This window comes from Halichoerus grypus, chromosome 13, assembly GCF_964656455.1.
Source record: "Halichoerus grypus chromosome 13, mHalGry1.hap1.1, whole genome shotgun sequence".
In the NCBI taxonomy this organism is placed as follows: domain Eukaryota; kingdom Metazoa; phylum Chordata; class Mammalia; order Carnivora; family Phocidae; genus Halichoerus; species Halichoerus grypus.
Window position 1 is genome coordinate 70934147 of NC_135724.1, and position 144179 is coordinate 71078325.

General features: G+C 45.7%; 4 protein-coding genes and 2 pseudogenes across 8 annotated transcripts; all 6 read left to right on the forward strand.

Annotated features, from left to right (window-relative positions):
• Window positions 1-39619: 39619 nt before the first annotated feature.
• On the forward strand, window positions 39620-49180 carry LOC118542695 (RAD52 motif-containing protein 1-like). 5 transcript variants are annotated; one of them, XM_036103128.2, is made up of 8 exons: window positions 39620-39729; window positions 40103-40282; window positions 43056-43178; window positions 43570-43738; window positions 44731-44829; window positions 47274-47359; window positions 48606-48699; window positions 48840-48916. In XM_036103128.2, exons 1-7 carry the CDS (start codon window positions 39634-39636, stop codon window positions 48690-48692), a joined length of 840 nt encoding a protein of 279 aa, XP_035959021.2. In that variant the 5' UTR covers window positions 39620-39633; the 3' UTR covers window positions 48693-48699; window positions 48840-48916. The 5 variants fall into 5 exon arrangements, with proteins under 5 accessions (XP_035959021.2, XP_035959019.2, XP_077916853.1 ...); XM_036103126.2 differs by lacking the exon at window positions 48606-48699 and having other exon boundaries at window positions 48840-49180; XM_078060727.1 differs by lacking the exons at window positions 47274-47359; window positions 48606-48699 and having other exon boundaries at window positions 48840-49180.
• Window positions 49181-49220: 40 nt separating this feature from the next.
• LOC144379922 (leucine-rich repeat-containing protein 37B pseudogene) lies at window positions 49221-51250 on the forward strand (annotated as a pseudogene).
• LOC118545882 (leucine-rich repeat-containing protein 37A3-like) lies at window positions 50413-83016 on the forward strand (annotated as a pseudogene).
• LOC144379754 (uncharacterized) lies at window positions 83013-85305 on the forward strand. The gene is made up of 2 exons (XM_078060109.1): window positions 83013-83099; window positions 83659-85305. Exons 1-2 carry the CDS (start codon window positions 83013-83015, stop codon window positions 85303-85305), a joined length of 1734 nt encoding a protein of 577 aa, XP_077916235.1.
• A 1407-nt stretch (window positions 85306-86712) lies between these two features.
• LOC144379755 (uncharacterized) lies at window positions 86713-88114 on the forward strand. The gene is made up of 2 exons (XM_078060110.1): window positions 86713-87678; window positions 87983-88114. Exons 1-2 carry the CDS (start codon window positions 86713-86715, stop codon window positions 88112-88114), a joined length of 1098 nt encoding a protein of 365 aa, XP_077916236.1.
• On the forward strand, window positions 87599-89355 carry LOC118545884 (leucine-rich repeat-containing protein 37A2-like). The gene has a single exon (XM_078060111.1). It carries the CDS (start codon window positions 88351-88353, stop codon window positions 89353-89355), a length of 1005 nt encoding a protein of 334 aa, XP_077916237.1. The 5' UTR covers window positions 87599-88350.
• Window positions 89356-144179: the final 54824 nt, after the last annotated feature.

Sequence of the window (144179 nt, forward strand, 5' to 3'; positions counted from 1 at the left end):
GCCAGAGGGACCTTGAAGAGCACAGGAAATACTTCCTCCCCAACAACAGGCACAGGTGAAGTTTCATCAAGGGTCCGACAAGAGTAAGTAGACACGTGCGTCCCTCGGACTCCTGACGAACAGTCCCCTGGGTCAGGGGCTGATCCTATCTCCTGGAAACATGAGATATAAGTCATCCTGCATCAGAGATGGGCACTCACACTGTCCCAGCTGGTGGAACCCCCTCCACCCACTGTTCCCAAGCCCCCCCACCTCTAACCTCTCCTTCCCACTCCCATTCTCAGTCCCTGCTTCCCCCAGGTCATGAGGACTCTTACTTTCCTCCCTATCAACCCCTTGTCCAGAACTCTTCGTCTGACTGGGACAGAGCCCACAGCCCCTGCCGCATCCCACCTACATGGTCCCTCCTGTTCCTTCATTGTCTCTGCAGAATGGGGATGCCACTATGACACATGAGATTCTGGACTTCCCTGTGAACCCCTCCAATGCTCCCACTCCACCCCACCAACCTCACCCCTCCTCATGATCCTGAGACACAGCTCTCCATGACAACATGTTTAGCTTCTGTGTCCTCTCTCTTCCCCCACACACTGTCAGGTCCCTGAGCCTGCAGACCCTTCCTGTCATGTCCACATATGTCCCACATCCCTAGACTAACGTGGTAGGTGCTCAGTAAGTGGTGTGAATGCACACTCACTGGACACTGCTCTATCCTCCGTCAGACACAGGTGGACTCCCTGTCTCTGGTTCTGTCCTGACCTGTCACCGTGATATGGGATTGTCAAGCCCAGTGGTCAAGAAAGAATTCTTGAGATATTTAATGTTGAAAAAAGATGATTTTACTATAGTCCGGGGACAGGACCCATGGGCAGAAAGCTCACTGGGATTGTGTGGAGTGACTGATTATATACTTTATAATTATTGGAGGTGAGGGATAGTGTAAGTCTCTAAGGAATTTGGAAGCCAGGCTTTCAGGAATCGAGGGGCTAGCTGCTGTGAAGATGAGGTTACTTCAGTCTTTAATAAAACAAACACATGAAGACACTAGGCAGCCATGAGGTCCTTGAGGAAGGTCACACTCCGCATGGGTCAGGTATCTATCAGGGGCTGCAGCTGTAGGAGATTTACTTTAAGCGACATTTCTCCTGCCTTTGTTTCCCTCATCAGCTGACTCTGTTACCCGGGCAGCCTGCCCCTGGCACCCAGGAGTTTCTCCTCAATAGGAGAAAACCAAACAATGTCTTCCTGCTTAGTGTAGGCTGGAGGGGCTGAATTTAAGAGAATTTAGAATATTTTGTAGCCAATGTACCTTGAGATTAGTTCAGACTACAGTGTAGACCAAACAAAGGAAGGAGCTGACTTGGCCAAGGAGGGGGAGCTGCACAGGGACACCCATTGCTGAGGGACAGCAGGTTTTTGTCTCACTTCCCCACAGGCCGGGAGCACTGTGTTACCACTGAGACTGCTGTCCCATGCTGAGCAGTAATACTCAGCCTCATCCTCAGCCTGGAGCCCAGTGATGGTCAGGGTGCCTGAGCTGCCAGACTTGGAGCCAGAGAATCGATCCGGGACCCCTGACGGTCGATTGCTATTACCATAGTTGACGGTTCTGGGGGCTTTTCCTGGGAGTTGTTGGTGCCAGCTCACATAATTACTACCGATGGAGCTGCTTCCAGTGCAGGAGATGGTGACCGTCTGGCTCAGAGTCCCAGACACAGAGGACGGCTGAGTCAGCACAGACTGGGCCCAGGACCCTGCAAGGGGGAGAGACGCAGAGAAGGTGATGCTGGGGTCGAGAGACAAAAAGAGGAAGGAGGGCCCCACAAGTCCTCCCAGGGCCCCTTCCCCTGTCCCTGCATCCAGTCACCTGTGCAGTGAGCGAGGAGGCTGAGGAGGAGAGGGGACCAGGCCATGGTGGAGGTCATCACCGATCCTGCCTTCTGTGGCCCCATAGCTGAGCAGAGCTTCCCCTCATCTCTCCCTTCCCCTCTTCATCCTCTGAGAGAGAGAGGGCCCGGCTATGCAAATGAGACCCCCAGCCCCCTGACCCCTCCCGGGGCCTGGGTCAGGTCCTCTGCTTCAGCATGTTAGGGGGTTGGGCAGGGAGGGGCGGTGTGGGGCCAGGAGTGGGGAGGTCCCAGCTGTGAGCCCTGAGCAGAGGGCACAGGCAGGGCCAGGTGGCAGGGCCCAGCTCTGATCACCCCTGACTCCTCAGAAATGGAACCCGAGTGCCCCCTGTTGTCCAGACCCAGACACACCATGATGTGACATGGTGACCAGCCCATCAGACACATGTCCACACACCTCTCAACTGTTTTGACCACTGTTCCCTGCATTTGGGCCTGACCAGGTGTCCCTATATGTCACCTCCCACTAAGTCAGGACTCACTATATGCCCTGCTAAGAGTCTTCAGAATGAGTCTGTCCATGGTTCCCTTCTCTGCTCCTGCGTCACGACTGAGGTGGTGTCTCTACACAAACTCTTCTAGATCAGGATCCAGTCCTGAGCAGTGACAGGTCCCCATGGACAAAGGGTCGCTTCTGTGCAGGATGCTGGGACTTTCCTCTTACGTGCCTTCTCCCTGATTTCCAGAGCTCTCCTTATTCTGAGGTCCCCACAGCACTGAGGACATGGGGAGCTCTTCTCTCCAGGTTGTGGGTAGAAGCCGTCACGTGTATTCCTAGAGGTTTACACACGGAGCATCTTTGTCACCCATCACTCTTTCTCCCTGCTTGAAACAACAGGCTTCCACACACTGGCCAGGGATTCCCTCCTCGGCTCTGTCCTCCCAGCACAGACACGAGTCTGCAGGAGCCCTGCCACGTGAGTGTGTGCGGCCCTGACCTCAGAGCACAAAGGGCAAATCTGCTGGAAATTCTGGGAAGAAAGGAGTGACAGCTGTAGGTGCTCTGACAGGGACCTAGTGACAGTTTATGTGTCAGTCCCCACGGAGCCAACCTCGTACTTAGGATGAACGTGTGTTATTTTATACGTAATTCTATTCAGTGAGATTGATTTAAACTCAACGACAATGTCAGTGTGAAGATGCAGGTACAATCAGGAGTGTACTTTCCCCAGATCTGTGCTTAGTGCAGAGAGAATCTGGGTGGAAAACAGTGGTACAGAAATGCCTTCTGTTCTCAGGAGAATACGGCTTTATAGTCTTTGTACTTATTTGTACCATGTGTCTGGTCTCCCAGGTAGGAAAGGTCAACGTGGTGACCAGTGAAACCCCTTGAGGGGCCTGTTCCTATGAACTCAGAACCATCCTGCTGACAAAATTACCAAACACAGACAGAGCATCCAGGACAGAGGGATTTAGGGTCAGACCACTCTCTGGGGTGAGCACAGCTCTAGTCTCTGCAACTATGTCCAGATGTTCAGGATGGAACCTTTATTCATTCAGCCACCCATGACTACAGGAATGGATATCTCCTACCCAAGGCCAACTGGACCTAGAAGTTTCTGTCAAAGGTCCCACATGTGAGTGTTGGCAAGGTGGAGATAAGGGGGAAGGTGTCTCTGAGGTCACAGGCTCTGTGGCCCTGGGTTGGGACAGAAGACTTTCTATCAGAGTGCAGCCTGGCTGGAGTTGTCAATGGGGTGACTGAGGGAGGGACAGCCCAGGACTGAGAGCACAGGGAGGGTGTGTATCATGTGCCCCATGGGCCTTGAGCTCCAATTGAGCAGCACTGAGCCTGGGGTCCCAGAATCAAGGTTCCGATCAGCCTCAGGCCCTGACTGGAACCCAGAGGTGATGGGGGGCTGAGCTGCCCATGGGAACAGGGACTCCCCCTGGGATTCCTGAGCATCATCCTCATCCCAGGACCAAAATGAAGCTATGTGACTCCTGTCCCTCACCCCCGAGGGATGTTTCTCCATGGTGATTCTCTTTATAAACCCCCAGGGTCCTGATCCTACCTTTAGATGTAAGGATCTCAAAGATTTTATTGGAAAAGGATTTATTTTGGCCAGGAAGACTCATGTGAGAGCAAAACTTAATAATTTACTGAATCAGAAGTCCAGGTCCTGGTGAGTAACAAGAAATCTGTCCGGGTGACTGGGTAGCTCAGTCATTAAGCATCTGCCTTCAGCTCAGGTCATGGTCCCAGGGTCCTGGAATTGAGCTCCACATTGGGCTCCCTGCTCCTTGGGAAGACTGCTTCTCCCTCTCCCACACACCCTGCTTGTGTCCCCTCTCTCACTGTGTCTTTCTCTGTCAAATAAATAAAATCTAAGAAAAAAAATCTCTCAATTTTTTTTTATCTCTGCAGATACAAGACCTACAGCGGTGGGGTTTTCAGGTGTCTGGAAGCCCAGGGTAGGGGGGAGCACACAGCCCCCTCCTTCCTGCCCCGCATCCCAGCCAGACCCAAAGGCCCCCGTGTCTCCAGGGGTCTACCAGGGAGTGAGAAAAAGATACTGCTGATGGTTTTGTGTGTGTGAGAAAACACTACAGCCTGGTACTTTAGGAATTATACAAAAATATTTCTGTGGTGGAATTCCTTTTGAGAGAATTCTTAGGAATGAGAATCTGGAGCATAAGAAAAATAACGACATATCTTAAGATACTCAGGCGATCCATTGTCTGTGGATTTTTCCAAGACTCCCCATGGGTGGGGGCATCAGTTAATTCTGAAGTGGGTCAAAATCAGCAGATCCCATGTGCAAATACATACAGGTAGATGAATACATCCTTTTCATGAAATGTAATAACTTTAATTTCATATTAATGAGACTGACTGGGAGGTGTCTAAGGGGCACAGTAGGTTTAGCTTCCGACTCTAAGTTTGTCTCAGTTCGTGATGCCAGTGTCCTGAGCTCCAGCCCCGCAAAGGGCTCCGCACTGAGAGCTGAGTCTGCTTAAGACGATCTCTCCCTCTCCATCTGCTTCTCCCAATTGTTCTCTCTCTAAAATAAATACATAATTCTCTAAAAAAATAAAGAGATTGACTGGGAGTGTTGGGCACACAAAATGGAGCCTGGGGTGAGAGCAGGAAGGAGAATGTGGGGGGTTGCATGCAGCTGTATTTTCTGGTCTCTCTCCTGCCTGGAGATGGACACTGGAGACTGGAAACTACAGCAAGGTCATTTCCAGTTTTCTCTGAAACCCTGATGTGGAGACAGAGCTCAGCCTGAAGAGCCAGAGGGAGAGACTGACGCCTGAGGGACGCGGGAGCCAAGAGGAGAAGAGGAAGAGGGTCTGGGGGGTGTTGTCAGGGAGAGTCTGTAGGATCTGGTCCAAGTTCAGGTGTAGCTGGTTCAGAGAGAGGAGACTGTGTCTGTGACCAGGGTTATTGTCAATGTATCAGCTGTGGATACATCAGTCGTGACACAAGGTCACACTTTATGGAATAAGATGATAGAACGGATTGTGGAGGAATGTTCGCTGGGCAGTATGTTCAGCCATAGACACAGAATTCATTCCTGTCCATCTTCTCCAGATTGAGTGGGGATGTGCGGTTGGGCTCGGATATCTCATGTGTCTGTGTCTTCCTCGGATGCCCCCATTTTCTGTCACTTTGCGTGCATTACATGACTCTTCCTCTTTCCCTGTTGAAGGATAGATCGTCGTGCAGAAGAGACCACCCCGCTATGTCTCTCCAGGTAAGTTTCTTACTGAAAAGCGGCTCAAAAACAAGATCTGTGGGTCCAGAGGTTTTAGACCCACTTCCTCCTTATCTGAGACGCTGTGAGGAGCGGTAGCTGCTCCCACCGCCGGGAGCTGTAGCCCAGTGATAGTCCGCCTCGCCCTCAGCCTGCAGCCCCGAGATGCGCAGAAGCCCCACATTGGCCGAGGCGTCTTTGGAGCCCGAGAAGCGGCTGGGGACCCCGGAGCCCTGGTGCTTATCGGAGTCTGAGGAGTAGTACAGCAGACCGCGGGGAGGGCTCCCTGGCTGCTGCTGGATCCAGTAGATGTTCGAGCCACCAACACTGATGTCCCTGCTCAGGGTGGCATCACGAAGAAGTGGGGACAGACAAGAACCCAAACATCTCACCCCACCCGCACATCCCCAGGACCTCCAGGCACAGGCAGGCGGAGCTGCAGGCTCTCTCTCATCCCCTTCAGACCCCAGGGCAAGGAGCACTGCATTCTGGTCACTAGTCCCCACCCCCACTTGCTCTTCCTGGTGTCTGTCATGGGGAGGGGGCTGGGAGGACCCACCTGAGCTCTGGGGGCCCGGGTTGGAAGCGGGTGGACATCGGACCCAGACTCTGGTAGGGGCTGCTTTGCCAACTGCCCTCACCCCACGGACCCCAAGGACAGGCTCACAGTGCCCCTGCTGCCCCAGGCCCGGTCCCCCCTGATGGAGATGAGGAGACAGGAGCCCAGAGCAGAGCTCCCCCGCCTCCAGTGCTCTGGGGCCGCTGCCCACTCCCCATGGAGGACAGACCACACCCAGGCCACACTCAGCCTTCCTTAGGCTGCAGCTCCGTGGCCTCACTTGGCTCAGAATCCCCTGCTGTGGCTCCTCCCCGAGGACCGTCTCCAGCTGTCTCCCCTGCTCCATGCTTCTCCACTAAGCGTGTGAGGCCCCATGTCAGCACTGTCCCCAGGGCAGGGAGCAGAAGAACGAAGACATCAGCGAGCCTGCCCCCCATGGCCTACGGTGTGGGTCCCTAGAAGACTGGTCTCTCTGTCTCTCTGTGCCTCTATCTCTGTCTCTCACCCCAAGTCCTTCCTCTGTCAGCTGAGTCTCTGTCCATACTCCTGGAGGGGAAGGCATGTGCTCGCTCTTTCCTTCTCTATCCATGACCTCGGGCTGTTGATCCAAGTGAACTGTGTAATCTCTAGGTCTTGAAAGTAATAAACCTTTATTTTACAAAGTTTCCTGTGTTGTTCCTGAAGTGTGTCTTGCAGTCATAATAAGAACCACAAGAGGGACACCTGGGTGGCTCAGTCGTTAAGCGTCTCCCTTCAGCTCAGGTCATGATCCCAGGATCCTGGGATCGAGTCCCACATCGGGCTCCTTGCTCAGCAGGGAGCCTCCTTCTCCCTCTGCTTGTCACTACCCTTGCTTGTGCTCTCTCTCTCTCTCTGACAAATAAATAAAATCTTAAAAAAAAAAAATTAAGAACCACAAGGGCATGTCTCGGCACAACATTCGTTACGGGGAGGCTGAGACCTGCACAAAACATGAACTTCCATCCCTGAAGGGAGAACGCTGGCTCCCACCATCTGCTGATTATTGACTTCATTGTTCAATTCCAGGCACGACTCAGAAACATCACAATTACGGAGCCCCTCATCTGACGGGACACAGCTCTGTCAACTGGACTAAGGGGCTCATGTGCAGTGTCCTTTTCCTTTTTCAAACCACCTGTTCGAACGGCCTCAGCTCCACACCTTGCTGCCCTCCCCCTTCAGGGAGGCAGGTTCATGCCTTCGTAGGGCAGCGCATGGGATGACGTCCCACCGGGCCCTCCATCATGGACCCCAGACGCCTAGGTGACTCTGTGCCCGCACTAGGATGCTGTCGCTGTGCTTAGAGTTTAGTGAGCTGTGACCACACAGCCCCACAGTGTGGCCGCCCTCACAGTGTCCTGTACGGGAGTGACTCCAGCATAAACACAGTCACTGGGCTTCACACACTCTCCCCCCTCCTACCCCTCCCCCTCCTGTCCATCCCTGGCCTCTTCACCACCTCTAGATTCCTGCCTCCCCCAAAATGTGCCACAGCGACCAGTACAGAGAACGCGGCCTTGTAGATGCTCTTCGTTCCGAAGAAATGTGCATTTAAAATCCATAAAAAATCCATTTTTGGACTTGAGAGCCTATTTCCTTTAAATTTTGACTAATAGCCTACTCTTCGAATATACATCCTAATGGAGGACATCTTTGTGACCTCAAGCCTTGGTCATTTTATGAGAAGCTGGTAAAAAATCGGTGTGCAGAGTTTTAATTGCTCTCACGTGTGATTATGAATAAAGTTTCCATAAACATTCACATGCGGGTTTTCCTCTAGAAGGCTTTTCTTTTTTTTTTTTGGCTTTCCTAGTTCTGAGTTCGGCATCGTTTTATATATTCCACACAAACATCCAACACTCACCGGAACTGCCATCTGGTTAAGGCTAAGCCAGTAATGAGGGCAGGTGACAGGGAGCTGCCCTGTCCCTCTGCAGAGCAGGGGCGGTGCTGAGGGCCCATGCTAGCTTCGTGACCCGACAGAGCTACGGGTTCTGAAAACTCAGACGATGATAAAGGAATGCACACTAGCCTCGAAGTACATCGTCCCAGCTCGTGAGGACAAGACTTTCTATTTCCTTCGAGGCCCTTCGTGTACAAATGGGCCTCTCTGAGGGACTCGGAGGACAGAAAGGAGAGAAGGAGCCACCGGTCCCAGGCGGTGCCCCAGGACGGACCTGGGCCCAGGGCGTCAGCACAAGAATGAGGAGAATTACAGGGGGAGCCTAAGCAGGCAGCTGGGGTGCTCATTCACTTTGCAGGGGGTAAGTAGGTTTTTGTCTCACTTCCCCACAGGTCGGGAGCACTGTGTGAGCACTGAGACTGCTGTCCCCCACTGAGCAGTAATACTCAGCCTTGTCCTCAGCCTGGAGCCCAGTGATGGTCAGGGTGCCTGAGCTGCCAGACTTGGAGCCAGAGAATCGATCCGGGACCCCTGACGGTCGGTTGCTATTATAAGAGATGATGGTTCTGGGGGCTTTTCCTGGGAGCTGTTGGAGCCAGGTAACACCATATCTCCTGATGTTGGAGCTGCTTCCAGTGCAGGAGATGGTGACCGTCTGGCCCAGAGCCCCAGACACGGAGGGCGGCTGAGTCAGCACAGACTGGGCCCAGGACCCTGCAAGGGGGAGACACACAGACAGGGTGATGCTGGGGTCTAGAGACAGAAAGGGGAAGGAGGGCCCTTCATGTCCTCCCAGGGCCCCTTCCCCTGTCCCTGCATCCAGTCACCTGTGCAGTGAGCGAGGAGGCTGAGGAGGAGAGGGGACCAGGCCATGGTGGAGGTCATCACCGATCCTGCCTTCTGTGGCCCCACAGCTGAGCAGAGCCTCCCCTCATCTCTCCCTCCCCCTCTTCATCCTCTGAGAGAGGGAGGGCCCGGCCATGCAAATGAGATCCCAGCTCTCTGACCCCTCCCTGGCCCACTTTCAGTTCCCTTTGCCTGAGGATGTCAGGGGGGGTGGGCAGGGTAGGGGCTGTGTGGGAGCAGGGGTGGAGAAGTCAGAGCTGTGAGCCCTGAGCAGAGGGCACAGGCAGGGCCAGGTGGCAGGTCCCAGCACTGATCACCCCTGGTTCCTCAGAAATGGGACCAGAGTGCCCCCTGGTGTCCAGACCCAGACACATCATTGTGTGACTGGTGACCACGACCCATCAGATCTGTTTCCACCCCCACCCCACCGCTTTGTCCACTGTTCCCTACAATAGGGCCTGACCAGCTGTCCCTATATGTCACCTCCCATTACTTAAGGACTCAGTATATGCTCATCTAACAGTCTTCAGAGTGACTCTGTTCATGGCTCCCTTCTCTGTTCCTGGGTCAGGACTGAGATGTTGTCTCTATTCAAACTCTTCTTAGAGATCAGGATCCAGAGCAGTGATGGGTCCCCGTGGACACAGGTTTGCCTCTCTGTTCAGGATAGAGCAATTGCTAGTTCAGACCCCCATGAGCAGAAGTATAAATTTCTATTAGCAAAAGCCACCTGGACCCAGAAGTTTCTGTCCAAAGTCACATGGGACTGGTGAAGAGGTGCAGATAAGGAGGACCGTGTCCCTGAGCTCACAGACCCCGTGCTTCTGAGTTGTGACAGAAGAATGAGCAGAGGTCCAGCCTGGCTGGAGGTGTCACTGGGCTGACTGAGGGAGCGACAGCCCAGCCCTGAGAGCGCAGGGGGTTTGTGTCTCACGTCCCCCGTGGGCCACGTGCTCCGTGGGAGCCGCACTGAGGCTGGGGTCCCAGATTCAATGTACTGACCCGCCTCCCACACTGACTGGAGCCCAGAGGTGGTGGGGGCTGAGCTGCCCATGGGGACAGAGACTGCGCCTGGGATTCCTGACATCAGCCTGGTCCCAGGAGAGCAGGTGTTCAGGGCACGTCCTGACTGCCCTGGTGACATGTCCTTAGCCACACTGGTTGTCCCTGGGGTTTCCTCGGAGGGGGACTCTGCCTCTTGGACATTGTGACTCTGAGGATGACTGGGTGAGCACGGGTTGAGCCTGACTTCTGGATGGATGGAAAAGCCCAGAAACAGCAGAATGGCGCACAGTACACCCTCAGAGAGAGGAGACAGCTGTGTGTGTGTGTGTGTGTGACCAAAAATGAGGCAATGACCCCCCGTGTCTCTTACGTCTTCTCCTGAGGGATGGTTCTCCATGAAGCTGAATGTGGATTTAAAGGCAAGTGTCTCAAAGACGTTTTCCTGGGAGACGATTTATTTTTGGCAGTGAAGACTCATTTGAAAACAGACCTGTTAACAACTTGCTGAATCAGAAGGCCCGGGCTTGTCGAGGGACAGCAATCTGTCCATTTTATGTCCTCAGGGCTCCATCCACGGAGTGGCATAAGAGGAATTTAAAGAAAGGCTTCCTCATAGTGGAGAATAAGATATTTGACCCAGTGGAAATAACGCTGGGGTAGTTTTGCCCCAGGAGTATTTGGAAATCCCCTGTGCAGTGAGTGAGGAGGGTGAGGAGCAGAGAAGCAAACCCCATGGTAGAGACACCCCAGTCTCCTGCTGACCCTACGGCGAGGCCCTGAACCCACACACTGTTCCTATGTGTCTCCCTGATCCTCAGGGTAAGGGGTCTCCTTGCGATTGTGCCCCTTTCTGGGGGCCATGCGAGCACCCCCTCAACCTATGCCTCGGCTCCAGCTGAGCCAAAGAAAATGTAGAAGTGGGGAGTCTAGTGCACCTCACTATTTCAATTTGTAATCCCCCAATGACATATTACCTGTGTAATAGTCATTTGTGTACCTTCCTTGGTAAGGGGTCTATTCAGATCTGCTCACTGGGGAGGCCCTGCCCAGTCTCCTGGGTCACATATCCTCCACTATGACAGTCCTTGTCATTCCAACTCAGCAACTGTGGAGGACATTTTGCTTCTGCAAAGACACTTTTGCACTGGGAGACCAATACATCCGAAAGGAGCTATTTTCATTGACTTTATAAATGTGCATTGACGTGAGTCCAGATATTAAAACCCTCTGGTTTTAGTAGGATATGTAAAGTTAGAAGCCATAGTTTGAGCTGTTGTTGGTCCCCGGAAGGAACAGAGGACTGATGAATAAGACCAGGGCAGGGGTGGAGGGTGTTTTTTTCACAAGTCCTGATGAATCCGGAGCTCCTGTGACATTTGGTTGTGAGGAGCTCTACAGCAATGATGACCAGCCTCCCTTTGGGCTGGAGCCCAGAGGAGGTTAAAGAGGTTTTCTTAACACCCCTGGATCTGGACCATGAGGCTTGAACATCCTGGGTGGTCCCTCACTGCTCTCCTAGGTCACAATACAGGGGCTCTGCCTGGGAACCCTTGTACCATTGCTATGGGAACACCCAGTGTTTCTGCTGCTTCTGAGTAAGAAGAGGTGACCTGGTATCTGGGGTCATCAAAGCTTCGCCGGGTAACTGATACAGGACCATGTGGGGGAGTTCCTATTCTGGACGTTTCACAGGCCCCCTGGATTATGGGAAAGTTCCAATGGGGTCTGAGGGGACATGGACAGAGTCAGTCCCTGTGGGCTCAGGAAACCCACTCACAGGAGTCTCCATAGGCCCTGGTGGCCGCTGTGCTAGAGCCTGATCCAGGGACCTACAGGATCACCCACTTCCGTTGTGGAGGCTCAGCATCTTCCCAGCAACAGTGGGGCCTATACGTGTTTGTTAAATATGCACCTGAGTATTTCATTGTCGAGTGGCATAATGATATTTTAATTCTGCTTTCACGTGCTGATTGCTATCTATACCTATATATCTACATCTGTCTATCTATGATCTTTCTGTGTCGATCTTGTATCAAATCACCGTCCTCGTATTACTTATTACTCTTTGAATTTATATATTTATATACATGTTTGTAGTTTCTTTGTATTTTTCATGGGGACCATTCTCTACCCTGAAACTAGGGAATTTTCTCTTGTTCTTTTTAGTCTGTGTGCTTTTCATTATTTTTCCTGCCTTATGGTTCTATCTGGAGCATCTAGTACTATGTTGAACGGCCATGGTGAGATTGGATATGACTATCTGGGTCTCTACTCCAAGTGGAAGCTCTCAGGGATTCACCTTCATGTGTGTTAGCTGTAGGTGTTTCCTAGATTTATTTATAAGCTTATGATGTTCTCCCCTATGTTTTACTCTCTGAGAATTTTTTTTGTAAAATTCTCCTTCATAAATTCTTGCTCATTATCATGAATGGGTTTTGAATTCTGTCAGATGATTTTTCCCTATTGGTTGATAAGATTATGTTTTTCTTCTTTAGCTTGTTACATGACGTTATATTGATTGATTTTTGAATATAAAACTGTCTTTGCATCCCTGCAATAAAACCCCTTTTGGTCCTGGAATATACTTCTTGATAAATATATATACATATATCAAGCACAAATGTATATAATTGGAATAATTCAATGTATATAATTGGAAAATATAATATAAACATTAGAAAATAGAAACAGTTACATATAGTATAATATATACATATATATATACATATATATTCTGTTTTCTAATATTTTCTTACGAATTTTTGTGTCCCTATTTGTGACGGATATTCCTTTTTTCTTTTTTTTCCACCAGGAACTGTTGGCACCAGCTACTGACTGAACAATTTAGGAAGACATGTTACCTTTGCCAAATTCAACATTGTGACCAACAAGCAAGGAATATCTCTTCATTTAATCAAGTTTTCAGTAATTTCTCTTACAATGCTTTGCAGTTTTCCATGTGCAAGTCTTTCCATTTTTCTAAAATTTATCCTTGATAATTTCATAACTATGTCATTATAAACGGTATTGTGTCTGTTTTTATGTATTAAAGGTTTTATTTATTTAATTATTTATTTATTGAGTGAGTGAGTGAGTGAGAGAGTGAGCAAGAGAGAGAGAGAGAAGGAGCACAAGTGGGGGTAGGGGCAGAGGGAGAAGGAGAAGCAGACTGTCCCACTGAGCGGGGAGCCTGACACAGGGCTGGATCTCAGGACCCTGGGATCATGACCGGAGGCGAATGCAGACGCTTAACTGACTGAGACACCCAGGCGCCCCTGTTTTTATTTTTAATTGTTAATGACCTGTTGCTTCTATATAGAATAGCATTTACTTCTGCATGTCGGTTTTGTAGCCGGAAGCCCACGAAGAAGCACTTAGACAGAAGCAGGGCTGAGCCAGCGCTGCGGCCAGAGCTGAAGTCAGCACATCTGGGCCTCTGACATCTCCAGCGAATGTCTTTTTAAATTTTTAACCTTTTATTTTAAAGTAATTTCTACACCTAAAGTGGAGCTCGCACTCACGTCCTGAGAGCAAGAGTTCCATCCTCTACTCACTGAGCCAGCCAGGCGCCCCTCCACTGAGTAACTTTGAACTCTGAGCAAGCCAGTTTTGCCTTTGGAAACAGGAGCACAGTGAGAATAGGTTATCAATCTGAACATATAATGGAAGGAAAATCATCTCATTCCAGGACAACTAAGGGTCTGTTGAAGATCTGACGACAGAAGTCACCCCTCCTGGGCCACCTGACAGGGTATGTCCCCAGGCCTGGAGACCGGAGGGGGTTTTGTCTCCCTTCCCTATGGATCTGGAGCACTGTGTGCGGATTGATACTATCTTAGCATGTGTGACAGTGACTGTCCCCTTGTCCTCACACTGGAGTCCAGACATATCAGAACGCATGAACACACTGGAGTTCAGAGATGTCAGAGCACATGAACGGGTCAAGACATCTTTGGATCCAGGAAATGATGGGGGCCAAGGATCCCTAGCTGAATCTCAGGAGATACCAGGGAGGGCTCCCCGGCGTCTCCTGGTGCCAGTATGTGTATATATATATATACACACACATACATTTTTTTTAACAACAATGATGTCACTTCTCAGGGTGCATATAAGTCTGACAGATTCCCCCAGGGATGCAGAGAATGAGGGTCACTGGGTCAGCACAGGCTGGGAGAAGGAACCTGCAAACACAGACATGCATGGGTGATGGGGCAGGCATGGAGGTGAAGCTTCTTGGGGCATCTGGATCCAAAGGGGTTGACATCGTCTTGGGGGCTGCATCAGATCCTGGAGGATAGTTCTCACCTGTGCAGTAAGAGGGGAACACAAGAAGGAGAAGTCTACACCATGGTGGACACAGTCCTGCTGAGACCCCACGGGTGGAGCTGGGCTGCCCCAGGTATCTCTTATTCCCTTCAGTGGCCCCTAGGAGGAGGGGCTATTGCAGTACATTTGGGTTGCATTTTCTCATTCTCAATATATCTTTTGGTGTACAAAAATAGTAGTTTTGGAGAAGTCCAATTGAACATTTTCCCCCTATTTTAGCTGGTGCTTTTTTTTCAAGATTTTATTTACTTATTTCACACACACACACACACACACTCACATACACAGACAATGAGAGAGAGAGAGAGAGAGAGCACGGACAGGGAGAGCAGCAGACAGAGGGAGAGGGAGGACCAGGCTCCCCACTGAGCAAGGAGCCCAATGTGGGGCTCGAATCAGGACCCTGGGATCATGACCTCAGCCAAAGGCAGACACTTAACCTACTGAGCCACCCAGGCGCCCCTGCTGGTGCTTTTGATGTCATATGTAAAGAATCCATTGCCAAGTCAAAACTCACAGATATTTCCTTCTCTGTTTGCTTCTAAGACTTTAATACTTTTAGCCCTTAAATATAGATCTTTGTTCCATTTTACACTCAGTTTTATATATGCTATGCAGTAAGGGTCTAATTGTTGCACCATTGTTGGAGAGACCATTTTATCACATTAAATTCTCTTAGCACCCTTTTGAAAATCTATCGACCACAGATGAGTGACTTATTTTTTTTTTAAAGATTTTAATTATTTGACAGAGAGAGACACAGTGAGAGAGGGAACACAAGCAGGGGGAGTGGGAGAGGGAGAAGCGGGATTCCCGCCGAACAGGGAGCCGGATGTGGGGCTCGATCCCAGGACCCGGGGGACCATGACCTGAGCTGAAGGCAGACACCTAACGACTGAGACACCCAGGTGCCCCACATAAGTGATTTATTTCTGGATTCTCAAATATGTTTAATATATCCTTACATCTATCGTTAGACCAGTACCACACTCTTGATTATTGTAGCTTTGTAAGTAAGTTTTAGAGAGTTTTGAAATCTGGAATTGTGAGTTCTTACAAATTTGTTCATCTTCAGGATTGTTCAGATGTTCTGAGTCCCTGTAATTGCACAGAAAATTTAAGAACCTCTTTTCGGAGTGTGCAAACAGGCCTTCAGGGCTTCGATAGGGATTGCATTGAATCTGTCCATTGCTAGGGAGAGTATTGCCTTTTTTTTTTTTTGCAAGTAGGCTCCACGCCCAACATGGAGCACAAACTCACAACCCTGAAATCCAGAGTTGTGTGCTTCACCTACTGAGCCATCAAGGTGCTCCACGTATTGGCTTCTTAACAATTTACTTAGTTCTTCATTTTTTGCCAAACTAAATACAATAAAATAATAAAACATTAAGTACTAAGCATAGGTTTATCTTCTTCTGTCTTATTACAGGAAAACTATAAAGATAACCATGGGTCCATTAGTAAACCTGGTATGTACGTTATTGAAATATGGTACTATGTTTTTAGAAATTGTGAAATGTAGTCCTAAATTTGCTAATCTAAAGAATACTGGCATAACAAACAGTTCACAATCGTTTACTATACAGCTTTCCCTAGAAACTAAGGTTTCTAAGAGTTAAGAATTCTAATAAATATAATTTAGATTACTAGAAATGATAAAGAAAAAGCTCTGTGTGCCAGGAGAGTAAGACATGTGTTTTTTTTTCCCCATAATTATTTATTTATTTATTTATTTATTTTTATTTTTATTTTTTATTGTTATGTTAATCCCCATACATTACATCATTAGTTTTAGATGTACTGTTCCATGATTCATTGTTTGTGCATAACACCCAGTGCTCCATGCAGAACGTGCCCTCCTTAATACCCATCACCATGCTAACCCATCCTCCCACCCCCCTCCCCTCTAGAACCCTCAGTTTGTTTTTCAGAGTCCATCATCTCTCATGGTTCCTCTACCCCTCCGATTACCCCCCGTTCATTCTTCCCCTCCTGCTATCTTCTTCTTCTTTTTTTCTTAACATATATTGCATTATTTGTTTCAGAGATACAGATCTGAGATTCAACAGTCTTGCACAATTCACAGCGCTTACCAGAGCACATACCCTCCCCAGTGTCTATCACCCAGTCACCCCATCCCTCTCACCCCACCCCCCACTCCAGCAACCCTCTGTTTGTTTCTTGAGATTAAGAATTCCTCATATCAGTGAGGTCATATGATACATGTCTTTCTCTGATTGACTTATTTCGCTCAGCATAATACCCTCCAGTTCTATCCACGTCGTTGCAAATGGCAAGATCTCATTCCTTTTGATGGCTGCATAATATTCCATTGTATATATATACCACCTCTTCTTTATCCATTCATTTGTTGATGGACATCTTGGCTCTTTCCACAGTTTGGCTATTGTGGACATTGCTGCTATAAACATCGGGGTGCACGTACCCTTTCGGATCCCTACATTTGTATCTTTGGGGTAAATACCCAGTAGTGCAATTGCTGGATCGTATGGTAACTCTATTTTCAACTTTTTGAGGAACCTCCATACTGTTTTCCAGAGTGGCTGCACCAGCTTGCATTCCCACCAACAGTGTAGGAGGGTTCCCCTTTCTCCGCATCCCCGCCAACATCTGTCATTTCCTGACTTGTTAATTTTAGCCATTCTGACTGGTGTGAGGTGGTATCTTATTGAGGTTTTGATTTGGATTTCCCTGATGCCGAGCGATATTGAGCTCTTTTTCATGTGTCTGTTGGCCATTTGGATGTCTTCTTTGGAAAAATGTCTGTTCATGTCTTCTGCCCATTTCTTGATTGGATTCTTTGTTCTTTGGGTGTTGAGTTTGATAAGTTCTTTATAGATTTTGGATACTAGTCCTTTATCTGATATGTCATTTGCAAATATCTTCTCCCATTCTGTCGGTTGTCTTTTGGTTTTGTTGACTGTTTCCTTTGCTTTGCAAAAGCTTTTTATCTTGATGAAGTCCCAATAGTTCATTTTTGCCCTTGCTTCCCTTGCCTTTGGCGATGTTTCTAGGAAGAAGTTGCTGCGGCTGAGGTCGAAGAGGTTGCTCCCTGTGTTCTCCTTTAGGATTTTGATGGACTCCTGTCTCACATTGAGGTCTTTCAACCATTTGGAGTCTATTTTTGTGTGTGGTGAAAGGAAATGGTCCAGTTTCATTCTTCCGCATGTGGCTGTCCAATTTTCCCAACACCATTTGTTGAAGAGACTGTCTTTTTGCCATTGGACATTCTTTCCTGCTTTGTCAAAGATTAGTTGACCATAGACTTGAGGGTCCATTTCTGGGTTCTCTATCCTGTTCCATTGATTTATGTGTCTGTTTTTGTGCCAGTACCATACTGTCTTGATGATGACAGCTTTGTAATAGAGCTGAAAGTCCGGAATTGTGATGCCGCCAGCTTTGCTTTTCTTTTTCAACATTCCTCTGGCTATGCGGGGGCTTTTCTGGTTCCATACAAATTTTAGGATTATTTGTTCCATTTCTTTGAAAAAAGTGGGTGGTATTTTGATGGGGATTGCATTGAATGTGTAGATTGCTCTAGGTAGGATTGACATCTTCACAATATTTGTTCTTCCAATCCATGAGCATGGAACGTTTTTCCATTTCTTTGTGTCTTCTTCAATTTCTTTCATCAGTATTTTATAGTTTTCTGAGTACAGATCCTTTGCCTCTTTGGTTAGATTTATGCCTAGGTGTCTTATGGTTTTGGGTGCAATTGTAAATGGGATCGACTCCTTCATTTCTCTTTCTTCTGTCTTGTTGTTGGTGTATAGGAATGCCACTGATTTCTGTGCATTGATTTTATATCCTGCCACTTGACTGAATTCCAGTATGAGTTCTAGCAGTTTTGGGGTGGAGTCTTTGGGGTTTTCCACATAAAGTATCATATCATCTGCAAAGAGTGAGAGTTTGACTTCTTCTCGGCTGATTTGGATGCCTTTTATTTCTTTTTGTTGTCTGACTGCTGTGGCTAGGACTTCTAATACTATGTTGAATAGCAGTGGTGATAGTGGACATCCCTGCCGCGTTCCTGACCTTAGGGGGAAAGCTCTCAGTTTTTCCCCATTGAGAATGATGTTTGCTGTAGGTTTTTCATAGATGGCTTTTATGATATTGAGGTATGTACCCTCTATGCCTATACTCTGAAGCGTTTTGATCAAGAAAGGATGCTGTACTTTGTCAAATGCTTTTTCTGAATCTATTGAGAGGATCATATGATTCTTGTTCTTTCTTTTGTTAATGTATTGTATCACGTTGATTGATTTGTGGATGTTGAACCAAACTTGCAGCCCAGGGATAAATCCCACTTGGTCGTGGTGAATAATCCTTTTAATGTACTGTTGGATCCTATTGGCTAGTATTTTGGTGAGAATTTTTGCATCCATGTTCATCAGGGATATTGGTCTGTAGTTCTCCTTTTTGATGGGGTCTTTGTCTGGTTTTGGGATCAAGGTAATGGTGTCCTCATAAAATGAGCTTGGAAGTTTTCCTTCCATTTCTATTTTTTGGAACAGTTTCAGAAGGATAGGTATTAATTCTTCTTGAAATGTTTGGTAGAATTCCCCTGGGAAGCCATCTGGCCCTGGGCTTTTGTTTCTTGGGAGATTTTTGATGACTGCTTCAATTTCCTTAGTGGTTATAGGTCTGTTCAGGTTTTCTATTTCTTCCTGGTTCAGTTTTGGTACTTGATACTTCTCTAGGAATGCATCCATTTCTTCCAGGTTATCTAATTTGCTGGCATAGAGTTGCTCATAATATGTTCTTATAATTGTTTGTATTTCTTTGGTGTTGGTTGTGATCTCTCCTCTTTCATTCATGATTTTGTTGATTTGGGTCATTTCTCTTTTCTTTTTGATAAGTCTGGCCAAGGGTTTATCAATCTTGTTAATTCTTTCAAAGTACCAGCTCCTAGTTTTGTTGATCTGTTCTACTGTTCTTTTGGTTTCTATTTCATTGATTTCTGCTCTGATCTTTATTATTTCTCTTCTCCTGCTGGGTTTAGGCTTTATTTGCTGTTCTTTCTCCAGCTCCTTTAGGTGTAGGGTTAGGTTGTGTACTTGAGACCTTTCTTGTTTCTTGAGAAAGGCTTGTATTGCTATATACTTTCCTCTTAGGACTGCCTTTGCTGCATCCCAAAGATTTTGAATAGTTGTGTTTTCATTTTCATTGGTTTCCATGAATTTTTTTAATTCTTCTTTAATTTCCTGGTTGACCCATTCATTCTTTAGTAGGATGCTCTTTAGCCTCCATGTATTTGAGTTCTTTCTGACTTTCCTCTTGTGATTGAGTTCTAGTTTCAAAGCACTGTGGTCTGAAAATAGGCAGGGAATGATCCCAATCTTTTGGTACCGGTTGAGGCCTGATTTATGACCTAGGATGTGATCAATTCTGCAGAATGTTCCATGGGCACTAGAGAAGAATGTGTATTCTGTTGCTTTGGGATGGAATGTTCTGAATATGTCTGTGAAGTCCATTTGGTCCAGTGTGTCATTTAAAGTCTTTATTTCCTTGTTGATCTTTTGCTTAGATGATCTGTCCATTTCAGTGAGGGGGGGTGTTAAAGTCCCCCACTATTATTGTATTGTTGTCGATGTGTTTCTTTGCTTTTGTTATTAATTGCCTTATATAATTGGCTGCTCCCATGTTAGGGGCATTAAGACATGTGTTTTTGGTGAAAAAATGTATGTGGAATGGGAACACATTTTTTGTTGAGAGAAAAGAAAAATGATTTTGTCCTAAGATAAGGCTGGTTATTTGAAGCAAGAAAACTTAAGTCTAAATTTCAACGTATAAAAGAAAGTTGTGGTAGGTTTTTGGAAAAGGAACCTGGAAAGGAACTTTATGTGTTGTCACTACTGGTTAAAATTAAGATAAATTTAAATACCAAACTATGTGGATGCAAAAGTAAAATTCTGTTTTAACTTGGTTAAAAAGTAAACATTTTTCTTGAATTATTGGTCTGCTCTTAAAAAAAATAGTAAACAAGTTTTTATTAATTTTTAAAATTATGTGCCTAGAAAACATGAGTTCTGTATTTTGCCAAAATATTTCCTATGTTTATCTGGACTTCGATGCATTAAAAATATGTTTTAAAACTTTTTAAAAAAATCCTACGTTTTGCTTACAACTCTGTAACTTCCTGTATTTGCCTTTGATTTATGTTTGCGTGGTGTGTCACGGGAATAACCACATTTCCTCGTCAATTGCATCATAATGAACTCTAACCCATCCGTAGCCATGGCCGCTGTCATGTCTTGTCCCGCACAGTTCCCATCTTACTCGGATGCTACTGCAAATGTGTTACATCTTCAAGGATATTCATGGGCAGAACTTCAAAAAATGTAGGTATCTGATACCTTTGAGATAGCAAAACTAAAGTAAAAATTACCAGAACTAAGAGAAAAACTGGATTAAAACAGATCAGAAATTAATAACGTAAAACTGAATGGACAGAGGAAGATAATTGTACTTTTTATGAACTCTTGTTTGAAACATTGTTGACTTTGAAAAATGTTTTCTTCCTTCAGATTTAAGGAAGCTTCTCTAAGCGAACTGATCTACAATGAATAGATGGAATATACCTTTGTGAACAAATGAAACTATTTATCTTTTCTCCAAACCCAAGAAAAGCAGAGATTCTACTTCTCCCTCTATCTGTGCCCCTTCTCCCGCTTGTGCACTCTCCTTCTCTCAAAAAAAGAAAAAAAAAAAAAAAAAAAGAATTTCGTGTCCTGGCAGGTGCAGGTACCTCAGGATATTTTTGGTTTCTCAAGAACAGAGAATTTACCCAAGTCTAGAGGTGTTGCAGGTAAGTCTGATGGCACGTATCTGGCACAAATTTTGACTTGGCTTCTGGCCTGGAGGGGCTGTTAAATGTTCGATCTAGAGGTTTTTTTACAAAAGCTCCAGTGAAACAGGTTTTAAAGAGCCTATATGGTCAACTGCTAGTCTCGTTGCACTTATGTAAATAATCAGACCAAGTTCTTTTTGAAACTACAATTAGTTGGTGAGCAACGTAATGTCAATTTGGCTATACTTGGTAGAAATGAGGGTGATTGTAGAGAAAAAACATGTTTCAATAACACACCTGAGTGATTACTTGATTCCAATCTTCTTCAGTATGACCTGGACTAGATCCTGATGTTCTCTAGCTTCCAACAATGTCTGGCGTCAAGTCTCAATACTAACATTATGATTTTTCTCCCACCTTTCTCAGTTGGACTCAAACTGCCTTTTTCCCTAAAGTCCTGAAAGGAAAATACACTTGTACAACGTGATGAAAACTTCAGAAAAACCGACAGACCAGCTCATATAGTGATGGTTTTCGTCCCTGTTGCTCTGAGGGCCACTCAGGGATCACCAGACACATTTGACTACAAACCAGAAAAGTCCATCAGATTGTCACAGCCCGCTGTCACTCTATCTGAAGATATTTGAGCTTGGCATCTAGAAATCTTCTCCCCTGGCTACCGTCAGAACTCAGGAACTGCTTTATAATTTGATTCAATAATTCACCATCATTTTGTTTGTTTCCACAGAAATGCTTCTTGTTTAATACCTGATTTCTAGAACCACAGGCCTTACTTTGAGAACACACCTGCATCCCCCCCCTCCTGAAATAAGTTCAACTAAACTGTCTTATTGTCAGGAGAGAGTCAAAAAAAGCTGAACAATCTACCAGCCCAATATTAAACATTGTAAATTTGGGAAGTTTCAGAGGAGGGAGGGAAATGGCCAAGGATAGGCTGCCCCAAGATGGGCCACTTTGGTGTGAGCATTATTTGAAGGTAAAAGCAAGTAAACTCAGCAGATTTAGGAAAAACTCTATACCTCTCCCAAAACTGCCTGCTTATACCAGGAAGAGACCTATTAGCAGGGTGTCCTCTTTACCTAAGACATGTATCTACATAGCAGGACAACCTTTGTTTCCAAACGTCTCTCACCTTCTTGCTAATGCTCTTTCTCCTCTTTGATCCTCAGATCCCTACCCCTCTCTTTCACTCATATAAGTGTCATGTTGCCTGATTGTCTTTGGAATTCTCCATGTCTGTGACGATTCATCTTATGTAGGCTATTAAATTTGATTTTCTCCTGTTAATCTGCCAAATGTCAATTTGATTCCGATTCAGCCAGAGGGACCTTGAAGAGCACAGGAAATACTTCCTCCCCAACAACAGGCACAGGTGAAGTTTCATCAAGGGTCCGATAAGAGTAAGTAGATATTTGCATCCTTAGAACTCCTGATGAACAGTCCCCTAGTTCAGGGGCTGATCCTATCTCCTGGAAACATGAGATATAAGTCATCCTGCATCAGAGATGGGCACTCATACTGTCCCAGCTGGTGGAACCTGCTCCACACACTCTCCCCAAGCCGACTACCTCCTTCTTCTCCTTCCCATTCCCATCCTCAGTCCCTGCCTCCTCCACATCCTGAGGACTCTTACTTTCTTCCTTCTTCAACCCTTTGCACAGAACTACTAGTCTGACTGGGACGGAGTCCACGGCCCCTGCATGTCCCTCCTACATGCTCCTCTCTTGCTCCATCATTGTCTGGGCAGAACAGGGATGTCATGATGACACATCTGACTCAAGGGTTCCTTGTGCACCCCTCCAATGCTCCCACTCCAACCCACCAACCTCACCCTCCTCATGCTCCTGGGACACAGCTTCTCTTTACAACATGTTTACCTTCTGTGTCCTCTCTCTTCCCCCAGACACTGTCAGCTCCCAGAGGATGGGGACTCTTCCTATCATGTCCACATGTGTCCCACATCCCTAGACTTACATGTGGCACATGCTAGGTGTTCAGGAGGTGGTGTGAACGCACACTCACTGGACAGTGCTCTATCCTCCATCAGACACAGCTGGACTCCCTGTCTCTGGTTCCGTCCTGACTTGTCACAGTGATACGGGATTGTGGAACCCAAAGGTCAAGAGAGAATGCTTGAGACATTGAATGTTGCAAAAAAAAGATGATTTTACTATAGCCCGGGGACAGGACCATGGGCAGAAAGCTCACTGGCATTGTGAGGAGTGACTGATTATATACTTTTTAATTAGTGGAGGTGAGGGATAGGGTAAGTCTCTAAGGAATTTGGAAGCCAGGCTTTCAGGAATCGAGGGGCTAGCTGCTGTGAAGACAAGGTTACTTCAGTCTTTAATAAAACACACACATGAAGGCACTAAGGCAGCCATGAGGTCCTTGAGGAAGGTCACACTCCGCATGGGTCAGGTATCTACCAGGGGCTGCAGCTGTAGGAGATTTACTTTAAGCGACATTTCTCCTGCCTTTGTTTCCCTCATCAGCTGACTCTGTTACCTGGGCAGGCTGCCCCAGGCACCCAGGAGTTTCTCCTCAATAGGAGAAAACCAACCAATGTCTTCCTGCTTAGGAGAGACTGGAGGGACTGAATTTAAGAGAATTTGGAATATTTTGTAGCCAATGTTCCTTTAGATTAGTTCAGACTACAGTTTAGACCAAACAAAGGAAGGAGCTGACTTGGCCAAGGAGGGGGAGCTGCACAGGGACAGCCGGTGCTGAGACACAGCAGGTTTTTGTCTCACTTCCCCAAAGGCCAGGAGCAGTGTGTGAGCACTGAGACTGCTGTCCCATGCTGAGCAGTAATACTCAGCCTCATCCTCAACCTGGAGACCAGTGATGGTCAGGGTGCCTGAGCTGCCAGACTTGGAGCCAGAGAATCGATCCGGGACCCCTGACGGTCGATTGCTATTACCATAGATGATGGTTCTGGGGGCTTTTCCTGGGAGTTGTTGGTACCAGCCCACATAACTACCGATGGAGCTGCTTCCAGTGCAGGAGATGGTGACCGTCTGGCCCAGGGCCCCAGACACGGAGGGCGGCTGAGTCAGCACAGACTGGGCCCAGGACCCTGCAAGGGGGAGAGACACAGACAGAGTGATGCTGGGGTCTAGAGACAAGAGGAAACACAGGGCCCCACATATCCTCCCAGGGCCCCTTCCCCTATCCCTGCATCCAGTCACCTGTGCAGTGAGCGAGGAGGCTGAGGAGGAGAGGGGACCAGGCCATGGTGGAGGTCATCACCGATCCTGCCTTCTGTGGCCCCACAGCTGAGCAGAGCCTCCCCTCATCTCTCCCTCCCCCTCTTCATCCTCTGAGAGAGGGAGGGCCCGGCCATGCAAATGAGATTCCAGTTCTCTGAACCCTCCCTGGCCCTGGGTCATGTCCCTCTGCCTGTGAATGTCAAAGACATGCGCAGGGGAGGAGCTGTGTGGGGCCAGGCAGTGGGGAGGTCCCAGCTGTGAGCCCTGAGCAGAGGGCACAGGCAGGGCCAGGTGGCAGGTCCCAGCTCTGATCACCCCTGACTCCTCAGAAATGGGACTAGAGTGCCCCCTGCTGTCTAGACCCAAACACACCATTGTGTGACATGGTGACCAGGGCCCATCAGACCCATCTCTGCATCGCCCCCCAACTGCTTTGTCCACTGCTCCTTCCATTAAGGCCTGACCAGGTGTTCCTATCTATCACTTCCCTTAAGTCAGGACTCACTATATGCCCTGCTAAGAGTCTTCAGAATGAGTCTGATCATGGCTCCCTTCTCTGCTCCTGGGTCAGGACTGGGTGGTGTCTCTACAAAAACTCCTCTTAGAGATCAGGGTCCAGAGTAGTGACGGGTCCCCATGGACACAGGGTCGCTTCTGTGCAGGATGCTGGGACTTTCCTCGTATGTGCTTTCTCCCTGATTTCCAGAGCTCTCCTTCCTCTGAGGTCCCCACAGCACTGAGGAGACAGGGAATGATTCTCTCCAGATTGTGGGTAGAAGCCGTCCCGTGCATTCCTAGAGGGTTACACACCGCACATCTTTGTCTCCTGTCACTGTGTCAAACTAATTGAAACCACAGTTGTCCACACACTGGCCAGGGATTCCCTCCTCGGCTCTGTCCTCCCAGCACAGACACGAGTCTGCAGGAGCCCTGCCACGTGAGTGTGTGTGGCCCTGACCTCAGAGCACAGAGGACAAACGTGCTGGAAGTTCTAGGAAGAAAGGAGTGACAGCTGTAGATGCTCTGACAGGGACCTAGTGACAGAGTTTATGTGTCAGTCACCACAGAGCCAACGTCATATTTAAGAAGAATGTGTGTTATTTTATACATCATTCCATTCAGTAACATTGAATTAATGGAACAGGAATGCCTTCTTTTCGCAGGAGAATAGGCTTTTATATACTTTTTCTAAAATCACTTATTTGTACCGTGTGTCTGGTCGCCCACGTAGGAAAGGTCAACGTGGTGCCCCCTGAATTCTCTTGAGGAGCCTGTTCCTATGAACTCAGAACCATCCTGCTCACAAAATTACCAAACACAGACAGAACTTCCAGGACAAAGGATTTGGGGTCAGATCACTCTCTGGGTTGGACACAGCTCTAGTCCCTACAACTGTGTCCAGCATGTTCAGGATGGAAGCCTTATTCATTCAGTGCCCAATGACTACGGGAATGGATTTTACCACCCAAAGCCAACTGGACACTGACGTTTCTGTCAAATATCCCAAAGGTGAGGGGGAGAGAAGTGGAGATAAGGGGGAGTGTGTCCCTGAGGTCACATGCCCTGTGGCCCTGGGTTGGGACAGAAGACTTTCTGTCAGAGTGCAGCCTGGCTGGAAGTGTCACTGGGGAGTGACTAAAGAGTGACAGCCCAGCCCTGAGAACACAGGGAACATGTGTCACTTGTCTGCAAGGGTTTTGAGTTCTGAAGCTGGGGTCCCAGAATCAACGTACTGATCAGCCTCAGCCACTGACTGGATCCCACAAATGGACGGGGTTTGAGCTGCCCGTGGGGACAGGGAATCCCCCCTGAGATTCCTGAGCTTCAAACTCATCCCAGGACAGCAGGTGTTCAGAGCCCATCCTGGCTGCCCTGGGGACAGGACCCCAGTCACACTAGATGTCTCCAGTTTTCCTATTGAGGAGGATTCTGCCTTCTGGAAATTGTGACCCTGAGGATGGCTGGGTGAGCACAGGTTGACCCTGACTTCTGGAGGGACAGAGAAGCCTGGAATCCGCAGAGGCCCAGGCACACTATTCACTCAGAGGGAGGAGATGGGTGTGTGTGTGTGTGTGTGTGTGTGTGTGTGTCCAAAACTGAGGCTACCTGATCCCTGTCCCTCTTATGACTTTGAAATACCCTGAGGGACGTTTCTCCATGGGGATTCTCTTTATACACTTCCAGCATCCTGACCCTGCATTTAGAGGTAAGGATCTCAAAGATTTTTACTGGAAAAGCACTTATTTAGGCCAGGAGGGCTCATGTGAGAGCAAATCTGTTCACCATTCACTGAATTGGGAGTTCAGGTCCTTTGAATGACAAGAAATCTGTCAATTTTTTACCTCTGCAGAAGAAGACCTACAACTGTGCAGTTTTCAGGTGTCTGGAAGCACAGGGTTGGGGGGAGCATGCAGAGTTCCACACTGAGCGCAGAGTCTGCTTAAGACTCTCCCTCTCCTTCTGCTACTCCTTGCTGTGCCCTCTCTCTCTCTCTCTCTCAAAAAAATAAAGAAACCTCTAAAATAAACAAAGAGACTGACTGGGAGTTGTGAACAGAAAAATGGGGCCTGGGTCTGAGAGCAGGAAGGAGAATGTGGGGGGTTGCATGCACCTATATTTTCTGTTCTCTCTCCTGCCTAGAAATGGGTCCTGGAGACTGGAAACTACAGCAAGGTCATTTCCAGTTTTCTCCGAAAGCCTGATGTGGAGACAGAGCTCAGACTGAAGAGCCAGACGGAGAGACTGAAGCCTGAGGGACACGGGAGCAGAGAGAAGAGGAGGAGGGTGTGGGGAGTGTTGTCAGGGAGAGTCTGTAGGATCCGGTCCAAGTTCACGTGTAGCTGGTTCAGAGAGAGGAGACTGTGTCTGTGACCAGGGTTATTGTCAATGTATCAGCTGTGGATACATCAGTCGTGACACAAGGTCACACTTTATGGAACAAGATGATAGAACGGATTGTGGAGGAATGTTCGCTGGGCAGTATGTTCAGCCGTAGACACAGAATTCATTCCTGTCCATCTTCTCCAGATTGAGTGGGGATGTGCGGTTGGGCCCATGTGTCTGTGTCTTCCTCGGATGCCCCCATTTTATGTCACTTTGTGTGCATTACATGACTCTTCCCCTTTCCCTGTTGAAGGATAGATCGTCGTGCAGAAGAGACCACCCCGCTATGTCTCTCCAGGTAAGTTTCTTACTGAAAAGCGGCTCAGAAACAAGATCCGTGGGTCCAGAGGTTTTAGACCCACTTCCTCCTTATCTGAGACGCTGTGAGGAGCGGTAGCTGCTCCCACCGCCGGGAGCTGGAGCCCAGTGATAGTCCGCCTCGGCCTCAGCCTGCAGCCCCGAGATGCGCAGAAGCCCTGCATTGGCCGAGGCGTCTTTAGAGCCCGAGAAGCGCCTGGGGACCCCGGAGCCCTGGTGCTTATCGGAGTCTGAGGAGTAGTACAGCAGACCCCGGGGAGGGCTCCCTGGCTGCTGCTGGATCCAGTAGATATTCGAGCCGCCAACACTGATATCCCTGCTCAGGGTGCAGGTGAGTCTGTCTGTCGTTCCCGGAGATGCAGAGAGGGAGGGCGGCTGGGTCAGCACGGGCTGGGACAGGGAACCTGCAAACACACACACTCATAGGATATTGGATAGGTTCAATGTAAATTTTCTCTAGACTCGGAAGCAGCGGGGTGATGCAGGCTGTTCCCCGAGGCCTGTCCCTACCTGTGCAGTAAAAGAGCATCGCCAGGAAGACAGGAGTCCAGGCCATGGTGACACAGACCCAGGTTCCCTAGTGGGCTGGGCTGCCCTAGGCCTCCTTTTCTCCTCCAGCCTCTGCCACATGAGGGGCTCCATATGCAAATTCGGTCCATCCAGTTAGTCCCTGCCCCTCACTTTCCCTGAGCCCTGGTGCTGAGCTCAGTTCACATCACACACTGAGGAGGATGGAGATTGGCTTCAGGCCTGGGGCCAGCCCTGGGAGGAAGCACCTGCTGAGACCACACACAGGTCCCCTCGGGACACTCTGCCAGACCAGAGGGGACACAGCTGCTGAGTCCCATCAGGGAGCACAGGGCCCAGCCCTCAGGCCCAGACTTCTTTGAATGGTTCTCACTCATGAGCTGCATTTTTGGTACACAGAATTCATTCCAGTCCCACAGCGCCACCTGCTGGTCCAGGGCACACATGTCACCACGCTCCAAAGCCCTGAGAGTCCAGCTGGGGTCTGCATATCACTGGGTCTGATTTCCAGATACGATGGTCCTTCAGGCCTGCTGATGATATTGTTGAGTCTCACTCTCAGAAAGAGTCCTGGTCTATGGGAATGTAAACACATACATATATTATGTGATATTTAATTAAAGAAACATCTCTTTTGAATGGGGTTCAGAGACCAGTAGGGGGAGCTCTCGTGCCCTCCACTCCTCAATTGCAGACCCAACAGGAGGACAGGCTTTGCAAGTCTGCATGCCTGTAACTAGTCCCTTCCTACCTCAGGAAGAGGAAGACTTCTTCCTGCCCTGGCAACAGCCCAGCCAATGAGAAATTGTCACAACGCAACCAATGACAAGCCCTGTAATTAGAATTCCCTTTTACTCCCATGGACTTTTGTCCCTCCCACACTGACCCTTTGCTCATAAAAGAGCTTCCTTATCCTTTGTTCCCTGCACTTGCCTGTGGTTTTGCCATACCTTACCTGTCCTGGATTTCAAGTTTTTGCTTTCCTTCAATAAACCCATTATCACTGTGGAAAATAAATGGCACATTTGTATTTAACGTACAGAAAACAACTGAAGTGGTCAGTGACCCCCGCAGGAGATTCTAGAGAAAGCTGAAGGACCCGTACGTGCAGCACCTGATGTCCCACACCAGGGGACAGTGGATCTGGTTTTGTTTGTTTGCTTGTTTGAATGTCCTGCAAGGGTTCTTCAGGGCATCAGTATAGAATGGACATACTCTAGGGTATAAAAATGCTCAGTGATATGTGCAAAAGATTACAGTTTGGTAAAATTCACTAGATATGTAATTGTCATAACATCTGTAGATTCAGTTGATTTGGTAATATAGGAAAATTAATTTTATAGACAACACTAGTGAATAACATGAGATTTTTCTGAATAATTTAGATATATCTAAGTAAAGTGGGTGTTTTGTGCATATCTCTGTCATATATTTCTTGTTGGGATTTTTCCCCAGGTTTTACCAATTGCAAATAAGCAAATAATGTAATAACATCATCAATATGATCAACTTAAATATGATAAAATAATAAAATAAAATAAGATCATTTTCCTACCATAAATTCTTGTTGATTATGTCCTGCTTCCTACCAAGATCACTATTTTAAAGTCCTACTGCAGATATTATGACTGCCTCTTTAGACCAGAGTAGAAACTCACATTTGCTCAAACTCCCGTTCATATACACTTGTATCAACTCAGCAAATGTCCCCAGACTTGTTGCTGGATCTTTTGGAAATGATCCAGGATCTTCAGTAAAGATTGCAAGGTCTTTAGGAAAGAACACAGTAAATAAAATCCTGTTGCCCTCAGGTCCTCTCTTCTCATAGCATTCACACAGAACTTTCACACAGTCAACCAATGGCTTAAATCCTTCAGGTGTTCCTAACTTCTTTTGCATAAACTATATCACATTAGCCCCACTGAGATGCCCTTTCGGGTGGTGGCCACGCCTACCTGCACACCCACCTGAGGCCCCTGTCCTGGTCCTCAGTGCCCTGGCCTCATCACTCTTCTGTCCTTGGACCCCCCTGAGCTCCTGCCCCTCCCATGGCCCCCACACCAGCTTCTCTGTCTGTTGGCAGTAGCTGGGCTTCATCCCCTGGTCAGAGTGAGGGCACACATGTTGGCAGATTGGACTATCACGTAATAGCAGGACTCACACACATCATGCCTGGTAGGAACAGACACATATGTAGTGTGGACGTATCTGATGTTGCACAAAATCCTACAGAATGGACACTGCACCCATCCCCCACCACAGCCATCATCAATAAGGGTGAGATATTTGATTAGAACAATTCCCAAGCAGCACATAGGTAATCAGTCGTATATTGCCTCCCTTCATCTGCTTCTCCCTGGCAGAACCATCTCTCCTGTGAACACGGAGCCCACACACCCGTCATTCCTGCATCATGAGGTTTTCTGCCAGGACCTTTGTGGGATTTGGGGCTGAGGAGTTGAGACTGGACTTCCACGAACCACAGAGTTGATTTTGAGCTCGGTATTTAACACATTTGGACAAGTGATCATCTCACAGTCCCTTAGGCAAGTGAGCTGTTAGCAGGAATTCATCCAACTAAATCATATTCTTCAGTTTCTTTGAAATTTCATGTGTCTCCTCTCCTTAGCATTTACTCCACCATCTACCTGCTCCTTGTGATTTCTTACCCAAGACTAGAGGCCATCATGTCCTTCTTCTCTGTATATACATACAATTATTCACCCTTATAAAAGGAGGAAGTTATATCTAGAGGACATTATGCGAAGTGGGATAAGCCAGTCCCTGAGGGCAAATCCTACCTGATTACCCTCACAGTGAAACTCCCAGAAGCAGAGAAGAGAAGGGTGGTTGCCAGGACTAGGGTAGGGGAAATGGGAAATATTTCTTCAGTGAGTATAAAATTTTAGTTTTTCAGGATAAATAAACCTCAGAGAATTGTGATACAACATAGCCTCTCTAGCTTATAATACAATCTTGTGTGCTTTAAAATATGTTAAGGAAATAGATCCCATGTCAGGTGGTGAGGGAGAGAGGAGCCCTAGTCCTGATGCAGGGAGTCTATTTTAGGTGCTGAGGTGAATACAATCGTTGCTTTCATAACAAATTAGATAATTGATTTGACTCTTTTCAAAAAGTATCAAGCATATACAGGATTGTTTGGAGATAGAAAAGTTGGGGTCACTATGGGCAAAAGAAGGTGAGGGCCATCCATGAGTCCTTGTTGTCAATCAACAAATGGGGCGATGGGGCGTCAAGAGGGAAGCGGAGTCACTGGGGGAGAACGTGTGGAGTGAGAAGACTGGGGAAGCCACATCACTGAGGGGCACGTGGAAGAGACTCAAACCTAGCTGAGAGGGTGAGAGTGCCCCACTGTTATTTGTCGCTTTAATTGTTCACCTATGATCACAAGTGATTTCTTTCTAGTTTTGCTTTGGTGTCAAGGTGACAAGGCAGGAGGCTGGGTGGGAGGACTAGCACCTCCTCTATTCAAGTGAGGACGGGCAGGATAATATTGGTGAACATGAAAGAAAGTACATTTTTCTCTCTCTCTTTCCCTGCTGATTTCTTCATTTCTTTAAATCCCTGTTCCTCCTCACTTATTACAATCATGGATCCCATTATCATCATTGTAATCCATCCTTTATAACTGCACCATGCTTAGTCCCACTCACCTCACTAACCCACCCACCCATCCAATCCGCCATGTTGCTTTCTCTCCACTTGAACCTCCAGCTGAGTGTGGCTGCAGGTGCACGTGGCCATGCTGACTGCTCCCCTGTGGATGCGTGAGACCCCCTCTAGGGTGTCCCTAGTTCAGACACTGTGTGAGCCTGCATTTCTCACATCCTTCTCTGTAAAGCATGGTTATGTCCTTTCTTTTCTGCAATATGTGGCCAAGCTTCCCTCGATTTCCTTGAAGTTACAGAGTATCTTCCATCCAGACTCCAAACAGGAAAATAGAAGCTGGAAGATGAGCTGCATGAAATCACCTACTACCTGTTGACATATTTGTAGTTAGTTTCCTTATTCAAGACACAAATCAGATGTTCACCATGTTTTCAAATGTGCTTTCATGGGGCACCTGGGTGGCTCAGATGCTTAAGCATCTGCCTTTGGCTCAGGTCATGATCCCGGGGTCCTGGGATGGAGCCCCACGTCAGGCTCCCAGCTTGGCGGAGAGTCTGCTTCTCCTTCTCCTTCTGCCTCTCCACCAGCTGTGCTCTCTCTCTTTCTCTCTAAAGTGAATAAATAAAATCTTTAAAAAAAATAAAGTGCGAAGTGGGATAAGCCAGTCCCTGAGGGCAAATCCTACCTGATTTCATATTCTTCAGAGAATATTATGATTTCCTATAACATACAGATTGCACACATCTCAGGATGCTTCCTCTCAGTGTAACAGCACTCCCATTGGTCTTAAGGGTGAGCTTGTTTCAAGCTTATGCACTCCGGGTTTGCTGACCTAAGTCCCTTGGTCCATAGCAGATCTACCTGAATTTCCTTGACATTTGTAGACTGCTGGCTTGAAGGTGTTAACGCCTGACCACATTGGAAGCCGCTGTCAAGGGTGCCAGCAAGTCTGTTCGGGGTCATGTCCACACAGGACTGACAGCCTGAGCACCTGCTTCTCCTGCACAGAGCCCCCAGCCTCGCCTGCACCTCCCCCTGGAACACCCTCGGGCGGCACCTGGACGGGGAAGGTGGGCTTTGAGGTGTTTGTCCGCCATCTTCGCAGGGTGCTGGCTTCCTGAATAAAGCACCTTCTTTTGTCCACCATTTGCCTCTTGAGTATTGATTTCCAGTGGTGAACAACCCAGCATGAGTTCAGAACCGGTCCTCTGTCCAGTAACATGAGCATTTTTATTGGTTGGTAATATTACTAGTATCATTTTCATTAATTTTAACTTATGAAAATAATTATTATTGTAATTATTACTGAAATAATGGAAACTTTATTTTAGATATTTCTAAAGATTTTACTATTTATCTTATCATTGCAATATTTTTAAACTAAATGCCCTGACCTCTCTGTAAGCAGAAAAATTAGGGATCCCTGTAAAAAAAAAAAAACAAAAAAACGGAGAGACAACTTTCCTGACCCAAAAGTAGTCATCTTAGGGCCCCAGGTTTTTTCCATTATCTGTGCCCTGCAGGATCTACTTGCCCAACACACATCTTCCAGAACCTCTTAGGAAGTGTTTGAACAAAGAAATGCAACAACCATAGTAGGTAAGGATTTTAAGAGAACAAAGGGAATGGAAAATCTGCAGTCTCTACCAGACCAGGACATAGTGTAACCACATCAGAGACAATAACTCGGTGGTAAACTCCCAGGGCTGTGTCAAAAGTGAAGACTAACCGAACGCACATTCTTGAGTTCTTTTTGCAGGATGAAACCATTCCCCACAGGGTTACTGAGGTTAAAATTGTCACCAGGAAGACCCCCACGGACACCGCTTCTTCTTCACAGGAATGTTAACCTTACATTTCAGAGGCAAACAGCACGAATGGTCCCGCAGCCTAGATGGATTTCAGCTCCTGCACCAACTCGTCCTGCGCAGAAGGACCATGGCGTGTCCTCCGGTGACTCTGCCTCTTATAATGTTAACTCTCGGCCCTGGGAGGAGCACAAGCTTCAGGAACCCACCACAGGACACAGCACAGCTGGTGTTCTCCGTCCCCCTGCACGACCTTGTGCCCACCTTTACCTGGGATGACAGAACTCCCCTTTGTGACCGGTCATCCTAACCCTGAATAATGGCACCTGCTCACCCCCCTCAGGGAGCCACAGCTTGGGAAATTCTTCCCCTAATCCCCTTGTTTGCTGCAGAGCACGTTTCCTCTGTGTGATGTCACCTGGGGTAGCCTCTCCCTGTACCTCCCCAAGCACACCCCTCAGGGTAGTTCCGGGACCCCTGGACCCAATGTATTTCATCCCGTCACCAGAAAACCTGGCTCCTTCTCCCGACTGTCTTCCTGTGATTTTAGCCACATTTATCGAATGTATTTGTAAGAAATTGCAGAGAAATATTAGTTGATAACTGTCATAGCAATTATCTATGTCCAATCATTTTCCCATTTATATCTATGTTAGATGCAAGTAAAAAAGGAAATAAAGTAATTAACTTTAAAAGTATCTATATTTAACAGTGGTCTTTATTATGATTTTTTTTTACCTTAAACAAATTTTTCATGAAAAATTCTGGTAGCTGAGGTGATATTCATCAAGAAAATTTGAAAAACCCTTTATGTCTCTTAAAAAGACCTGCACAATTAAGAAGACAGAGGAAAGTATGCAAGACTCACACCCTATTAACACGTGAGACAGATTATGTACCAACTTCACACAACCCGTATGAAAGTAAATTAACAAATAAGTAGAACACTAATGACTGAATCCAGACTCCCTGGCTCCCAGGCTCAGACCACAAATCATGAGCTTCAGTGGAAAGAAAAGTCAGTTCCAGAGAAGTCTGTGGGAGACAGTAGGGGAAGGAGCAGCGGCCTGAACCACCATCCAAGGAGAGAGTCCCTGAGTGTGAAGCCACAGAACAGCCAGGGGGGGACCCGAGCCCTGACCACAGGACGGGCATCCAGGGCGAGCAGGAGGGACACAGGGGGACTCAGAGGCTGTGCTGTGGGCAGATGGGGTGAGAACGTGAGGAGGGGAGCCCTGGGAACACCTCAGCGATGGGGAAAGAGGGGGAAGGAGACATTTAGCGTCTGCCAGGCACAGGGGACTAGGGAAAAGGGAAAGGATGCACAGCCGACCTCCCACCACAAGTAAAGCAAAAATGCATGAGACAAAAACTTGAAAAATGGTCTAATTAACACATAATGTTATTTTCATAACACAATAAACAACCACTGGCTAATGTATTGAACAAAATGGGAGCACGCACAAATGTACAGATTACAAAGTGACAAGAAGACCAATATGGCAAAATAAATTAGGCTCATTTCAACGTCCTATGCATTAAAATTGGAAGATTAGCAAGGCCTCCCCACAAGAGTGACGTGTACATACCTGAAGCGATCCGCATATTTCCCGATGGCGGAGCTGACGTCCCCACAGCAATGCACACGCTCCTCAGGCCGGTGAATGGAGCGCTGACAAGGGCACCTGTTCTGGGGTTCAGTCCCTGTGAAATGTGCACAGTAGGGAACTCAGTGCAGACAGGAGGGAATTGGGGACCACAGAGGGCTGAGTGCAGGGGGACCCTGGCCTGACTGCTGGTGGGAAGGGGGTTTTCTCTGCGGGTGATGGAAATGTTGTCATTTCGATCATGGGGGTGGTGGCCAAACCCCCTACATATACTTAAAGCCATTGAATATATTTTATTTCATTTTACCCCAGACCCTGGGGCATGTGCAGGTGGGCTCTATCTGTCACCCAGGTGTTCTCCTGGGACACCTGTGCCGGCTCAGGCCACAGCATAGGCTGTGTGTCTGTCCTTCCTCCTCAAGGACAGGTCTCCCCACAGAGGACTCTCCCTTACAGAAGCCTCCACAGAAGCTTCTCAATAAAAGAGACTCAGAGAGAAGGCCTCTGGGTCCAGGGGTGTTTGTCTCACTTCCTCGTCTGAGACGCTGTGAGGAACGGTAGCTGCTCCCACCGCCGGCAGCTGTAGCCCAGTGATAGTCCGCCTCGGCCTCAGCCTGCAGCCCTGAGATGCGCAGAAGCCCTGCATTGGCCGAGGCATCTTTGGAGCCCGAGAGGCGGCTGGGGACCCCGGAGCCCTGGTGCTTATCGGAGTCTGAGGAGTAGTACAGCAGACCCCGGGGAGGGCTCCCTGGCTGCTGCTGGATCCAGTAGATGTTCGAGCCGCCAACACTGATGTCCCTCTCAGGGTGCAGGTGAGTCTGTCTGTCGTTCCCGGAGATGCAGAGAGGGAGGGCGGCTGCTCAGCACGGGCTGGGACACGGAGCCTGCAAACACAGACGTTAATGGGACAAGAAACAGGGAGATATTTATCAAGATGCTGACTTCAGGAAGAGTGACTTTGAGGGCTGCCCAGGTTCCCTGAGGCCTGGACCTACCTGTACAATAGGAGAGGGTCGTGAGGAAGACAGGCGTCCAGGCCATGGTGACAGGGACACTGGACCCCACAATGGGCCAGGCTGCCCCAGGCCTCCTTTTCTCCTCCACCCTCTGCCACAGGAGGGGCTATCCATGCAAACGGGATCCACCCAGTGACTGCCCAGCCCCTCCCTGAGCCCTGGTGCTGGGGCTCAGCTCACAGACAGAGGGAGGAGGATGGGGGTGGCTTCAGCCCTGGGGAGAGCCCTGGGAGGATGCACCTGCTGAGACCACACACGGGTCCCTGCTCAGGGGACTCTGCCAGGCAAGAGGGGACACAGCTGCTGAGTCCCCATCAAAGAGCACAGGGCCAGTCCCCACTTCATTTCTCTTGAGGGAATGCTCCTCACTGAGCTGCTATGTAGAGACCCCAGGGCAGTCCCACCGCGCCCCCTGCTGGTCACGGCGCAGCCGTAACTGTGTCCCAAAGCCCTGAGAGCCCCGCTGATTTCTGCAGCTCCCCACATCCCTATGGATCCACACTTCCGTGGACCAAGTCTCAGTACAAGTTTCCCCTGCTGTCTGAAACTCCATCATTCCTAAGAAACCTTAGTAAGCCACGATGCATAAGGCAAGAAGCAATTAATATTAATTTGTATGCACAATTTTTTGCATGTTTCCGGACTCAAAAAGAAATCAGTTCTAGGCTTCTCTGATACCCAAGGACACATTTTGCCGTCAGATGTAGAACACGAATGGCGATAAAGCTCATGTGATAACACACACCGTCACAGCCGCGGTGGCCTGTGGCTGAGCTGCTGGCTGTGACTCCCGGGGAAGCAGCTGGAAGGCGCCCGGCATGCTGGTTGGGTTGTGCACCGTCTCTGGAGAGGCTCCTGCAAAACTCACGCTGGATGCTAAGTTGGCGCTTATTTTTTTGTGAAACTGAAAATCCTCTTCAGATTGCTTTGAGCAGTAAAAGCAGCTATTAATGTAAATATTTCATAAAAGCAAAGAGATGTGAAGAGAACTTTCCAAGTTGGGGGTACCTGTACTATGTTTCTGATCTGTGTGCCTGTTTGCTGTAATTTCTCACTCCAGGCGGAGTCGTGGTCCATGCAAGGTGAAAATATGTGCATATACAATTACAGGACTTTCTAGACAAAGCTGAATGACCCAGGTGCGCAGGGGGGCACGTGTGTCACCGAGGAGGGGACAGTGGAGCTGCTTTGCAGAAGTTGTAGAGGCTGCTTCTGGGAAAGGCATAGAAACAGAATTTTGGGGACGCCTGGGTGGCTCAGTCAGGTGAGCGTCTGTCTTCGGCTCAGGTCATGAACCCAGGTCCCTGGATCGAGTCCCGCATCAGGCTCCCTGCTCAGCGAGGAGCCTGCTTCTCCCTCTGCCTGCCACTCCCCCTGCTTGTGCTTTCTCTCTCTCTCCCTAAGAAATAAAGAAAATCTTAAAAAAAAAAAAAAAAGAACCTGTTTGTACAGCTTTGGTCTTGGTAGGAAAAACAGAAAATTAAAAAACGTTTTGAAAAGCTGAAAAAAAAAAAAAAAAGAAAGAATTTTGTAAGGATACACTCACTCAGTGGCCTAATGTTTCCCAGCGGTCACTGTTGATTGACACCTGGTACATCCTTACAGTGAGACTGACGTCGGTGTTGCTGTATTAGGAGAGTCTCCGGGAACATCCCATAACCCCCAGTGCACAGGCCCTGGCATTGGACGTCTGCATTTGTCATGAGACTAAAATAATTTCAACAAAATGTGTCCACTGTTCATGCTTCCCACTCTAGGTTGTCATTTTCCCTTTTTGGTTACCCTGGGAATTCATTATTTCCTGTGTCTCTCTGATATACTTACGATTAATTTTCCTTTACATTCGTCCAGTTTTGTAACTGTTCTCAGTATGAGCATTAATATAAACCCTTACATTGTACAACCGACCTCCCTCTTCTTAGAATTTCTCTCTCCACTCCTGCAACAAGGAGCCCCCAGGACAAGGTATCCCACCCACATTTAAGCTTCATCATGTTTACCTGGTAAATGTCCCATGGATTGGCAGGAACCAAAAAACAGAGTTTTCTAGATTTTTGTCTATAATATGAGGGCTTTCTATGACAATGAAGGTGGAATTCCTAGGCTCTGTTCTCCTAAATACTGCGATGCATCTCAGCATCATTCCAACTGAAAAGGCAGAGGAAAACCAATGAGAGAAAAAGACTATGAAACATGAGATGAAACATACTGGTCTCACCACAGCTGATTACATCTGCAACAACCCCATTTCCCAATACAGTCACATCCTGAAATACAAGATTTTTGTAGAACTTTTGTCACATGGATTGATAAAGATACAGTTCAACCCATAACGATTCACAACCATGGTTTATTCAGATTTTCTCAATTTTTACCTAATGTCCCTTTGCTGTTCTAAGATCCAGTTCAGGATCTTTATGGCATTTAGTTGTGATGCCTCCTTAAGCTTCTCTCACTGTGACACTTTCTCAGATTCTCCTTGTTTTGGTGACTTCGTCCACACTTACCGAGTGGGAATCATGCCTGACATGCTTCGGGCTAAGTGTTTGCACCTGTTACTTGAAATCTCTGTACTGGAACGTGTCTCTTCCTCCATTTATTCATTTATTCAACCATTTCACAATAGGGACTGTGGACAATTATTTTAAATGTTGAGTTAGAAGCTATTACTGTCACATTTATTCGATTGCTCAAATCTTTCCACTTTTGCCCAATGGTGGCGTTTTAAGTGTCTCACGAGCTCCTGGACACACCCCGTCACTGTGTGTGTGGGCTGGGCCTGCGCTGATGTGCTTGTGTTTGTTCTGAAGGATTCTACGCTTTCTGACACTAGAAGTCGCCCCAAGCTCGTCCGTGTAATTCCTGATCTGGGGACTAAGCATCTCTCCAAAGCAGCCTGCATCTCTTCCCCGGAGAACGGTACTAGGAAGCACTATTTGGGGGAATGCACTCAGGGCTGTGGGCATCCCAGCGTGTACTTCCGCCCCGCTGACAGACCGAGGCTTCTGTATGACAGTCACTCACCCAGGACCCTGCACACAGCGCTGACTGTCTCCACAGGCAATTATCTGTCCCCATCAAACTACACACGATTCCCAAATTTATATCTCCTTCTCACCCTGCCTGCCAAACTCCCACACCCTCTCATCCCAACAAGCACACTTAAACAATTCACCAAAATTACGTAGGAAAATCAAGGAACACTTTTTCAGGATTTTGAAACTGGCTGCTATAAAGATATCCGTACCCTAGGATCCTGTAAGCTCACCCTTTGGACTCTACCCTAAAAATACACTTGAATAGAAGCACTAAACACGACTTCGATGTGGTGGGGCTGCTGGAGGGGAAGTAGTCAGAGACCCGCCCAGACTGGGAGGGGCCAGGGAGAGGACTGGGAACAGCCCTCGCCCCACCCGCGCTGGGCTGGCCCCGCCCCTCGTACGAGACCTTTTTTTAAAAAGCGCGGGCGCGCCTTGCGCAGGCGCACTGCCGCTTGAACCTTAGCCGCGCATGCGCAGTGGTGGTAGGATGGCGGAGGTGGTCTCATTTGCAGTGCCCACCGAAAGCGACAAAACCTTGCTGGTGTGGGAGCTGAGTTCTGGGCCCATGGCCGAGGCTTTGCATGTGAGCCCAGTCAGGAGGGAGGGAGGGAGGGAGAACGCCGTGTGTCCTTCCCCCGCCGTGACTGGGAGCCCTGGAGTCTGGCCTCAGCACCTCACGCGCCTCGTAGTCTCCGCCGTGAGGAATCTTAGTTCTAGAGGGGACCTCAGCAGTCTATCAGCCCCAACGGATTTCTGAGAGGTAACTCTCAACAGCCAGCACATGTTGCCTTGTAATGCTTCTCGAATCTTAAGATTTCAGAGGGAGACCTGTTCATGAAATGAGAGGAGCTTGGGGTTGTATGTGCAGAAGGGTTTAGGGAATATAAGGGAACGGGCAGTTTTGGTTTGTGGGCGTGAAATTTCATGCACTTACTTGGCGTGGGACCACCCCACAGCATTCTCTGTTCACAGTATTCTCCCAGTTTGGCCTTGTGTATTCGATCCGAGTCTTCCCAAACGCTGCAGTGGCCCGTCCTGGTTTCTATGCCATCATCAAGTTTTATTCAGCAAGGGATGCTCACAGAGCTCAAACGGCATGCCACGAGAAGCATCTTTTTCAGAATTCTCCAGTGAAGGTGGGTCCAAATAGGAAATTCCTAACTCCACTGGGACGGAGTGCTGAATTCCGTTCTAATAGACTAGCATTTGTGCAGCACTCTGCTTTACAGAATGCTTTCAGATGCATTGCTACATCGATCCTCCGGTTTCCCTGGGTTTTTGTTTGTTTTCTTCTTTTTAGACGAAGAAACTCGAACTGAAGATAGTTAAGTGACTTACTTACGGTTCATGATAATAACTGGAAGCTGGAGATCAAACCCCAACTTACTGATATTAAACCCCGTGGCATTTTATCCTGCCCCTTAATTTAAGAAATCTTAACAGGAAGAGTCTTGCTTATATTTACTATTATGTGGATTTAAAATGACAAACTCTAGGGGTGCCTGGGTGGCTCAGTCGGTTGAGTATCTGCCTTCAGCTCAGGTCATGATCCCGGTCCGGCTCCCTGCTCAGCGGGGAGTCCGCTTCTTCCTCTTCCTCTTCGCTCTTGTGCTCTCTCTCTCACTCTCTCTCTCAAATAAATAAATAAAATCTTAAAAAAAATGACAGATTCTTTCATCTGTTGTATTTATAAAGGATGCTTCATCGTCATTATCATCATCATCAGTCTCAAACTGCCTGTTCAGGACTCCCTTCAATTCCCAGAAAATGGTTAAAACATTCTTTAATGCACTACAGGAACTTTATTCCATACTAACCATGCTGTCCATTTTACTTTCCCAGAGCCCCAGAATTATATTTCAGTATGTGCCTCAATTCAATCACCATTTCTTTATCAAGGACCATGTCATTTCCTCTGAATAAGTGAGTGAGACTTAGATTTCCAAACCTTTCACTTTGTAATTGTATGTCTTTATCAGCCTTCTCTAACTGGCTTCTTAATCTGGCTACTTCATACTGATGTGGCTGCCTATTCTTTTTTTTTTTTTTTTTTTTTTTAAGATTTTATTTATTTATTTGACAGAGAGAGAGAGTGTGTGTACAAGTAGGCAGAGTGCCAGGCAAAGGGAGAGGGAGAAGCAGGCTCCCCGCCGAGCAGAGAGCCCGACGTGGGGCTCCATCCCAGGACCCTGGGATCATGACCCGAGCCGAAGGCAGATGCTTAACCAACTGAGCCACCCAGGCGCCCCACGTGGCTGCCTATTCTTATCATTTGCCTTTCCTTATTGATTTAAGCTTGATTGAATCTGAGAACTCTGCTCAGATGTGACTCTAGGTGTACTGCCTACTTGTTCAACACCCTCTTCAATCTGGGCTTCACTCCCTGTGATTGAAATGATGACCTGTCAGACCTTCTTTAGTTTGCTCTGCCTGTTTCTAACCTGTGCAAAGTTCACATAGCCACTCAGATATTATAGATTATGAGACAATTACTTTGTATCAGTTGTAAGAAATGAGGTTTTTGTCTCTCATTGGACATTAAGATCATTTCATAAATTTAGGTTTTGAGATTTAACAGCATAAAGCCCATCACTGAGAGTGATGAAGGAAATGTTCTACAAGTCAATATATAGTTGACAGGAGAGCGTATTCATATTCGATCTCTTTTTTTAATTTAACACAGAACCTTGGGTTACTACCCCTGCTTTCCAAAATTGTTATCCAATTTACTTATGTGTTCTTTTCTACTTTGGCAACTACATATAGTTCCTGGTTGGGTTTGTTGTTGTTGTTGTTTGCCTTTTATAAATACAGGAAAAAGAATAATGTCTTAAATAAAATAAATCAAGGAAAGGCCTAAGGCATTTGAGTTTTTTTCAGTAGCATGAAGGAAAATGGTTGGCAGCAGGAACTATTTCTCCGACAGAGAAGCTCGGGGCCCTTCTGAAGCTTCCTTCTTATCCAGAACAGCTCCACTATGCCTCGCCATTAGCCTCCCCTGCAGCACTCAACATTTAAAAGTTCATCTTCATTTCTTCTTTCCAGCATGCAGCTTCAGCTGGAGAAAGTAATTTGATTTTCTTATCACCCATTCTTTCATTCGTTCACTCAATCAACAACAGAATGTGCTCGGTTTTAGGAATGAGAAAAGAGTAAGAGATGGTTCCTTCAAGCACTTAAGGAGCTTATAAACTAGTGATAGAGGAAGATGCACGAACAAATCAATAAAGAATTAATAGTGCTGTGACTTCATTTGCATTATTTGAATCTTTATGAATATATTACTATACTACACCCTGCTTAAAGTTGAAATAGACATTTAAGACAGGACATTTAATAAATTCACCATAGAGCGTAAGTTAGACTGGAAGTATTTGCATTCTCAAAGAAGCTTATTAATGCAAATGAACCTCTAGTTGTTTAGTTGCTTATAAAATTTTTAGAGGTATGTATATTCCTTGTTCTAACAGGTTAGTAACTTGGGGAGGAGGGTGCTGCAGGTTAAGGTCCTACCTCCGTGTCAGGTCCATCTTGTCGGCTCTTCAGGTCATATTCTCAAACGAGCTACAGGATGGGACAACAAAAACAATTTCTTTCCTTTGCTCACCTACATAATTTGCTCCTGGACGGCTTCCTTAGTGGCTTTCATCATCACTCTCACCACCAGACGTCAGGGAAATCTTCCCATTCAATCAGGAGCCCTGCAAATGATGCAGAAAAGTACTGTAGCTTAAAAATAATGAATACCATTTATTCAGGGCTTACTATGAGCTCATTGCTTACAATGGTGTTTCCTTTTTAATCTTCACAGCCAGTCTCTGAAATAGGTATTGATCAATCTCAGGTGTATCCAAAATAAGCCTCTGTGGCAGGTTGTGATATTTTTCAGTCTCTCTCTTATGTCTTTAGGTTCGTCTTGGCACCAAACATAAAGCAGTTCAACATCAGGCCCTTGCCCTAAATAGCTCCCAGTGCCAAGAATTGGCAAATTATTACTTTGGTTTCAATGGATGGTCAAAAAGGATCATCAAGGTAAACTTTATAGATTTTCTTTGGCTAATCAGACTCATTTCAACATTGAAATCCTGGACTTCAGAGAGGAGAGAACTGGGTGTGGGGAGAAGATGTGAGAGGCTTCTAAGTGGAAGGACCTGAGCATCGGCCTGCCACCTAGAATTAATAATACTTTCAATGACTTGGGTAGTGATGTCCATAATTTTCGCCAGTATTTGTAGGGTATAGAGTAAAAAAAACTAGTTGTCTGTATTTAATAATTCATTTGCAAGTCTTACTTGATTTTGAAGCTATAGGACCTCAACTGTTCGCTGGGTTTACTGGAGTTTAGTTTTTATTTCTAATAACAAAACATCTTGAAGTCTATGTTGAGATCCTAGGAAGGACCTTTAATTTAAAATCCTAACAGCTTCAGGATCTTTCTGACCTCGAAGAAAGAGAAAATGAAGATGCTCCGGTACCACTTCAGAAGCAGAGCCTGAAATTCTTCTGTGCTTTAGAGGTGGTGTTGCCATCCTATGAGTGCAGGAGTCCTGGAGTTGGCATGGCCGAGGAGCCTTTGGAGAAGCTGGAAGAAGGTCTGTTTATGGTGGGGGTGGGGCTGGAGTGGAGTGGAGGTAGAATCTCTCTTTCTTTCTGAAACTCATCTTTTCAGATATATCATCAAGCCCTCCCCTTGCTAAGCTACTAAAACCCTGGGCAGAGCTTTTCTACCGTACACTACAGGTTTTTATCATACACAATACCTAAAAGAACTTAGCTTTACAATTCTAAAACTGACTTTCTGCCAAGAAGTTTAGGAAGAGGGAAGTAATGTTTTTCCCATTTTTGGTTAAGAATCTGCCTTGTGCTAAAAAAAAAAAAAGAAGAAGAAGAAGAAGAAGAAGAATTTGCCTTGTGCTAAAATAGTCCTTTAAATACAGATCTCTTGTAGCCTTCAGTGATCCCAGCAAAATCATCATCTAAAGATTTAAATAAACTCTTGTGTAAATGTTTAGTCCTTTGCCTCCTATAAAAGGGCTGGTGTGTAAAGAATCAAATACAGATCCTAGAAAAGGTGTTCCAATTGGTACTGATTTTTCCCAGAGTCCGTAGCACTTAGGCTTAGGGTTTTAAGGCAGAGGCAGGGCTGTTAGCAAATGGAGGGAAGTAGGTTCCCACGGGTGATGCTCAGGAAAAGACCAGGTCATGTGTGCTACCACCAAATCTTTCTCACTCTGTGATTCCAGCCCTTGATGCCCAGGAGAGTAGGTAGGGTCTGTAGGATTATAGTTTCAACTTGTCCATTTGAAATCTGTGAGTGATGTGAGATTTGTGCCACCTTCTTGGCTTGCATCTCCCTTCTGGTACTTCAGGAACTTCTGGGGTAGATCAGGGCAGTAAAAATGTGCCCGGCCAGGATATACCTACAGCAGAGCCATTCCACCAAGTGCTTGTGTTGTGCCTGCTCTTAGTTGCTAAGATAATGATCTACGAATCATGGATGCACTTTCATATATAAACATATAACATAAAAATCGGTTATCATTCAGCTAGGTATTTTAAATCCATTTGTTTTGGTTGAATTTAGGGCCATTATCAGTTCTGATGAAAAGGAAAACAACCCAGAAGCTTGCTATTCAGAAGGCTGTGTCAGATGCATTCCAGAAACTGTTGATTGTGGTTTTAGGTAAGACTTTCTTGATTGTCCTTTACTTCTTTCTTTTCTTTTCTTTTCTTTTGATTGTCCTTAAACAACTTCAGTTTCCATGAACAAATAAACTCATTTTGAGAAGTTAGTTGGATGAAAACACTTCACATTCTTTTATTCACCAAATGCTTTCAAAGCAGCAGTCTCAAATTTGTTCTTTGTAGCATTTGTGAGGAAAAATGACAGTAAATATTATTGTCCCCAGGGTATAGATATACAGTGACTTGCCTCCACATAGAAAGTGCTTGATCCAGTGTTTCTTGATTGATTGCCCATAACACAAAGTAGTATAGTGATTGTAAGCTTTGGACATCTGTTGTTGAATCCTAACTCTGTCTCTTAGATTTCTGATGCAATTTTAGGTTTTATAGTCAAATTTGAAGGTATTTAGTCTCTCTAAGCTGCAATTTCTTTATCTGCAAAATAAGGTTAATAATTCAGCTTACCTCATGGAGATATAGTAAGAATAAATGAGATGATGAATATAAAAAGCTTAGAACTATCTCTGGAACGTGGTAAGCAGACAAAATATGTTAACTTCTTATCATGATTATTTTCCTGTTGGAGAATTTATTAGATTATGCTTTTGGAATCAATTCAGTTTCAGTTTTTGTTTCTGGCACTGACATATTGGGTGACCATGATTCTTATGTAATGATCAGCTACATTTTTGTGAACCTTGAAAGTGGCCATCCTATTGAATAATGTTGATTGTATTCCCTATTGAGTTCGACAGTAGTATGAATGTTATAGGCTGTGCTCAAAGGAAATTTTATTTTTTTTAAAATATTCTTTTATTTTAAATAAAATAAAAGAGGGAGGCAGGGGAGGCGTAGAGGGAGAGGGAGAGAGAGAATCAATCCAGGCTCAAAGGAAACTTATTTTATTCATTTTATTTTATTTTATTTTATTTTATTTTATTTTATTTTATTTTATTAGTTTAAATAAAAGAGGGAGACAGGGGAGGAGTAGAGGGAGAGAGAGGGAGAGAGAGAGAGAGAGAGAGAATATCTTAAGTAGGCTCCACACGCAGCATGGTGCCCCATGCAGGGCTTGATCTCACAATCCTGACATCCTGACCTGAGCCGAAATCAAGAGTGGGACACTCAACCGACTGAGCTACCCAGGTGCCTTTTTTTTCTGGAAATTTTATAATTAGTAGAGAGTCCCCAAACAGTTGCTCCCCTGCTTCAGAGCCTTGAGTCTTAAAGACTAAGAAATCCTAGCTAAGTTTCAGAGACCTTATTTGCTTGTAAGAGTTGACCGTGGATTGGTCTCAGGTTTCCAGCCTGGGCAAGTCTTCCCGTGAAGACTGACTTCCCTGGTCATCAGGTAGACTCTCCATTAGCTGTCAATTCTGAATGACAACCTTGAAGAACCAAACTAAGCGTTTGGGTTGTTGACCTCTCCATAATATGCTATGGTGTCCCTTGTACACATTCAAAATTCCTTAGACTAAAAAGTCTTGTAGCTCTAGTTTGCCCTAAGGTAAATTGTATTGTCTATAAGTTACACGGGCCTGTTTCTGCCAATAAAGTGTTCAAATACATGCCCTGCCCACCCCCCTCCAAAGCATTGTTCATTGTATCTGGTGGAATTTTGGTTCTCAGGGAGTAGACACTTGCCTTGTTTCTGATATAAAGTATCAGCCATAGTCCAGTGGTCTCCATTCCAGGTTTGAACTTACATTGACCCCTACCTAACGTCTTACTGTTTAATCATACTATGATTGAACATTTTTGCTTCCACAGTTTTAACTTCCTATGTCATTATTCCTTAGTTCCTATCTCTGAGATCATAAAGTTTTTTTAAGCACATGGTTGATAACTTCATATATATTTTTTCACAGATAGTTATGATAGTGGTGCCTGAGTGGCTTAGTCGGTTAAGCGTCTGCCTTCAGCTCAGGTCATGATCCCAGGGTCCTGGGATGAAGCCCTATGTCGGACTGCCTTGCTCAGTGGGGAGTCTGCTTCTCCCTCTCCCTCTGCCCCTCCCCCCTGCTCGTGTTCTCTCTCTCAAATAAATATTTAAAATCTTAAAAAAAACTAGTTATGATAAAAACTGAAGTGTGAGATGAGAAAACTTCTGAGAAAATGCTTTTATTTTCTGCTTTTAGAAATCAAAAGAATGTCTATGGGGCACCTGAGTGGCTCAGTTGGTTAAGGTCTGCCTTCGGCTCAGGTCATGATCCCAGGGTCGTGGGATTGAGCCCCTCATCAGGCTCCCTACTCAGCAGGTTGCTTGCTTCTCCCTCACCCTCTCCGGTTCCCCCTGCTTGTGCACTCTCTCTCTCAGATAAATAAATAAAATATTTTTTAAAAATCAAAAGAATGTCTAATTACTAGGTGCTATCCCAGTTATATACAGCAAGTTTTAGAACAAGAAAAATTTTGATATGCTACTTGTTAACTTTATTTCAGAAAGTGGTAAAATAGCTGTGGAATATAGACCCTGTGAAGAGATTACCGATGCCAGAACCGAAGAGGAGCTACAGGATCTAATTCAAGTATGTGGAGATTAGAGCTCGAGGATTCCACAGCCAGTGTAGCCATAATTTAAAGCAACCGGCAGGATTTGGAAGACTTGGGCACGTACAGTTAGCTCTGTCATCCTTTGGGAAATGTAAAACTCTGAAACGGCTTTTGAGTGCAGAGAATTTCTGGGGCTTTTCCTGAAGTCCTGGCCCTTGGCTCTGACCCCTTATTTAAAATTTGGAGAGCAAATTGCATCAGAATACTCCTACTGTTGTGGCCATAGGAGAGGACACAGCCTTTTAGAGCTCCCCTCAAACAGAATCTCAAGGATTTGGGAACAGAGTAACTCTGGCCTTCAGTGAGATTATGCTACAGTGCTTGAAAACCATTATGCCTTTCAAATAAGGTGTATTACCCAGATGTCAGCATCTCATACATATCTTGTATGAAATATTTTGCTGAAGAACTTTTCTGTAAATCACTTATATCAATGCCCTGAATTAGGGATTAAGTTGCCGAAGTAATTTCTAAAAGAAGATATTAAAATACTGCATATAGAATGTTTAAAAAAAAAAGGAGAAAAGGATGTGTTTCATGTCATTGAAAACTTAATTTGGGGCTAGATTTCTGATTATTTAACTCACTCCAAAGTTGCAAAGTTTGTTTGTTTTGAAGGGAAGAGTGGAGAAAGGAAAGATGGTTACTTTCTGAAAAAGTATTTGAAGGTTTTTTTTTGTGCAAAATAATTATTTTAATTCAATTTAAATCAAGCCAGTCAAGGAAACTTCAGACTTATCCAAGTTTACACTTTAAGAAGTCTAGCTTCCTGTGAAATGTGAAAGAGATTCTGTATTGATGCTAAAGATTTCAGAAACCTGATTGTAACAACAGATCCATTCCTAAATAAGGCCAGTCTTGGAATCCATTCCATTTAGAAACCATTGCTATGTGCTACACGCTGGGAATAAGATAAAACCCTTCTGTCTTACGGTTTGCGTGCTAGAGCTTGTGCCAGACCATAAACAAGGACTCAAATAAAACAGATTGTAAAAAGGGCTGTGAAGGATGTAAACTGGGTGCTAGTTACAGTATTTCAAGAAAATTGTTTAACATGCTAACTTGAACATCCTAATGCCTTCTCCATGTGCACACACAGGGTCAGACCTCTCAAAAGTGGTGGTGTTACTTTTTCTAGACTGACGGCTGTGTTGAATCCAGGTGGGATGGGGGAAGTTTTCCCATGCCAGTGTAAATAGAGGGCTATTCTCTTGGTTTCAGACCCTCATTCCCAGAATGAAATGCTCACCTGCCCCCTCAAGCTCCACTCCAAAACCCCTCCTACAGAAATTTTGGAGCCATCACTGATTCAGTGGTAGGTAGCCTCCTAACAGAGTGGCGACTTAATACTCAGACATGCGTATTGAGAATTGAGAGGAAATGGCAACATTTTAGAATAACTAACTGTAAAATGTGTTCCCTTCCCCACTGCCCTGACGGGTGCTTATTCTGCAGGTCAGCTACTTTTCTTGGAAGCAGGATGGCCGAGGGGAGGAAGAATGTCTCTCGGATTTAAGCTTTGAAGAGGCCGAGTTCAAACCGCCAGAATCGGACTAGCATTTTTTAATTTCCCGGGATGCCGGGTCCTGTGGCGTCCTTGGGAAACTGCACCCTGCCCCCTTCCACCCCAGAGCTGCTGGAGTCCGGGGCCATCCTGCCTCGCTGTGAGCCCCAGGAGGTGGTTGTGCCCTTTGTAGGGGGAAGGGAGGCTTGGGCCCCGGTGATTCTGGAAAAAGGGCTCGCTCCGAGGGGCGCGGTGCCCGTCCTCGCTGAGCTAATAAAGGAGCGTAAACAAAGGTGTAGTAAATAAAGGGTGGGATGTAGGCGGGGGAGGGGCAGGCAGTGATGAACGGTGCGCGCGTCACGGGGCTGCCATAACGGTTCGGCTCCGGTTGGGGCGCGTGCTGATCCAGAGCCTCCGCGTGTCATGTCCCGGCTGCGCCTCTGGGCCCCACTGCTCCTCCGCACGTGGCAATCATTGTGGCTGCTGGTCCAGGCAGCTCAGCCTCCAGAGTGGGCCCTGGACCCTGCCCAGCTGACCTCCGAACTCCTGGGGCCCACCGAGCCCTGGTCTTCACACTCCTCTGAATTCCTGCCCGAATCGCCCCAGGCCCTTACACCGCCAGCAGAGGGGTCCTCTGCTCCAGCCCAGATGTTGGCCCTGCCTAAGGATTGACTGAGACTTTGGTTCCGTTCCTGGACACGGATTCAGTTGGCAAGCTGCCCCCAGAGGCAGATCAGGATCTGAATGACAGGCTAACCCAGCTTGAAAGGCTCCCAGAGGTGGTTCCAAGGCTAGGTTGGGCTCAGAATCCGACCATAGCTCCGCCTCCTCGACTCAAATTAAGATTAAAACTGTAGGTCTAGATCAGGCTAAAGATCACCAATCATTTGAAATACTTGTTCCACCTCTGGATAGTCACATTTCAAAGCCAACCAAGTTTATTGTTTCACCCCCAAACCTGGAGAAAGATCTAGCTCAGCATCAAAGGCTTGCCAAAGTTGTTGGAACTCCAAACCAATTTGCAAATAAAGACCACCTACAACAACAGTTGCAGGATGGTTATTCAGATTCCAGTATGGATATCCTATATCCTGAGGTGAACTTACCAATGGATTTCCCAGGGGGATCGGATCAACCTCCAAAGCTCCCTGAGGAGGTTGAAATTCCTCCACTCCTGCAGGAGACCCCAAATCATCCAGAGTTGCCTGAGCAAGCTGAATCTTTTTTGCCTCAGGTGGAGGCCCAGGCCCCACATTCAGAGCCCCCTGAAGATAATAGAAACATCTCCAATTCAGCAGGGGGCTCCATCTCCGCCTCCAGAGATCCTTAAGGAAGCTGTAAACCCACAGGAGGCTCTAGCTGAGCCTTCAAGTACCCCTGAAGAAATCAAACTTTCTTCAGTCCAGCAGAAAGCCTCAGCTCAACCGACAGAGGCCCCTGAGGAAGTAGAACCTTCGACCCCTCAGGAGGCCTCCACTCAACCTCCAGAGCCATCTAAGGAGATGGTACCTCAGCCAATAGCACATGAGGTGAATGTGCCATCTCTAAGTAAGAATGAAGCTCAGTGGCCAAACTTCTCCAATGTCACTGTTAACCTGTGGATCTGGTACTTACTGTAACTCTAACTCAGCCTCCAGAGCGCACCGAGGAGGCTCAGGCTTCTCCAATCCAGCTGGAGGCCCCAGTTCGGCCAGCAGAGCGCCCCGAGGAGGCTGGGCCCACCCCAGTCCAGCCGGAGGCGCCGGCTCGGCCAGCAGAGCACCCCGAGGAGGCTGGGCCCACTCCAGTCCAGCTAGAGGCCCCGGTTCAGCCACTAGAGCTCCCCGAGGAGGCTGGGCCCACCCCAGCCCAGCCGGAGGCCCCGGCTCAGCCAGCAGAGCGCCCCGAGGAGGCTGGGCCCACCCCAGCCCAGCCGGAGGCCCCGGCTCGGCCAGCAGAGCGCCCCGAGGAGGCTGGGCCCACCCGAGCCCAGCTGGAGGCCCCGGCTCGGCCAGCAGAGCGCCCCGAGGAGGCTGGACCTAGTCCAGTCCAATAGGAGGCCCCAACTCTAGTTCCAGAGTTTCCTATGGAGTATCTATTTCAAACTTCAGTAAGTGATGAGGTGATAAGTCAACCTATAAGCCACTATCCAACTTAGAGTTAGAGTTCAAGAAGAGGCAAAACTAACTTATGTTGTTTACAGCTGCCATATGATAGGTAAAACTACATTTAAAAAGAGAGGAAATTAGGGGTGCCTGGGTGGCTCAGTTGGTTAAGCATCCAACCTTGACTTGGGCTCAGGTCATGATCTCAGGGTCGTGGGACAGGGCTCTTTGTAATTGAACTCTAACTCTATATAAATGGAATCATATTATATGTATTATTTTCTGCGTTGCTTCTTTCATTCAACATTATCTTGTAAATTCATTATATTGTTGCATGTAGCTGAGGTTGGTTCATTTCAATGCCTAGTATTGCATGTCTTGCTACATGTGGCTACTGAATACTTGGGAGTAGCTAGTGTGACTGAGGAGCTGAATTTTTAATTTAGTTAATTTCAATTATTTTAAAATTTAAATTAAAAAACGGATATTCAACAGTTATTAGAAAATGTTTAAATATGTTTGCAACAATGTGGGTATGTGATGTTAGCTTTTCAACTGTAAATTTTATGAAATCTAAATACAGTCAAGTATTTCTGATAAAAAAAATTAGTAACCAAATTGAGATTTCAACTCCCCACTCTGTGGGGAGTCTGCTAGAGATTCTCTCTCTCCCTCTCCCTCTGCCCCTCCCTCTGTCTTTCAAATTAATAAATCTTTAAAAAAATTAAAAAAACCAAAAAGCAAGGAAATTGTTATTAAAGTCAGCATAGTGGTTACTTCTGGGGAATCAGAGAGAGGGTTGTGATTGGAAGGGGCACACTGGGGGCTTCTGGGATGCAGGCAGGGCTTTTTCTTGACATGAATGGTGTTACATGGGTATTTGCTTGGTAATTATTAAACTGAACATTTATTAATGAACATTTTTTTAGTTCTCAAAAATAGTTTTTAGTCGGGGAGAAAAAAAACGAACGGCTTTCTCTGCCACACTGCTATAGTTGTGTATGGGGCTTCCGAATAGAATTTGGGAAAAGAGAGGAGGAAATGGCAGTTCTGCCAGGGTTGTTGGCACCCAGAGCTGGGTTCTAGCAGAGACTTTGTGATCCAGAGAGTAGGCATTAAATATGCATTTTGGTGCAAAGAGTAGATAGGGGTGTGTGTGTGTGTATGACAGAGAGAGAGAGAGAGAGGGAGAGAGAGATGGAGAGAGATGGACACAAAGGAGTACATGAAAAGAAGGATTTGAATGGAAACAGAGCAGAGATCAGTACTCCTAAATTAAATAAGAATTAGTGTATTTACGGGGCACCATTACCCAAGTTTCCCCTCCCATATGGAAGTTAATCCTAGGTAGTAAATAGTTGTAGTTATTTTGCATTTTGATGCAAAAATAACCTTTTCATTTTTCAGAATTCTCAGTGAAAATTATTTGACCGAATTACATAAGGACTCATTTGAAGGCCTACTATCCCTCCAGTATTTGTAAGTTAATTAATCATTTATTATGACTTTTTAGTTATCTATAAAATAAATATGGGGTTCAAATTAGATAATCGCGACAATTTCTTCTAACAATAAAATTCTACAGTTCTGTAAGTCTGTAGGGCCCCAACCCATCTCTAGCATTAAATGTCTTCTATGCGTTTTCAGTTTTTTTAACTTTATATACAAGATGTAGACAGAAAAAGACCCTACAGTTATAGAGCAAAAGGGGTAATGAGGTCTGAGCAATTATGGACACCCATATGCACCTTGTTTCCTACGTGTTCATATACCATCTGCTTACATTTATATTTAGTTTATGGCTCATGGATCAAATCCCGCCCATGGTCTGTCTTTATACAGCCTATGAGTTAAGAATGATTTTTACATTCTTAGAGGGCTATAAAAGAGAAAAGAAGAGAAAGAGAAGAATATGCAACAGAAACGGCATGTGGCCTGCAAAGCCCAAAATATTTACTATCTGGCTTTTACAGAAAAGGTTTTAAAAGTTGGTTTAATAAAATGAGAGGAATTAAAGTTAACCTCCAATTATCACCTACAGGACAAGAAAATATAGAACACTTAGATTAATTTGAATGCCATTAACCCAGAATTTTTTTAAAATTTAAGCTCAATTAAATATTTAAATATTAAATATTTAACTAAGCAGGTAAATTATGTAAGCAGTATTATCAAGTACATATTAAGTTACCAAGAGAACAGATTAAGGATTTCAGTGTGGGAATTCTTAGACCAATATTAAAAATAGATGTTTAAAATGATGGTTAAGGGGTGCCTGGCTGGCTCAGTTGGTAGAGCAAGCGACTCTGGATCTCGGGGTTGTAGGTTCAAAACCCACATTGGGTATAGAGGTTACTTGAGAAAAATAAACTCTTTTTAAAAAAAAGTAAAATAAGGGGCTCCTGGGTGGCTCAGTCGGTTAAGCATCTGCCTTCGGCTCAGGTCATGATCCCAGGACCCTGAGATCGAGTCCCTATCGAGCTCCTTGCTCAGCGGGGAGCCTGCTTCTCCCTCTGCCTGCCGCTACCTCAGCTTGTGCGTTCATCCATTCTCTCTCTCACAAATAAATAAATAAAATCTTTAAAAAATAAAATAAAATGATGGTTAAGTGGTATGGTTAGAAATGTTTACGCTAAAGAAACATATCAGAAATGCCCCTAACTTCACAAATTACAAAATAAAATCTCTCCAGCCTCATTGTAAAGGAGGAAATGCTTGCATGGTATTTCTATGGATTTAGACATACAGGGATACTATATTCTTTGTTACGAAGGTTCAATTTTTATTCTTTTTTTAATTTTTTAAAAAGATTTTATTTATTTGTTTGACAGTGAGAGAGAGAGCATGAGCAGGGGGGAGGAGCAAGGGGAGAGGACTCCCCACTGAGCAGGGAGCCTGATGCGGGACAACGCAATCCCAGGACCCCGGGATCATGACCTGAGCCGTAGTCAGACGCTTAACCAACTGAGCCACCCAGATGCCTGGTTCAATTTTTCTTCTTTGTCCATGGCATCCAGAGCTGTGTACGTCATTAATCCTTATTAATGATGCTCTTTAGCAAATAGATTCTTCTTGTAAATGTAGAAGGTTTAAGGGTAGTGGGTAAAAAGAGCCTGATATGATATTAAGAATAGTCTTTTAAATGATCAAACCTTCCAAGTCTTAGGAAACAGCCACCCTTGTATTGGTCTTCTTGGATACCTCTGCCATCTGGACTCCAAACCTTACAAACACAGTTTGGAAAAAAACAAATGAGATAAACTGCTCAATGGATTAGGTCCTTCATTACTTCTACTGTGAAATACTTTGTAAACCAATTACTTCATGTTAGCTGAAGTATTCTCATTCATTTAAAAAAATGTCAATCGAAAGCTAATATGACAGGTACTGTGCCCAGTATCATAGGCTCACAGATGGTTAAGACAGGCTTCTGACCCTTGTAGGAACTCATGATCTCACAAGGAAAATAAACAGAAGCTCAAGCCATAATGTGTAAAGCACTAAGCGGACAAGGTGCCGGAGAGGTGCAGAAGAGGGAGCCATAAAGTCATAAAACTACATTTCTTTTAAAACAGTCATTTTGCTTCTGCTACTCATTACTCAGCTATTTGTTTATTTTATAAATATTTGAGTTTATGTCCCTGTGTCAGTTTTAAACATGGTAGGCAATGCAGATGAACACAACTAGTCCATAGTTTCAAGGAGTTTATGCTCAGTGGACATGGGATGCCAAAATAAGTATATTAAAAAGAAATTGGGGTGCCTGCCTGGCTGAGTCGGTAGAGCATGTGACTCTTGATCTTGGGATCATGAGTTCAAGCCCCAGGTTGGGCATGGAGTCTACTTAAAAATTTTTTTAAAAAGAAGAAGGAGGAGGAGGAGGAGGAGAAGGAGAAGGAGAAATGGATATGGGCAATGAGAGATAGAAGTTGTTTTTGGAACACAGATGAGGGAAAAAAGACTTCACGTTGGATCAGGGAAGCTACTAGAGCAATGCTGTTTGAACTGGACCTTGAAGAGCTATTGGGTATCATCAGACGGACATCTTGGGAAGAATAAGCTTGCAAAGGAGAATGGGAGAAAGGCCAAATGCAGGAATATCTTGTACCTGTAGAGTAGGAGGTTGGAGCCAGATCTTCTAGGATTTTGAAGGCCATGGATAACATGCCAAGCTACTGGGTTATCACTGCAGTGCTCCAGGACGGACTTTAGCCTACAGCAGAGTCACCTGGAGGGCTTGTCGGAACACAGTTACTGATTACAGACTGCTCAGTCCACAGTAGGGCTGAGAATTTGCATTTTGATTAAGTTCCCAAGTGATGCTGGTATTCGACAACCACTTCGGGAGAATGAATCTGGTAACTGTGTGTAGGATGGATTAGAAAGGGAGAGACTGGATATGGCAATGCCCATCAGAAGACTAGGTGGAAAGTGAGGAACTAAGCTGGGATGGAGTGGAAGTAAGAGGGTCAGCTATAATCAAGAATGGGTGTTTTCAAATAAAAATCCAGTACCATGTGGTTTTTATTGTTGTCTCACTACCTGCAACTGAAGCAGTTAATAAATTCATGGACTATTAAGGCAGTGTATGACCAAAAATGAATTTCTATTAATATGATAATATAAGTCTGAGTTAGTTCAAAGTTATGTATTGATTAGAGGAGTGATTTCCTTTCAAGTTAAATGAAAGGATATCTTTTATTTCTTCTGCTATTGAATTGGCCTAGAAAAATAGACCTAAACCAAGAAGTTGTGCTAATGTGAGAATATCCCTTTTAATATTAGAAATTATAATTATAGGGGCGCCTGGGTGGCACAATTGGTTGAGCATCTGACTCTTGGTTTCAGCTCAGGTCATGATCTCAGGGTCCTGAAATGGAGCTCCGCATTGGGCTCTGTGCTCAGTGCGGGGCCTGCTTGGGATTCTCTCTCCCTCTTCTTCTGCCCCTCCTACTTGTGCTCTCGCTCGCTCGCTCGCTCACTCTCTTTCTCTGAAATAAATAAATAAATAAATAAATAAATCTTTTGAAAAAAGAAATTATTGTATGTGGAGATAAAAGCTTTGACCTCATAATCTAGAAATTGATGAGACCACAAAAGATCCTCTAATCAATTCTTCTGCTCTCAGGAGAGATTCCTTCCAAGATCTATCAAGATCTATAGTTGTGGATTTTATTTATGAAGATCTTGAAGGTGAGACTCTTTTAAGAGAGGTGAGGACAGTGTAAGTAGAGTTAGGGGCTCTGGAAGGTTCAAAAAACAATTCCTGAGATTCAGAGTTTAGGCAAAAGCTACTTATTCAATACTATCATCCTACTCATTAGATATCTAATAGATAATTGAGGCAATATTTTCCTTTTACTTTTTCTAGAGATTTATCCTGCAATAACATACAATTTATTGAAAGAGGTACATTTGAAGCACTACCTTTTTTGCAGTTTATGTAAGTTACAAATATAATTTCATTATACTTGGAATTTTTGTTAAACTTAATTATAAGCCTCTTTGTTATAATCATTTTGAAATATGATTGAAATTTTATTAGTAGAAAGCTACTAAAATTATGTAGCAAATCTTTTCTGTCTGTAGCAAAGATTAGTGTGAGAATTTTATATAGATCAGACTGAATCATTCTAGAGCAGTGGTTCTCAACCGGGGTCATTTTGCACCCGGGTGACATTTGGCACTGTCTGGAAACGTTTATGGTTGTCAGACTGTAGATGAACTCCTGGCATCTAGTGGGCAGAGGCTGCTAAACACCCCACAATGCGCAGGACCGCCCCTCCTAACAAAGACGATCCAACCATAGATGTCAATAATGCTGATGTTGTGAAACATTTTCCTAGAGAAATAAAGATTACTTGACACAAGTATTTATAGAACACTGACTGATTTGTATCTAATGCACCACATGTATAAACATGAAAGTATAAATCTTTCGTGCAAGTTTTTTTCAAAAAGTAAGTATCTTCCATAGTGAGATTTCTTCAGTGTATGGAGAGAGTATTGAGGTTATGTTTCATCATATATAAATTGGAATCACTGCCAAAGGATAAATGTTCTGAAAGAATATCTTTTGTTCTTCTTTTGCTTGTGTCTTTTTTTTTTTTTTTTTTTTTAGAAATCTTGGTTGCAATTTACTCATAGAACTGAGCTTTGGAACATTTCAGGCCTGGCATGGAATGCAGTTTTTACACAAAGTGTAAGTGAAATGGAAAATGAATACATGTAAAAAACAATAACTATGTGTAAAAACATCATACAGTTATTGGTTCGGTGGGTATAATAAGCCTAGTATGAACTCTGAAAAGTATGTCTTAAAATCTATTCATTTTTTCAAATGAGGAAACTAAGGTACAAAGAGGCCAAGAGACTTGTCTGTCTCATAAATGGCACACTCTGCTTTCTCTAGTACTCAGCTTTGGTGTGGGCAATAAAAGACCCCAAGCAAATAACACCCAAATCAGCATTATCCTGGGACTCCATGACAATGATGCTTCTCCAATAGGTGCGTGGTCCTTGAAATTCCACTTTTGAATTTAACTTTGATTCCTGCTCATGTGCAAAGTTCCTAACTGCTTCAATACATGCAATATAAAGCTTCAAAGAACTAAGTTTAGCACAGAGTTCTCCGGGGAGCAAAAGTGTGTGTCCTTCCTCAGCCATCAGCTTCTTTTAAATGGTAAAGCAGAAAGAACTCCTGAAAACTTACCACAAGACACTTCTCTCCCCAGTCACCCAGAGTAAAAAGTATATACCTCTGAAGTAAATGATCTGGGGGCAATAGCAAGGTATGGAAAGGTATGGAGGTATGGAAAAAGATGTGTTTCTGTTAAGTTGGAGTGTGAAAAACGTTCATGAAGAGAATACATTGCTGTAGCCTAATTTCATATGCTTTCTTTCCTGACTGTTCTTCAGTAAGAAGCGTGTTATTCCCTTTCAGCTGGAAAATTCCGTGATTTCTCTGTGACATAGCAAGTCATAAGTGGGTATGTTCAATGGCCTGAGTGGGATTTTAGACACAAGGTGAAGATCCTCCTCTAAACCTGACTTTGGAAAAGACTATCTTACCTGTCTCGTGGTTCAGAAATACAATTTCACACAGTTTATTTTAGAATAGATGAAGGTGTTGAGGGTGTGTCTGGAGCTGAGTAACTGTTGCCACCGACGTCCATCTGCAGTGGCCTCCTCTCTCCTCTCATTAATTTGCTGATGCCTCACTTGGGGAAGGAGTCCTCAGGGTCAGTTTTTTGTTTTGCCAGCACACCAGAGAACAGGCTCATTGGGTTTCTCCACCAAGAGGTATACCGTCTCAGACTCACCACCTTTACTAAGCACTCTCTAACACCAAGAGTCTCTTACGAGAGTCTGAATTTCATTATAGTTAGGTGGGCAACATAGGAAAATTCGGGTGGAATCAGTTGATAAAAATTAATGGAGTCACTGAAAAACATTCACTGAGTGCCATGCCCACCATATGTTGACACTGTACTAAGTACTGGGGGTGCAAAGAAGAACGGGACAGGGACTGCCCCCAAGAAACTTTCATACCAGAAGGAGGAAGATGGGTGTTGAGGGGAAGGCACACGGGAGTCCTCGGGCATCTGTACAGCAGGGTCCCAAGGTGGGGGGGTGACAAAGTAGGCAATGGGTTGCGGGATAGGAAAGATTCGTAATGGATGAGGCAACAACTTGTTTGTGTTGAGTTTCTGCGTGCATCTTAAATGACAGAAAAAGGTAATTAAAGAACCAGAGCTAGCTGGCGTTGAAAATCAATTCATACACATGTCACATGATTTGAATAGAGCTGCACTACTGAAACTAATTCACGGTTCCTTCCGAAAGAAATCACAGTATAGTAAGTGTGTACTGGGGGCGAGGCTCCTTCTTTGTTTGGAGCCACATTTTTCTAATAGACAAAGCTAGTCTGCTTCGGGAAATGTTTGCCATAGTGAGATAATAGACTTTATTGCATCTCTTTTCAAAGGCAAGTTGCCAAGGGAAGGTGCTACCCCTTGAATTAAGTCATGTTATTACCTATGTGACATATTACCGGGGTGTTTATAAGTTGAAACGATACTTTCTCTGGCATTAACTTAGTGTGTAAAACTTAGAGGCCCCAGCTGAGGTGGATTTATCTTGAACTTACGCTTCAGGGCTCCTTGCTTACACAGGCCCCTTCCAAGGTCTTGGGAGAGGGTCCTAGCAATTTTTTGTATTCATAATTTTGCATGTTTTATTAGACAGGATTTCCCAAAGTAGATGAGGTTCAGGCCCCACAAGATCCTTGATTTACCCCTGGGTTTCAGATAACTATAACTCCGTAAGTTTCTTGAATGAAGCCTCTAAGTTATTGATAAACACAGAGTGAACTAGTTAGCAGTGTGGTAAAGTCTATTTTGAGTGGGCATGGCACTCGGTGAATGTTTTTCAGTGAATCCATTAATTTTTATCAACTGATTCCACCCGATTTCTTCCTACGTTGCCCACCTAACTATAATGAAATTCAGACTCTCGTAAGAGACTCTTGGTGTTAGAGAGTGCTTACTAAAGGTGGTGAGTTTGAGACGTTATACCTCTTGGTGGAGAAACCCAATGAGCCTGTTCTCTGGTGTGCTGGCAAAACAGAAAACTGAAATCCACCTCAAAGACATTCCAAGAGCTTATTAATAAGGTACCACTTTCGGGGTTTTTTGTTACATTTTGTTTTAATAAGGTACCACTTTTTGAATGGTAGTAATAATCATATCTCTTTCAGATGAAATCAGGAATGAAATATATTATGGAAAACCAGCAGTGGTTGATAATCCTAAATGTTAAGTACACTTTTTTCTCTGACTTGAAAGTGCTTCTCCTTCATTCACCTACAGAGGTCCAGACTGATGGCTTATTTTTTAAAATTCTTTTAGTCACTTCATTGGTTCTAACAATACAAGCTCCATGATTTTAGAAACTGAAGGACTCTGCAATGTAGAAGGGCTCTACCTGATCCACGTAGAGCACATCCACATGCTGGCTTGTCTGTGGTGCATCAGTGTTGTGCCAAGAACATAAGCACTAAGAGAGAATGAGGAAAATCTAAGCCTTATCCCTACTGAATTATTTACCCCACTATTGAGAATACCATTGAGGTAGTTGTGGCCACACTGTGAAGGCAAATCGAGCTGCAGTCACAGAGACACCCTAATGCTCCCCCGTCATCCAGCATCGGTTTCCTTTAGATGGCTGTGTGCACACACAAGTTTATACACTGCAGGGTATCGTCATCACTTTTTGCTATGTACTGGAAATCCTGGCAGCTTCTTCTCCGATTCAGAAAGGCAGAAACATTCAGGATGAAAATAATAACTCGGGTCTGTCCTTTGAGGGAACTTCGGGTGGCTGTTTTATTATTTTCTATTTGTAATAGTTCAAAAGGTTTGAGATAGTCCTACCCAGCAACTACCATACTTTCCTTCTCCCAGCCGCATCCCTTCTTCCCACATATCTCACAACATTATCTTCTTTCTCTTGGAAGCAGAGTAGTTCTTCCTCTGCCCCTTAACATTTCTTTATGACCTATCTCTAGTAGGCACTTACTGTGTTTCAGGCACTAGGCTAGGGACCTTTACGTATTGTACAAGCAAGATAGTGTGCCCAACACTCTCAGATAGTGCCTGGCACATGGAAAATGCTCAATACATGCTCTCTCACACTATCTCATTTCCATGTTTCCAACAGCTCTTGCAATGTAGATATCGTTATCCCCACTTTGGGGATGAGGAAATTGAAACCCGGAGACGTTGGGTCACTTGCCTAGGTTCACACTGTTAACAAGTGGCAGAACCGCCTAGGAGCTTTGCAAGTAAGGCAACTCCGCATTCCCTTGGACTAGGAGCTGAATGATGACTATTTGGTGTTTTGTGCATCGTCTCTTGGAGTTGGTTTCTAACTGGAATAGGACCTTTTGGGGAAGAGAGCTCCTTTTCCCCATGACAGTCGCATGCTTCTGGAGCTCCTGGCCATGCCACCTCTGGGCATCCCCAGATTTTCTGCTCACTGCCCAGTGCAAATGTAACATCATTATTACTAGGCACCTACTCTGTGCCCAGCCTTATGTGAGGTGCTTTGCACGTGCTCTTTCATTTAATCCTCAAATTGCCTTATGAAGTAAATGGTGCTAAGTGAGACTCAGAGATGTTTGTTACTCCAGTCACTTCACCAGGATGTGACAGCCAGAATTCAAACCTAGGTCTTCCTGATTCCAGAGGCCCTTGCTGCTTCTGCTATTCCTCACTGCCAGGAACTCTTCTTCAAAGCTATTCTCAGAACTTTGATTAAAATATAGGCCCACAATTTCAGATCCTTTAGACTTCGCCCTCCCCTCCCACCCGAGGAAGGATTTACGTCATGAAATTAGATGTCTTGTATTGAGGAGCTTCACATGGGGAGTCATGTTCTCGTGGCTCATGGACCTATGTAGATGAATAAAGGAAAGGGGTTACTCCATCCCCAAGTACTTCAAACATACTGGAACAGGTTCTAGGTCACTCTGCTTACTTCTTGGACTGCCTTCCTCCAAAGAGCCAGTTTTCCCTGCCTGCCTTGGGATTCTAGCATAGATAGTTTGGAGTTGGTCCTATTTTAAATTTATTTTCACTGCGTGCTTTGGACATTTTTTCAGCTAAACCTGTTAGGATTTCAGTACATTCAGGACAGTGATGACATGCTTCAGTCCTCAATTCTTCTCTGTCTCCTCAGTTAATAGAAAGGAAACGTAGCCCATCTGTCTGGACCTGTATAGAAGAATTTGGAGAAAAAAAAATAACAGCTAAGAAATGTTCCCTTATTTTGTGAGCTACCTTTAATCTGTCCCGTTGTTCTACAGCAAAAGACTTTTGCAAAAATACTTGAGTTTTCCTCTTCAAGTAAGGTATATTTTTAAAAATCATTTAGAAGCCCGTGAATATCAAAAAGCTGATGGACTAGGAGTCAGCACACCTTTTATCGGTAAAATGAGCGAATTGAACTGAAAGGGAAATGGTCTCTAGTGTGATGTCCTCAGTGCATCTAAAACCATTCGTTTTGTGATTTGTAGAAAAACGGTTACTGTGGAGTCCCCCACATGTAAACTGTTGGGTCAGTTCTCATTCTGTCTGCCCCCCAGGCACAGCTTTCATGAAGAAAAGACAGCACAAAAGACAGGAGGAGGAAATAGGATAATTTAGAGTGGCCCTATATTTTGGTTTCACTAGGGATAAACGCAGGATGTTAATCTCAGTAGGACAAGGGCTGTCTGGTTAAGAGGAAACACTGAGCTGATGGATACAAGGCCATGGGTGAGCACCCAGGGAAGAGTGGAGGGTTAGAGAACTGAGATAATTTGGTGGGAAGGATAACTAATTGCTAAATTGTTTTGGCTACATAATGCCTTATAGTCATTTTTAAAACAGAGAAAGATGCACAGGTGGAGGAACTCACTTGCACAGAGCCCACCAATGAGCTTATAGATTTTAATGCCAATTTTTTTTTCAAAGCAAAGGACATTCAAAGCCTCAAAGTTGAGGAACTGTGCTTAACCAGACATGTGACACTCACATTCTTCCTCTTTATAACTAGTGTTACAAATCCAACATGTTAATGGTACTGAAAAAAATCTAGGAGAATGGGCTAGAATAAGAAGACTAGGGGAGTTTCCAAGGCAAGAACAAAAATGCATGGTTCTTCCCACCCCCCACCCCCCCACCCCCACCACCACCCCCGCTGCCCCCCCAACCCCCACCCCCGCCCAGAAAAAGCATGGCTCCCAGCCTCACCATTGGCACCCTCTGACCTCCGTTGTGGAAGAGTCTGAGTCTTTACTCCTCTTTTCTCCACCTACCAACATATTTGGTCTTCTGACAACTGGTGCTCTATTTATCACAATATGGTTCTTTTTTTTAATGGAGATATAATCCACATAATATAATATACAACATTATAAAGTATACAGTCCAATGGTATACTTTGACAGACAATAGTCAGCATTAATGCCAGGGTATTTCCATCAGCCCCGAAAAGAAATACCATACCCATCACCTGTGACTCCCCATTCTCCCTTCCTCCCAGGCCCTGGCAACAACTAATTTACCTTCTGTCCCTGTAGATTTGCCCATTCTGGACATTTCATAGAAATGTGTGTCTAGCTTCTTTCACACAGCATGTTAGCTTCGAGGTTTATCCATGTTGTAGCATGTCTCAGTACTTCATTCGTTTTTAAGGCTGGATAATATTCCCTTGTATACATACATCACATTTTGTTCATTCCTCAGTTATGAGACATTTGGATTGTTTCCACTTTTTGGCTATTATCAATAATGCTGCTATGAGTATTCACATACAAGTTTTTGTGTGGACACATGTTTTTAATTCTCTTGGGTACATACCTAGAAGTGGAATTGCTGGGTGATGTGGTAACTGTATGTTTAACCCTTTTGAGGAACTGCCAAACTGTTTTCCACAGGTGACTACACCATTTTATATGTATGAAGGTTCCAGTTTCTCCATAATCTTGCTACCACTTATCGTTGTCTGTTTGTTTGGTTATAGCCATCTTAGTGTAAAGTAATATCTCATTATAGCCTTGATTTGTACTTGCCTAATGACTTAAGACATCAAACATCTTTTCATGTGCTTATTGGCCATTTGTGTATTTTCTTTGGAGAAACATCTCTTCAAATCCTTTGCCCATTTAAAAATTTGATTATTTGTCTTTTTATTGAGTTGTAAGAGTTCTTTATATTCTGGATATTCTGCATACTAGACTTTTATCAGACATATGATTTGTAAATGTTCTCTCCCATTCTGTGAGTTGTCTTTCACTTTTGTGATAATGTCCTTTGAAGCACAAAAGTCTGTTTTTTTATAAAGTCCAATTTATTTATTTTTCCTTTGGTTACTTGTGCTTTTGGTGTCATGTCGAAGAAGCTGTTGCTTGATCCAAGGTCAGAAAGATTCCTAGTTTTATAACTTGAGCTCTTGCATTTAGGTAGTTGGTCCATTTCGAGTTAATTTTTATATATGGTATGAAGTGTAAGAATCCAACTACATTATTCTGTATGTGGGTATACAGTTGTCCCAGCACCACTTGAAGAGACCAGTCTTCCCACAATGAATTGTTTTGGCATCCTTGTTGAAAATTAATAGACCATAAATGTGAGTATTTATTCCTGGACAGTCAGTTCTGTTCCATCGATTTATATGTCTATTCTTTTTTTTTTTAAAGATTTTATTTATTTATTTGACAGAGAGACACAGCGAGAGAGGGAACACAAGCAGGGGGAGTGGGAGAAGGAGAAGCAGGCTTTCCGCTGAGCAGGGAGCCCGATGCGGGGCTCGATCCCAGGACCCTGGGATCATGACCTGAGCCGAAGGCAGACGCTTAACGACTGAGCCACCCAGGTGCCCCTATATGTCTATTCTTATGCCAGTATCCCACTATGATTACTGTAGCTTTGAATTGGGTTTTGAAACCAGGGCACATGAGTCTTTCCACTTTGTTCTTCCTTATCAAGATTGTTTTGGCTATTCTGGGTCCCTTGATTTGACGTATGAATTTTAGAATAACCTTGCCAATTTCTGGAAAGAAGTCAGCTGCGATTTGGATAGGGAATGTGCTGAAACCATAGTTCAGTTTGGGGCATAGTGCCATTTTAACAATATTTTCTTCTAATCCATGAACGTGGTGTATCTTTCCATTTATTTTGATGTTCTTTAATTTCTTTCAACAATGTTTTATAGTTTTCAGTGTAGTCTTGTACTTCTTTGGTTAATTTTTTCCTAAGTATTTTATTCTTTTTAATATTGTTATACATGGAATTGTTTTCTTAATTTCATTTTGGACTACTCATTGCTAGTGTATAGAAATACAGCTAATTTTTACACATTGATCTTGTATCCTGCAACCTTGCTGACCCCATGTATTAGTGCTAAGTTTTTTCCTACATTCCTAGGACTATGTCTTGTGGTCTTCTGGTTTCCCAGGAATATGTTGAAACATTTCAAAGTCTCTGTGGACATCTTATTTCTCAGCTTTTTCCTTTTAAGATTTTTGGTTAGGCTATTTTTTTGTCCCGCCTGTTAATCCATTGCCTCACACGACCACCAGGATAAAACATTTACCTGTAATTGTTTTTTAAAAATGCCCCTTGAGAAGAAGAGGCTTTTAGCATTGTGCAGCTCTCAGTGAGGTCAAAGACAAGCTTTTCAAGCGAGGTTTTCCAGGGAACCCACTATACAGGTAAAACAATGACAGTTCTTTGAAAATGAGGCTTTAAAAGAGCCAAACTGTGGAAAATGCCGAGATGCCCTTCAACAGATGAATGGATAAAGAAGATGTGGTCCATATATACAATGGAATATTACTCAGCCGGGCACCTGGGTGGCTCAGTCGTTAAGCGTCTGCCTTCGGCTCAGGTCATGATCCCAGGGTCCTGGGATCAAGTCCCACATCGGGCTCCCTGCTCGGCAGGAAGCCTGCTTCTCCCTCTCCCAACTCCCCCTGCTTGTGTTCCTGCTCTCACTATCTCTCTCTGTGTCAAATAAATAAATAAAATCTTTAAAAAAAAAAAAAGGAATATTACTCAGCCATCAGAAAAGATGAATACCCAACTTTTACATCAACATGGATGGGACTGGAGGAGATTATGCTAAGTGAAATAAGTCAAGCAGAGAAAGTCAATTATCATATGGTTTCACTTATTTGTGGAACATAAGGAATAACATGGAGGACATTAGGAGAAGGAAGGGAAAAATGGGGGTGGGGGGGAATTGGAGGGAGAGATGAACCATGAGAGACTATGGACTCTGAGAAACAAACAGGGTTTTAGAGGGGAGGGGGGAGGGGGGATTGGTTAGCCCGGTGATGGGTATTAAGGAGGGCACGTACTGCATGGAGCACTGGGTGTTATACGAAAATGATGGATCGTGGATCACCACATCAAAAACCAATGATGTATTGTATGGTGACTAACATAACATAATAAAATTTAAAAAAAGAAAATGAGGCTTTAAGGAACTCCAGCTCCATTTTGCTCCCCTGGGATGTGGGCTATTTTTCAAGGCGACCATCAGGATAGAGAGCAGAGGTCTAGGACAAGTTAAAACAACAGAGCTCACTGTTCTTACAGAAATTAGTTTTTATTTAATAAATGCTCTCTGGGTTGCTGCAAGCCCATTGGTTAAATTTTCCAAACTTCTAACAAAGTTAATTCTGACCATTTTTGCCAGTTTTTGTCATTGTTGTTGTTGCTTTTATGAGAGATGAATTTTCAGATGTCCTCACTTTCCCATTTTAGCTGATTTGCCTATAACATGGTTTTTTAAATCTCTAAAGTCTCAATGACCATTGGCTAATTAAACACTTAATCATGTGAGATGATTAGAGAAAAGGAATAAAAATAGAAAATGTATTTCTCAGAGAAGCTCTCCCAGATGGAGAGATGAAGTTCAACAAAGTATTTCTATATTTAGTGCTCTCAAAGTTAAGTTTAAGGTAACAGCTATTTTGAAATCCCCTTTTCTTCATACGAGTTAAACACAGGCTTTGAGGTCAAAACTGATTTCAAATTCCAGCTCTGCTTCTGACTCTCTTGACAATCTAGGACAAATTACATAACCTCTCTGTACCTCAGTTTCCTCATTTGTAAAACGGGGTAATGATCATATCTATCACATAAGGTTATTGTGAGGATTAAATGTGAAATGCTGATCACAGATGCCTTACAGTCCAATAGTATTGGTTGTGATGATTCTCTTTCTAATATTTGGCAAAAGTACAGTAATGATTCTTGAGTATAGTCAACCTCAAGGAAGATTTTCTTTTCTTTCTTCCTATTTCTTTTACCTTTTTTGTTTTTAAAGCATTGAGAAGAGAATGTATTCAACATTTTGGAATAAAAACTTGTGTCAAAGAATGAAAAAATGTTATTTATTTATTCGACAAACATTCATTAAAAAACTAGTAAATAACAAGCACTATGTCAGGCACAGGGACAATGACAATCAAGTATGGTCCCTGCCCTCAAGGAGCCGACAGTCCAGGAGACTGACAAGGAAACAGGTGATTACATGCCATGACAAAGGCTGTGATACAAGGATACACGGAACATGTGGCGGGAGTATAGCTTTCACCAGTTCCTCCTACATTTAGCCCCTATTGTTTGGCTCCAAAACTGAGGAATTGGTCCTCTTTTTGTCTTTCACTGCGTGGTTTAAACTGTGGAATTTTTTAAATTTCTAGAGATAAGACAAAAACACCTTAAATCATGGAGGACACGAGAAATGGTATTTCCTACAGAGCCAGGGCTTCTTACTAGTGTAGTCACTTCTGGGGTTTTCAACCTGAAAAGTTCTTTGGCATAGTTTTTCTTTGCCGTCCACTTAAAAAAAATGTTTTTTCTCTTTCCCACTTTATCATTCAGAGACCTGGGTAGTTCCCAAAGGAAGACTGCTTTACAGATTTATAGGCAAAGGCAGAAAATGATTACTTTTAACCTTCCAGTCCCATCCCAAAAAAATGAACATAAACTTTCATGGTAGTTATTGAAAATGCAGATAATTTTAATTCCATTGCATTTTTCAGAATTCTCAATCGTAACCCTCTGACAACTGTTGAAGATTCGTATCTTTTTAAATTGCCGGCATTAAAATATTTGTAAGTATTACAACAATCTCATGGCTCATGAGATGATTTCTGCTGTTTTTGAAAGATTAAGTATTTTGCATTTTGGTTAAAAAGTCATAATTTAAATTTTAACTGGGTTATTGAAATAAGAATTATTGGCAAAGAAACAATGTATATGGGCAAGACAGCCTGCAGAGGAAGAAAGCAGTATTGAAGAACACATACAGATATGGAACATGCAGATGTATGCAGAAGTATCATTTATCGTGTATGTAGAAATATCATTTGTCTCAAAAAGCAAAGTGGAATAAGATGTACATTATTTTCAAAAAATGATTAATCAAGAGAGGTGGATGCAATTGAGAATGAGAAGTAGGATAATGGTTAAAAGAGATTGTCCTGTTCATCACCAAGGTGATAAATTTGATGATGCACATAAATTTAAATTTCTTCAATAAAAGTTCTCTGAAATTATTGTCCATAGCAAGTTAACTCGAGCTGGCTTGATGGAATTTAACTAATCACATGTTGTTAAGTCTCTTTTTAAGTATAGAATTTTTGTCTTTGGTATCATTCATGTTTGGACTTTCTCCTTCAGAGACATGGGAACAACACAGGTGTCACTTCCAACAATTGAGAGCATCCTCATGATGACCCTTGAATTGGAAAAACTGTAAGTTGATTTTTCTTATGTTTATTTTCACTTAGTTGTTTATGTGTGTTTGATTCTTTTCTTAAGTCAGATTTATTGAGGTATAATTTTCATTTAATAAAATTTACTCTTTTTAAGTATACAGTTTGATGAGTTTTGGCAAACATATAGCTACGTAACCACCACCACATTTGAGATCTAGAACATTTTTGTTTGCAGTCAATCCCCTTTTCCCACCATCAGCCCCTGGCAGCCACCAGCCTCATTTTTGTCCCTATAGTTTTGCCTTTTCCACCATGTCTTATAAATGAAATCATACAGTATGTAGTCTTTTGTGATTGGCTCCTCTCACTCAGCATAATCCTTTTGAGATTCATCAAGGTTGTTGCATCTATCTGCAATTCATTCCTTTTTTTTTTTTTTTTTTTTTAATTTTTTTTTATTGTTATGTTAATCCCCCTACATAACATCATTAGTTTTAGATATAGTGTTCCATGATTCATTGTTTGTGCATAACACCCAGTGCTCCATGCAGAACGTGCCCTCCTCAATACCCATCACCAGGCTAACCCATCCTCCCAACCCCCTCCCCTCTAGAACCCTCAGTTTGTTTTTCAGAGTCCATCGTCTCTCATGGTTCTTCTCCCCCTCCGATTTCCCCCCCTTCATTCTTCCCCTCCTGCTACATTCTTCTTCTTCTTTTTTTCTTTCTTAACATATATTGCATTATTTGTTTCAGAGGTACAGATCTGAGATTCAACAGTCTTGCACAGTTCACAGCGCTTACCAGAACACATACCCTCCCCAGTGTCCATCACCCAGTCACCCCATCCCTCCCACCCCACCCCCCACTCCAGCAACCCTCAGTTTGTTTCCTGAGATTAAGAATTCCTCATATCAGTGAGGTCATATGATACATGTCTTTCTCTGTTTGACTTATTTCGCTCAGCATAATACCCTCCAGTTCCATCCACGTCGTTGCAAATGGCAAGATCTTATTCCTTTTGATGGCTGCATAATATTCCATTGTATATATATACCACATCTTCTTTATCCATTCATCTGTTGATGGACATCTTGGCTCTTTCCACAGTTTGGCTATTGTAGACATTGCTGCTATAAACATCGGGGTGCACGTAGCCTTTCGGGTCCCTACTTTTGTATCTTTGGGGTAAATACCCAGTAGTGCATGCAATTCATTCCTTTTTATTGCTGAGTAGTATTCCAGTTGTATGGATACACCAGTCTGTTTATGCATTCATCAGTTAATGGACATTTGAGTTGTTCTTAGTTTTTTGTCTATTATGAATAAATCTGCTAAAAGCAGTCACATGCAGGTCTTTGCATGAGCATATGTTTTCATTTTGGGGGAGGTAAAATACTTAATGGTAGGATTGCTACATCATATGCTAAGTGTATATTTAACTTTTTAAGAAACCGCTTACCTGGGGGCACCTGGGTGGGTCAGTCGGTTAAGTGTTCGACTCTTGATATTGGCTTAGATCATGATCTCAGGGTCGTGAGATCAATCTCCCAGTTGGGGTCCACGCTGAATGTGGAGCCTGCTTAAGATCCTCTCTCTCCCTATTCCTCTCCCTGCACCTCCCCACCCCCGGCTCATATGCACCCACGTGTGTGCTCTCTCTAAAAAAAGAAACAAACAAACAAACAAAAAACACACAAAAAAACTGCTTAGCTGTTTTTAAAATGGATGTACCTGTTTGCATTCCAACCAGCAGTGTATGAGATCTTCACCTTGTATTTCAGTTAAAAAAATTTTTTTAGACTTTCTTATAGGTATGTATGTAGGCTGTATCTCATTGTGGCTTTAAGTTGCATTTCTCTAATAGCTCATGATGTTGAGTGTCTATTCATGTACAGATACCTTTTTTTTTTTAATTGCAGGAGAACCAGTTTATTTTTTTTTTAAAGATTTTTATTTATATATTTGACAGAGAGAGAGACAGCGAGAGAGGGAACAGAAGCAAGGGGAGTGTGAGAGGGGAAGCAGGCTTCCCACTGACCAGGGAGCGCAATGCGGGGCTCGATCCCAGGATCCTGGGATCATGACCTGAGTCAAAGGCAGCTGCTTTAACCACTGAGCCACCCAGGCACCCCATGTACAGATACCTTTTTAAATGATGTGTCCTTCAAATCCATTTTTCCTTTTCCTTTTCTTTTTTTTTTTAAGATTTATTTATTTATCTTAGACAAAGAGAGAGAGAGTGAGTGAGTGTGGTGGGGGGAGAGGCTGAAGGAGATAGAGAGAGAGAATCTCAAGCAGACTCCCCGCCAAGCATGGAGCCTGACTCAGGGCTCAATCCCACAAGCCTGAAACCATAACCTGAGCCAAAATCAAGAGTCGGACACTCAACAGACTGAGCCACCCTGGCACCCCCAAATCCATTTTTTAATTGGATACATACTATTGAGTTTTAAGAGTATGTTCTATATTCTGGAAAAAGTCCTTTCTCTCAGATAGGTGTTCAGCAAATTTCTCCCAGGTTGTGGTTTGTCTTCATTCTGTTCTATCTCTGAAGACCAGAAGTTTTTAATTTTTAAATTTTGATGCACTCACCTATTTCACCTATCCTCCCACCCCCTGTCCTCTCTGGTCTCCATCAGTTTGTTCCCTATAATTAAGAGTCTGTTCCTTGATTTGTCTCTCTCTTTCTCGATTCGTCTCTCTCTTTCTTGCTCTTTTTTTCTCTTTGCTCATTTTTTTTGTTTCTTAAATTTCACATATGAGTGAAATCATATGGTATTTGACTTTCTCTGACTGACTTACTTCACTTACATTGTACTCTCTAGCTCCATCCATGTTGTTGCAGATGGCAAGAGTTCATTCTTTTTTATGGCTGAATAATATTCCATAATTTATATATATGAATCTCTTCTTTATCCATTTATCTATCAATGGACACTTAGGTTATTTCCATAATTTGGCTATTATAAATAATGCTGCAATAAACAGAGAGGTGCATGTATCCCTTTGAATTAGTGTTTTTGTATTCTTTGGTTAAATACCCAGAAGTACAATTACTGGATCATAGAGTAGTTCTATTTTTAATTTTGTGAGGAACCTCCATACTGTCTTCCTCAGTGGCTGCATCAGTTTGCGTTCCCACCAACAGTGCATAAGGTTCCTATTTCTCCATATCCTCACTAGAATTTGTTGTTTGTGTTTTTTATTTTAGCCATTCTGACAGATGTGAGGTTGATATCTCATTGTGGTTTTGATTTGCATTTTCCTGATGATGAGTGATGTTGAGCATCTTTTCATGTGTCTGTTGGCCCCATCTGTAGGTCTTCTTTAAAAAAAAAAAAGATTTTATTTGTTTATTTGGGAGAGAGCACAAGCGGGGGGAGAGGCAGAGGGAGAGGGAGAAGCAGACTCCCCACTGAGCAGGGAGCACTATGTGGGGCTCGATTCCAGGACCCTGAGATCATGACCTGAGCTGAAGGCGAACGTTTAATCGACTGAACCACCCAGGTGCCTCTGTGTGTCCTCTTTGGAGAAATGTCTGTTCATGTCTTCTGCCCATTTTAAATTGGATTATTTGGGGGGTTTTTTGGTGTTGAGTTGTATAAATTCTTTATATATTTTGGATACTAAACCTTTATTGAATATGTCACTTGCAAATATCTTCTCCCATTCAGTAGGTTGTCTTTTAGTTTTGTTGATTGTTTCCTTTACTATGCAGAAGCTTTTTATTTTGATGTAGTCCCAATAGTTTACTTTTGCTTTTGTTCCCCTTGCCTCAGGAGACATATTTAGAAAGATGTTGTTAAAGCCAATCTCAGAGAAATTACTGCCTGTGCTCTCTTCTAGGATTTTTATGGTTTTCGGTCTCACATTTATTTAGGTCCTTAATCCATTTTGAGTTTACTTTTGGATATGGTGTAAGAAAGTGGTCCAGTTTCATTCTCTTGCACATAGTTGTCCAGTTTTCCCAACAACATTTTTTGAAGAGACTGTCTTTCTCATTGCATATTCTTGCTTCCTTTGTCAAAGATTAATTGACCATATAATTGTAAGTTTGCTTCTGGGCTTCCTATTCTGTTCCATTGATCTATGTGTCTGTTTTTGTGCCAGTACCATACTGTTTTGATTACTACAGCTATGTAATATAACTTGAATTGTGGAATTGTGACATCTCCAGTTTTGTTTCTCTTTTTCAAGATTGCTTTGGTTATTCAGGGTCTTTTGTGGTTCATACAAATTTTATGATGGTTTGTTCTAGTTCTGTGAAAAATGCTATTGGAATTTTGATAGGGATTGTATTAAATCTGTAGATTGCTTTGGGTAGTACTCATAGATCTGCTTTCTGTTACAAAAAATTAGTTTGCATTTTCTAGAATGTTATATAAATGGAATCATGTGGTAAGTACTCTTTTCTAACTGGCTTCTTTCATTCATCATAATTATTTTGATTCATCCATGTTGTTATGTATATCAATAATTCATTTTTATTGCTGAATAATATTCCATTATATGGATATGCCACAATTTATCTGCTCACCATTGATGAACATTTGATTTGTTCCAATTTTCGGCTATTAAAAATAAAGCTTCTGTGTGTGTACGTACACGTCTTTGTATGGATACATACTTCCATTTCTCTTGGGGTAAATACCTGGAAGTGGATGGCTGGTTCATATGGTAAGTGTGTGTTTAAGTTTTTAAAAAATTATTTTCCACAGTGGTTGTACCATTTTACATTCCCACCAGCAATGTATGAGGTTTCCATTTTCTTCCCATTTTTGCTAATACTTGCTATAGTAAGTGTTTTTAATTTTAGACAGTTTAATAGGTGTATAGTGGCATCTCTGTGGCTTTTATTTGCATTTCCTTTATAATTAATGATGTCAGATATCTTTTCATATGCTTATTTGTCTTTCGGCTATATTATTATTGAATTTTGAGAGTTCTTTATCTATTCTGGAAACAAGTCCTCTATCAACTATGTAATTTACTAAGTATTTTCTCCCATTTTGTAGCTCGTATTTTCATTCTCTTAAGAGTGTCTTTTGCAAGATAGAAATTCTTAATTTTGATGGTGTCCAATTTATCCATTTTTTTTTTGTAGGCTATCCTTATGGTGTCATATCTTAAGAAATCTTGCCCAACACAAGGTCTCCTGTGTTTTCTTTGAGACGTTTATAGTTTTAGGTTTTATATTTGGATCTTTGAACCAATTTGAGTTCATTTCTGCATATGGTTTGGATTGATGTTTGCTTTTTTGCATATGGATATCCAGTTGTTCCAGCACCATTTGTTGGAAAGACTATCCTTTCTCCACTCAACTGCCTTGGAACCTGAAAATAAGTTGTTCATATCTCTTTCCTTCTGGACTTTCTATTCTGTTTCTTTGATCTGTTTGTCTAAATTTATACTAATATCACAAAGTCTTGAAAGTGTAGCTTCATAAGTCTTGTAATCTGGTAGTGTTAGTCCTCCAATTTTGTCTTCTTTTTCAAAGCTGTTTGGCTATTCTAGGAGCTTTACATTTCCATATGAATTTTAGCATTAGCTTGCCAATTTCTACAGACAAGTCTGGTGGGATTTTTATCTGTAAATCAATTTGGGGAGAATTGACATCTTAACAATATTGAATCTTCTGATCCATGAACACTTTATGTCTCTTCATTTATTTAGGTGTTCTTTAATTTTTCCCAGGAATATTTTATAGTTTTCAGTGTGTAAGCCTTTTACATCTTTTCAGACTTTTCTAAGTATTTTACACTTTTGATGCTATTATAAGTAATATTTTTTAAAATTTCAATTTCTAATTGTTTATTGTTAGGTATTAGAGATAAATTAATTTTTTATATATTGATCTTTTTCCTGCAAACTTGATAAACTCATTTATTAGTTCTAGTAACCTTTTTATAGATTCCATCAGGTTTTCTGCATAGATAATCATTTTATCTGCAAATAAAGATAGTTTGGCTTCTTCCTTTCCATTTTGAATACCTTTTATTTCTTTTTCTTGCTGTATTGCACTGACTGGAACCTTCAGTGCACTATCAAATAAAAGTAATGAGAGAAGACTTCCTTTCCTTTGTCCTGATCTTGGAGAGAAAGCATGTGTCTTTCACTATTAAATATGATGTTCGGGTTTTTTATGTAGAAGTCTCTTATCAAGATGAAGTTTCCTTCCATCAGTTTGCCAAGGGCTTCTTTTTTTTTTAATTTGTAATCAGGAATGGATGTTAGATTTGTCAGATACTTTTTCTCCATCTATTACAATGATTGTATAATTTTTTTAGTTTATTAGCTTGGGTAAATTACATTGATTTTCAAATATTAAACCAATCTTGCAATCCTGAGATAAACCCCACTTCATAATGTAGCTAGCATCTTTTTATATATTGTTAGATTTGATATAGTAAAATTTTGTTTAGAATTTTGCATCTGTGCTCATGAGAGATATTGGTCTGTTGCTTTCTTTTCTTGTAATGTCTTTGTCTAGTTTTGATAAAGCAAAAGTTGGCCTTAAAAATGAGTTGGGAAGTTTTCCCTTCTCTTCAATTCTCTGGTAGAGTTTGTGTAGAATTGGCATTATTTCTTCCTTAAATGTTTGGTAGAATTCACCAGTGAAGCATGTGTGTTTGAAGCTTTCTATGTGGGAAGGTTGTAAACTACACACTCTATTTCTTTAATAGTGCTATTTAAGTTACATATTTATTTTTGAGTAGTTTATGTCTTTAAGGACTCTGTCCATTTCATTTTGAATTGATTGACATGAATTAGTTTATAATATTCCCTTATTATCCTTTTAATATGTGTAGAATTTGTATTGATGTCACCCCTCTCGTTTCTGTTATTGATAATTTGTGTCTTCTCTTGTCTTTTCTTGATCAATATGGCTAGAGGTATATCAATTTTATTTACCTTCTCTAAAAACTGTCTTTTCATTTCACTGACCTCTCTATTTTTCTGTTTTCCATTTTATTTCTGCCTTGATCTTTATTATGCTATTTCTTCTCCTTACTCAGTGATTAATTTTCTTTTTCTAGTTTCTTAAAAGTGGACGCTGGGGAAGCTGAACACTGTGTTAGCAACATGTTGACATGTTTTCAATTTCAGTCAGTAAAAAAAATAGTTCTTAATTTCCCTTTTGCTTTATTTTACCCACAGGGTTACTTAGAAATGTATTGTTTAGTTTCCAAATATTTGGGGATTTTTCAAATCTGTTAATTTCTAATTGAATTCCATTGTGGTCACAGAACATCTGTTGAATAACTGAAATCCTTTTAAATGTATTGAGTTGTTTTATATCCATGTATTCTGGCACTAGATGAGAATATGGTCTATTTTGGTAAATATTTTGTGTCTACTTGAAAAAAACGTGTATTCTGATTTTGGGTGGAGTGATCTATAAATATCAATTAGATCAAGTAGGTTGATAGTGTTCAAGTCTGCTATATCTTTACTGATTTTTTATATTTTTTTTCTGTCAATTATTGAGACAGGGGTATTGAAATCTCCAACTATAATTGTGTATGTATTTGTTTCTCTTTGCCATTCTCCTTAATATATTTTGAAGTTCTTTTATCAGATGCATAAATATTTAGGTTATGTCTTTTTTATTAGTTGACATTTCTAACATGATGGAATAACCTCCTTTATCCTTGGTAATATTCTTTGCTGAAATTGACTTTGTCTTATAGTAATATAACCACTCAGGGTCTATTTTGATTAGTGTTAGCATAGCATAATTTTTTCCATACTTTTCCCCTACTTGTATCTTTCTGTTGAAGATCATTCTTGTAGACAGCATGTAGTTTTGGCTTGTGCTTTTTTATCTGGTGTGACAACTCTATCTTTTAATTAGGGTGATGATACCATTTATATTTAATGTAATTATTTATATGATTACATTTAAAGCTACTGTCTAATATTTTCTATGTGTCCCATCTGTTCTTTGTTTCGTTTTTTTTTTTCTTTTTCTTCCTGCTTTTGGATTGACTGAGTACATTTTATTATTTTATTTGTTGACTAGTTACAACTCAGGTTTTGTTATTTTAGTAGTTGCTTAATGGTTTGTAGTGTTCATCTTTAACTTATCACAGTCTATCTTCAAATTATATTATATGATTTCGTGATTGGTATAAGAACCTTACAATACACAGTATACTTCCGTTTTTCCCCTCCTGGCCTTTGTGCTATTGTTTTCATACATTTTACATTTTTTTTTTTAATAAAGATTTCATTTATTTATTTGATAGAGAGAGACAGCCAGAGAGGGAACACAAGCAGGGGGAGTGGGAGAGGGAGAAGCAGGCTTCCCGCTGAGCAGGGAGCCCGACGCGGGGCTTGATCCCAGGTCCCTGGGATCATGACCTGAGCCGAAGGCAGACGCTTAACGACTGAGCCACCCAGGCGCCCCTACTTTTACTTATAAACATCACACCATATTATGTTTTTTGTTTAACCAATAAGTTAACTCTCTTATTGAAGTATAGTTGATGTAATATTAAATTAGTTTCAGATGTACAACATAGTGATTCAACAATTATATACATTTTGAAATGCTCACCACAATAAGTGTATTACAGTATTATTGACTGTATTCCCTACATTATACTTTTCATCTGGTGACTGATTTATTTTATAACTGGAAGTTTGTACCTCTTAATCCTTTTCACCTATTTTGACCATATCCCCACCCTCTCTGCTTTAGCAACCACCAGTTTGTTCTCCATATTTATGAGTGTGTTTCTCTCTTTTTTGTTGTTGTTTGTTCATTTGTCTTTTTTTAAAGATTCTACATATAAGTGAAATCACATTGTATTTGGATATTTAAATAGTAAGAAAAATCTTATATATTTACCTATGTAGTTACCAGTTCTACTGTTCCTCATTCTTTTAGGTGGATCCACATTTCCATGTGGTATCATTTTCCTTCCGCTTAAAAATATTTCCTTTAGCATTTCTACGGTGTAAGTCTACTAGTGATGAATTCTTTCAGCTTTTGCATGCCTCAGATAGTCTTTGTTTTGCTTTTGTTTTTGAAAGATCTGAATATAGAATATTAGCTTGATAGTTGTTGGGTCCCCTCTCCTCTTCACTGCTTTAAAGACTGAGTTCCATTATTTCCAACAAGAAATATGTTGTCATTATTATCTTTGTTTCTCTATATGTTGTGTGTGTTTTTTTTTTCCTTTGGCTGCTTTTAAGATGTTCTCTTTATTGATGGTTTTGAGCAGTTTGATTATGATGTGCCTTCATGTAGTTTTGTCCATGTTTCTTTTTTTTTTTTTAAGATTTTTATTTATTTATTTGACAGAGAGAGACACAGCGAGAGAGGGAACACAAGCAGGGGGAGTGGGAAAGGGAGAAGCAGGCTTCCCGCCAAACAGGGAGCCCGATGCGGGGCTCGATCCCAGGACCCTGGGATCATGACCTGAGCCGAAGGCAGACGCTTAATGACTGAGCCACCTAGGCGCCCCCATTGTCTATGTTTCTTGTGCTTAGAGTTTATTGACCTTCTCGGATTTGTGGGTTTATTGGGTTTGCCTGTTTGGAAAATTTTAGGCTATTATTTTTTCAAAATTTCTTATATTTCCTCTCCTTCATTCACTCTAAGTACACATATATGAGGCCACTTGAAGTTGTTGTACAACTCACTGAGTTAAGTAGAGGCATGGGTTTTTTAGTCTGGGTTTTTTTAACATATGAAATACAGTTATAACTTTTTTAAAAAGATTTATTTATTTGAGAGAGAGAGAGCATGAGCGGGTGGGGCAGAGGGAGAGGGAGAGAGGATCTCAAGCAGACTCCACGCTGAGCTAGGAGCCCAGTGTGGGGCTTGATCTCATGACCCTGAGATCATGACCTGAGCTGAAACCAAGAGTCAGATGTTTAAATGATTGCGCCACCCAGGCACCCCAGTTACAACAACTTTTTAAATGTCCTTGTCTGCTAATTGTAATATCTGTGTAGATTTTGGGTCAGTTTTGATTGATTGCTTTCTATCTTCAGTATGGGTCATATTTCAGACTTATTCAGACTCTTCTTAGAAATCTACCCTCTTCCTGTGTGCTCTCAACCCAAAGTGAGACTTTTGGGTTGGAAGGAGATACTTCTGAACTAAACTACAGATCAGTGTCACCCAGTTCTCATCTTTATCTTATTCTAGGCATACCATACCCCCTACCATCCTTACCTTTCTGTTGGACACCTCTGTCCTTCTATTTATTTACAATATTCAAGAGCAGCAATTGGCCAACTGGTCCCTGCCCAAACATCCAGGCCATATGCCTCAAGAATTCCTTTTTGCACAGCCCTGTGATGCCCTTGGCATGCCTACTCAAGTAACTCCTTTAGCACTAATTTAATTCTCTGTGTTTCCATTTATAGGATTTTACCTAGCCATATGGCCTGCTGTCGCTGCCAATTCAAAAATAATATTGAGGTTGTCTGCAAGACAGTCAAGCTGCATTGTGACAGTGAATGTCTGACAAATGCCACACATTGTGGTGAGTCTGAATTGCCTCATGATAAATTTTTTAATTTTTATTTTATTTATGTTTTTTTATTTTTAATCAACAATGATAAATTTTTTTTTTAAGATTTTATTTTATTTATTTGACAGAGAGAGAGAGAGACAGCTAGAGAGGGAACACAAGCAGGCGGAGTGGGAGAGGGAGAAGCAGGCTCCTGGCAGAGCAGGGAGCCCGATGGGGGGCTCGATCCCAGGACCCTGGGATCATGACCTGAGCCAAAGGCAGACGCTTAACGACTGAGCCACCCAGGTGCCCCGCAATGATAAAATTTTTAACTAATGATGTCATTGCATTATTTTTATTCATTCAGAGTCAAATCCCTAAATCTCTCTTTTTTAAAAAAAGATTTATTTATTTATTTGAGAGAGAGAGAGTACGTGAGTCGAGGGAGGGGCAGAGGGAGAGAATCTCAAGCAGACTCCCCGCTCAGTGTGGAGCCCAACACGGGGCTCGATCCCATGACCTTGAGATCATGACCTGAGCCAAAACCAAGAGTTGTATGCTTGAGCCACCCAAACACTCCTCAAATCTCTAAATTTCTAAGAACTATTCCTTTGTTAAAAGTCAGATTCTCAGTCATGTTATTAAATTAATTACCCCCAAATGAAAACTTGTTCATATAGTGCATCACAGTTTGTAAACTGATTTTTTAAAATATTTTATTTATTTATTTAATTGGCAGAGAGAGAGAGAGACAGCGTGAGGGGGAACACAAGTAGGGGGAGTGGGAGAGGGAGAAGCAGGCTTCCGGCTGAGCAGGGAGCCTGATGCGGGGCTCGATCCCAGGACCCCAGGATCATGACCTGAGCCGAAGGCAGTCGCTTAACCAACCGAGCCACCCAGGCGCCCCTGTAAACTGATTTTATATGCATTAGATCTCAGGTGCCCTTTGTCTTATAGGACAGGTAAAGGTACATTTTTGTTTATTTTGTTTATTTTTACAATATATTATAAGAGTAAAAGTAATGCTGATTTATAAAAAAGTTTTATTCAGAGGCTGAGACTTTCTGTTCCCTAACCAGAAGCTGCTACCTTCTAATGGATAGAGAGGGCTATTCTATTCTTGGATTGTCCAACTCTGAACTCGTTCTGAATCTTAAGCTTTCTGTCCAAAAACACTCAGGTGCTTTTAAGTATTTTTCTGTATACTATGTTTTATTGGCACTAACTTGATGACTTCCAAAATGTGCTTTTGCACTTGGATAGATGGAATACGGGTCCTTATCAATGATCTAGGGTACATCAGAAATAATACTTTGCTACTTCTGTAAGTACAGTGTTGCTTATTTTTCAAAACAATTTTTTACCAGTTATATTACTCCCTTCTCCCTTAGAGGTGGACAGAAGAGGCATGTTGAATCTCCTTTTACAGGTGAGGAAAACTGTGATCAGAGGTGTTAAGTGCTGTAGCCTAGCACTCAAGTGTCTCATTTTGCACTCTCTGCAAGCCTGTTGCTCCTCCTTTCTCGTGACCTCCTCTGACCCTCACCACCACCACTAAAGATACTTCCAATTCTTCTGGAAAAGAAGCCCAGCAGCACAATGCTGTGCAGTCTACACAAGCTGTACACTTGACCTTCAGGTAGTTGGAAGCTCTGGACAGTTCCCTAAATAAAGCTGGAAATACTAGAAATGAAAGTGAAGTAGGCATCTGGCAAAAGATTCTTTATCCCTTGTGCATTTTAAAACCTCAAGTATCATTCCATTGATTTATTGAACATTCCACATTGACATGTCTCTCACACCTGGGTCATCTCTTAACCTAGACCCCAGATCCCTGCCCAAATTTAAGCAAAGAGCCAGGGTGGACATAGTGGGTTTTTTTCTGTTTAGAGCTTATGTTATGTGAGCTGCAATATATGGGAGCAGGGACCAAGCAAAGGAATGGGTGGGTGGGTAGAGAGGGCATGTCCAGATGAGGACCTGCTAACAGTGGGTGTTGTCATGGGCATCTGTGATGGCAGCAAGAACACAAGCATGCTGAAGAGTGAAAGGAGGAAGCATCTGAAGCAGGACAGGGTGGGGTATATGAATGCCAGGAGTCACATTAGATCTGCACACAGTTTAGCTGAGTGTCTTCCAGCCTTGACTTTTTTTGAGTACTGCACAATCGAGCCTTGGGGAACCCATGGAATAATCCCAAATACAGTTATTCACACCATGGAAGGTTCTGAGTAAATAGCTGCTTTTTCAAAAAATACCCTTTTCTCCTTTTGTTGTTGCCAATCATAGATTCAAGTTTGAGTTTGTCTCCTCTCTAAATGGTACTCAAATATTTGTTGATTCTTAATTTATTTGGGATGTATGACTGTGGACTGACAAAAAGCTGTACTATCAGTCTTTCATTATCAAAACTAGTCTCTTTTTTGTTGACAGATGAAGAAGTATCTGTAAGGAATGCAGAAGGATCATTCATGAAGGTATTGAAATCCCGGAAGAAGAGCACCAGTACTGAGCTGATAATTGAGCCAGAGAAGCCATCCTCAGACAAAAATCGCTTCAGTTTAGCCTTTATGAATGAGCAGCTAGACTTTAATGATGAAAGTGATGTTATTAGTGCGCTGAATTATATATTGCCTTATTTCTCAGAGGGAAATCTAGAAGATGTAGAATCAACGTTATTACCATTCATTAAACTTCTGTTTTCAAATGTGCAAGATGGAGACAAGCCCATGGGTCCCTTGACAAACAACACAGGGAACCCTTTTCTTAAACCTGGATCCAACAATTCAACTTACAAAAATAAACTGAGGAAACTCCATTTTCTAGACAATTTGTTAGATGCAGAAATTCAAGAAAAATTGATGAGGTGAAAAAGAAAGAAAAAACTGCCATGCTTATACATTCCGGCCTTTTCGGTCCCAAATTCAAACGTCAAATCTTTCCAAAGAAATTGGAAACTGCCCAAGCACAGGAAAAGAGCCTCACCAAGGCTGAGAGTGTAGGGAAGAAGTTTCTGAGAGTAAAGAAGGTTGTCACGGGCCCAAAGGGCCTACGGAAAAGGTACCTCTAAAAAATGCGCCATCAGAGAAACCGGGGGAAACAGAATGCCCAGCCATTTGTGGAGAATATGGCCAAAGAAAGAAGGCTCAGCAGACCTTCCCCAAGGGAGCTGGAGCAGCTTCACATGGCGCAGAGGCCCAGGAAATTAGTGGGAGACTCCTTCAGTAGAGCCTTCATTCACAAAGGAGCACAATTCTTTCCTGAAACAATACATCTTGGGCAGGCCTTCTGCCTCCACTGCTCCAAAATCCCTACCTGAGGTGAAAAACAAATCAAAAGACTTAACCGACACCATTTTTGTTTTTAGAGGATGCAAATGCTAGAGTTAGGAATATGAAGGCTTCTAAACCAGTCTCACATTCCAGAAAAAAGTACCTCTTTCATAAAACTCGCTCGCGTGTGGTCCACAGAGCACCCAAGGCCAAGCTGAGTCGAAAATCCAGAAAGGAAAGTCCTATCAGTAATAGGCTGATGCTTGCAAAGAGGCCTCCGTTCTCCGCCATCAGGAGCCTCATAAATTCCCCTTCACAGGAGGCTTTTTCATCTTCAGGAGAACTGAGTTCTCAGGAAAATCCTTTTCCAGAATTATTTACTCTTTCAGAACCTTTTAGAGAAAACACTACTGTAGAAAACACTACTGCACAGAATGTTTTTGAGAAACCTATTTCTACAAGAAACATGACTGTGCCAGAACAAACCCTCCCTGCATTCAGGAACCATAAGGTATTTCCAGTGCATATTCTGTGGCCACCACAGACAACTTTATGCCAACTGTTAAACAAACCAATGAACCACGATGGATAAACCACAGTGTGGGCACTGAATTGCCCCCGAAGCCCACAGGCTTCACTGTGTCGAAGCTCTCAGCCCCAGGTGACCTATTTGAAATTCAGCTAAACCAGCAGCTACGGTCCCTCATCCCGAACAACGACGTGAGAAGGCTCATTTCTCACATTATCCGGACTTTGAAAATGGACTGCTCTGAGACCCACGTGCAACTGGCCTGTGCCAAGCTCATCTCCAGAACAGGCCTCCTGATGAAGCTTCTCAGTGAGCAGCAAGAAGTAAAGGTGTCCAAGGCAGAGTGGGATACGGACCAATGGAAGACTGAGAACTACATCAATGAGAGCACAGAAGTCCAGAGTGAACAGAAAGGGCAGGAATCCAGCGAGGTGAGGAAAACTCCTAAAACATGGGATCTGGACTTTGAGTCAGTTGAGGACGTGCCATGAAAGCACCCAAGCACATAGGCCGGGGGGCTCCTAGTCTGGGTCGGCCAGCAGAGCATCCCGAGGAGGCTGGTCTTTACTGCTTCGTGCCCTCTTGCTCCTAAGCTCAGGGGGCTCTGAACTCAACCTATAAGCCACTATCCAACTTATTTAAGGTTTTCCAGTGTTACACATAAATCTGCACATGTGGAACTTTCTGTAACTCCAGAGCCGGCTAAGGAGGTTGAATCTTCTACAGCCCAGCAGGAGGCTCCACCTCAGCCTCTTGAGCACACTGAGGAAGCAGAACCTTCTCCAACCCAGCAAGAGACCTCAGCTAAGCCTCCAGAGGCGGTTGAGCCTTCAAGTGAGCAGCAACCAGCTCAGCCTTCTGAGTCTCCTGAGGGGTTTGAACCTTTTCTAATTCAGCAGGAGACCCCAGCTCAGCCTTCAGAGCCTCCTGAGGAAGCTAAGCCTCCAAGCGTACAGGAAACACCAGCTCTGCTTTCTGAGCCTAGTGAGGAATTTGAACTTTCTCTGACTCAGCAAGAGATCCCAGCTCAGCCCCCAGAGAATCCTGAAGAGGCAGAACATTCTCCAGCTCAGTAGGAGCCCCCAGGTCCGCTTCCAGAGCCTTTTGGAGAAGCTGAACCTTCCTCAACCCAGGAGGAGACCTCAGCTCAGCCTGCAGAGCTCCCTAATGAGGCAGAATCTTCAACCCAGCAGGAGACCCCAGCTCAGTCTCTGGGAGAGATAGAATCTTCAGCAACCCTGCAAGAACAACCAGCTCAGCCTCCAGAGCTGCCTTCTGGGGAGGTGGAACCTTCTCCAACCCAGCAGGAGCACCCAGCTCAACCTTTAGGGCATCATGAGGTGACCGTTTCGCCTCCAGGTCACCATCATGTTCAACATTTAAACCTGCCCAATGTCAGTGTTAAACCTGCAGATGTGCAGGTTACTATAACACCAGAACCCATTACAGAGGTGGGTGAACCTTTGCCAGTTCAGCAGGAGGCTGCAGCTCAGCCCTCTGTGCCCCTTAACGTGGAACCATTTGCAACCCAGCATGAAGCCCCAACTCTGCCTCCACAGTCCCCTGAGGAAGCTGAACCTTTGCCAGTTCAACAGGAGACTCCAATTGAATCCCCAGAATCTACCACACAGGAGAAACCTCCAACACAGCAGGAAACGTCAGTTCAGCATCCCGAGTATCCTGGAGAAGTTAAACCTCCCACAACCCAACAGGAGGCCCTGGCTCAGCAATCACAGGGCCCCGAGGGTGAACCATCTTCAACCCAGGAGGAGGCCCTGGCCAAACCTCCAGAGACCCAGGAAGAGGGTGAACATCTTCCAGCCCAGCAGGAGGCCCCAGCTCAGCTTCCACAGACCCCTGTAGAGGCTGAACCTTCCTCAATACAGGAGGAGAGCCAGGGTCATCATCCACAGACTCCTGAGAAACTTAAACCTTCAACGCAGCAGGAGGCCCCAGTCCAGCATCCACAAGCCCCTGAGGAAGGAAAACCATCTCCATCCCAGGAGGAGGCTCCAGCTCAATTTCCACACACCCCTGAGAAGGGTGAATCTTCAACCCAGGAGGAGAGCCAGGGTGAGGATCCACAGACATCTGAGCAGGTTGCACCTTCTCCAACCCAACAAGAAGCCCCAGCTCAGCACCTACAGACCTCTGAGGGGATCAAACCTACAACCCAGGAGGAGTCCCCAGCTCAGCACCCTCAGGTCCCAGAGGAGGGTGAGCCTTTTCCAACCCAACCAGAGACCCCAACTCAGTATCCAGAGTCTCTTGAGGGGATTGAGCCTTCTCCAGCCCAGTCAGAGGCCACAGTTCAGCATCCAAATCCCCTTGGGGAGGTTAAACCTGCAAGCCATCAGGAGGCCCCAAGTCAGCAACTACAGACCTCTGAGGAAGTTAACCCTTCTGCCACCCAGCAGGAAGCCACAGCTCAGCATCCAGAGCCTTCTGGTGAGGTTGAACCTTCTCCAACCCAACAGGAGGAGGTCCCAGCTTCCTCTCCAGAGCATCATATGGTAACAGTTTCTCCTCTAGGTCAGAGTCAAACTCAGCTTCTGCTGTTGCCCAGTGTCACTGTTAAACCTGTGGATCTGGCACTTACCATAACTCCAGAGTCCCCTAATGAGGTTGAAACTTTTCTACCCCAACAAGAGGCCTCAGCTCAGTCTGCAGTGTTCCCTGAGCAGTTGGAACCTTCTCCAATCCAGCAGGAGGTCCCAGGTCAGCATCCAGCACCCCCTGAAAATTTTGAACCTTTTCCAGTCAAGTCCAATTCAGCCTGAAGATCTTCCTGAGGAAATTGAGCTTCCTCCAAGCCAGCAGTGGAGCCCAGCTCTGTCTCAAGTGCCTGTTGTGGGTGTAGAACCTTCTCTAGTCCAGCATGCGGTCCCAGCTCAACATCCAAAGCCCAGTGAGGGGATCGGGCCTTCTCCAGTTCAGTATGAGCACTCAGCTCAGCCTCCAGAGTCCTCTACAGATATTGTATCTCAGGCTCCAGTACATCATGAGGTGACATTCTCACCTCTAGGTCCCGGTCAAGCTCAGCATCCAATGTTGCCCAGTATCACAGTTAAACCTGTAGATCTGGAGGCTTCCATAACTCCAGTGCCAACTAAGGTTGAACATTCTCCAGTGCAGCAGAAGGTCCCTGCTCAGGCTCCAGTTCCCCCTGAGCAGATTGAATTTTCTCCAATCCAGTTCAAGCCTCTTTCCCAGTCTCCAGAGATCCCCAAAGATGAATCTCTTCCAGGCCAACAGGAGCTCATAGCTCAGACTCCAGACCCTCCTAACGAGGTAGAACCTGCTTCAAGCCAACAGGAGGTCTTAGCTGAGCCATCAGAGCCCCCTAAGGAGATTGAACCATCTGCAAGTGAACATGCAGTCTCAGCTCATCCTCCAAAGCCCACTGAGGAGGTCAAACCTCCAACCCAGCAGGGGGCTCCAGCTCAGTCTCCTGTCCCCCAGCAGGCCCTAGCTATATCTCCTGAGCCCCCTAAGGAGGTAGAACCTTTTCCCACACAGCTGGAGTCCCCATCTCAGCTTCCAGAGCCCCCTGAGAAGGTAGAACCATCCCCAGTCCAGCAGGAAGCCCCAGCTCAGCCTTTAGAGCCTCCTAATGAGGCAGAATCTTCAACCCAGCAGGAGGCCCTAGCTCAGTCTCCAGTTCACCAACAGGCCCCAGCTATATCTCCTGAGCCCCTAAGGAAGTGGAACCTTCTCCAACCCAGCAGGAGGCCCCAGCTCAGTCCCCTGTCCCCCAGCAGGCCCCAGCTATATCTCCTGAGCCCCCTAAGGAAGTGGAACCTTCTCCCACCCAGCCGGAGTCCCCAGCTCAGCCTTCAGAGCCTCCTGAGAAGGTAGTACCATCTCCAGCCCAGCAGGAAGCCCCAGCTCAGCCTTCAGAGTCCCCTAATGAGGCAGAACCTTTTCCAACCCAGGAGGAGGCCCTAGCTCAGTCTCCAGTTCACCAGCAGGCCCCAGCTATATCTCCTGAGCCCCCTAAGGAGGTAGAACCTTCCACACAGCCGGAGGCCCCAACTCAGCCTTCAGAGCCCCCTGAGAAGCTAAAACCATCTCCAGCCCAGCAGGAAGCCCCAGCTCAGCCTTTAGAGCCCCCTAATGAGGCAGAATCTTCTCCAACCCAGCAGGAGACCCCAGCTCAGTCCCCTGTCCCCCAGCAGGCCCCAGCTATGTCTCCTGAACCCCCTGAGGAGGTAGAACTATCTCCCACACAGCAGGAGGCCCCAGCTCAGTCCCCTGTCCCCCAGCAGGCCCCAGCTATATCTCCTGAGCCCCCTAAGGAGGTGGAATCTTCTCCCACACAGCCAGAGGCCCCAGCTCAGCCTTCAGAGCCCCCTCAGAAGGTAGAACCATCTCCAGCCCAGCAAGAAACCCCAGCTCAGCCTCTAGAACTCCCTGACAAAGTAGAACCTTTTCCAGTCTCTCAAGAGACTCATTCTCACCTTCCACAGTCTCCTGAGAAGGTAGGATCCTCTCCAGTCCTGCAAGAAGCCCCATCTCTACCTCTAGAGCCCCTTAAGGAGGTAGAACCTTCTCCAACCCAGCAGGAGGCTCCAGCTCAGCCTCCAGAACCACCTAAGGAGGTTGTAGCACAACCTCCAGTCCATAATGAGGTGACAGTTCCACCTCTAGGACAAGAGCAAGCTCAGCATTCAAACTTGCCCAGTGCCACTGTTAAACCTGTTGACCTGGAGCTTACTGTAACTCCAGAACCTACTACAGAGGCTGAGCATTCCACGGCCCTGCAGCAGACTCTATCTCTTCCAGAGGACCCCGAGCTGACACTTCCACATCCAGAGCACGTTCAGGCTCAGCAACCAAATTTGACTGAAGTCACAGTTCAACCTTTAGACCTGGAGCTTACCGTAACTCCAGAACCCACTACAGAGGTCGAACATTCTACAGCCCTGAAGAAAACTATAGCTCCTCCAAAGGACCTCGAAGTGACATTTGCACACCTAGAGCAGGTTCAGACTCAGCATCCAACTTTGGCTGAAGTCACAGTTCAACCTTTGGACCCGGGGCTTACCATGACTCCAGAATTTACTAAGGAGATTGAACTTTCTCTACCTACGCAGGGAACCCCAATTCAGCCTCCAGAGCCACCTAAGGAGGTTGTTGTAGCTCAATCTCCAGTATGTCAGGAGGAGATTGTTCAGACACCAGGTCAATATCAAGCTCAGCATCCATCATCACCCAAGGTAACAGTTCAACCTTTGGACCTGGAGCTTATTGTAAGTCCAGAACCCACTACAGAAGTTGAACATTTTACACCCCTGAAAAAGACTACATCTCCTCCAAAAGACCTTGAGGTGACACTTGCACATTCAGAGCAGGTTCAGTCTCACCGTCCAACCTTAAATAAAGTCACAGTTAAACCTTTGGACCTGGAACTTACCATAACTCCAGAATCTACTACCGAGGTTGAACCTTCTCCAGCCATGCATGAGACCCCACATCAGCATCCAGAGCCGCCTAAGGAACTTGTATGTCAACCTCCCGTATATCAAGAGGCAGCAGTTCCAACACCACGTCAGGATCAAGCTCAGCATCGGTGGTCACCAGATGTGACAGTTCAACCTTTGGACCTGGAGCTTACCATAACTCCAGAATCTACTACAGAGGTTAAACAGTCTACAACCCTGCAGCAGACTACAACTCCTCCAAAGGACCTTGAGGTGACATTTCCACAGTGAGAGCAGGTTCGGGTTCAGCATCCAACCTTAAATAAAGTCACGGTTAAACCTTTGGACCTGGGGCTTATCATAACTCCAGAACCTACTACAGAGACCGAAACTTCTCCAACCATGCAAGAGACCCCAACTCAGCCTCCAGAGCCACCTAAGGAGGTTGTAGTTCAATATCCATTCCATCAGGAGGCGACAGCTCCAACTCCAAGTAAGGATCAAGGTCAGCATCCAGCGTCATCCAGCACCACATTTCATCATGTGGGCTTGGGGCTTACCATTACTCCAGAACCTATTATGGAGGCTGCACATTCTACAACCACGAAGAAGACTACAGCTCCTCCTCCAAAGGACCTTGAGGTGACACTTGCCCATCCAGAACAGGTTCAGAGTCAACATCCAAACCTGACTGAAGTATTGGTTCCACCTATGGACCTGGAAATTACTGTAACTGCAGGATCCAATATGGAGGTTGAACCTTCTCCAACCATGCAAGAGATCCCAACTCAGCCTCCAGAGCCACCTAAGGAAGTTGTAGTTCAATATCCGTTCCATCAGGAGGCGACAGCTCCAACTCCAAGTAAGGATCAAGGTCAGCATCCGGCATCACCCAGTACCACATTTCATCATGTGGGCTTGGGGCTTACCATTACTCCAGAACCTATTACAGAGCCTACACATTCTACAACCATGAAGAAGACTATAGCTCCTCCTCCAAAGGACCTTGAGGTGACACTTGCCCATCCAGAACAGGTTCAGAGTCAATATCCAAAGCTGACTAAAGTCACTGCTCCACCCGTGGACCTGAAAATTACTGTACGTCCGCAACCAGAGTCATCTGAGACAGTTTCTCCCCCAGCGACCCAGAGTCGTCTGAGACAGTTTTTCCCCCAACGACCCACTGTGCATTCAGGGCTGCCTCTTGTAAAATATACCCCAGAAAAGGCCTACGCAACTTTAACTGAGCAACCAGAAGAGAACGCTACCACGAACATCCACATATGTGAGCTCTGTATCTGCAAAGATGAGACGCTGTCGTGTCCTGGTTTCAGCGCAAAGCAGAGGCTCCACAGAGTGCCGCTGCCAGAGCCCAGCCCCTACAACGGCACCTTCGCCATCTTGTAAGAATTGCCTTTCCTCATTTGTTCTCTGCCTCCTCCTTGCCACGGCAGCCTTTTCTTCCAGGTCTTCCTGGGCCTTCCTCATCTCCCCAACCCATGTTGACTTTGTTTTTACCTTTTCTTTGTCAACTGTCCCTTATCTTTGTTTTGCTCTTTGCTATTGTTCCCCCTTCTCCAATCTTTTACTTGCAATTGTCTTTATTCCTTTTTCTTACCCAGTTTTTTATCCGCATCATTTCATTCCTTAACCTCTACTCTCCCACTTTTGCTCCATCCTCTTTATAGCCACATGTCCTTCTCTCCATCTCATTGGTGGTGATACAACAAAGGGGTTAACAGTAGATATTCTGGAACTAGACCGCCTGGGTTTGAACCGAGGTCTGTCACTTACTAGCTTTTGATTCCTTTTCCTTTTCCGTAAAATGGGGATTATGATAGTTACCATCTCGTGGGCTTATTGTGAGATTTAGATGAGTTAATACATATAAAGCACTTACACTGGTGCCTAGCATATATATGAGTGTTATGTATTATTATTTGACTCCTCAGTTATGTTCAGAACTCATCTTTGTTCCCTGGCCTTCTATATATAGCACCTATTTTGTGCCCAGCCCAGGACTCAGTACTGTGGGATCCATGAGAGTATGACATTGTCTTTAGAACATGAAATGATAGGTGGGAAGAAAGGAAACAGGCAGAGAAAGGGAGGTGACCTATGATTCAGTACAGACCATAGGTGCTGTAATTCACTGGAATCTATAATCAATAGCGTGTGGAGGTGAGGGAGAGCTGCCTGGATAAGCTAAAACTTTAGCTGAGACTTAAAGAGTGGCTATGATTTGTTAAATAGAGCAAAACTAGAGAGTATAGTCTAGGCAAAGTCACTGCTGCAAGACTGATGAGGAATTAAGAATTAGGTTAGGACGCTGTGCAAGATATGATTATGAAAACCCTTAACTCTCAGCTAGAGGGGTTTGAAAGTTACACTCTGAGATACAGAGAGTCACTGAAAGTTTTCCCACAAGAGATAAATATCATTAAAACAAGAGGATTGTTTTGATTCCCTATGTAGAGCGATCTAGATAGGAAAGCTTGATCTAGGCAGCCGCTTAACCGACAAGCAGGGGGAGTGGGGGAGGGAGAAGCAGACTCCCCGCTGAGCAGGGACCCCGATGCAGGGCTCGATCCCAGGACCCCGAGATCATGACCTGAGCCAAAGGCAGCCGTTTAACTGACTGAGCCACCCAGGTGCCCCATCTCTTAATTCTTATAACAGCCCCGAAAGGTAAGCATCTTAGTTATTACTGCTGCATCAGAGCTTATCCCCAAATGTAGCAAACATCTATGACTTCACACAGCTTTGGGGGGGCCAGGAAGCCGGACGCAGCTTAGCTGGGAACTTCCAGCTCAGAGTGTCTCATGAGGTTGCAGCCAGGGTGGTGGCCGGCACCACGGTCGCCTGAGAGCTTGCCTGGGGGTAGAGGATTGGCTCCCGAGAAGGCTCCTGACACGGCTCTTGTCTCAAGGCCTTAGTTCCCGTCCATGCAGACCTTTCCACGGGGCTGACATGCAGTTGGCTTGCCTCGGAGCCACTCTTGAAGAATGCACCGGGATGGTGAGCAACTGGTAGGAGGGAGAGGGGCAGAAGAGTGAGGCTGCAGTGTAAAATGTGTTGGTTCTCTTTGTTATTTAAGTTTCACAGCCACCTTAGGGAGAGAAACCATTAGCCCCATTTGACGGATGAGAAAATGGAGGCTCAGGAAGGAGAGAGATTTTGCCGGAGGGCACAGAGCTGGTTGGTGACTGACACAACCAGAATGTAAGCCCTTTGCTACCTTAAAACCTGACCCCGGCTTTTTCGAGCACTTGGTGTGTGGACGGGTCTGGGGGGGCTTCATTGTTAGGGAAAGACCCCCCCAGCCCCCAGAGCTTGGGGGAGGCCTCGGGAGCCTAAGAAGTTGTCTGTCAACTGAGCTGCCTTCTCTGCTCCAGAGACAAGGAAGCCAGGGCCTCTGGGCCCAGCTGCCACCCACACAGGACTATTTTTACCCTCCACCTCAGTGACAAGTCTGCATCTTCCAGCGCTGGAAAGGCCATCTGGGCAGTCTGGCTGTCCCAGGAAGAGCCTCTACCCTGAGGCCACCGTTTATGCCCTGCTGTCCCCTGCAGCTGTTTCTAGATGAACCTTTAGCTTTCTGGCACGTCATGGCTGCCCAGGGTCAGTCAGGTGCCTCCCTCGCCTGGATTCAAGGGTTAATAAAACCTCCTTAATTAGTATCACTTACTAGATGGACCTTTCTGAACTAAAACGTTTAAATCTGCAGATATTTTAAATTGTTCACATTTCAAACAATGTTTAAAAGTGTCCTGTGCAAAACAATGAATCATGGAACACTACATCTAAAACTAATGATGTAATGTATGGGGATTAACATAACAATAAAAAAATTTTAAAAAAATAAAAAAATAAAAAAACAACTAATGATGTAATGTATGGTGACTAACATAACATAATAATAATAATAATAAAGAAGTTCATTATCACAGAAAAAAAAAAAGTGTCCTGTGCATGAGCCATTTTTTTTAAGGATTTTGTTTATTTATTTGAGAGAGACAGTATGGGGGGGGAGGGGAGGAGAGGGACAAGCAGACTCCCCACTGAGCAGGGAGCCTGACGTGGGGCTTGATCCCAGGGCCCCCGAGATCATGACCTGAGCCGAAGGCAGACAGACGCTTAACCTACTGAGCCACCCAGGTGCCCCCTGCATGAGCCATTTTAATGATGAGATAAGAATGATTGTATTTTGCATCTTCAAACTACACACACACACACACACACACACACACAGATGAAAAATGTAAATGGATGGCCATTGTATAACATACTTCAGGGGGAAGTCTAAGAACCTTTGGACGTAATTTATTTCCTGAAGTGGTCTCAAACAACCCCCTAGGATCCTGTTTACACTATTCATTTGTTTGGCAAACTCTCCCTGGAGCGGGCAAAGGTTGCCTTCTGCCAGGTTCCTATCCGAATGATCTCATGTTTCACACTGGCAGAGGGGAAGTTAATAATGATTTACTGCATCTCTCACAGAATTAAAATAAACACGGTTGCCCGGTTCAGCCTTTGTCCCGCACACCAAGTGGAGAGCAGTGGAGGGCCCCCAGGCAGCTCAGGCCGTGGGAGCTTGACCCACAGCAGCAGGAGAGACTCCGCAGAGGTGTCTGCGCAGGAGTCGAAAGGGGCAGTTCCTGTGTACGCACCTCGAAACAGGTAACCGAGACAGGTATCACAGGGATCATGGAGCTTCATGGCCCGCCTCCCGCCACCTCACCTCCCACCACCTGTCTGATTTGTGTTTTAGAGAAAACCTGGATTTTGGAGATCTAGGATCTGTTTCTGCCTCTGCCCCTAATTGGCTACTGTGACCGTGAGCAAGTCGCCATCCTCCCTAGGCCTTGACTGGCTCATCTATAAATCAAGGGACCTGGATCAGATCATCTTCAATAAATCTACATTTACAAAAACAGGTGGTGGACCAGATGGGCCATAGTCTACCTTTGCTTTACATTTCCTGTGGGGTTCAGAGAGCCTGGGGCCCAAGATCTGTGCCTGGTCTGCACCTAAAGCCCTGTCTGGGCCTCCATGATCCCATCCATAAAATAAGGAGCACATTAATACCTGCATTCTGCAAACCGCTCAGCAGAGGTGACACTGAGCTAAAGAGGTCTGATCAATACAGGACTTCTCGGGGCCTTTAATACGTTGGTGTGCATTGTGAATTTCCTAGGGGCGGATGCAGGATGCAGGGTTTAACCAACACAAAGTAATATTTTTTGCACTATGTACCACTCAGCACGGCTTGGGAAATGCCCTGTGAGCTCCCTGAAGTCTCATTTCCTTCCCTGTAAAACAGGGGTGACCATAGCACCTGCCCCCTGAACTGTCGGGAAGGCTGAATGGGGTAATACCTGGAAACGGGCCTGGCACAGAGTAGATGTTCAATAAATGCTGGCAGCTATTATTTATAATAAGATTCTCCCTTTCCAGCGCTGACATTCTGGGTTTCCAACTGCAGCATGTAATTAAACTCCAAAGCATCTGGCTTCCCGAGTTGAAAGAACAAGCACGCAGGAAGGAAAAAGGAAGAGAAAGATCCTTCTGGATCGTCCATTTGGGCACCAGCCTCACTGCCAGTTGTCACAACAGGGGAACATAGCAAGATGCCAACCCCTAACGACAAGGCTTGGGGGAGTCTGGGGTTCTCTGCTGAGCTCAGATGCTGTGGAGCATATTTCAGAGGCAGACTGGGGAGAGGTGGGATCAGTGCCCCTTTAGACTCAAACAGGAGGACCCAACAGCATCCCCCGCATGGATCAGCTTCCCTTTCCCACTGTCCTGGGCACAGTGATCCCGACCACTTTCCGGTATGTGTCACATGCTGGGGGAGCAGTGAAAGGGAGAGCTGAGTCAGAAAAGGTAAATAGGAGAATTCAGGCAAGGAAAGGCAATCCGCAGAGAAAGAGCATCTGCTATGGCTCAGAAGCCCGCAGGAGCGCAGGGCTGTGGTGGCGGGGACCCAGGGGTGGGTTGGTAGTATAGAGGGCCGTCGGGAGAGAAGGCTAAAGAGGGGGCGGGCACCTGGACCCCAGAGACTTTATTAAAGGCAGCCATACACGTCAATTACACTCCCCTGTATTACACACACACACACTCACTCTCACTGTTTTCTGTAGTTTTCAAAATTTGACCGTGAACATGTATACCTTTGATATGAAGCATGTTCACGTATACGAAGGAAAATAATGCTTTTGAAAAAGAAAAGAAAATGATCACCCTTACAACCATGTGGGGGCCAGTTTGGAGGCCTGCAACTGACCAGGTAAATGGTAATGATGAGCCACTCCACTCACAGACATCTCCCCAAAAGGATGGAAAACGGATGCAAATACAGGTATGCGCATGCTAATAGCAGCACCGTCTACAATGGCCACAAGGAGGAAACAGCCCAAAGATCCACCAACAGTTGGATGGGCAAGCAGAATGTGGTCTCTCCATACAGTCGGGTCTTACTCATACAGAGGAATGAGGTACTGGTGCCCGCTACGACATGGATGAACTTCGAAAATGTTACGCTACGTGCAAGAAGCCAGACACAAAAGCTCACACCTTGTACGATTCCGTTTACATGAAATACCCGGAATAGGTAAGCCCACCGAGACAGAATGTGAGACTGATGGTTGCCAGGGGCTCGCAGAAGGAAAACAGGGAGCAGCTGCTTCCCGGGTATGAGAGAAGGTCCCAGCAGCTCGGACCCTGAGCTCTCCCCACAGTTTGGTAATAGAAGCCATTAAATCCTTAGCTATGAGTTAAGCTCCCTCGAGCTGACTTTTGGTCGCTTGCACCAGGAATTTATCTTATTGCAGTGGTTTTCAAATTGTGTCCGTTGTGGAACACCAGGGTTCCATAGAGATGTTATGTTGGTTCTGCAAAACTTTGAACGCCACAGGTGCTGAGGCTGATTAGAAAAAAAGAATTTGTAACCATCATCTACGACCCCCAATTGACTTCCTAAACGTGCAACGTACATTTGCATTTGTAAAATATGTTTGGCTAACAAAATGCTTCTCTGACCTGTTATATGTATGAGTTCTAGTTAAAGTTTCATTTGAAAAAGGGTCCAACTTCTGAAAATAAACAGTATAAAATCACTGTCCCAAGAAAATGATCATTTCATACTGGAAGGGTTAGCTTCAAGGAGACTCACTGTAGCTCTGTTTGTACCAGGGCTCAGCCATCTATGGCCCATGTGCTACATTTGGCCGGCCCCTGTTTTTGTAATAAAGTTTTATTTAAACAAACAAACAAACAAAAAATAAATTCTTTTATGCATCCTGGCTGCTTTTGCACTACAATGGAAGTATTAAATCATTGCAACAGAGACCTCAGGTGCCACAAAAACTAGAACATGCATTATCTGGCCCTTAACAGGAAACGCTTATGACCTCCTGGTTCTTTTTTTTCTTTTTTTTTTTTTTTTTTTTAGTATATCTATAATATGGTTTATTTTCTAATTTTGGTTTCATAACATTTTTTTTTAATTTTTTTATTGTTATGTTAATCCCCATACATTACATCATTAGTTTTAGATATAGTGTTCCATGATTCATTGTTTGTGCATAACACCCAGTGCTCCATGCAGAACGTGCCCTCCTCAATACCCATCACCAGGCTAACCCATCCTCCCAACCCCCTCCCCTCTAGAACCTTCAGTTTGTTTTTCAGAGTCCATTGTCTCTCATGGTTCTTCTCCCCCTCCGATTTCCCCCCCTTCATTCTTCCCCTCCTGCTACATTCTTCTTCTTCTTTTTTTCTTTCTTAACATATATTGCATTATTTGTTTCAGAGGTACAGATCTGAGATTCAACAGTCTTGCACAATTCACAGCGCTTACCAGAACACATACCCTCCCCAGTGTCCATCACCCAGTCACCCCATCCCTCCCACCCCACCCCCCACTCCAGCAACCCTCAGTTTGTTTCCTGAGATTAAGAATTCCTCATATCAGTGAATGACCTCCTGGTTCTTAATGATGAAAAATTGGAAGCAATCTAAAGGTCCAAGAAAAGGGGATGGGTCAAATTACTAGAGTGCATCCCTTCAGCAAAGAGAATGCCAGGCCCCTGTTGAAAAATGATGCTGTGGCACAGTGACTCTCAAACTTGGCCGCACACTGGAACCCCCGGGGAGTCTAAAAGTCCCCTCCCTAGTCCAGCCGCATCCCTGATGTCTGGGCAGAGTGCAGACATCAGTATTTGTTAAGCTTTTCCAGGGGGTTCTAACGCGGAGCCACTGTTGTAGAGGAATATTCACTGACATGGAAATATGACCACTCTGTATTGTTGAGGGAAGAAAAGCACATAATCTAACAGTCTACCCTATGACCCCTTTTTGGTCATTTTTATTGGTCATTTCTCCACGCGCTCACATCCCGGCCTCGCGTAGAGGAACAAGAGATGCCGAAACATCGACAGTGCTCGTCTCAGGACAATGTGGCTATGCGACATTTTAATTTTTTTTCTTTTTGGTTATCTGTATTTTCTATGTGTTTTACAATGAACATTGTATCTTGTACCAAGTATGAAAAAAGATAATCAGCTTAAAAAGTATACCTCTTGGGGTTTTTTTTTTAATTTTTTTTAAATTTTATTATGTTATGTTAGTCACCATACAATACGAAAACAATGGATCGTGGATCACCACATCAAAAACCAATCATGTATTGTATGGTGACTAATTTTTTTTTTTAAAGATCTTATTTATTTATTTGACAGATCTTATTTATTTATTTCACTCACTGGGAAGAGAGGTGTGTGTGTGTGTGTGTGTGTGTGCGTGTGTGTGTGTGTGTGTTTGTGTTTGTGTGAGACCAAAAATGAGGCTACCTGACCCCTGTCCCTCTTATGACTTTGAAACACCCTGAGGGATAGTTCTCCATGGTGATTCTCTTTATAAAACTCCAGGGTCATGATCCTGCATTTAGAGGTATGGATCTAACATATTTTTACTGGAAAAGGACTTATTTAGGCCAGGAGGGCTCATGTGAGAGCAAACCTGTTAATAATTCACTGAATTGGGAGTCCAGGTCTTATTGAGTGACAAGAAATCTGTCAATTTTTTATCTCTGCAGACACAAGACCTACAGCTGTGGGGTTTTCAGGTGTCTGGAAGCAAGGGCAGGGCGGGGAGCATACAGCCCCCTCCTTCCTACCCCACATCCCAGCCAGACCCACAGTCCCCCGTGTCCCCAGATGTCTACCAGGGAGTGAGAACAATATATTGCTGATGGTTTTCTGTGTGTGTGAAAAATCACTACAGCTTGGGACTTTATGAATCATGCAAAAATATTTCTGTGCTCGAATTACTATCCAGAGAATTCTTAGGAATGAGAATCTGGAGCATAAGATACATAATGACATATCTTAAAATATGCAGGCGATCCTGTGTCTGTGGATTCCTCTGAGACTCCCCATGGGGGGGGGCATCAGTTCATTCTGAAGCGGGTAAAACTCAGCAGATCCCATGTGCAAATACATACAGGTAGATGAATACATTCTTTTCATGAAATGTAATAACTTTATTTTCATATTAAAGAGACTTACTGGGGGGCTCCAGAGAGGCACAGTAGGTTGAGCTTGCGACCCTAGGTTTCTCTCAGGTCTTGATCCCAGTGTCCTGAGCTCCAGCCCCTCAAAGTCTTCTGCCCTGAGCATGGATCTGCCTAAGACATTCTCTCCCTCTCCCATTGTATTCTCTCTCTAAAATAAATAAATAAGTCTCTAAAAAAAATAAAGAGATTGACTGGGAGTGTTGGCAACACAAAATGAAGCCTGGGGAGATAGCAGGAAGGAGAATGTGGGGGGTTGCAAGCAGCTGAATTTTCTGGTCATTCTTCTCTTTAGAGATGGACCCTGGAGACTGGGAAATACATCAAGATCATTTCCAGTTTTCTCTGAAATCCTGACATGGAGACATAGGTGAGACTGAAGACCCAGAGCGGGTCCTAAAGCCTGAGGGATGCAGGAGCAAAGAGGATTAGAGGAGGATATGGGGAGTGTTGCCAGGGAGAGTCTGTAGGATCTGGTCCAAGTTCACGTGGAGCTGGTTCAGAGAGAGGAGACTGTGTCTGTGACCAGGGTTATTGTCAATGTATCAGCTGTGGATACATCAGTTGTGACACAAGGTCACACTTTATGGAATAAGATGATAGAACGGATTGTGGAGGAATGTTCGCTGGGCAGTATGTTCAGCCGTAGACACAGAATTCATTGCTGTCCATCTTCTCCAGATTGAGTGGGGATGTGCGGTTGGGCTCGGATATCTCATGTGTCTGTGTCTTCCTCGGATGCCCCCATTTATGTCACTTTCCGTGCATTACATGACTCTTCCCCTTTCCCTGTTGAAGGATAGATCGTCGTGCAGAAGACACCACCCCGCTATGTCTCTCTGGGTAGTTTCTTACTGAAAAGCGGCTCAGAAACAAGATCCGTGGGTCCAGAGGTTTTAGACCCACTTCCTCCTTATCTGAGACGCTGTGAGGAGCGGTAGGTGCTCCCACCGCCGGGAGCTGTAGCCCAGTGATAGTCCGCCTCGGCCTCAGCCTGCAGCCCCGAGATGCGCAGACGCCCTGCATTGGCCGAGGCGTCTTTGGAGCCCGAGAAGCAGCTGGGACCCTGGAGCCCTGGTGCTTATCGGAGTCTGAGGAGTAGTACAGCAGACCCCGGGGAGGGCTCCCTGGCTGCTGCTGGATCCAGTAGATGTTCGAGCCGCCAACACTGATGTCCCTGCTCAGGTGCAGGTGAGTCTGTCTGTCGTACCTGCAGATGCAGAGAGGGAGGGCAGCTGCTCAGCATGGGCTGGGACAGGGAGCCTGCAGACACAGACGTTAATGGGACAAGAAACAGGGAGATATTTATCAAGATGCTGACTTCAGGAAGAGTGACTTTGAGGGCTGCCCAGGTTCCCTGAGGCCTGGACCTACCTGTACAATAGAAGAGGAGGGTGAGGAGGACAGAGTCCAGGCCATGGTGACACAGACACTGGTCCCAACAGTGGGCCGGGCTGCCCCAGGCCTCCTTTTCTCCTGCAGCTTCTGCCACAGGAGGGGCTGTCCATGCAAACGGGGTCCACCCAGTGACTGCCTCCCTGAGCCCTGGTGTGGGGCTCAGCTCACAGACAGAGGGAGGAGGATGGGGGTGGCTTCAATCCTGGGGAGAGCCCTGGAAAGATGCACCTGCTGAGACCACACACGGGTCCCTGCTCAGGGGACTCTGCCAGGCAAGAGGGGACACAGCTGCTGAGTCCCCATCAGGGAGCACAGGGCCAGTCCCCACTTCATTTCTCTTTGAGGGAATGCTCCTCACTGAGCTGCTATGTAGAGACCCCATGGCAGTCCCACCGCGCCCCCTGCTGGTCACGGCGCAGCCGTCACTGTGTCCCAAAGCCCTGAGAGCCCCGCTGATTTCTGCAGCTCCCCACATCCCTGTGGATCCACACATCCGTGGACCAAGTCTCAGTACAGGTTTCCCCTGCTGTCTGAAACTCCATCATCCCTAAGAAACCTTAGTAAGCCACGATGCATAAGGCAAGAAGCAATTAATATTAATTTATATGCACAATTTTTTTTTTTTCCATGTTTCCAGGCTCAAAAAGAAATCAGTCCTAGGCTTCTCTGATACCCAAGGACACACTTTGCCGTCAGATGTAGAACACGAATGGCGATAAAGCGCATGTGATAACACACACCGTCACAGCCGCGGTGGCCTGTGGCTGAGCTGCTGGCTGTGACTCCCGGGGAAGCAGCTGGAAGGCGCCCGGCATGCTGGTTGGGTTGTGCACCGTCTCTGGAGAGACTCCTGCAAAACTCATGCTGGATGCTAAGTTGGCGCTTATTTTTTTGTGAAACTGAAAATGCTCTTCAGATTGCTTTGAGCAGTAAAAGCAGCTATTAATGTAAATATTTCATAAAAGCAAAGAGGTGTAAAGAGAACTTTCAAAAGTTGGGGGTTCCTATACTATGTTTCTGATCTGTGTGCCTGTTTGCTGTAATTTCTCACTCCAGGCGGAGCCGTGGTCCATGCGAGGTGAAAATATGTGCATATACAATTACAGGACTTTCTAGACAAAGCTGAATGACCCAGGTGTGCAGGGGGGCACGTGTGTCACCGAGGAGGGGACGGTGGAGCTGCTTTGCAGAAGTTGTAGGGGCTGTTTCTGGGAAAGGCATAGAAACAGAATTTTGGGGACGCCTGGGTGGCTCAGTCAGTTGAGCGTCTGCCTTCGGCTCAGGTCATGAACCCAGGTCCCGGGATCGAGTCCGGCATCGGCCTCCCTGTTCAACAAGGAGCCTGCTTCTCCCTCTGTCTGCTCCTTCCCTGCTTGTTCTCTCTCTCTCTCTCTCTGACAAAAAATAAATAAATAAAATCTTTTTAAAAAATCCCCTACCTGCATTTTTTACACTTTTTCTAGTGTAGTAGAAGTTAAATGTGAAATTGTAATGTTTCCAGAGGTGTTCAATGTCTGAGCAATGACTTCCAGAAGCCTTCCCTTCCTCACTGCACCATGGGTCCAACTCACCTTTCACTCCGCACATGATTCCCACACTTCTAGACTCAAAGGCCCTTTGACTCAACTTCTGTGACTGCGATCAGCCACTTCCCTGAGACCCTGTGCTCAAGGCAGTGGGAGGGATCTTCCCCACTGAGCTCAGGAATGTCCTCAGGGCTGCTAGCACAGACCCCAAAGTCCTCCCTCCCCTAAGTGTCCATCCTGACCTGGCCCCGCCCACCTTCCTGCTCCCAATACAGCCCTTCCCCTTGCTCTCTGAACTCCAGCTCCTCTCTTTCCTATAACTCAAAACCCTGAATTCCCACCCCTTCCATGGTTTCCAAGCTGCCTCCTCCTCAGCTTAAAGGGGGAAATACGCTACAACGTGAGTCATGCAGAAAACACATACTTTGGCAACTCTGAGTAGCTCCTTAGAGCAGGACACAGGCATATCATCACAGATAGGAAAAGACAATATATAGGCTCATTTGCAAGGTAAGCAAACTATAGACAATAGTGCAAACAACAGCCTGCATCCATATCCAAACACAAGGTCATGAACATGACTCTTCTTGTGGACTCTCCCACTCCTCTTTGTCCCTCATCCTGCTCCCTTCCTGAATATGAAGCCGATCCAACCCCTCCATCATCAGTGCATGGTCTTCAGTGGTACAAGGACTTCATGAGCATTAGCATACTACTTTCATGTTCAGTGTTCCAAAAGTCTTGTGCATAAAAGCAATTGATTCCAACTACTCTCGCATAAATGTATTAGTGTTGTCATGTCCGATATTTCCAGAGAAAGAGAGAAACTGAGTATCTCTAAGATTTCTGATCTCATGCAATTCTCAGTAAGCCCGGGATGGCACCAGGGGTTAGGTAGCGAATGGGCAGAGGGCCACCTGCTTCTCCCAGGTCACACGTCCTGACCCATTGCCCTTCTTGTCATTGCCCCCCAGCAAGAGTGGGGACCACTTTGCTTCTGGAAACAAAGTAATTCTCTTGCACTTAGAGACCAATAACTACAGAGGATATAATTTTTATTGAACTCATACATATCCACAAAATCTAGAGCATGAAGTCTTCTGATCTCAGTCAGACATGTAACTATAGAAACCATAATCTGAGCTGTGTTTGGTCCCAGACAGGAACATGGCAGTGATGAAGAAGACTGGAGCAGGGGTGGAGGGTGTAAGTTACCACCTTTGCCCATGGACCAGGGGATCTTTGTGATGTTTGATTGTATTTAGCTCTGGAACAATGAGAATCAGCCTGTCCTTGGGGTGAAGCACAGAGGTGGTAAAGAAGTCAGGGCAGTTGGCCTGTCCCAGGCTTGTCTTATCCTCCCTACTGCTGCCAGGGAAATGAAAATGCTCTTTATGCAAATTTGCGCCCCCTTCCAGACTCTCTCAGCCCTCACTTGATTAGTGACTCAGGAGCAGAGGTAGGACGTGAGGACAAAAGAGTCTAAGGGCAGGTCCTTCTCTGAGTGGGACCCCGGAGGGAGTGGATGGAACAGCCATGGGGACACGCACAGGACCCTGCCCAGGAGCCTCTGCTGGGCCCTGAGGGACCAGGCTGCTGGGTCTCACCAGGGATCACAGGGGGCAGCTCAGCATCTGCCCAGTCCTGAGCCCAGGGGGCTCCCCCAGTTGGGAGGGTCCTCCTGAAGGGCCCAGGGAGATGCACAGTGCCCCCTGCTGGTCACACAGCCCTCTCTGTGTCCTCAGTGTCCTGAGGTTAACACCCAGAGCTGTGTCACCAGCCTTCAACGATGACTTGAACACCTAACTGTGTGAAGCACACATTTGGGTCTGATTGAAAGAACCTGATTACAGTGTCTATGATTGAGAAGCTTCCAACATGAGGGAAAGGTCATCAAGAAATAAACACTCTTGTGAGTATGGGAATGTCTAGAAACAGAAGTCATACAAAAGAGTGAGATTATCCCACCCCCTGGAAACTGAGCGAGCTCCTCCGAGGAAGGCTGAGACCTGCACAAAACATGAACTTCCATCCCTGAAGGGAGAACGCTGGCTCCCACCGTCTACTGATTATTGACTTCATTGTTCAATTCCAGGCACGACTCAGAAACATCACAATTATGGAGCCCCTCATCTGACGGGACACAGCTCTGTCAACTGGACTAAGGGGCTCATGTGCAGTGTCCTTTTCCTTTTTCAAACCACCTGTTCGACCGGCCTCAGGTCCACACCTTGCTGCCCTCCCCCTTCAGGGCAGCAGGTTCATGCCTTCGTAGGGCAGCGCATGGGATGACGTCCCACCGGGACCTCCATCATGGACCCCAGACGCCTAGGTGACCCTCTGTGCCCGCACTAGGATGCTGTCGCTGTGCTTAGAGTTTAGTGAGCTGTGACCACACAGCCCCACAGTGTGGCCGCCCTCACAGTGTCCTGTACGGGAGTGACTCCAGCACAAACACAGTCACTGGGCTTCACACACTCTCCCCCTCCCCCCTCCTCCCCCTCCTGTCCATCCCTGGCCTCTTCACCACCTCTAGATTCCTGCCTCCCCCAAAATGTGCCACAGCGACCAGTACAGAGAACGCGGCCTTGTAGATGCTCTTCGTTCCGAAGAAATGTGCATTTAAAATCCATAAAAAATCCATTTTTGGACTTGAGAGCTTATTTCCTTTAAATTTTGACTAATAGCCTACTCTTCAAATACACATCCTAATGGAGGACATCTTTGTGACCTCAAGCCTTGGTCATTTTATGAGAAGCTGGTAAAAAATCGGTGTGCAGAGTTTTAATTGCTCTCACGTGTGATTATGAATAAAGTTTCCATAAACATTCACATGCGGGTTTTCCTCTAGAAGGCTTTTTTTTTTTTTTTTTTTTTTTTTTGCGTTTCTAGTTCTGAGTTCGGCATCGTTTTATATATTCCACACAAACATCCAACACTCACCGGAACTGCCATCTGGTTAAGACTAAGCCAGTAATGAGGGCAGGTGACAGGGAGCTGCCCTGTCCCTCTGCAGAGCAGGGGCGGTGCTGAGGGCCCATGCTAGCTTCGTGACCCGACAGAGCTTCGGGTACTGAAAACTCAGACGATGATAAAGGAATGCACACTAGCCTAGAAGTACATTGTCCCAGCTCATGAGGACAAGACTTTCTATTTCCTTCGAGGCCCTTCGTGTACAAATGGGCCTCTCTGAGGGACTCGGAGGACAGAAAGGAGAGAAGGAGCCACCGGTCCCAGGCGGTGCCCCAGGACGGACCTGGGCCCAGGGCGTCAGCACAAGAATGAGGAGAATTACAGGGGGAGCCTAAGCAGGCAGCTGGGGTGCTCATTCACTTTGCAGGGGGTAAGTAGGTTTTTGTCTCACTTCCCCACAGGCCGGGAGCACTGTGTGAGCACTGAGACTGCTGTCCCCCACTGAGCAGTAATACTCAGCCTCGTCCTCAGCCTGGAGCCCAGTGATGGTCAGGGTGCCTGAGCTGCCAGACTTGGAGCCAGAGAATCGATCCGGGACCCCTGAGGGTCGGTTGCTATTACCATAGATGACGGTTCTGGGGGCTTTTCCTGGGAGCTGTTGGTACCAGCTCACACCATATCTCCCGATGTTGGAGCTGCTTCCAGTGCAGGAGATGGTGACCGTCTGGCCCAGAGCCCCAGACACGGAGGGCGGCTGAGTCAGCACAGACTGGGCCCAGGACCCTGCAAGGGGGAGAGACACAGACAGGGTGATGCTGGGGTCGAGAGACAAAAAGGGGAAGGAGGGCCCTTCATGTCCTCCCAGGGCCCCTTCCCCTGTCCCTGCATCCAGTCACCTGTGCAGTGAGCGAGGAGGCTGAGGAGGAGAGGGGACCAGGCCATGGTGGAGGTCATCACCGATCCTGCCTTCTGTGGCCCCACAGCTGAGCAGAGCCTCCCATAATCTCTCCCTTTGCCTCTTCATCCTCTGAGAGAGGGAGGGCCCGGCCATGCAAATGAGACCCCCAGCTCTCTGAACCCTCCCTGGCCCAGTTTCAGTTCCCTGTGCCTGAGGATGTCAGGGGGGGTGGGCAGGGTAGGGGCTGTGTGTGGGCAGGGGTGGAGAAGTCAGAGTTGTGAACCCTGATCATAGGGCACAGGCAGGGCCATGTGGCAGGTCCCAGCACTGATCACCCCTGGTTCCTCAGAAATAGGACCAGAGTGCCCCCTGGTGTCCAGACCCAGACACATCATTGTGTGACTGGTGACCACGACCCATCAGATCTATCTCTACCCCCACCCACCTCTTTGTCCACTGTTCCCTGCAATAGGGCCTGACCAGCTGTCCCTATATGTCACCTCCCATTACTTAAGGACTCAGTATATGCTCATCTAACAGTCTTCAGAGTGACTCTGTACATGGCTCCCTTCTCTGTTCCTGGGTCAGGACTGAGATGGTGTCTCTATTCAAACTCTTCTTAGAGATCAGGATCCAGAGCAGTGACGGGTCCCCGTGGACACAGGTTTGCCTCTCTGTTCAGGATAGAGCAATTGCTAGTTTAGACCCCCATGAGCAGAAGTATGAATTTCTATCAGCAAAAGCCACCTGGACCCAGAAGTTTTTGTCCAAAGTCACATGGGACTGGTGAAGAGGTGCAGATAAGGAGGACCGTGTCCCTGAGCTCACAGACCCTGTGCTTCTGAGTTGTGACAGAAGACTGAGCAGAGGTCCAGCCTGGCTGGAGGTGTCACTGGGCTGACTGAGGGAGCGACAGCCCAGCCCTGAGAGCGCAGGGGGTTTGTGTCTCACATCCCCATGGGCCACGTGCTCTGTGGGAGCCGCACTGACGCTGGGGTCCCAGATTCAATGTACTGACCCGCCTCCCACACGGACTGGAGCCCAGAGGTGGTGGGGGCTGAGCTGCCCATGGGGACAGAGACTGCGCCTGGGATTCCTGACATCAGCCTGGTCCCAGGACAGCAGGTGTTCAGGGCACGTCCTGACTGCCCTGGTGACATGACCTTAGTCACACTGGTTGTCCCTGGGGTTTCCTCGGATGGGGATTCTGCCTCTTGGACATTGTGACTCTGAGGATGACTGGGTGAGCACGGGTTGAGCCTGACTTCTGGATGGATGGAAAAGCCCAGAAACAGCAGAATGGCGCACAGTACACCCTCAGAGAGAGGAGATAGCTGAGTGTGTGTGTGTGTGTGTGTGTGACCAAAAATGAGGCAATGACCCCCCGTGTCTCTTACGTCTTCTCCTGAGGGATGGTTCTCCATGAAGCTGAATGTGGATTTAAAGGGCAAGTGTCTCAAAGACGTTTTCCTGGGAGAGGATTTATTTTAGGCAGTGAGGACTCATTTGAAAACAGACCTGTTAACAACTTGCTGAATCAGAAGGCCCGGGCTTGTCGAGGGACAGCAATCTGTCCATTTCATCTCCTCAGGGCTCCATCCACGGAGTGGCATAAGAGGGATTTAAAGAAAGGCTTCCTCATAGTGGAGAATAAGATATTTGACCGAGTGGAAATAACGCTGGGGTAGTTTTGCCCCAGGAGTATTTGGAAATCCCCTGTGCAGTGAGTGAGGAGGGTGAGGAGCAGAGAAGCAAACCCCATGGTAGAGACACCCCAGTCTCCTGCTGACCCTATGGCGAGGCCCTGAACCCACATCCTGTTCCTATGTGTCTCCCTGATCCTCAGGGTAAGGGGTCTCCTTGCGATTCTGCCCCTTTCTGGGGGCCATGCGAGCACCCCCTCAACCTATGCCTGGGCTCCAGCTGAGCCAAAGAGAATGTAGAAGTGGGGAGGGCTTCACCCCAGGGATGACACCCGAGCACCTGCAGGAGGCAGGGAGACACATCTCCGCTGAGGAACGGGGAGCACGGGCGCCCTCTAGTGGACGCCAGAGACATGTCCACCCAGGGCTGGAGCTGGTGTCCAGGGCTCCTGTCCCCTCATCCCCCACTGGTCACTGTTTCAGCCTCTTCAGATGGGCTTCTTCCACTTAGAAATGTCACTTAGAGATATGCACGGGGGCGCCTGGGTGGCTCAGTCAGTTAGGCGTCCAACTCTTCGTTTCACTGCTGTTCATGAGCTCAGGTTCCTGAGATCCATCCATGCTTCAGGCTCAGCACACAGCTCAGAGTCCGCTGGAGAATCTCTCTCTTCCTCCCTCTGCCCCTCCCCCTGCCCCAGCTCTATAAATAAGTAAGTAAGTAAGTAAATAAATAAATAAATAAATAAAATCTTTAAAAAAAGGAAATATGCATGGATGTTTCCTCCATCTTTTTCTGTGGCCTATTCACTTCTCTCTTTTTATTGCTGAATCATATTCGATGTAAAAACCTACACAGAGTATTTTTACCCATTCGTCTTTTAAAGGATATACATTTTCTTCAAATCTTGGCCATCATAAATAAATGAACAATAAACATATTCTTGTGTGGACATAAGTAACTTATATAGAAAAATACCGAGGAGCATGATGTCAGTATTGTATTATATAAAATTATATTTAAGTTTGTGAGAACCTGCCAAGGCATCTTCCAAAGTGGCTGGGGCATTGGCAGTCCCACCAGCAACGACTGAGAGTTCCTGCTGCCCCACATCCTGGGCAGAGTCTGAGCTGTCATCGTATTGAATTTTAGCCATGCTGATGGGAGTCTAGTGCACCTCACTATTTCAATTTGTAATCCCCCAATGACATATTACCTGTGTAATAGTCATTTGTGTACCTTCCTTGGTAAGGGGTCTATTCAGATCTGCTCACTGGGGAGGCCCTGCCCAGTCTCCTGGGTCACATATCCTCCACTATGACAGTCCTTGTCATTCCAACTCAGCAGCTGTGGAGGACATTTTGCTTCTGCAAAGACACTTTTGCACTGGGAGACCAATACATCCGAAAGGAGCTATTTTCATTGACTTTATAAATGTGCATTGACGTGAGTCCAGATATTAAAACCCTCTGGTTTTAGTAGGATATGTAAAGTTAGAAGCCATAGTCTGAGCTCTTGTTGGTCCCCGGAAGGAACAGAGGACTGATGAATAAGATCGGGGCAGGGGTGGAGGGTGTTTTTTTCACAAGTCTTGATGAATCTGGAGCTCCTGTGACATTTGGTTGTGTGGAGCTCTACAGCAATGATGACCAGCCTCCCTTTGGCCTGGAGCCCAGAGGAGGTTAAAGAGGTTTTCTTAACACCCCTGGATCTGGACCATGAGGCTTGAACATCCTGGGTGGTCCCTCACTGCTCTCCTAGGTCACAATACAGGGGCTCTGCCTGGGAACCCTTGTACCATTGCTATGGGAACACCCAGTGTTTCTGCTGCTTCTGAGTAAGAAGAGGTGACCTGGTATCTGGGGTCATCAAAGCTTCGCCGGGTGACTGATACATGACCATGTGGGGGAGTTCCTATTCTGGACGTTTCACAGGCCCCCTGAATTATGGGAAAGTTCCAATGGGGTCTGAGGGGACATGGACAGAGTCAGTCCCTGTGGGCTCAGGAAACCCACTCACAGGAGTCTCCATGGGCCCTGGTGGCCGCTGTGCTAGAGCCTGATCCAGGGACCTACAGGATCACCCACTTCCATTGCGGAGGCTCAGCATCTTCCCAGCAACAGTGGGGCCTATACGTGTTTGTTAAATATGCACCTGAGTATTTCATTGTCGAGTGGCATAATGATGTTTTAATTCTGCTTTCACGTGCTGATTGCTATCTATACATATATATCTACATCTGTCTATCTATGATCTTTCTGTGTCGATCTTGTATCAAATCACCTTCCTCGTATTACTTATTACTCTTTGAATTTATATATTTATATACATGTTTGTAGTTTCTTTGTATTTTTCATGGGGACCATTCTCTACCCTGAAACTAGGGAATTTTCTCTTGTTCTTTTTAGTCTGTGTGCTTTTCATTAATTTTCCTGCCTTACGGTTCTATCTGGAGCATCTAGTACTGTATTGAATGGCCATGGTGAGATTGGATATGACTATCTTGGTCTCTACTCCAAGTGGACGCTTTCAGGGATTCACCTTCATGTGTGTTAGCTGTAGGTGTTTTCTAGATTTATTTATCAAGCTTATGATGTTCTCCCCTATGTTTTACTCTGTGAGAATTTCTTTGTATAATTCCCCTTCATAAATTCATGTTCACTATCATGAATGGGTTTCCAATTGTGTCAGATGATTTTTCCATATTGGTTGATAAGATTATATTTTTTCTTCTTTAGCTTGTTACATGACGTTATATTGATTAATTTTTGAATATAAAACTGTCTTTGCATCCCTGCAATAAAACCCCTTTTGGTCCTGGAATATACTTCTTGATAAATATATATACATATATCAAGCAGAAATGTATATAATTGGAATAATTAAATGTGTATAATTAGAAAATATAATATAAACATTAGAAAACAGAAACAGTTATATATAGTATAATATATACATATATATACACATATATATTCTGTTTTCTAATATTTTCTTAAGAATTTTTGTGTCCCTATTTCTGAGAGATATTCCTTTTTTCTTTTTTTTCCACCAGGAACTGTTGGCACCAGCTACTGACTGAACAATTTAGGAAGATTTGTTACCTTTGCCAAATTCAACATTGTGACCAACAAGCAAGGAATATCTCTTCATTTAATCAAGTTTTCATTAATTTCTCTTACAATGCTTTGTAGTCTTCCATGTGCAAGTGTTTCCATTTTTCTAAAATTTATCCTTGATAATTTCATAATTATGTCATTATAAGTGGTATTGTGTCTGTTTTTATATTTTAAAGGTTTTATTTAATTATTTATTGAGTGAGTGAGTGAGAGAGTGAGCAAGAGAGAGACAGAGACAGAGCACAAGTGGGGGTAGGGGCAGAGGGAGAAGGAGAAGCAGACTGTCCCACTGAGCGGGGAGCCTGACACAGGGCTGGATCCCAGGACCCTGGGATCATGACCGGAGGCGAATGCAGACACTTAACTGACTGAGCCACCCAGGCGCCCCTGGTTTTATTTTTAATTGTTAATGACCTGTTGCTTCTATGTAGAATAGCATTTACTTCTGCATGTCGGCTTTGTAACCGGAAGCCCACGAAGAAGCACTTAGACAGAAGCAGGGCTGAGCCAGTGCTGCGGCCAGAGCTGAAGTCAGCACATCTGGGCCTCTGACATCTCCAGCGAATGTTTTTTTAAGTTTTTAACCTTTTATTTTTAAGTAATTTCTACACCTGAAGTGGAGCTCGAACTCACGTCCTGAGAGCAAGAGTTCCATCCTCTACTCACTGAGCCAGCCAGGCGCCCCTCCACTGAGTAACTTTGAACTCTGAGCAAGCCAGTTTTGCCTTTGGAAATAGGGAGCACAGTGAGAATAAGTTATCAATCTGAACATGTAATGGAGGGAAAATCATCTCATTCCAGGACAACTAAGGGTCTGTTGAAGATCTGACGACAGAAGTCACCCCTCCTGGGCCACCTGACAGGGTATGTCCCCAGGCCTGGAGACCGGAGGGGGTTTTGTCTCCCTTCCCTATGGATCTGGAGCACTGTGTGCGGATTGATACTATCTTAGCATGTGTGACAGTGACTGTCCCCTTGTCCTCACACTGGAGTCCAGACATATCAGAACGCATGAACACACTGGAGTTCAGAGATGTCAGAGCACATGAACGGGTCAAGACATCTTTGGATCCAGGAAATGATGGGGGCCAAGGATCGCTAGCTGAATCTCAGGAGATCCCAGGGAGGGCTCCCCGGTGTCTCCTGGTGCCAGTATGTGTATATATATATATACACACACATACATTTTTTTTAACAACAATGATGTCACTTCTCAGGGTGCCTATAAGTCTGACAGATTCCCCCAGGGATGCAGAGAATGAGGGTCACTGGGTCAGCACAGGCTGGGAGAAGGAACCTGCAAACACAGACATGCATGGGTGATGGGGCAGGCATGGAGGTGAAGCTTCTTGGGGCATCTGGATCCAAAGGGGTTGACATCGTCTTGGGGGCTGCATCAGATCATGGAGGATAGTTCTCACCTGTGCAGTAAGAGGGGAACACAAGAAGGAGAAGTCTACACCATGGTGGACACAGTCCTGCTGAGACCCCACGGGTGGAGCTGGGCTGCCCCAGGTATCTCTTATTCCCTTCAGTGGCCCCTGGGAGGAGGGGCAATTCCAGTACATTTGGGTTGCATTTTCTCATTCTCGATGTATCTTTCCGTGTACCAAAATAGTAGTTTTGGAGAAGTCCAATTGAACATTTTCCCCCTATTTTAGCTGGACCTTTTCTTTTAAGATTTTATTTACTTATTTCACACACACACACACACACACACACACATACACAGACAATGAGAGAGAGAGAGAGAGAGAGAGAGAGAGAGAGAGAGCACGGGCAGGGAGAGCAGCAGACAGAGGGAGAGGGAGGACCAGGCTCCCCACTGAGCAAGGAGCCCAATGTGGGGCTCGAACCAGGACCCGGGGATCATGACCTCAGCCAAAGGCAGACGCTTAACCTACTGAGCCACCCAGGCGCCCCTGCTGGTGCTTTTGATGTCATATGTAAAGAATCCTTTGCCAAGTCAAAGCTTACAGATATTTCCCTCTCTGTTTGCTTCTAAGACTTTAATACTTTTAGCCCTTAAATATAGATCTTTGTTCCATTTTACATTCATTTTTATATATGCTATGCGGTAAGGGTCTAATCGCATTCTTTGCCAGTGGACTTCTAGTTGCACCAGCACCATTGTTGGAGAGACCATTTTATCCACATTAAATTCTCTTAGCAGCCTTTTGAAAATCTATGGACCGCAGATGAGTGATTAATTTTTTTTTAAAGATTTTATTTATTTGACAGACACAGCGACAGAGGGAACACAAGCAGGGGGAGTGGGAGAGGGAGAAGCAGCCCTCCCGCCGAGCAGGGAGCCTGATGCGGGGCTCGATCCCATGACGCTGAGATCATGATCCGAGCCGAAGGCAGACGCTTAACTACTGAGACACTCAGGTGCCCCATATAAGTGATTTATTTCTGGACTCTCAAATATGTTTAATATATCTTTACATCTATCTTTAGGCCAGTACCACAATCTTGATTATTGTTGCTTTGTAAGTAAGTTTTAGAGAGTTTTGAAATCTGGAATTGTGAGTTCTTACAAATTTGTTCATCTTCAGGATTCTTCGGATGTTCTGAGTCCCTGTAATTCCACAGAAAATTTAAGATCCTCTTTTCGGAGTGTGCAAACAGGCATTCAGGGTTTCGAAAGGGATTGCATTGAATCTGTCCATTGCTAGGGAGAGTATTGCCTTTTTTTTTTTTTCCAAGTAGGCTCCATGCCCAACATGGAGCACAAACTCACAACCCTGAAATCCAGAGTTGTGTGCTTCACCTACCGAGCCATCAAGGTGCTCCACGTATTGGCTTCTTAACAATTTACTTAGTTCTTCATTTTTTGCCAAACTAAATACAATAAAATAATAAAACATTAAGTGCTAACCATAGGTTTATCTTCTTTTGTTTTATTATAGGAAAACTATAAAGATAAGTATGGGTCCATTAGTAAACCTGGTATGTACGTTATTGAACTATGGTACTATGTTTCTAGAAATTGTGAAATGTATTCCTAAATTTGCTAATCTAAAGAATACTGGCATAACAAACAGTTCACAATCGTTTACTATATAGCTTTCCCTAGAAAGTAAAGTTTCTAAGAGTTAAGAATTCTAATAAATATAATTTAGACTACTAGAAATGATAAAGAAAAAAGCTCTGTGTGCCAGGAAAGTAAAATATGTGTTTTTGGTGAAAAAAGGTATGTGGAATGGGAACACATTTTTTGTTGAGGGAAAGAAAAATGATTTTGTCCTAAGATAAAGCTGGTAATTTGAAGAAAGAAAACTTAAGCCTAGATTTTAATGTATAAAAGAAAGTTGTAGTAGGTTTTTGGAAAAGGAACCTGGAAAGGATTTTATGTGTTGTCAATACTGGTTAAAATTAAGATATATTTAAATATCAAACTATGCAGATGCAAAATTAAAAATCTGTTTTAACTTGGTTAAAAAGTAAACATTTTTCTTGAATTATTGGTCCTCTCTTACAAAAAAAAAATGGTAAACAAGTTTTTATTCATTTTTTAAATTATGTGCCTAGAAAACATGCGTTCTGTATTTTGCCAAAATATTTCCTATGTTTATCTGGACTTTGATGCATTAAAAATACATTTTTAATATTTTAAAAAATCCTACGTTTTGTTTACAACTCTGTAACTTTCTGTATTTGCCTTTGATTTATGTTTGCATGGTGTGTCACGGGAATAACCACATTTCCTTGTCAATTGCATCGTAATGAACTCTAAACCCATCCGTGGCCATGGCCACTGTCATGTCTTGTCACATACGGTTCCCATCTTACTCAGATGTTACGGCAAATATGTTACATCTTCAAGGATATTCATGGGCAGGACTTCAAAAAATGTAGGTATCTGATACCTTTGAGATAGCAAAACTAAAGTAAAAATTACCAGAACTAAGAGAAAAACTGGATTCAAACAGATCAGAAATTAATAACATGAAACTGAATGGACAGAGGAAGATAATTGTACTTTTAATGAACTCTTGTTTGAAACATTGTTGACTTTTGAAAAATGTTTTCTTCCTTCAGATTTACGGAAGCTTCTTCTAAGCGAACTGATCTATAATGAATTGATGAAATATACCTTTGTGAACAAATGAAACTATTTATCTTTTCTCCATACCCAAGAGAGGCAGGGATTCTACTTCTCCCTCTCCCTGGGCCCCTTCTCCCACTTGTGCACTCTCCCTCTCTCAAAAAAAAGAGAAAGAAAAAAAAGAAAGTCATGTCCTGGCAGGTGCAGGAACCTCAGGATATTTTCAGTTTCTCAAGAACAGAGAATTTACCCAAGTCTATAGGTGTTGCAGGTTAAGTCTGATGGCAAGTATTTGGCACAAATTTTGGCTTGCTTCCTGGCCTGGAGGTGCTGTTAAATGTTCATTCTAGAGGTTTCTTACAAAAGCTCCAGTGAAACAGGTTTTAAAGACCCTTTATGGTCAATGACTAGTCTTGCTGAACTTATGTAAATAATCAGAGCAAGTTCTTTTTGAAACTACAATTACTTGGTGAGCAAAGTAATGTTAATTTGGCTATAATTAGTAGAAATGAGGGTGATTGTAGAGAAAAAACATGTTTCAATAACACACCTGACTAGATCCTGATGTCATCTAGCTTCCTACAATGTCTGCCTACAAGTCTCAGTACTAACATTATGATTTTTCTCCCACCTTTCTCAGTTGGACTCAAACTGCCTTTTTCCCTGAAGTCCTGAAAGGTAAATACAATTGTACAACATGATGCAAATTTCAGAAAAACCGCCAGAGCAGCTCACATACAGACCGTCTTCGTCCCTGTTGCTCTGAGGGCCACTCAGGGATCACCAGACACATTTGAACTACAAACCAGAAAAGTCCATCAGATTGAAACAACTTGCTGTCACTCTATCTGAAGATGGCTTGAGCTTGACATCTAGAAATCTTCTCTCCTGGCTACCCTCAGAACTCAGGAACTGCTTTATAATTTGATTCAATAATTCACCATCATTTTGTTTGTTTCCATGGAAATGCTTCTTGTTTAATACCTGATTTCTTGAACCACAGGCCTTACTTTGAGAACACACCTGCATCATCCCCTCCTGAAATAAGTTTGACTAAACTAACCTATTGTCAGGAGAGAGTCAAAAAAGCTGAACAATCTACCAGCCCAATATTTAACATGTGTAAATTTGGGAAATTTCAGAGGAGGGAGGGAACTGGCCAAAGATAGGCTGCCCCAAGATGGGCCAATTTGGCGTGAGCATTATTTGAAGGTAAAAGCAAATAAACTCAGCAGATTTAGGAAAAGCTCTATACCTCCCCCAAAACTGCCTGCTTGTACCAGGAAGAGACCTATTAGCAGGGTGTCCTCTTTACCTAAGACATGTATCTACATAGCAGGACAACGTTTATTTCCAAACAACTCTCACCTTCTTGCTAATGCTCTTTCTCCTCTTTGATCCTCAGACCCCTACCCCTCTCTTTCACTCATATAAGTGCCTTGTTGCCTGTCTTTGGAATTCTCCATGTCTGTGTGGATTCACACTATGTAGGCTATTAAATTGGATTTTCTCCTGTTAATCTGCCAAATGTCAGTTTGATTCTGATTCAGCCAGAGGGATCTTGAAGAGCACAGGAAATACTTCCTCCCCAACAACAGGCACTGATGAAGTTTCCTCAATGGTCAGACAAAAGTAAGCAGAGATATGCATCCCTAGATCTCCTGATGAACAGTCCCCCGGTTCAGGGGCTGATTCTATCTCTGGAAACATGAGGTGTAAGTCATCCTGCATCAGAGATGGGCACTCACACTGTCCCAGCTGGTGGAACCCACTCCACACACTGTTCCCATGCCCCCCACCTCCTTCTTCTCCTTCCCACTCCCAACCTCAGTCCCTGCCTCCTCCACATCCTGAGGACTCTTACTTTCTTCCCTATCAATCATTTGCCCAGAACTCCTAGTCTGACTGGGACAGGGTCCACGGCCCCTGCCATGTCCCTCCTACATGCTCCTCTCCTGCTCCATCATTGTCTGTGCAGAACGGGAATGTCATGATGACACATCCGATTCCAGGGTTCCCTGTGCACCCCTCCAATGCTCCCACTCCAACCCACCAACCTCACCCTCCTCATGCTCCTGGGACACAGCTTCTCTTTACAACGTGTTTAGCTTCTGTGTCCTCTCTCTTCCCCCACACAGTGTCAGCTCCATGAGCCTACAGACCCTTCCTGTCATGTCCACATGTGTCCCACATCCCTAGACTTACATGTGGCACATGCTAGGTGTTCAGGAGGTGGTGTGAACACACACTCACTGGACGGTGCTCTATCCTCAGTCAGACACAGGTGGACTCCCTGTCTCTGGTTCTGTCCTGACCTGTCACAGTGATACGGGATTGTGGAACCCAAAGGTTAAGAGAGAATGCTTGAGACATTGAATGTTGCAAAAAAAAAAAAAAAAGATGATTTTTACTATAGCCCGGGGACAGGACCCATGGGCAGAAAGCTCACTGGGATTGTGAGGAGTGACTGATTATATACTTTTTAATTAGTGGAGGTGAGGGATAGTGTAAATCTCTAAGGAATTTGGAAGGCAGGCTTTCAGGAATCGAGGGGCTAGCTGCTGGGAAGACGAGGTTACTTCAGTCTTTAATAAAACACACACATGAAGGTGCTAAGGCAGCCATGAGGTCCTTGAGGAAGGTCACACTCCGCATGGGTCAGGTATCTACCAGGGGCTGCAGCTGTGGGAGATTTACTTTAAGTGACATTTCTCCTGCCTTTGTTTCCCTCATCAGCAGACTCTGTTTCCAGGGGAGTCTGTCCTTGGCACTCAGGAATTTCACTCAATATGGGAAAACCGTACAGTGTGTTCCTGCCAAGGACAGGCTTGAGCGGCTGCATTTAAGAGAACTTGGATGATTTTGTAGACAGAGTTCCTCGAGATTAGTTCAGACTACAGTGTAAGGCCAAACAAAGGAAGGAGCTGACTTGGCCAAGGAGGGGGAGCTGCACAGGGAGACCCGTTGCTGAGGGACAGCAGGTTTTTGTCTCACTTCCCCACAAGCCGGGAGCACTGTGTGACCTTTGAGACTGCTGTCCCATGCTGAGCAGTAATACTCAGCCTCGTCCTCAGCCTGGAGCCCAGTGATGGTCAGGGTGCCTGAGCTTCCAGACTTGGAGCCAGAGAATCGATCCGGGACCCCTGAGGGTCGGTTGCTGTTACCATAGATGATCATTCTGGGGGCCTTTCCTGGGAGCTGTTGGTACCAGCTCACAGAATAACCACCCCCGATGTTGGAGCTGCTTCCAGTGCAGGAGATGGTGACCCTCTGGCCCAGAGCCCCAGACACGGAGGGCGGCTGAGTCAGCACAGACTGGGCCCAGGACCCTGCAAGGGGGAGAGACACAGAGAGGGTGAAGCTGGGATCTAGAGACAAGAGTAGGAAGCAGGGCCCACAAGTCCTCCCAGGGCCCCTTCCCCTGTCCCTGCATCCAGTCACCTGTGCAGTGAGCGAGGAGGCTGAGGAGGAGAGGGGACCAGGCCATGGTGGAGGTCATCACTGATCGATCCTGCCTTCTGTGACCCCACAGCTGAGCAGAGTCTCCCCTAATGTCTCCCTTCCCCTCTTCATCCTCTGAAAGAGGGAGGGACTGGCCATGCAAATGAGACCCCAGTTCTCCGACCCCTCCCTGCCCTGGGTCATGTCCCTCTGTTTGTGGATGTCAAGGACATGGGCAGGGGAGGGGCTATGTGGGGCCAGGGGGTGGGGAGGTCCCAGCTGTGTGTCCTGAGCATAGGGCACAGGCTGGGCCAGGTGTCAGGTCCCAGCTCAGATCACCCCAGACTCCTCAGAAATGGAACTAGAGTGCCCCCTGGTGTCCAGATCCAGACACACCATGGTGTGACATGGTGTCCAGGGCCCATTAGACCCATCTGTGCATCGCCCCCAAACTGCTTTGTCCACTGCTCCTTGCATCAGGGCCTGACAAGGCGTTCCTATATATCACTTCCCCTTAACGAGGACTCACTATATGCCCTGCTAAGAGTCTTCAGAATGAGTCTGTTCATGGCTCCCGTCTGTGCTCCTGGGTCAGGCCTGGGGTGGTGTCTCTACACAAACTCCTCTTAGAGATCAGGGTCCAGAGTAGTGACAGCTCCCCATGGACACAAGGTCGCTTCTGTGCAGGATGCAGGGACTTTCCTCGTATGTGCTTTCTCCCTGATTTCCAGAGCTCTCCTTCCTCTGAGGTCCCCATAGCACTGAGGAGACAGTGAATGATTCTCTCCAGATTGTGTATAGAAGCTGTCCCGTGCATTCCTAGAGGGTTATACAATGATCATCTTTGTCACCTGTCACTGTTCCAAACTGTTTGAAACAACAGTTGTCCACACACTGGCCAGGGATTCCCTCCTCGGCTCCGTCCTCCCAGCACAGACACGAGTCTGCAGGAGCCCTGCCACGTGAGTGTGTGTGGCCCTGACCTCAGAGCTCAAAGCACAAAGGTGCTGGAAGTTCTAGGAAGAAAGGAGTGACAGCTGTAGATGCTCTGACAGGGACCTAGTGACAGAGTTTATGTGTCAGTCACCACAGAGCCAACCTCGTACTTAAGATGAACGTGTGATATTTTATACGTAATTCTATTCAGTAAGATCGATTTAAACTCAACGACAATGTCAGTGTGAAGATGCAGGTACAATCAGGAGTGTACTTTCCCCAGATCTGTGCTTAGTGCAGAGAGAATCTGGGTGGAAAACAGTGGTACAGAAATGCCTTCTGTTCTCAGAATACGGCTTTATAGTCTTTGTCTAAAATCACTTATTTGTACCATGTGTCTGGTTCCCAGGTAGGAAAGGTCAAGGTGGTGCCCAGTGAAACCCCTTGAGGGGCCTGTTCCAATGAACTCAGAACCATCCTGCTGAGAAAATTAAACACAGCAGAGCATCCAGGACAGAGGGATTTGGGGTCAGACCACTCTCTGGGGTGAGCTCAGCTCTAGTCCCTACAACTGTGTCCAGCATGTTCAGGATGGAACCTTTATTCATTCAGCCACCCATGACTACTACCGAAGGTCAACAGGACCCAGGAGTTTTTGTGAAAGGTCCCTATGTGAGTGTTGGCAAGGTGGAGATAAGGGGGAAGGTGTCCCTGAGGTCACAGGCCCCGTGGCCCCGGGTTGGGACAGATGACTTTCCATCAGAGTGCAGCCTGGCTGGAGATGTTAATGGGGTGACTGAGGGATGGACAGCCCAGGACTGAGAGCACAGGGAGGGTGTGTATCATGTGCTCCATTGGCCTTGAGCTCTAATTGAGCAGCACTGAGCCCGGGGTCCCAGAATCAAGGTACCGATCAGCCTCAGGCCCTGACTGGAACCCAGAGGTGATGGGGGGCTGAGCTGCCCATGGGGACAGAGACTCCCCCGGGGATTCCTGAGCATCAGCCTCATTCCAGGACTAAAAACGAAGCTATGGGACCCCTGTCCCTCACTCCCGAGGGATGTTTCTCCGTGGTGATTCTCCTTTATAAACCCCCAGGGTCCTGATCCTGCCTTTAGAGGTAAGGATCTCAACGATTTTTATTGGAAAAGGATTTATTTTGGCCAGGAAGACTCATGTGAGAGCAAAACTATTAACAATGTACTGAGTCAGAAGTCCAGGTCCTGATGAGCAACAAGAAGTCTGTTGGGGTACCTGGGTGGCTCAGTCATTAAGCATCTGCCTTCAACTCAGGTCATGGTCCCCGGGTCCCACGATCAAGCCCCGCATTGGGCTCCCTGCTCAGCAGTAACCCTGCTTCTCCCTCTCCCACTCCCCCTGCTTGTGTTCCATCTCTCCTTGTATCCCTCTCTGTCAAAAAAAAAAAAAAAATCTAAGGAAAAAAAACCTCTCAATTCTTTTTATCTCTGCAGACACAAAACCTACAGCTGTGGGGTTTTCAGGAGTCTGGAAGCACAGGGTAGGGGGAGCATGCAGCCCCCTCCTTCCTGCTCCGCATCCCAGCCAGACCCAAAGGCCCCCGTGTCCCCAGATGTCTACCAGGGAGTGAGAACAATATATTGCTGATGGTTTTGTGTGTGTGAGAAAACACTACAGCCTGGTACTTTAGGAATTATAGAAAAATATTTCTGTGGTGGAATTCCTGTCGACAGAATTCTTAGGAATGAGAATCTGGAGCATAAGAAAAATAACGACATATCTTAAGATATGCAGGTGATCCTTTGTCTGTGGATTCTTCCAAGACTCCCCATGGGTGGGGCATCAGTTAATTCTGAAGTGGGTCAAAATCCGCAGATCCCATGAGCAAATACATAAAGGTAGATGAATACATCCTTTTCACGAAATGTGATAACTTTACTTTCATATTAACGAGACTGACGGGGGGGTGTCTGAGGGGACAGTAGGTTTAGCTTCCGACTCTAGGTTTGTCTCAGTTCGTGATGCCAGTGTCCTGAGCTCCAGCCCCGCAAAGGGCTCCGCACTGAGAGCTGAGCCTGCTTAAGACGATCTCTCCGTCTCCGCCTGCCTTTCTCAAATGTTCTCTCTCTAAAATAAATAAACAAATCTCTAAAAAAATAAAGAGACTGGGAGTGTTGGACACACAAAATGGAGCCTGGGGTGAGAGCAGGAAGGAGAAAGTGGGGGGTTGCATGCAGCTGTATGTTCTGGTCTCTCTCCTGCCTGGAGATGGACACTGGAGACTGGAAACTACAGCAAGGTCATTTCCAGTTTTCTCTGAAACCCTGATGTGGAGACAGAGCTCAGACTGAAGAGCCAGAGGGAGAGACTGATGCCTGAGGGACGCGGGAGCCGAGAGGAGAAGAGGAGGAGGGTCTGGGGGGTGTTGTCAGGGAGAGTCTGTAGGATCCGGTCCAAGTTCAGGTGTAGCTGGTTCAGAGAGAGGAGACTGTGTCTGTGACCAGGGTTATTGTCAATGTATCAGCTGTGGATACATCAGTCGTGACACAAGGTCACACTTTATGGAATAAGATGATAGAACGGATTGTGGAGGAATGTTCGCTGGGCAGTATGTTCAGCCGTAGACACAGACTTCATTCCTGTCCATCTTCTCCAGATTGAGTGGGGGTGTGCGGTTGGGCTCGGATATCTCATGTGTCTGTGTCTTCCTCGGATGCCCCCATTTTATGTCACTTTGCGTGCATTACATGACTCTTCCTCTTTCCCTGTTGAAGGATAGATCGTCGTGCAGAAGAGACCACCCCGTTATGTCTCTCCAGGTAAGTTTCTTACTGAAAAGCGGCTCAGAAACAAGATCCGTGGGTCCAGAGGTTTTAGACCCACTTCCTCCTTATCTGAGACGCTGTGAGGAGCGGTAGCTGCTCCCACCGCCGGGAGCTGTAGCCCAGTGATAGTCCGCCTCGGCCTCAGCCTGCAGCCCCGAGATGCGCAGAAGCCCTGCATTGGCCGAGGCGTCTTTGGAGCCCGAGAAGCGGCCGGGGACCCTGGAGCCCTGGTGCTTATCGGAGTCTGAGGAGTAGTACAGCAGACCCCGGGGAGGGCTCCCTGGCTGCTGCTGGATCCAGTAGATGTTCGAGCCACCAACACTGATGTCCCTGCTCAGGGTGGCATCACGAAGAAGTGGGGACGGACAAGAACCCAAACATCTCACCCCACCCGCACATCCCCAGGACCTCCAGGCACAGGCAGGCGGAGCTGCAGGCTCTCTCTCATCCCCTTCAGACCCCAGGGCAAGGAGCACTGCATTCTGGTCACAGGTCCCCACCCCCACTTGCTCTTCCTGGTGTCTGTCATGGGGAGGGGGCTGGGAGGACCCACCTGAGCTCTGGGGGCCCGGGTTGGAAGCGGGTGGACATCGGACCCAGACTCAGGTAGGGGCTGCTTTGCCAACTGCCCTCACCCCACGGACCCCAAGGACAGGCTCACAGTGCCCCTGCTGCCCCAGGCCCGGTCCCCCCTGATGGAGATGAGGAGACAGGAGCCCAGAGCAGAGCTCCCCCGCCTCCAGTGCTCTGGGGCCGCTGCCCACTCCCCATGGAGGACAGACGACACCCAGGCCACACTCAGCCTTCCTTAGGCTGCAGGTCCGTGGCCTCACTTGGCTCAGAATCCCCTGCTGTGGCTCCTCCCCGAGGACCGTCTCCAGCTGTCTCCCCTGCTCCATGCTTCTCCACTAAGCGTGTGAGGCCCCATGTCAGACTGTCCCCAGGGCAGGGAGCAGAAGAACGAAGACATCAGCGAGCCTGCCCCCCATGGCCTACGGTGTGGGTCCCTAGAAGACTGGTCTCTCTGTCTCTCTGTGCCTCTATCTCTGTCTCTCACCCCAAGTCCTTCCTCTGTCAGCTGAGTCTCCGTCCACACTCCTGAGGGGGAAGGCATGTGCTCGCTCTTTCCTTCTCTATCCATGGCCTCGGGCTCTTGATCCAAGTGAACTGTGTAATCTCTAGGTCTTGAAAGTAATAAACCTTTATTTTACAAAGTTTACTGTGTTGTTCCTGAAGTGTGTCTTGCAGTCATAATAAGAACCACAAGGGGGACACCTGGGTGGCTCAGTAGTTAAGCGTCTGCCTTCGGCTCAGGTCATGATCCCAGGATCCTGGGATCGAGTCCCACATCGGGCTCCTTGCTCAGCGGGGAGCCTCCTTCTCCCTCTGCTTGTCACTACCCTTGCTTGTGCTCTCTCTCTCTCTCTGACAAATAAATAAATCTTAAAAAAAAAAAAAATAAGAACCACAAGGGCAGGTCTCAGCACAACATTCGTTATGGGGAGGCTGAGACCTGCACAAAGCATGAACCTCCGTCCCTGAAGGGAGAACGCTGGCTCCCACCGTCTGCTGATTATTGACTTCATTGTTCAAATCCAGGCACGACTCAGAAACATCACAATTACGGAGCCCCTCATCTGACGGGACACAGCTCTGTCAACTGGACTAAGGGGCTCATGTGCAGTGTCCTTTTCCTTTTTCAAACCACCTGTTCGACCGGCCTCAGCTCCTCACCTTGCTGCCCTCCCCCTTCAGGGCGGCAGGTTCATGCCTTCGTAGGGCAGCGCATGGGATGACGTCCCACCGGGCCCTCCATCATGGACCCCAGACGCCTAGGTGACTCTCTGTGCCCGCACTAGGATGCTGTCGCTGTGCTTAGAGTTTAGTGAGCTGTGACCACACAGCCCCACAGTGTGGCCGCCCTCACAGTGTCCTGTACGGGAGTGACTCCAGCACAAACACAGTCACTGGGCTTCACACACTCTCCCCCCTCCTCCCCCCTCCCCCTCCTGTCCATCCCTGGCCTCTTCACCACCTCTAGATTCCTGCCTCCCCCAAAATGTGCCACAGCGACCAGTACAGAGAACGCGGCCTTGTAGATGCTCTTCGTTCCGAAGAAATGTGCATTTAAAATCCATAAAAAATCCATTTTTGGACTTGAGAACCTATTTCCTTTAAATTTTGACTAAGAGCCTACTCTTCGAATACACATCCTAATGGAGGACATCTTTGTGACCTCAAGCCTTGGTCATTTTATGAGAAGCTGGTAAAAAATCGGTGTGCAGAGTTTTAATTGCTCTCACGTGTGATTATGAATAAACTTTCCATAAACATTCACATGCGGGTTTTCCTCTAGAAGGCCTTTCTTTTTTTTTTTTGGGCTTTTTTAGTTCTGAGTTCGGCATTGTTTTATATATTCCACACAAACATCCAACACTCACCGGAACTGCCATCTGGTTAAGGCTAAGCCAGTAATGAGGGCAGGTGACAGGGAGCTGCCCTGTCCCTCTGCAGAGCAGGGGCGGTGCTGAGGGCCCATGCTAGCTTCGTGACCCGACAGAGCTTCGGGTACTGAAAACTCAGACGATGATAAAGGAATGCACACTAGCCTAGAAGTACATTGTCTCAGCTCATGAGGACAAGACTTTCTATTTCCTTCGAAGCCCTTCGGGTACAAATGGGCTGCTCTGAGGGACTCGGAGGACAGAAAGGAGAGAAGGAGCCACCGGTCCCAGGCGGTGCCCCAGGACGGACCTGGGCCCAGGGCGTCAGCACAAGAATGAGGAGAACTACAGGGGGAGCCTAAGCAGGCAGCTGGGGTGCTCATTCACTTTGCAGGGGGTAAGTAGGTTTTTGTCTCACTTCCCCACAGGCCGGGAGCACTGTGTGAGCATTGAGACTGCTGTCATAGGACTGGCAGTAATACTCAGCCTCGTCCTCAGCCTGGAGCCCAGTGATGGTCAGGGTGCCTGAGCTGCCAGACTTGGAGCCAGAGAATCGATCCGGGACCCCTGAGGGTCGGTTGCTATTATTATAGATGACGGTTCTGGGGGCTTTTCCTGGGAGCTGTTGGTACCAGCTCACATAATACCTCCCGATGTTGGAGCTGCTTCCAGTGCAGGAGATGGTGACTGTCTGGCCCAGAGCCCCAGACACAGGGGCGGCTGAGTCAGCACAGACTGGGCCCAGGACCCTGCAAGGGGGAGAGACACAGAGAGGGTGATGCTGGGGTCTAGAGACAAAAAGAGGAAGGAGGGCCCTTCATGTCCTCCCAGGGCCCCTTCCCCTGTCCCTGCATCCAGTCACCTGTGCAGTGAGCGAGGAGGCTGAGGAGGAGAGGGGACCAGGCCATGGTGGAGGTCATCACCGATCCTGCCTTCTGTGGCCCCACAGCCTAGCAGAGCCTCCCCTCATCTCTCCCTTCCCCTCTTCATCCTCTGAGAGAGGGAGGGCCCATCCATGCAAATGAGACCCCCAGCTCTCTGACCCCTCCCTGGCCCACTTTCAGTTCCCTGTGCCTGAGGATGTCAGGGGGGGTGGGCAGGGTTGGGGCTGTGTGGGAGCAGGGGTGGAGAGGTCAGAGCTGTGAGCCCTGAGCAGAGGGCACAGGCAGGGCCATGTGGCAGGTCCCAGCACTGATCACCCCTGGTTCCTCAGAAATGGGACCAGAGTGCCCCCTGGTGTCCAGACCCAGACACATCATTGTGTGACTGGTGACCACGACCCATCAGATCTATTTCCACCCCCACCCCACTGCTTTGTCCACTGTTCCCTGCAATAGGGCCTGACCAGGTGTCCCTATATGTCACCTCCCATTACTTAAGGACTCAGTATATGCTCATCTAACAGTCTTCAGAGTGACTCTGTACATGGTTCCCTTCTCTGTTCCTGGGTCAGGACTGAGATGGTGTCTCTATACAAACTCTTCTTAGAGATCAGGATCCAGAGCAGTGACGGGTCCCCGTGGACACAGGGTCCCTCTCTGCAGGATGTTGGGACTTTCCTCTTATGTGCTTTCTCCCTGATTTCCAGAGGTCTCCTTCCTGTCAGGTCCCCACAGCACTGAGGAGACGGGGAACTCTTCTCCCCAGATTGTGTGTAGAAATCGTCACGTGCATTCCTAGGGGGTTACACACTGAACATCTTTGTCACCGGTCACTGTTCGCCCTGCTTGAAACAACAGTTGTCCACACACTGGGCAGGGATTCCCTGCCCGGCTCCGTCCTCCCAGCAAAGACACGAGTCTGCAGGAGCCCTGCCACGTGAGTGTGTGCGGCCCTGACCTCAGAGCACAAAGGACAAACGTGCTGGAAGTTCTAGCAGGGAAGGAGTGACAGCTGCATGACAAGAATCCAGAGGAAGAGGTTATGTACTGGTCACCACTTGGCCAACCGTGCACTTAAAATGCATGAATGTTCTTTTCAAGAAACTCTTCTCAATAATACTGATTAAAGCTCAATGGCAGCGCCATGGTGAAGACGCAGGTGCAATCACGAGTATGTCGTTCCCAGATCCGTGCTTGTTGCAGGGACAATGTGGATGGAAACTGTGGTTACATACATCACTGCAGAACAGAGAAAAAGTATGACTTCTGCTTTCCTTTGAATAGACGTGTATAAACATTTTCTGGAAACATTTGTCTTATTTTTTTCCCTAAGATTGCATCGTGGCTCTGGTCGTGCAGGTGGGAAAGCCGGAAGTGGTGCCCATGACCCCCCAGGAGGGACCTGCTTCTACGAACTTCCGAGCCCTCTGGTGATGGAATCCCCAAACACAGACAGAGCTTCCAGGACGGAGCAAGCGAGCGCCACACTCACATCCGGGGTGGGCTCAGCTGTGGTCTCAGCCGCCTGTGTCCAGCATGTCCAGGAGAGAGCAGGTGCTCGTTCAGACCCCCAGGAGCAGAAGTATGAATTTCTATCAGCAAAAGCCACCTGGACCCAGAAGTTTCTGTCCAAGGTCACATGGGACTGGTGAAGAGGTGCAGATAAGGAGGACCGTGTCCCTGAGCTCACAGACCCTGTGCTTCTGAGTTGTGACAGAAGACTGAGCAGAGGTCCAGCCTGGCTGGAGGTGTCACTGGGCTGACTGAGGGAGCGACAGCCCAGCCCTGAGAGCGCAGGGGGTTTGTGTCTCACATCCCCATGGGCCACGTGCTCCGTGGGAGCCGCACTGAGGCTGGGGTCCCAGATTCAATGTCCTGACCCGCCTCCCACACGGACTGGGGCCCAGAGGTGGTGGGGGCTGAGCTGCCCATGGGGACAGACTCTGCGCCTGGGATTCCTGACATCAGCCTGGTCCCAGCAGAGCAGGTGTTCAGGGCACGTCCTGGCTGCCCTGGTGACATGAGCTTAGTCACACTGGTTGTCCCTGGGGTTTCCTTGGATGGGGATTCTGCCTCTTGGACATTGTGACTCTGAGGATGACGGGTGAGCACGGGTTGAGCCTGACTTCTGGATGGATGGAAAAGCCCAGAAACAGCAGAATGGGGCACAGTACACCCTCAGAGAGAGGAGACAGCTGTGTGTGTGTGTGTGTGTGACGAAAAATGAGGCAATGACCCCCTGTGTCTCTTACGTCTTCTCCTGAGGGATGGTTCTCCATGAAGCTGAATGTGGATTTAAAGGGCAAGTGTCTCAAACACCTTTTCCTGGGAGAGGATTTATTTTAGGCAGTGAGGACTCAGTTGAAAACAGACCCGTTAACAACTTGCTGAATCAGAAGGCCTGGTCTTGTCGAGGGACAGCAATCTGTCCATTTCATCTCCTCAGGGCTCCATCCACGGAGTGGCATAAGAGGGATTTAAAGAGAGGCTTCCTCATAGTGGAGAATAAGTTATTTGACCCAGTGGAAATAAGACTGGGGTAGTTTTGCCCCAGGAGTATTTGGAAATCCCCTGTACAGTGAGTGAGGAGGGTGAGGAGCAGAGAAGCAAACCCCATGGTAGAGACACCCCAGTCTCCTGCTGACCCTACGGCGAGGCCCTGAACCCACACACTGTTCCTATGTGTCTCCCTGATCCTCAGGGTAAGGGGTCTCCTTGCGGTTCTGCCCCTTTCTGGGGGCCATGCGAGCACCCCCTCAACCTAGGCCTGGGTTCCAGCTGAGCCAAAGAGAATGTAGAAGTGGGGAGGGCTTCACCCCAGGGATGACACCCGAGCACCTGCAGGAGGCAGGGAGACACATCTCCGCTGAGGAACGGGGAGCACGGGCGCCCTCTGGTGGACGCCAGAGACATGTCCACCCAGGGCTGGAGCTGGTGTCCAGGGCTCCTGTCCCCTCATCCCCCACTGGTCACTGTTTCAGCCTCTTCAGATGGGCTTCTTCCACTTAGAAATGTCACTTAGAGATATGCACGGGGGCGCCTGGGTGGCCCAGTCAGTTAGGCGTCCAACTCTTCGTTTCACTGCTGTTCATGAGCTCAGGTTCCTGAGATCCAGCCATGCTTCAGGCTCAGCACACAGCTCAGAGTCCGCTGGAGAATCTCTCTCTCCCTCCCTCTGCCCCTCCCCCTGCCCCAGCTCTATAAATAAATAAGTAAGTAAGTAAGTAAATAAATAAATAAATAAAATCTTTAAAAAAAGGAAATATGCATGGATGTTTCCTCCATCTTTTTCTGTGGCCTATTCACTTCTTTCTTTTTATTGCTGAATCATATTCGATGTAAAAACCTACCAGAGTATTTTTACCCATTCGTCTTTTAAAGGATATACATTTTCTTCAAATCTTGGCCATCATAAATAAATGAACAATAAACATATTCTTGTGTGGACATAAGTAACCTATATAGAAAAATACCTAGGAGCATGATGCCAGTATTGTATTATATAAAATTATATTTAAGTTTGTGAGAACCTGCCAAGGCATCTTCCAAAGTGGCTGGGGCATTGGCATTCCCACCAGCAACGACTGAGAGTTCCTGCTGCCCCACATCCTGGGCAGAGTCTGAGCTGTCATCGTATTGAATTTTAGCCATGCTGATAGGAGTCTAGTGCACCTCACTATTTCAATTTGTAATCCCCCAATGACATATTACCTGTGTAATAGTCATTTGTGTACCTTCCTTGGTAAGGGGTCTATTCAGATCTGCTCACTGGGGAGGCCCTGCCCAGTCTCCTGGGTCACATATCCTCCACTACGACAGTCCTTGTCATTCCAACTCAGCAACTGTGGAGGACATTTTGCTTCTGCAAAGACACTTTTGCACTGGGAGACCAATACCTCCGAAAGGAGCTATTTTCATTGACTTTATAAATGTGCATTGACGTGAGTCCAGATATTAAAACCCTCTGGTTCTAGTAGGATATGTAAAGTTAGAAGCCATAGTCTGAGCTGTTGTTGGTCCCCGGAAAGAACAGAGGACTGATGAATAAGACCGGGGCAGGGGTGGAGGGTGCATTTTTCACAAGTCCTGATGAATCCGGAGCTCCTGTGACATTTGGTTGTGAGGAGCTCTACAGCAATGATGACCAGCCTCCCTTTGGTCTGGAGCCCAGAGGAGGTTAAAGAGGTTTTCTTAACACCCCTGGATCTGGACCATGAGGCTTGAACATCCTGGGTGGTCCCTCACTGCTCTCCTAGGTCACAATACAGGGGCTCTGCCTGGGAACCCTTGTACCATTGCTATGGGAACACCTAGTGTTTCTGCTGCTTCTGAGTAAGCAGAGGTGACCTGGTATCTGGGGTCATCAAAGCTTCGCCGGGTAACTGATACAGGACCATGTGGGGGAGTTCCTATTCTGGACGTTTCACAGGCCCCCTGGATTATGGGAAAGTTCCAATGGGGTCTGAGGGGACATGGCGACAGAGTCAGTCCCTGTGGGCTCAGGAAACCCACTCACAGGAGTCTCCATAGGCCCTGGTGGCCGCTGTGCTAGAGCCTGATCCAGGGACCTACAGGATCACCCACTTCCATTGTGGAGGCTCAGCATCTTCCCAGCAACAGTGGGGCCTATACGTGTTTTGTTAAATATGCACCTGAGTATTTCATTGTCGAGTGGCATAATGATATTTTAATTCTGCTTTCACGTGCTGATTGCTATCTATACATATATATCTACATCTGTCTATCTATGATCTTTCTGTGTCGATCTTGTATCAAATCACCTTCCTCGTATTACTTATTACTCTTTGAATTTATATATTTATATACATGTTTGTAGTTTCTTTGTATTTTTCATGGGGACCATTCTCTACCCTGAAACTAGGGAATTTTCTCTTGTTCTTTTTAGTCTGTGTGCTTTTCATTAATTTTCCTGCCTTACGGTTCTATCTGGAGCATCTAGTACTGTATTGAATGGCCATGGTGAGATTGGATATGACTATCTTGGTCTCTACTCCAAGTGGACGCTTTCAGGGATTCACCTTCATGTGTGTTAGCTGTAGGTGTTTCCTAGATTTATTTATAAGCTTATGATGTTCTCCCCTATGTTTTACTCTCTGAGAATTTTTTTTGTAAAATTCTCCTTCATAAATTCTTGTTCATTATCATGAATGGGTTTTGAATTGTGTCAGATGATTTTTCCATATTGGTTGATAAGATTATGTTTTTTCTTCTTTAGCTTGTTACATGACGTTATACTGATTGATTTTTGAATATAAAACTGTCTTTGCATCCCTGCAATAAAACCCCTTTTGGTCCTGGAATATACCTCTTGATAAATATATATACATATATCAAGTAGAAATGTATATAATTGGAATAATTCAATGTATATAATTAGAAAATATAATATAAACATAAGAAAACAGAATACAGTTATATATACTATAATATATACATATATACACATATATATTCTGTTTTCTAATATTTCTTAAGAATTTTTCTGTCCCTATTTGTGACGGATATTCCTTTTTTTTTTTTTTCCCCGAAGAACTGTTGGCACCAGCTACCGACTGAACAATTTAGGAAGACTTGTTACCTTTGCCAAATTAAACATTTTGATCAAAAAGCAAGGAATATCTATTCATTTAATCAAGTTTTCATTAATTTCTCTTACAATGCTTTGCAGTTTTCCATGTGCAAGTCTTTCAATTTTTCTAAAATTAATCCTTGATAATTTCATAATTATGTCATTATAAACGGTATTGTGTCTGTTTTTATGTATTAAAGGTTTTATTTATTTATTTATTGAGTGAGTGAGTGAGTGAGAGAGTGAGCAAGAGAGAGACAGAGACAGAGCACAAGTGGGGGTAGGGGCAGAGGGAGAAGGAGAAGCAGACTGTCCCACTGAGCGGGGAGCCTGACACAGGGCTGGATCCCAGGACCCTGGGATCATGACCGGAGGCGAATGCAGACACTTAACTGACTGAGCCACCCAGGCGCCCCTGGTTTTATTTTTAATTGTTAATGACCTGTTGCTTCTATATAGAACAGCATTTACTTCTGCATGTCGGTTTTGTAACCGGAAGCCCACGAAGAAGCACTTAGACAGAAGCAGGGCTGAGCCAGCGCTGCGGCCAGAGCTGAAGTCAGCACATCTGGGCCTCTGACATCTCCAGCGAATGTTTTTTTAAATTTTTAACCTTTTATTTTAAAGTAATTTCTACACCTAAAGTGGAGCTCGCACTCACGTCCTGAGAGCAAGAGTTCCATCCTCTACTCACTGAGCCAGCCAGGCGCCCCTCCACTGAGTAACTTTGAACTCTGAGCAAGCCAGTTTTGCCTTTGGAAACAGGAGCACAGTGAGAATAGGTTATCAATCTGATCATATAGTGGAAGGAAAATCATCTCATTCCAGGACAACTAAGGGTCCGTTGAAGATCTGACAACAGAAGTCACCCCTCCTGGGCCACCTGACAGGGTATGTCACCAGGCCTGGAGACCGGAGGGGGTTTTGTCTCCCTTCCCTATGGATCTGGAGCACTGTGTGCGGATTGATACTATCTTAGCATGTGTGACACTGACTGTCCCCTTGTCTTCACACTGGAGTCCAGACATATCAGAACGCATGAACACACTGGAGTTCAGAGATGTCAGAGCACATGAACGGGTCAAGACATCTTTGGATCCAGGAAATGATGGGGGCCAAGGATCCCTAGCTGAATCTCAGGAGATACCAGGGAGGGCTCCCCGGCATCTCCTGGTGCCAGTATGTGTATATATATATATACACACACATACATTTTTTTTAACAACAATGATGTCACTTCTCAGGGTGCCTATAAGTCTGACAGATTCCCCCAGGGATGCAGAGAATGAGGGTCACTGGGTCAGCACAGGCTGGGAGAAGGAACCTGCAAACACAGACATGCATGGGTGATGGGGCAGGCATGGAGGTGAAGCTTCTTGGGGCATCTGGATCGAAAGGGGTTGACATCGTCTTGGGGGCTGCATCAGATCATGGAGGATAGTTCTCACTTGTGCAGTAAGAGGGGAACACAAGAAGGAGAAGTCTACACCATGGTGGACACAGTCCTGCTGAGACCCCATGGGTGGAGCTGGGCTGCCCCAGGTATCTCTTATTCCCTTCAATGGCCCCTGGGAGGAGGGGCAATTCCAGTACATTTGGGTTGCATTTTCTCATTCTCGATGAATCTTTTGGTGTACAAAAATAGTAGTTTTGGAGAAGTCCAATTGAACATTTTCCCCCTATTTTAGCTGGACCTTTTTTTTTAAGATTTTATTTACTTATTTTACACACACACACACACACACACACACACACACACATACACAGACAATGAGAGAGAGAGAGAGCATGGACAGGGAGGGCACCAGACAGAGGGAGAGGGAGGACCAGTCTCCCCACTGAGCAAGGAGCCCAATGTGGGGCTCAAACCAGGACCCTGGGATCATGACCTCAGCCAAAGGCAGACGCTTAACCTACTGAGCCACCCAGGCGCCCCTGCTGGAGCTTTTGATGTCATATGTAAAGAATCCATTGCCAAGTCAAAACTCACAGATATTTCCTTCTCTGTTTGCTTCTAAGACTTTAATACTTTTAGCCCTTAAATATAGATCTTTGTTCCATTTTACATTCATTTTTATATATGCTATGGGTTAAGGGTCTAATCGCATTCTTTGCCAGTGGACCTCTAGTTGCACCAGCACCATTGTTGGAAAGACCATTTTATCCACATTAAATTCTCTTAGCAGCCTTTTGAAAATCTATCGACCACAGATGAGTGACTTTTTTTTTTTAAAGATTTTATTTATTTCACAGAGAGAGACACAGCGAGAGAGGGAACACAAGCAGGGGGAGTGGGAGAGGGAGAAGTGGGCTTCCCGCGGAGCAGGGAGCCCAATGCGGGGTTCGATCCCAGGACCCTGGGACCATGACCCGAGACGGAGGCAGACGCTTAATGACTGAGCCACCCAGGCGTCCCAGATAAGTGATTTATTTCTGGACTCTCAAATATGTTTAATATATCCTTATGTCTATCGTTAGACCAGTACCACACTCTTGATTACTGTAGCTTTGTAAGTAAGTTTTGGAGAGTTTTGAAATCTGGAATTGTGAGTTCTTAGAAATTTATTCATCTTCAGGATTGTTCGGATGTTCTGAGTCCTTGTAATTGCACAGAAAATTTAAGATACTCTTTTCGGAGTGTGCAAACACGCATTCAGGGGTTCTATAGGAATTGCATTGAATCTGTCCATTGTTAGGGAGAGTATTGCCTTTTTTTTTTTTTTGCAAGTAGGCTCCACGCCCAACATGGAGCACAAACTCACAACCCTGAAATCCAGAGTTGTGTGCTTCACCTACCGAGCCATCAAGGTGCTCCACGTATTGGCTTCTTAACAATTTACTTAGTTCTTCATTTTTTTGCTAAACTAAATACAATAAAAAAATAAAACATTAGGTACTAACCATAGGTTTATCTTCTTTTGTCTTATTACAGGAAAACTATAAAGATAACCATGGGTCCATTAGTAAACCTGGTGTGTACGTTTGTGAAATATGGTACTATGTTTCTAGAAATTGTGAAATGTATTCCTAAATTTGCTAATCTAAAGAATACTGGCATAACAAACAGTTAACAATCGTTTACTATATAGCTTTCCCTAGAAAGTAAGGTTTCTAAGACTTAAGAATTCTAATAAATATAATTTAGACTACTAGAAATGATAAAGAAAAAAGCTCTGTGTGCCAGGAAAGTAAGACATGTGTTTTGGTGAAAAAGGGTATGTGGAATGGGAACACATTTTTGTTGAGGGAAAAGAAAAATGATTTTCTCCTAAGATAAGGCTGGTTATTTGAAGAACGAAAACTTAAGTCTAAATTTCAATGTATAAAAGAAAGTTGTAGTAGGTTTTTGGAAAAGGAAACTGGATAGGAATTTTATGTGTTGTCAATACTGGTTAAAATTAAGATAAATTTAAATACCAAACTATGTGGATGCAAAATTGAAATTCTGTTTTAACTTGGTTAAAAAGTAAACATTTTTCTTGAATTATTGGTCCGCTCTGACAAATAAAATGGTAAACAAGTTTTTATTCATTTTTTAAATTATGTGCCTAGAAAACATGTGTTCTGTATTTTGCTAAAATATTTCCTATGTTTTTCTGGACTTTGATGAATTAAAAATATATATATATTTTTAAAGGTTTTAAAAATATATTTTTAATATTTTAAAAAATCCTAGGTTTTGCTTACAACTCTGTAACTTTCTGTATTTACCTTTGATTTATGTTTGCGTTGTGTGTCACCGGAATAACCACATTTCCTTGTCAATTGCATCATAATGACCTCTAACTCATCCATAGCCATGGCCACAGTCATGTCTTGTCACGTACGGTTCCCATCTTACTCCGATGTTACTGCAAATTGTTATGTCTTCAAGGATATTCATGGGCAGGACTTCCAAAAATGTAGGTATCTGATACCTTTGAGATAGCAAAACTAAAGAAAAAATTACCAGAACTAAGAGAAAAACTGGATTCAAACAGATCAGAAATTACTAACATGAAACTGAATGGACAGAGGAAGATACTTGTACTTTTTATGAACTCTTGTTTGAAACATTGTTGACATTTAAAAATGTTTTCTTCCTTCAGATTTAAGGAAGATTCTCTTAAGCGAACTGATCTATAATGAATTGATGAAATATACCTTTGTGAACAAATGAAACTATTTATCTTTTCTCCATACCCGAGAAAAGCAGGGATTCTACTTCTTCCTCTCCGTGGGGATTTACTTTAAGCTACATTTCTCCTGCCTTTGTTTCCCTCATCAGCAGACTCTGTTACCCGGGCAGCCTGCCCCTGGCACCCAGGAGTTTCTCCTCAATAGGAGAAAACCAAACAGTGTCTTCCTGCTTAGGAGAGGCTGGAGGGGCTGAATTTAAGAGAATTTGGAATATTTTGTAGCCAATGTTCCTTGAGATTAGTTCAGACTACAGTTTAGACCAAACAAAGGAAGGAGCTGACTTGGCCAAGGAGGGGAAGCTGCACAGGGAGACCCCGTGCTGAGGAACAGCAGGTTTTTGTCTCACTTCCCCACAGGCCGGGAGCACTGTGTGAGCACTGAGACTATCATCCCACGATGCACAGTAATACTCAGCCTCGTCCTCAGCCTGGAGCCCAGTGATGGTCAGGGTGCCTGAGCTGCCAGACTTGGAGCCAGAGAATCGTTCAGGGACCCCTGAGGGTCGGTTGCTATTACCATAGATGATGATTCTGGGGGCCTTTCCTGGGAGTTGTTGGAGCCAGGTAACATCATTACCACCCCCAATGTTGGAGCTGCTTCCAGTGCAGGAGATGGTGACCGTCTGGCGCAGGGCCCGAGAAACGGAGGATGGCTGAGTCAGCACAGACTGGGCCCAGGACCCTGCAAGGGGGAGAGACACAGAGAGGGTGATGTTGGGGTCTAGAGACAAGAGGAGGAAGCAGGATCCACATGGCCTCCCAGGACCTCTTCCCCTGTCCCTGCATCCAGTCACCTGTGCAGTGAGCGAGGAGGCTGAGGAGGAGAGGGGACCAGGCCATGGTGGAGGTCATCACCGATCCTGCCTTCTGTGGCCCCACAGATGTGCAGAGCCTCCCCTCATCTCTCCCTCCCCCTCTTCATCCTCTGAGAGAGGGAGGGCCCGGCCATGCAAATGAGACCCCAGTTCTCTGACCCCTCCCTGCCCCTGGGTCATGTCCCTCTGCCTGTGGATGTCAAGGACATGGGCAGGGGAGGAGCTGTGTGGGGCCAGGGGGTGGGGAAGTCCCAGCTGTGAGCCCTGAGCAGAGGGCACAGGCAGGGCCAGGTGGCAGGTCCCAGCTCTGATCACCGCTGACTCCTCAGAAATGGGACCAGAGTGCCGCCTGGTGTCCAGACCCAGACACATCATTGTGTGACATTGTGACCAGGGCCCATCAGACCCACCTCTGCACTGTCCCTTCAACTGCTTTGTCCACTGCTCCTTGCATTAGGGCCTGACCAGGTGTTCCTATATATCACTTCCCCTTAAGTCAGGACTCCTGGATGCCCTGCTAAGAGTCTTCAGAATGAGTCTGTTCATGGCTCCCTTCTCTGTTCCTGCGTCAGGACTAGGGTGGTGTCTCTAACAAACTCTTCTTAGAGATCAGGGTCCAGAGTAGTGATGGGTCCCCATGGACACAGGGTGGCTTCTGTGCAGGATGCTGGGACTTTCCTCGTATGTGCTTTCTCCCTGATTTCCAGAGCTCTCCTTCCTCTGAGGTCCTCACAGCACTGAGAAGACAGGGAATGATTCTCTCCAGATTGTGGGTAGAAGCCGTCCCGTGCATTCCTAGAGGGTTACACACTGCACATCTTTGTCACCTGTCACTGTGTCAAACTACTTGAAACATTTGTCCACACACTGGCCAGGGATTCCCTCCTCGGCTCTGACCTCCCAACACAGACACGACTCTGCAGGAGCCCTGCCACGTGAGTGTGTGTGGCCCTGATCTCAGGGCACAAAGGACAAACGTGCTGGAGGTTCTAGGAAGAAAGGAGTGACAGATGTAGATGCTCTGACAGGGACCTAGTGACAGAGATTATGTGTCAGTCACCACGGAGCCAACATCATATTTAAGAAGAATGTGTGTTATTTTATACATCATTCCATTCAGTAACATTGAATTAATGGAACAGGAATGCCTTCTTTTCTCAGGAGAATAGGGTTTTACATACTTTTTCTAAAATCACTTATTTGTACCGTGTGTCTGGTTTCCCAGGTAGGAAAGGTCAACGTGGTGCCCAGTGAAACCCCTTGAGGGGCCTGTTCCTATGAACTCAGAACCATCCTGCTGACAAAATTGCCTAACACAGACAGAGCTTCTAGGACAAAGGATTTGGGGTCAGACCACTCTCTGGGTTGGACACAGCTCTAGTCCCTACAACTGTGTCCAGCACGTTCAGGATGGAAGTGTTATTCGTTCAGTGCCCAATGACTACAGGAATGGATTTTACTACCCAAACCTACTGGACACTGAAGTTTCTGTCAAATATCCCAAAGGTGAGGGGGAGAGAAGTGGAGATAAGGGGGAGTGTGTCCCTGAGGTCACATGTCCTGTGGCCCTGGGATGGGACAGAAGACTTTCCATCAGAGTGCAGCCTGGCTGGAAGTGTCACTGGGCAGTGACTAAAGAGTGACAGCCCAACCCTGAGAACACAGGGAACATGTGTCACTTGTCCTCAAGGGTTTTGAGTTCTGAGGCTGGGGTCCCAGAATCAATCTACTGATCAGCCTCAGCCACTGACTGGATCCCACATGGTCGGGGGCTGAGCTGCCCGTGGGGACAGGGACTCCCCCCTGAGATTCCTGAGCTTCAGCCTCATCCCAGGACAACAGGTGTTCAGAGCCCATCCTGGCTGCCCTGGGGACAGGACCCCAGTCACACTAGATGTCTCCAGTTCCTATTGAGGAGGATTCTGCCTTCTGGAAATTGTGACATTGAGGATGGCTGGGTGAGCACATGTTGACCCTGACTTCTGGAAGGACAGAGAAGCCTGGAATCCGTAGAGTCCCAGACACACTATTCACTCAGAGGGAGGAGAGGGGTGTGTGTGTGTGTGTGTGTGTGTGTCCAAAACTGAGGCTACCTCACCCTTGTCCTTCTTATGACTTTGAAACACCCTGAGGGATGTTTTTCCATGGGGATTCTCTTTATATCCATCCAGGGTCCTGATCCTGCATTTAGAAGTAAGGATCTCAAAGATTTTTACTGGAAAAGCACTTATTTATGCCAGGAGGGCTCATGTGAGAGCAAAGCTGTTCACCATTCACCGAATCAGGAGTCCAGGTCCTGTTGAGGGACAAGAAATCTGTCAATTTTTTATCTCTGCAGACACAAGACCTACAACTGTGTGGTTTTCAGGTGTCTGGAAGCACAGGATAGGGGGGATCATGCAGCCCCCTCTTTCTTGCCCTGACATCCCAGTCAGAGCCACAGTCCCCCGTGTCCCCAGGGGTCTACCAGGGAGTGAGAACAAGATATTGCTCTTGGTTTTGTGCATGTGTGAATAAACACTACAGCCCTGGGCTTTAAGTAGCATAGAAAAATGGTTCTATGGTGAGTCCTCTGTCCAGGGAATTGGAGCATAAGAAAAATAATGACATATCTTAAAATATGCAGGCCTTTGTCTGTGGATTCCTCTAAGACTCCCCATGACATCAGTTAATTCTGAAGGGTGTAAAAATCAAAAGGCCCATGTGCAAATACCTAAAGGTAGATAAATACATCCTTTTCAGGAAATTAATAACTTTATTTTCATATTAAAGAGAATGACTGGGGGATGCCCGGGGGACTCATATCATTGAGTGTCTGAATCCGGAGCCCTGGTGCTTATTGGAGTCTGAGGAGTAGTACAGCAGACCCCGGGGAGGGCTCCCTGGCTGCTGCTGGATCCAGTAGATGTTCGAGCCGCCAACACTGATGTTCCTGCTAAGGGTGCAGGTGAGTCTGTCTGTGGTTCCCAGAGATGCAGAGAGGGAGGGCGGCTGGGTCAGCACGGGCTGGGACAGGGAGCCTGCAAACACACACACTCATAGCATATTGGATAGGTTCAATGTAAATTTTCTCTAGACTCGGAAGCAGAGGGGTGATGCAGGCTGTTCCCCGAGGCCTGTTCCTACCTGTGCAGTAAAAGAGCATCCCCAGGAAGACAGGAGTCCAGGCCATGGTGACACAGACCCAGGATCCCTAGTGGGCTGGGGTCCTAGGCCTCCCTTTCTCCTCCAGCCTCTGCCACATGTGGGCTCTATATGCAAATATGGTCCATCCAGTGAGTCCCTGCCCCTCACTTTCCCTGAGCCTGGTGCTGAGCTCAGTCCACATCACACCCTGAGGAGGATGGAGGTTGGCTTCAGCCCTGGGGCCAGCCCTGGGAGGAAGCACCTGCTGAGACCACACACAGGTCCCCTCGGGACACTCTGCCAGACCAGAGGGGACACAGCTGCTGAGTCCCATCAGGGAGCACAGGGCCCAGCCCTCAGGCCCAGACTTCTTTGAATGGTTCTCACTAATGAGGTGCTTTTTTAGCACAAGGCAGTCCCACAGCGCCACCTGCTGGTCCAGGGCATACATGTCACCAGGGTCCGAAGCCCTGAGAATCCAGCTGGGGTCTGCATCTCACGGGGTCTGATTTCTAGATACCCTGGTCCTTCAGGCCTGCTGATGATACTGTTGAGTCTCACTGTCAGAAAGAGTCCTGGTCTATGGGAATCTAAACCCATACATATATTATGTGATATTTAATTAATGGAACATCTCTTTTGAATGGAGATCAGCTACCACTAGGGGGAGCTCTCGTGCCCTCCACTCCTCAATTGCAGACCCAGCAGGAGGACAGACTTTGCAAGTCCACAGGCCTGTAGCTAGTCCCTTCCTACCTCAGGAAGAGGAAGACTTCTTCCTGCCCTGGCAACAGCCCAGCCAATGAGAAATTGTCACAACGTAACCAGTGACAAGCCCTGTAATTAGAATTCCCTTTTACTCCCATGGACTTTTTGTCCCTCCCACACTCACCCTCTGCTCCATAAAAGAGCTTCCTTATCCTTTGTTCCCCGCACTTTTCTGTGGTTTTGCCATATCTTACCTTTCCTGGATTTCACGTTTTTGCTTTTTTTCAATAAACCCATTATCACTGGGGAAAATAAATGGCACATTTGTATTTAACGTACAGAAAACAACTGAAGTGGCCAGTGACCCCTGCAGGAGATTCTAGAAAAAGCTGAAGGAGCCGTATGTGCAACCCCTGATGTACACACCAGGGAACAGTGGATCTGGTTTTGTTTGTTTGCTTCTTTGAATGTCCTGCAACGGTTCTTCAGGGCATCAGTATAAAATGGACATATTCTAGGATATAAAAATGCTCAGTGATATGTGCAAAAGATTACAGTTTGGTAAAATTCTCTAGATACGTAATTGTCATAACATCTGTAGATTCAGTTGATTTGATAATATAGGAAAATTAATAAATTTTATAGACAACACTAGTGAATAACATGAGATTTTTCTCTAAAAATTTAGATTTATCTAAGTACAGTGGGTGTTTTGTGCATATCTGTGTCATATACTTCTTGTTGTGATTTTCCCCCATGTTTTACCAATTGCAAATAAGCAAATAATATAATAACATCATAAATATGATCAACTTAAATATGATAAAATAATAAAATAAAATAAGACCATTTTCCCACCGTAAATTCCTGTTGATTATGTCCTGCTTCCTAGCAAGATCACTATTTTAAAGTCCTACTGCAGATATTTTCACTGCCACTTTAGACCAGAGTAGAAACTCACTTCTCAAACTCCCCTTCATATACACTTGTATCAACTCAGCAAATGTCCCCAGACTTGTTGCTGGATCTTTTGTAAATGATCCAGGATCTTCAGTAAAGCATGCAAGGTCTTTAGGAAAGAATGCAGTAAATAAACCCCTGTTGCCCTCAGGTCCTCTCTCCTCATAGCATTCCCACAGAACTTTCACACAGTCAACCAATGGCTTAAATCCTTCAGGTGTTCCTAACTTCTTTTGCATAAACTATATCTCATTAGCCCCACTGAGATGCCCTTTCGTGTGGTGGTCACGCCTACGTGCACACCCACCTGCGGCCCCTGTCCTGGTCCTCAGTGCCCTGGCCTCATCACTCTTCTGTCCTTGGACCCCCCTGAGCTCCTGCCCCTCCCATGGCCCCCACACCAGCTTCTCTGTCTGTTGGCAGTAGCTGGGCTTCATCCCCTGGTCCGAGTGAGGGCACACATGTTGGCACATTGGACTATCACGTAATAGCAGGACTCACACACATCATGCCTGGTAGGAACAGACACATATGTACTGTGGACGTATCTGATGTTGCACAAAATTATACAGAATGGACACTGCACCCATCCCCCACCACAACCATCATCAATACGAGTGAGATATTTGATTAGAAAAATCCCCAAGCAGCACATAGGTAATCAGTCGTATATTGCCTCCCTTCATCTACTTCTCCCTGGCAGAACCATCTCTCCTGTGAACACGAAGCCCACACACCCGTCATTCCTGCATCATGAGGTTTTCTGCCAGGACCTTTGTGGGATTTGGGGCTGAGGAGTTGAGACTGGACTTCCACGGACCACAGAGCTGATTTTGAGCTCGGTATTTAACACATTTGGACAAGTGATCATCTCACAGTCCCTTAGTCAAGTGAGCTGTTAGCAGGAATTCATCCAACTAAATCATATTCTTCAGTTTCTTTGAAATTTCAGGTGTCTCCTCTCCTTAGCATTTACTCCACTATCTCCCTGCTCCTTGTGATATCTTTACCCAAGAGTAAATGTGCATGACAAAAGTTCAGGGATGCTTGCCAGAAGGTAATTAATGTTAATGGGATGGGGACTGCTGAAGTGAATCCCTAGGTGAGGAGGTTGCCAAAGTCCATCCCTCCTCCCCCAGATATGTGGGTCTGGCCCACCTCTCAGCTCCCCATGTGAGGAAGGAACTGAATGAGGACACTCAGGAAGACACATGGATCTTCAACTAGAACAACGGTTCCCTTGGGATGATGCATCATCTCCATATGGGGTAGCTGTCTATGACCATACATCTATTCCACATATGTGTCCCACCTCTGCTTCTGGTCAAGGATAAAGGTAGGTATGAGAAGGGGAAGGTGGAAACAGAAATAAGGAACAGACTCTCAGAAGGGATATAGAGGAATGTGGTGCAAGGAAGGGCTGTGCCTCGTGCAGTTGACAAATGGGGAGAGAGGTCCCTCAAGGAATTCTAGGTGAAGGTAGGATTCTCCCCCCCTCCTCTGGGAAGGACAGGTGTAAGAGAGTGGGGGAGGGAACTGGTCAATTACTCTTTGGGGCAGGATATCGGAGTTTTAGGGATACCTTGTAGCGGGGAGAAAGTGAAACAAGGAAGAGTAGGAGAAGTGAAGAGCATCTAAAGCAGACAGAAAGGAGAAAGGACCCCCTGTGTCGAATTCATTGCCGGTTCCCAGCACAGAGCCCCTGCCCCTCCAGAGGGGAGCTGTCGGAGGAAACTGCAGAATGTGGTGGAATGACTGACTGAGGGCATTAGGAAGCTGGACAGGCACAGAGAACCTGCAAGATTGATCCAGTCACTAATACACGTGGGTGGCTCAGTCCGTCAAACATCTGTTTTCTCTTCAGCTCATGGTCCCAGGGTTCTGGGATCAAGCCCCTCTGCCCCTGCTGCCGCTCATGCTTGCTCTCTCTCTCACACTCTTTCTCTCTCTCTTTCAAATAAATAAATAAAATCTCTTTTAGAAAAAGAATAGAGAATATTATAAGGAACTATTCCACAAAAAGGCATGAGATGAGATTAGCTTCACAAGAAAAAATAACAAACTTTCAGAGAGCAGAAAATTTTATTTGTTTGTTTCATATATATGTTATTGAAAAACATTGAAAAACAATGGAAAATTTAAATTCATTTTTTTTTTTACACTTTTAAGTAGGATCCATGCCCAATGTGGGGCTTGAACTTACGACACTGAGATCTAGAGCTGCATGCTCAATTGACTAAGCCAGCCAGGTGCCCCCAGAAAAGTTAAATTCTTATAGAAAGAAAATGTAATACTGATACAGACATCTGAAATATATTATAAGGGAAAAGGAAATTTGCAGATCAGTATTAAGACATATTTTACGAATCATCTAAATACCATATCAACAGTGTGACTCCGATCTCACATCCATATGATCATACACCATGACCGTATGTGATTTACTGCAGGCATACAAGTTGAATTCCACAGTAAAAAATTATTTCATATAAGATATCCTATTAATAAAGCAATAGATGAAAATCACATTATCTCACTAGATCTTGACACTCTTTGAGCAAATGGAAAGCAAAGTCCTAACAAAAACTACATAAAATAGAAACAGACAGACACATTTGAGCCATGGTAACACACTCTCTCCCACACACCTACAACTCAGTCCCCCAGACAGGAAGTTAGCTACGTGGTGAGGGGGGAGGACCTTTCGAGAAGATCAAGAACAGGCATAAGTGGCCTTAACTCCACGATTATTCAATGTCTTTCTGCAAGTAATAGACAATGAAAGTGAACAAGAATAATCACTGGTTGGCTCTCAGCATTGATGGGAATAAAAAGGGAGTCATCCTAAAAGACCCAAATATATGATTCCTCAATACTCCCCTGTTGGTGCAGCAGGGACAGAAGAAATCAGCCCACTGAGCACAAAGAACAGACATTCCTATGGAAGACTAATAGGATTACATGGGTCTGGAAACTTGTAGAAATAGGTAAATGATCAAGAATGGAGACCCCAGATTCCTCACAGTTCAGGGGGGAGATGAGCACCCTGGACCTGCCACCCCCAGTCCATGAACCTCAGTGTAGAGACCCTGTGTCTAAACCTGATGGGGGAGATGATCTTTCTGTGTCCTGGGGAGACCCTTTGTCTAGGGAGAGGCTGCTGTGAGTGAAGGTGGGGACAGGAGGAAAGGAGAAGCCCTCACCCCCAGGAGATGCCCTTGCATGGACTTGGCCCCATGATGGTGGCAGCCGGAGCACCAGAAGCAGAAGCCACGGGAAGAGCCTGAGCAGTAGCTGGGCCTCCCCGTCCTGGCCGTTGAGAAAGGGGCTCTGGTCCCAATTTCCATAGGCCTGGAGTCTGTGTGAGCCCTGAGATGCTGTCCCAGGAGGGGCAGTGAGGAGCAGACTGTCCTCAGACCTCAGCGCAGTGATGGTCAGGGAGCCAGAGCTGTAAGACATGGAAGCAAAGAAAGGATCAGGGTCCCTAGAGGGACTCATGTCATAATAGTTGTGGATTTGGGACCCCATACATGGGAGCTGTTGGTCCTGGACACATATAGGACACTCCCAACGTGTCGGGACTCGCATGTAGGTAGATTGTGTTTTGCTGGTTCTTCCTCACCTCATGATGGACTCTGTCCACCGGCCATCCTGCCATGGTACCCAGAAATTTTTGCTCATTTTGGAAAATGACAAAATCTGTGGATGCCAAGGACAGGGTTCAGGGTCAAATATAAAAGAATGTGAAATGAATTCACGGACAAATTCCCTCAGATGGATCTCAGGCCCCACGTTGTACCAAAGAAAGCAAGCAAGCAGTTGGCTTGGCCAGGAAATAGGGCTGCACGGGGAGCCCCGTTGCTGTTGGGACAGCACGTCTGTGTTGCTTCCCCACAGCCCGGGAACACGGTGTGAGCATGGAGTCCACTGTCATAGGGCGGGCAGGAGTAATCAGCCTCGTCCTCAGCCTCAAGCCCAGCGATGGTCAGGGAGCCTGAGTTGCCAGACCTGGAGCCAGAGAACTGATCGGGGACCCCCAAAGATTGATTATTGTGAGCATAGAAGAGGAGTTTGAGGGGCTGCTCCTCAGAGCTGTTGGCACTAAAGTGGTACTAAAGAGCATAACCCCTGGGGTTGGAGCTGCTTCCAGTGCAGGAGATGGTGACCGTCTGGCCCAGGGCCCCAGACACGGAGGGCGGCTGAGTCAGCACAGACTGGGCCCAGGACCCTGCAAGGGGGAGAGACACAGAGAGGGTGATGTTGGGGTCGAGAGACAAAAAGAGGAAGGAGGACCCTTCATTTCCTCCCAGGGCCCCTTCCCCTGTCCCTGCATCCAGTCACCTGTGCAGTGAGCGAGGAGGCTGAGGAGGAGAGGGGACCAGGCCATGGTGGAGGTCATCACCGATCCTGCCTTCTGTGGCCCCACAGCTGAGCAGAGCCTCCCCTCATCTCTCCCTTCCCCTCTTCATCCTCTGAGAGAGGGAGGGCCCGGCCATGCAAATGAGACCCCCAGCTCTCTGACCCCTCCCTGGCCCTGGGTCATGTCCCTCTGCCTGTGGATGTCAAGGACATGGGCAGAGGAGGAGCTGTGTGGGGCCAGGGGGTGGGGAGGTCCCAGCTGTGAGCCCTGAGCAGAGGGCACAGGCAGAGCCAGGTGGCAGGGCCCAGCTCTGATCACCTCTGACTCTTCAGAAATGGGACTAGAGTGACCCCTGCTGTCTAGACCCAGACACACCATTGTGTGACATGGTGACCAGGGCCCATCAGACCCATCTCTGCATCGCCCCCCAACTGCTTTGTCCACTGCTCCTTGCATTAGGGCCTGACCAGGTGTTCCTATATATCACTTCCCCTTAAGTCAGGACTCACTATATGCCCTGCTAAGAGTCTTCAGAATGAGTGTTCATGGCTCCCTTCTCTGCTCCTGTGTCAGGACTGGGTGGTGTCTACACAAACTCTTCTTAGAGATCAGGGTCCAGAGTAGTGACAGCTCCCCATGGACACAGGATCGCTTCTGTGCAGGATGCTGGGACTTTCCTCGTATGTGCTTTCTCCCTGATTTCCAGAGCTCTCCTTCCTCTGAGGTCCCCACAGTACTGAGGAGACAGGGAATGATTCTCTCCAGATTGTGGGTAGAATCCGTCCCCTGCATTTCTAGAGGTTTACACACTGAACATCTTTGTCACCTGTCACTGTTTCAAACTGCTTGAAACAACACTTGTCCACAC

Coding starts and splice junctions, on each gene's coding strand:
- LOC118542695 (XM_036103126.2), top strand. CDS start 39,634: ATGGCGGAGGTGGTCTCATTTGCAGTGCCCACCGAAAGCGACAAAACC. Junction 39,730..40,102: donor CCATGGCCGAGGCTTTGCAT/GTGAGCCCAGTC, acceptor ACCACCCCACAG/CATTCTCTGTTCACAGTATT. Junction 47,360..48,839: donor AGCTACAGGATCTAATTCAA/GTATGTGGAGAT, acceptor CTTATTCTGCAG/GTCAGCTACTTTTCTTGGAA.
- LOC144379754 (XM_078060109.1), top strand. CDS start 83,013: ATGAAAGCACCCAAGCACATAGGCCGGGGGGCTCCTAGTCTGGGTCGG. Junction 83,100..83,658: donor AGGCTGGTCTTTACTGCTTC/GTGCCCTCTTGC, acceptor TCCTCAACCCAG/GAGGAGACCTCAGCTCAGCC.
- LOC144379755 (XM_078060110.1), top strand. CDS start 86,713: ATGTCTCCTGAACCCCCTGAGGAGGTAGAACTATCTCCCACACAGCAG. Junction 87,679..87,982: donor TTGTTGTAGCTCAATCTCCA/GTATGTCAGGAG, acceptor AACCTTCTCCAG/CCATGCATGAGACCCCACAT.
- LOC118545884 (XM_078060111.1), top strand. CDS start 88,351: ATGCAAGAGACCCCAACTCAGCCTCCAGAGCCACCTAAGGAGGTTGTA.